General features: G+C 41.6%; 3 protein-coding genes across 10 annotated transcripts in view; 2 read left to right on the top strand and 1 right to left on the bottom strand.

Annotated features, from left to right (window-relative positions):
• Positions 1 to 4,353, top strand: part of LOC110534350 (SLAM family member 5-like) — a 10,842-nt gene extending 6,489 nt beyond the window's left edge. Inside the window, exons 2-5 of one of the 2 annotated variants that reach the window (XM_036933439.1) lie at positions 2,667 to 2,984; positions 3,072 to 3,353; positions 3,474 to 3,590; positions 3,993 to 4,353. In XM_036933439.1, the coding sequence (XP_036789334.1) occupies positions 2,667 to 2,984; positions 3,072 to 3,353; positions 3,474 to 3,590; positions 3,993 to 4,087 (812 nt within the window). In that variant the 3' untranslated portion in view covers positions 4,088 to 4,353. Of the gene's footprint in view, positions 1 to 2,666; positions 2,985 to 3,071; positions 3,354 to 3,473; positions 3,595 to 3,992 lie in introns of both variants that reach the window. The other variant, XM_036933440.1, reaches the window with a different exon arrangement.
• A 14,071-nt stretch (positions 4,354 to 18,424) lies between these two features.
• LOC118936712 (NLR family CARD domain-containing protein 3-like) lies at positions 18,425 to 21,290 on the top strand. Its single transcript, XM_036933428.1, has 2 exons — positions 18,425 to 18,992; positions 19,213 to 21,290. Exon 2 carries the CDS (start codon positions 19,422 to 19,424, stop codon positions 20,664 to 20,666), a length of 1,245 nt encoding a protein of 414 aa, XP_036789323.1. The 5' UTR covers positions 18,425 to 18,992; positions 19,213 to 19,421; the 3' UTR covers positions 20,667 to 21,290.
• A 21,366-nt stretch (positions 21,291 to 42,656) lies between these two features.
• LOC110534352 (SLAM family member 9) lies at positions 42,657 to 126,132 on the bottom strand. Of its 7 annotated transcripts, XM_036933444.1 has the most exons (6): positions 85,579 to 85,719; positions 45,412 to 45,732; positions 45,010 to 45,029; positions 44,751 to 44,862; positions 44,485 to 44,608; positions 42,658 to 43,866 (listed from the first exon to the last, which is right to left on the bottom strand). In XM_036933444.1, exons 1-6 carry the CDS (start codon positions 85,622 to 85,624, stop codon positions 43,812 to 43,814), a joined length of 678 nt encoding a protein of 225 aa, XP_036789339.1. In that variant the 5' UTR covers positions 85,625 to 85,719; the 3' UTR covers positions 42,658 to 43,811. The 7 variants fall into 7 exon arrangements, with proteins under 7 accessions (XP_036789338.1, XP_036789339.1, XP_036789341.1 ...); XM_036933443.1 differs by lacking the exons at positions 44,485 to 44,608; positions 44,751 to 44,862; positions 45,010 to 45,029; positions 45,412 to 45,732; positions 85,579 to 85,719 and adding exons at positions 114,294 to 114,364; positions 114,783 to 114,902; positions 115,045 to 115,323; positions 115,721 to 116,018 and having other exon boundaries at positions 42,657 to 43,866; XM_036933446.1 differs by lacking the exon at positions 85,579 to 85,719 and adding an exon at positions 47,525 to 47,658 and having other exon boundaries at positions 42,660 to 43,866; positions 44,751 to 45,029; positions 45,689 to 45,732.
• Positions 126,133 to 144,179: the final 18,047 nt, after the last annotated feature.

Here is a 144,179-nt window from a genome sequence, read left to right as displayed (position 1 = left end):
TATTAGGCTTATTTCGTATGCATACTTAATATCAAATCAAATGTATTTATATAGCCCTTCTTACATCAGCTGATACATCAAAGTGCTGTACAGAAACCCAGTCTAAAACCCCAAACAGCAAGCAATGCAGGTGTAGAAGCACGGTGACTAGGAAATACTCCCTAGAATGGTCAAAACCTAGTAAGAAACATAGAGAGGAACCAGGCTATGAGGGGTGGCCAGTCCTCTTCTGGCTGTGTCTGGAGTATGTACGCTGGAGGCTAGCTTCCTTGTGCTGAAGAACATACAACATTAGGGAGGCTATCACCACAATGTTCATCGTCTCATCACCAATTTGCATAGTTAATTTGCTTAGAGAATGTGAAAACAATGTTGTACAAAAGTACTGTAGTTACACTCCTAGGCCTTACCCACCCATGTAAAATAGCCTTCCTTTTCCCAGTGCAATTTCACTTTCATTTTTAGAAATCCAAACACCCCTATCAGGTCTACATTGATCTGACAACTGTAAGAATTATAAGTCACGGGTTGACCTTTAGCATTACTGAGAACTATTCTGTTCGCAGCAATGAAAAGTATTCATTGCAGTGGAAACTTATTTCACCACATACAGTAGGCCTGTTAGTGAGATGGGACTCCTGTACACAGGGAAGACTGTGTGGGGCTGCTTCTCAGTGTGGTCAAACCACTAACGTGACAGAAGAAGGCGGACCACACGATGTGACAGACTGATGGGAAAGGAAATTACTCTGTGTTCACAAGCAGAGACACAGTCACATATTCAGATAGACTATGTATACAGTTCGCTATTGGAGGACAAATACATTATGTTCGTAGGGTGTGCATGAGTTCTCTTCTATTCACCTGTAGAACTAATACTGAAAAGCTGCTCTTGTACAAGCCCAATAATATGCCTTTGGGCCTATGAGCCAATAACCAGATTATTAAGCTAATGACCTGGGTAACCTACTGCCTAATTGAGCCCACCTGCTGCCTACATTAAGACTATGTCTCCACAGAGGATGTGACACTGAAACATTTGTTCTACCTTACTCAACACCTAAAACCATAGCTGTGGGAAGTAGGGGTGCTGAGGGTGCTGCAGCACCTCCTGAAAAATCAGAAGTAGTGCACTGGGCATTTAATCGTCCTGTATTAGCGGACCAATATAGCCATCTGTAGTGCGGGCAAAAAAACATCCACCCTCCGTCAATGAAAAAAATAACTGCGCCCCCACCCTCAAACTACTTCCTGCAGCTGGGCCTAAAATCTACAAATCTTTTGCAGTTAGGACATTTTTATTTAGGAAAAAAAAGAAGATACTATTTAGGGGAAAAAAAGGAAATACTTTAAAGTACTACTGAATTTGTTTTTGAGGAGTATCTGTACTTTAACATTTATATTTTTGACAACTTGTACTTTTACTCCACTACATTCCTAAAGAGAATAATGTACATTTTACTCCATGCATTTTCCCTGACACCCAAAAGTACTCATTACATTTTCAATGCTTAGCAGGACAAAAAAAAGTCAAATGCACGCACTTATCATGCCTAGTCATCCCTCCTGCCTATAATCTGGCAGACTCATTAACCACAAATGCTTAGCTTGTAAATTATGTGTGACTGTTGGAGTGTGCCCCTGGCTATCCGTAAATAAAAACTATTTAAATATATATATATATATAGATATGAGCTCTGGGTTGTTTGAAATAAGGAATTTTAAATCATTCATACTTTTACCTTTGATACTTAAGTATATTTTAGCCTTTACATTTACTTTTGATACTTAAGTAGATTTAAAACCAAACACTTACATTTTTACTCAAGTAGTATTTTACTGGGTGACTCATTTTGATTTTTTATTAAGGTGTCTTTACTTTCATTCAAGTATGACAATTTGATACTTTTTCCACGGATGATTATTGATATACATGACATCTGTCTAGATAATTACATCTGAGTAATTTAGCAGACACATTTCTACAGGCTACAGATGCTTATAATCAGAATATTTTTACAGTGTCCATTTGTACAGATAACCTGCCTCTTTCCTACTGCTAGTAGGACAACCATCATGCCCCTGATCTATTTTTCTGTTTTCTCAACACAAAAACTTGATTGAACAAATAACACATAGGCTGACGCCTACAATAGTCCTCTATCAGGTTGAAATGTTCCTCTGACCCTGAAATTCAAAGGATTCGATCTAGGCTATCTGAGAGGCTGTAGTGGAAAGTTATGTTACTTGAAATATCTCTGTAAAGTCATGTGCTTTTTCAGTGATATCCTTGACTTTTATTTGGGGAGAAGAACTTTCCTCACTCAGAGAATGCATTTCCATGTGAACTTAATTTCGGACAAAATATTCAACATCTAGTTCCTAACAATTATTTCCTGACCCCAACCATCACATTAGGCCTGTAAATAACTAAGAATGACTGTGATACTCAAGTCAGTAGTGTCATTCCAGATGACTACAATGCAGACGTGCAGAAAACATGAACTAATGATTGAATTTCATTGTCGTTTTCAGTGCAGTCTGACATCAGATCACTATATCATATGGATGCAGTTACTGACATGTTAAACACTTATCCAGGTATTGTGAGATTTAGTGTGTGACTGCAGTCATTGTGTTAATATTTAGTCTCTCTCTTTCCACAGTTCTCTGTGCTTCCCAGCAAACAGTCCAGTCTGAGACTCAGCAGGTGAAAGGCATCGTGGGACAGTCTTTCTCTTTTCAAGAGAGGGTGATCAATTCTAGCAATTTACTTTATGGAGACCTTGGCAGTATTGCAAATGTGTACCCTGGTAAACGAGGCAAAATCACCCTTGAGAAGAGATTTGAAAACCGCCTCCACTTGAACAATGTTACAAGATACTTCACTCTGTCAGACCTTCAGATAGACGATGCTGGGGTTTATACTGTGGAGAATACAGATGAAGGGAAAAAAAGAAAAACATTTGAGCTCACAGTATACAGTAAGTGTTTTTGTATCTGTGTGTTGTATATTTCGAAAACATTTAATATAGGTTCCAATTTCAATTTACTTGTATTTTTTCTTCTAGATGTTGTTTCCAAACCTCAGGTGACAGAGTGTAACAGCAGCTCCTGTAGTGTGGTGTGTTCTGTGGACAATGAAAAAGAGGTGACCTTGACCTTGTACAGGGGAGAGGAAATACTAAACCAGACCAGTAGTCCTGACCTCACCTCTGATCTTTCTCTCCATTTGGAGGTAGAGGGAAAGAACTACAACTCCACCTACAGCTGTGTGGCTTCCAACCCTGTCAGCAATGAGACAGTTCTTGTCCCAAAATGTTGCAGTGAAGATGGTCATCCTAATGATGCAGGTAAGAGACATTTTGAATGGAAACCATCCAGAAAATAGCAATTACCAAGTCAAACTGAAGTGTATTTGAGCTCATTCAAAACAGATTTTACTAAAATAATTTCCTTGTGTTTTATTTCAGACAGTGGCGAGAGGACTCTGGGTGTGCTTATTATTGATGTAACCTGCGTTTTGGTTGCCTCAGGGCTGGTTGGACTTGCAATCTATCTAAGGAAGAGGGGAAATGAACACTCACAAGGCAGGTATTTATCTTTTACATGTGTGAGTTCACTCCCCAAAGTCAAAACATGCATAGCCTTTAAAATTATTATTTTTTTTACAATCAAGGGTAGTGTTTTGGAAAAGGTAGGAAATGTTTGCTTGAACCCAGGATGCAGGTCAAATAAAATGTCGTATCTTCCACACTTCCTCCGCTTGGTCAGACAGTGTCATTATCCCAGACAACTTCTTGAAATGTTGAAAAAGCAGAAGGCACACACACTCTCTGACAATGATCACTTGAATAGCTTGGCTTATCTGACACCAAAATAGCTCCTGAGTGTTTACAGAACCTGTGCTGTGGGGTGAGCATCTATATGTCTGTCAGTTAGTCACACCTCCCCTTAGGCCTATATTTACTTTCCTTTATTTGTCTTCTTAGATTCAGCCGAAAGAGTGCAGGTTGACATTGAGTATACAGAGATAACTCCTAAAAAACGAACAGATAACCAGGTTAGTAAAAATGTTACAGGCTGATTGACAATACAGCAGCCCTCATGTCTACAACTGTTGGCTTTATCTCTGTGTCAGTGGGTTCATGTGGTCTTGAGTTGCACAGACCACCTGAGTTTGATACCCGGCCTGATGTCTTTGCAACTCATTTGGTTGCACAATGAGAAGCCACACGGCGCATATGGTGTACCGGAGTGCCAAATCTAGGTCCAAAAGACTTCTTAACAGCTTCTACCCGCAAGCCAATAGACTCCTGAACAGCTAATCAAATGGCGACCCAGACTATTTGCATTGCCCCCCACCCCTCTCCCCTATTTTACGCAGCTGCTACTCCCTGTTTATTATCTATGCATAGTCACTTTAACTCTACCTACATATACATACTACCTCAATCCTCGACTAACCAGCACATTGACTCTGTACCGGTACCCCCTGTTTATAGCCCCGCTATTGTTATTTCACTGCTGCTCTTTAATTATTTGTAACTTTTTTACTTAACACTTATTGTTCTTAAAACTGCATTGTTGGTTAAGGGCTTGTACAGTAAGTAAGCATTTCACTGTAAGGTCTACTACACCTGTCGTATTCGGCGCATGTGACAAATAACATTTGATTTGATTAGCAATTCCTTTGATCTTCATATGGTCTTTTACAGTATTTGCAAAGTCTGTAGAATTTTAAAGTTAGGCTTCGTGATTCCTTCCACTAGCTTTAGGAAAGGTTCTAGATGTGTTGTGTTGACTGTTGAGTTCCGTACTGCAGAACAATGAGAGTAGACAAGAGATCGTCAGGCTTGTCCTGTTTCCTTCCTCTGGCACAAAGTTTATAATAAAGAAGCATAAGAACTTTTTTTGTTTTTGTTACTTTCCTAACCTCTTATCTCCCCACTCTCTGCCCCTTCTTTCACTGTCCCTCCCTCCCCCACCTACCCCGAGCGAACAGATATACCAGAATTGGAGTCGCGTAGAGACAACCCTAAGCTGACATCAGTTTATGATACACTCCTGTTACATCGCATGGCTGCCAGCGGGGATGTTGACACAGCATGAAAGAGACAAATGTGAAGTCAATAGGATAACTCACATCATGTAGGGGACAGTATATCATGAAGAGGACATTGAAACAAAACGAAAGTAAAAAATGATTCACCCAGAAAACCTTTTAGAGGCACAGTTGTTATGGGAGAAAAATACCCTGGAACTGTTATGCTGATATTAGAATTTCAGGCTTCCTTTGTAGGCCATTCTCACAAACCTGTCAAATAGAGACCTCGATAACATCCACTGATAAGAACCAATTCAATAGCTATCCATTGAGTTAGTAGCAGGATATCCTTCTTTTCAAGTGCCTTTTTCCCCAAATCTCAATGTATAGGTTAAAACAAATGGAACCTCTTTTAATACAATTCACTAGTGTGTTTGCTATGCTACTGCTGGACCAAAGCTTCTTTTCAGTTCTGTCTGTTCTGTTGTTTAAATGTAGGTTCTTCCCCTATATCTTTTTATAGCTGGTCATTGTTTAGCTTGCCAGTGGATAGCAGCTGTGTACATCATATAAAAAGAGCAGGCGTTTGAGATAAAGCCACCTGCTCCTTAGAAGCAATGGCTGTTAGGCTGTTTTAGAAACAAAACGGTCCAAAGATGTGTTTTCCTTTCACCGTGTATGTTGTATTGAAACATTTCTGAGGGGCAGATCTTGATTTTCCATTTGATATTGAGTGACATGTTCCTCTTCTTATCGCTATTCACAAAATGTAGGTCTGGGCTAAATTGTAGCTCTTAATTAGCTTGTTTAGTTTATTATGATGGACCATTTATTGGTTGTCCTTATCTATGAAGCACATCCTCCCTTAACAATACAATCACTCCCTCCGGCAGACTCTGTAGACTCTGTAGACTCTCCTTCTATCAGAGCATGTTGTGCTCCACCTACATTATTGCAGCCTTTGTATATATCTGTGCCAGCACAGGTTACTGTGACCCGAAAATACCAAATCTGTTGATACCATAGTGAGATGTTGCACTGTAGGCGTTGTTATACTTCTCTATTTCAGAGTAGTTACTGAGACTGAATATGAATATGTAATTCACGTTTCACTATTTTAAAATAATCTCTTCACTTATTCAAACTGATGAAAATAAACATGTTGTACTGAGCTTCAATATGTCAAATCAAAGACTTTCCCATACATTTCATTTATAGTCATAAAATGGGTATATTTCCTGATGTTTAACAGTCATCAATACATCAATGCCCTTGCTTGAAATATATTAATGTTTTAAATACTCTAGCACAACTCAAAATATGATGGTAGATTACTCCTGTTACGGTGCGTGAATGAGGACCCAAAAGCGAATTAACTTAAACAGAGCTTCTTTAATTACCAAACATAGGTAGGCTCAGACGGACCGGCAGATTCCGACAGGACAAGACAAGGTTGCAGCAAACATGACGATAGTCTGGTTCAGGCATGAAACACAACAAACAAGAATCCGACAAAGACAGGAGCAGAAACAGAGAGAGATATAGGGACCTAATCAGAGGGAAAAAGGGAACAGGTGGGAAACGGGGTGAATGGGTAGTTAGGAGGAGACAAGGAACAGCTGGGGGAAAGCGGGGGAGAAAAGGTAACCTAATAACGACCAGCAGAGGGAGACAGGGTGAAGGGAAAGGACAGAGACAAGACACAACATGACAGTACATGACAGTACCCCCCCACTCACCGAGCGCCTCCTGGCGCACTCGAGGAGGAAACCTGGCGGCAACGGAGGAAATCCTCGATCAGCGCACGGTCCAGCACGTCCCGAGAGGGAACCCAACTCCTCTCCTCAGGACCGTACCCCTCCCAATCTACGAGGTACTGGTGACCACGGCCCCGAGGACGCATGTCCAAAATTCTACGGACCCTGTAGATGGGTGCGCCCTCGACAAGGATGGGGGGGGGGGGGGGGAAGACGAGCGGGGGCGCGAAGGACGGGCTTGATGCAGGAGACATGGAAGACCGGGTGGACGCGACGAAGGTATCGCGGAAGAAGAAGTCGAACTGCGACAGGATTAATGACCCGAGAAATACGGAACGGACCAATGAACCGCGGGGTCAACTTGCGAGAAGCCGTCTTAAGGGGAAGGTTCTGAGTGGAGAGCCAAACTCTCTGACCGCGACAATATCTAGGACTCTTAGTTCTACGCTTATTAGCAGCCCTCACAGTCTGCGTCCTATAACGGCAAAGTGCAGACCTGACCCTCTTCCAGGTGCGCTCGCAACGTTGGACAAAAGCCTGAGCGGAGGGGACGCTGGACTCGGCGAACTGAGATGAGAACAGCGGAGGCTGGTACCCGAGGCTACTCTGAAAAGGAGATAGCCCGGTCGCAGACGAAGGAAGCGAGTTGTGGGCGTATTCTGCCCAGGGGAGCTGTTCTGACCAAGACGCAGGGTTGCGAAAAGAAAGACTGCGTAAGATGCGACCAATAGTCTGATTGGCCCGTTCTGCTTGACCGTTAGACTGGGGGTGAAAGCCGGAAGAGAGACTGACGGAAGCCCCAATCAAACGGCAAAACTCCCTCCAAAATTGAGACGTGAATTGCGGACCTCTGTCCGAAACAACGTCTGACGGAAGGCCATGAATTCTGAAAACATTCTCGATGATGATTTGTGCCGTCTCTTTAGCAGAAGGAAGCTTAGCAAGGGGAATGAAATGAGCCGCCTTAGAGAACCTATCGACAACCGTAAGAATAACAGTCTTCCCCGCTGACGAAGGCAGTCCGGTGACAAAATCTAAGGCGATGTGAGACCACGGTCGAGTGGGAATAGGAAGCGGCCTGAGACGGCCGGCAGGAGGAGAGTTACCGGAGTTAGTCTGCGCGCAGACCGAACAAGCAGCCACGAAACGACGCGTGTCATGCTCCCGGGTGGGCCACCAAAAACGCTGGCGAATGGAAGCAAGCGTACCCCGAACGCCAGGGTGGCCGGCTAACTTGGCAGAGTGAGCCCACTGAAGAACGGCCAGACGAGTAGGAACGGGAACGAAAAGAAGGTTCCTAGGACAAGCGCGCGGCGACGGAGTGTGAGTGAGCGCTTGTTTTACCTGCCTCTCAATTCCCCAGACAGTCAACCCGACAACACGCCCCTCAGGGAGAATCCCCTCGGGGTCAGTGGAGGCTACTGAAGAACTGAAGAGACGAGACAAAGCATCAGGCTTGGTGTTCTTAGAGCCCGGACGATAAGAAATCACGAACTCGAAACGAGCGAAAAACAGCGCCCAACGCGCCTGACGCGCATTAAGTCGTTTGGCAGAACGGATGTACTCAAGGTTCCTATGGTCAGTCCAAACGACAAAAGGAACGGTCGCACCCTCCAACCACTGTCGCCATTCGCCTAGGGCTAACCGGATGGCGAGCAGTTCGCGGTTACCCACATCATAGTTACGTTCCGACGGCGACAGGCGATGAGAAAAATACGCGCATGGGTGGACCTTGTCGTCAGAGAGGGAGCGCTGAGAAAGAATGGCTCCCACGCCCACCTCTGACGCGTCAACCTCGACAACGAACTGTCTAGAGACGTCAGGTGTAACAAGGATAGGAGCGGATGTAAAACGATTCTTGAGGAGATCAAAAGCTCCCTGGGCGGAAACGGACCACTTAAAGCACGTCTTGACAGAAGTAAGGGCTGTGAGAGGAGCTGCCACCTGACCGAAATTACGGATGAAACGACGATAGAAGTTCGCGAAGCCGAGAAAGCGCTGCAGCTCGACGCGTGACTTAGGGGCGGGCCAATCAATGACAGCTTGGACCTTAGCGGGATCCATCTTAATGCCTTCAGCGGAAATAACAGAACCGAGAAATGTGACGGAGGAGGCATGAAAAGTGCACTTCTCAGCCTTCACAAAAAGACAATTCTCTAAAAGGCGCTGGAGGACACGTCGAACGTGCTGAACATGAATCTGGAGTGACGGTGAAAAAATCAGGATATCGTCAAGGTAAACGAAAACAAAGATGTTCAGCATGTCTCTCAGGACATCATTGACTAATGCCTGAAAGACAGCTGGAGCGTTAGCGAGGCCGAAAGGAAGAACCCGGTATTCAAAGTGCCCTAACGGAGTGTTAAACGCCGTCTTCCACTCGTCCCCCTCCCTGATGCGCACGAGATGGTAAGCGTTACGAAGGTCCAACTTAGTGAAAAACCTGGCTCCCTGCAGGATCTCGAAGGCTGAAGACATAAGAGGAAGCGGATAACGATTCTTCACTGTTATGTCATTCAGCCCTCGATAATCTATGCAGGGGCGCAGAGACCCGTCCTTCTTCTTGACAAAAAAAAACCCCGCTCCGGCGGGAGAGGAGGAGGGGACTATGGTACCGGCGTCAAGAGCTACAGACAAATAATCTTCGAGAGCCTTACGTTCGGGAGCCGACAGAGAGTATAGTCTACCCCGGGGGGGGGTGGTTCCCGGAAGGAGATCAATACTACAATCATACGACCGGTGTGGAGGAAGAGAGGTGGCCCTGGACCGACTGAACACCGTGCGCAGATCGTGATATTCCTCCGGCACCCCTGTCAAATCACCAGGCTCCTCCTGTGAAGAAGAGACAGAGGAAACAGGAGGGATAGCAGACATTAAACATTTCACATGACAAGAGACGTTCCAGGAGAGGATAGAATTACTAGACCAATTAATGGAAGGATTATGACAAACTAGCCAGGGATGGCCCAAAACAACAGGTGTAAAAGGTGAACGAAAAATTAAAAAAGAAATGGTTTCACTATGATTACCAGAAACAGTGAGGGTTAAAGGTAGCGTCTCACGCTGAATCCTGGGGAGAGGACTACCATCCAGGGCGAACAAGGCCGTGGGCTCCTTTAACTGTCTGAGAGGAATGTCATGTTCCCGAGCCCAGGTCTCGTCCATAAAACAGCCCTCCGCCCCAGAGTCTATTAAGGCACTACAGGAAGCTGACGAACCGGTCCAGCGTAGATGGACCGACAAGGTAGTGCAGGATCTTGAAGGAGAGACAGGAGTAGTAGCGCTCACCAGTAGCCCTCCGCTTACTGACGAGCTCTGGCCTTTTACTGGACATGAAGTGACAAAATGACCAGCGGAACCGCAATAGAGACAGAGGCGGTTGGTGATTCTCCGTTCCCTCTCCTTAGTCGAGATGCGGATACCTCCCAGCTGCATGGGCTCAGCACCCGAGCCGGCAGAGGAAGATGGTAGTGATGCGGAGAGGGGGGCGACGGAGAGCGCGAGCTCCTTTCCACGAGCTCGGTGACGAAGATCAAACCGTCGCTCAATGCGAATAGCGAGTTCAATCAAGGAATCCACGCTGGAAGGAACCTCCCGGGAGAGAATCTCATCCTTTACCTCTGCGCGGAGACCCTCCAGAAGACGAGCGAGCAAGGCCGGCTCGTTCCAGCCACTGGAGACAGCAAGAGTGCGAAACTCAATAGAGTAGTCTGTTATGGATCGATTGCCTTGACATAGGGAAGACAGGGCCCTGGAAGCCTCCTCCCCAAAAACAGATCGATCAAAAACCCGTATCATCTCCTCCTTAAAGTCCTGATACTGGTTAGTACACTCAGCCCTTGCCTCCCAGATTGCCGTGCCCCACTCACGAGCCCGTCCAATAAGGAGAGATATGACGTAGGCGACACGAGCAGTGCTCCTGGAGTAAGTGTTGGGCTGGAGAGAAAACACAATATCACACTGGGTGAGGAACGAGCGGCATTCAGTGGGCTCCCCAGAGTAACACGGCGGGTTATTGATTCTGGGCTCCGGAGATTCGAAAGCCCTGGAAGTGGCCGGTGGATCGAGGCGGAGATGGTGAACCTGTTCTGTGAGGTTGGAGACTTGGGTGGCCAGGGTCTCAACGGCATGTCGAGCAGCAGACACTTCCTGCTCGTGTCTGCCTAGCATCGCTCCCTGGATCCCGACGGCTGAGTGGAGAGGATCCGAAGTCGCTGGGTCCATTCTTGGTCGGATTCTTCTGTTACGGTGCGTGAATGAGGACCCAAAAGCGAATTAACTTAAACAGAGCTTCTTTAATTACCAAACATAGGTAGGCTCAGACGGACCGGCAGATTCCGACAGGACAAGACAAGGTTGCAGCAAACATGACGATAGTCTGGTTCAGGCATGAAACACAACAAACAAGAATCCGACAAAGACAGGAGCAGAAACAGAGAGAGATATAGGGACCTAATCAGAGGGAAAAAGGGAACAGGTGGGAAACGGGGTGAATGGGTAGTTAGGAGGAGACAAGGAACAGCTGGGGGAAAGCGGGGGAGAAAAGGTAACCTAATAACGACCAGCAGAGGGAGACAGGGTGAAGGGAAAGGACAGAGACAAGACACAACATGACAGTACATGACAACTCCGTTCCCCATTTATGTTTTTGTTGTCATTTAAATCTGTGTAAACAAATAATGTATTGCTTCAGAATACCTGGGTAAACTGTCATTCCTTGAAACCATGGCTGCTTCTATTAGTTTAAGAGTGGCAACATTTCACCAGAGACACAACTCCATGTTGTGGTTTTAATGTTGCCCACTTCTAGGGTCAAATAGGAGGGACCACTGTAATTGTTTGGTGGATTCTCTATTTAGTGAGTTTAAGTGTGTGTGATCTTTTTTTCCTGTCGCTTTGCATGCCAGGCAGCTGTACATTTAAAAATATATATTTACAATAATGCAAATAGTGAATTACTAACTTTTTATTTAAAAATCCTATAATATTTACAGCTTTGTTTTGAGAAAAGATTGGCCTTTTCTCCCATCTAGTGGTTGATTGTTATTTTTTTATATTTCAGTATACTGTACATAATGCATAGTGTTTCGCTCTGAGACAGTGTACTCTGAATTGTGTAAGTGTATCTTAAATCATGTTCAACCAAAATGTTCTCTAACAGCCTTTCTGTGCTTTAGACTGTGGTCACGCATTTTTGTGCCAATGTGCCATTATTTATGACATTATTGTGAGTAAAAATGTAAACATTTGTGAAATATGCCATTTTTATTGTTTAAATCCCATTTGTTAGCTAAACATGAGCCTCATTTATCATTCTGTGTATTTGTTATCTATTTTGATTTTAATATTGAAAAATTGCTTGGTTAATGATTATGTATTATAGATACGTTGTGGTAGAGTATAGCGTAATAATATGTTGTGTTATGTACTGTTTTATTTTGTATGTAATTGCGCAATGGTCGCTGGACCCCAGGAAGAGTAGCTAATGTGGGTCTGGAATAAACACAAATGTTATGTAATTTTCCAAGAAAATCAGATTGCGCAATGTTGTAATTTGTTTAACTCCAATGTTTTGTTACAGGAAATGAGTAACCTTTGTATATAAAACACACATTAGCTTTCCGTCTGTAGCAGCATGGACAAAGTGGTGAGTAGCCTACCTTTACACTTTAATTTGATTCCTGATCTACAGCATAACTCCACGAAGTTACGATGAAATGTCACTTCCTTATCTTATAAACTACATTTAACCAAATATGATTATTCATGTTCGTTCACTGGGGTCTTTCTCTAACATATCAACATTATATTTAAAAAGTTGGATTTCGTAACTTCATGCATCTGATAATAAGCACTGAACTCTGTTGACAGAGCGGTAGTGCTTTCTCGCAGTAACTTTTGAGGGTTTTACATGTGTTGGTCCTCTGCAAAGTTGTTTGTGAGAAATCTTCGAAAAAGAATGAGAATTTTTGTATTAATATGAAAAGCGTACAGTATACTAAAATATGAAAATACTGCATGGCATGTCTCAAAATCAATATCTATTTTATGTCCTCCAGATTTGAGAAGAAAAATTATGACGTCAACAGTGAGCCTGTCAATTAGCCTAATTCTCGCACAGCATCCAGCTTAGCTGACACAATGCTATTTTCCAGATTTTTGACCACTTTCGTTCTCTGGCCTCCATTGATTTAGTCACCCTAATTTTGGCTATCCCTAAGAGTAAACACTTTTGAACGGATTATGATAGAGACATGCGGGTTTGGACCATTGGTTTTCTTAGAGGAGTGTCAACACAATTAACATACTATTTTACCCATTGGTCAAAATATGTGTTTTTGATTGGACACCTTAATTTACATGTATTCATGTAATAGTCCACTCCGTTACACTCAAAAGTTACTTCAACTTCAACCAGTGAATGCTAGTGATGGCTAGCTATGCTAGCTATTCTGCCAGTCTCTCTTAAAAAGAGTGTTATCAAGCTAATAGCACATCCTGCATTCACATTTATTTTTCAGGGGTCTGCGGTAGGTTGATAACGATATCGCCAAAGTATATTGTATCAGACATGTCAAACGACAATTCCAGATAATGAGAAAACAGTTATGGTATTTAACTTAAGAGAATGTACAAGGTTTAACAAGGCAATCTTGGAGCTAATTTGACTGTGTGCAATGCAGTAGAGAGCTGTGGCTGCTGTGAAACGTTAGAGGCCCAGACGTTGTTGACCTCACCACGTTTTATTAAATAAAACCCCTTTTCTCATTTGGTAAAAAGTCAGACCTCCGTGACCCGGAAAACCGGTAAGTGGTCAAGGAGAGTCTCAATTCGTTAGTAGGCAAACGGAACACGGTCCTCCCTTCCTTTTGGCGAGAATGCACAAGAGAATCCTACCAATTCTCTGAAGAGTTTGAAATCTGCCTCACCCCATTTGAATCAGCTGTTGTTTTCTCATAGGAGAAAACCATGAAAACATTTAAAAACGATATGCTACTTATCCTTTTATGTGTTAATGCTAGATTCGTTTTTATCACTATACATTTCTTTTGGGATTCCATGTGCCTGATGACGTGCGATTTAAGAAGTCTCATTTCATACAAGCGCATTGAGAGATCGTCTGTCTAGTCTGAACGATTTGAGCTGAAAACTACCCCCCAAGTCCTAGAGTCAGGTTTACAATAAAAAGGGTGCAAACAAGGTCATGGCATGTGAATCAGGGTTGGGCTCAATTAAGATTTTTGGAATTGATTCATACATTTAAATTCACCACACTCCTAAAACCTCTAAAGAATGTAGAAATTTGAGTTGGAGTAAAGGAGAATGTAATTCATTGCAATCGAAGATGGTCTATGATATTGATAATGGCGCCGACAGAGATGGTCGCTTCGCGTTCTTAGGAAACTATGCAGTATTTTGGTTTTTTTATGTATTATTTCTTACACCGTTACCCCAGGAAATATTAAGTCTTATTACATACAGCCAGGAAGAACTATTGGATATAAGAGCAACGTCAACTTACCAACATTACAACCAGGAATACGACATTCCCGAAGCGGATCCTCTGTTTGGACCACCACCCAGGACAATGGAGCCGATCCCAGTACGTGACCCAAAACAACGGCGCCGCAGAAGGGGCAGAATGAGCGGTCTTCTGGTCAGGCTCCGTAGACGGGCACATCGCTCACCGCTCTTGAGAATACTACTCGTCAATGTCCAGTCTCTTGACAACAAGGTAGACGAAATTCGAGCAATGGTTGCCTTCCAGAGAGACATCAGAGATTGTAACAGTCTCTGTTTCATGACTCACTTGGGATACCTTAGAGTCGGTACAGCCACCCGGTTTCTTCATGCATCGTGCCGGCAGAAACAAACATCCCTAAGAAGGGTGAGGGTGTATGCCTTACGATTAACGAGTCGTGGTGTGATCATAACAACATACAGGAACTCAAGTCTTTTTGTTCACCTGACTTCATCACAATCAAATTCCGACCGCATTATCTACCAAGAGAATTCTCTTCAATGACAATCACAGCCAAATATATCCCCCCCAAGCAGACAGGTGCCTCGATGGCCCTGAAAGAACTTCATTGGACTCTGTGTAAACTGGAAACCACATATCCTGAGGCTGCATTTATTGAAGCAGGGGATTTTAACAATACAGTGCCACTGACATGGACTGCTACCAAAACCTGCGGGCTCTCCTTCACCACAGCCAACATGAGTTAAACATTTAAACGTGTTAACCCTCGCAAGGCTGCCGGCCCAGACGACATCTATAGCTGCGTCCTCAGAGCATGTGCAGACCAGCCGGCTGGTGTGTTTCCAGACATATTCAATCCCTATCCCAGTCTCCTGTTCCCACATGCTTCAAGAAGGCCAACATTGTTCCTGTTCCCAAGAAAGCAAAGGAAACTGAGCTAAATGACGATCACCCTGTAGCACTCACTTCAGTCATCATGAAGTGCTTTGAGAGACTAGTCAAGGACCATATCACCTCCACCCTACCTGACACCCTAGACCCACTCCAATTTGCTTACCGCCCCAATAGATCCACAGTCGACGCAATCATACTACACACTGCCCTAACCCATCTGGACAAGAGGAATACCTATGTAAGAATGCTGTTCATCGATTACAGCTCAGCATTTAACACCATAATACCCTCCAAACTCATCATTAAGCTCGAGACCCTGGGTCTCGACCCCGCTCTGTGCAACTGGGTCCTGGACTTTGACGGGGCTGCCCCCAGGTGGTGAGGGTAGGTAACAACATCTCCACCCCGCTGATCCTCAACACTGGGGCCACACAAGGGTGCGTTCTCAGCCCTCCCCTGTACTCCCTGTTCACCCACGACTGCGTGGCCATGCACGCCTCCAACTCAATCATCAAATTTGCAGACAACACTACAGTGGTAGGCTTGATTGCCAACAACGATGAGACGGTCTATAGGGAGGAGTGTGGTATCAGGAAAATAACCTCACACTCAACGCCAAAACAAAGGAGATGATTGTGGACTTCGGGAAACAGCAGAGGGAGTACCCCCCTATCCACATCGATGGGACAGTAGTGGAGAAGGTGGAAAGTTTTAAGTTCCTTGGCGTACACATCACGGACAAACTGAAATGGTCCACCCACACAGACAGCGTGGTGAAGAAGGCGCAACAGCACCTCTTCAACCTCAGGAGGCTGTAGAAATTTGGCTTGTCACCAAAACCACTCTAAAACTTTTACAGATGCACAATCGAGAGCATCCTATTGGACTGTATCACCGCCTGGTACGGCAACTGCTCCGCCCACAACTGTAAGGCTCTCCAGAGGGTAGTGAGGTCTGCACAATGCATCACCGGGGGAAAACTACCTGCCCTCCAGGACACCTACACCACCCGATGTCACAGAAAGGCCAAAAAGATCATCAAGGACAACAACCACCTGAGCCACTGCCTGTCCACCCTGCTATCATCCAGAAGGCAAGGTCAGTACAGGTGCATCAAAGCTGGGACCAAGAGACTGAAAAACAGCTTCTATCTCAAAGCCATCCGACTGTTAAACAGCCATCACTAACATTGAGTAGCTGCTGCCAACATACTGACTCAAATTTCTAACCACTTTAATAATACAAAATTGGATGTAAGAAATGTATCGCTAGTCACTTTAAACAAGGCCACTTTATACAATGTTTACATACCCTACATTACTCATCTCATATGTATATACTGTACTCTATACCATCTACTGCAACTTGCCTATGCCGTTTGGCCATCGCTCATCCATATATTTATATGTACATATTCTTATTCATTCCTTTACACTTGTGTGTATAAGGTAGTTGTCGTGAAATTGTTAGATATTACTGCATGGTCGGAACTAGAAGCACAAGCATTTCGCTACACTCGCATTAACATCTGCTAACCATATGTACAGTGCCTTGCGAAAGTATTCGGCCCCCTTGAACTTTGCGACCTTTTGCCACATTTCAAGCTTCAAACATAAAGATATAAAACTGTATTTTTTTGTGAAGAATCAACAACAAGTGGGACACAATCATGAAGTGGAACAACATTTATTGGATATTTCAAACTTTGTTAACAAATCAAAAACTGAAAAATTGGGCGTGCAAAATTATTCAGCCACCTGAAGTTAATACTTTGTAGCGCCACCTTTTGCTGCGATTACAGCTGTAAGTCGCTTGGGGTATGTCTCTATCAGTTTTGCACATCGAGAGACTGAACATTTTTCCCATTCCTCCTTGCAAAACAGCTCGAGCTCAGTGAGGTTGGATGGAGAGCATTTGTGAACAGCAGTTTTCAGTTCTTTCCACAGATTCTCGATTGGATTCAGGTCTGGACTTTGACTTGGCCATTCTAACACCTGGATATGTTTATTTTTGAACCATTCCATTGTAGATTTTGCTTTATGTTTTGGATCATTGTCTTGTTGGAAGACAAATCTCCGTCCCAGTCTCAGGTCTTTTGCAGACTCTTCCAGAATGGTCCTGTATTTGGCTCCATCCATCTTCCCATCAATTTTAACCATCTTCCCTGTCCCTGCTGAAGAAAAGCAGGCCCAAACCATGATGCTGCCACCACCATGTTTGACAGTGGGGATGGTGTGTTCATCTGTGTTGCTTTTACGCCAAACATAACATTTTGCATTGTTGCCAAAAAGTTCAATTTTGGTTTCATCTGACCAGAGCACCTTCTTCCACATGTTTGGTGTGTCTCCCAGGTGGCTTGTGGCAAACTTTAAACAACACTTTTTATGGATATCTTTAAGAAATGGCTTTCTTCTTGCCACTCTTCCATAAAGGCCAGATTTGTGCAATATACGACTGATTGTTGTCCTATGGACAGAGTCTCCCACCTCAGCTGTAGATCTCTGCAGTTCATCCAGAGTGATCATGGGCCTCTTGGCTGCATCTCTGATCAGTCTTCTCCTTGTATGAGCTGAAAGTTTAGAGGGACGGCCAGGTCTTGGTAGATTTGCAGTGGTCTGATACTCCTTTAATTTCAATATTATCGCTTGCTCCTTGGGATGTTTAAAGCTTGGGAAATATTTTTGTATCCAAATCCGGCTTTAAACTTCTTCACAACAGTATCTCGGACCTGCCTGGTGTGTTCCTTGTTCTTCATGATGCTCTCCGCGCTTTTAACGGACCTCTGAGACTATCACAGTGCAGGTGCATTTATATGGAGACTTGATTACACACAGGTGGATTGTATTTATCATCATTAGTCATTTAGGTCAACATTGGATCATTCAGAGATCCTCACTGAACTTCTGGAGAGAGTTTGCTGCACTGAAAGTAAAGGGGCTGAATAATTTTGCACGCCCAATTTTTCAGTTTTTGATTTGTTAAAAAAGTTTGAAATTTCCAATAAATGTCGTTCCACTTCATGATTGTGTCCCACTTGTTGTTGATTCTTCACAAAAAAATACAGTTTTATATATTTATGTTTGAAGCCTGAAATGTGGCAAAAGGTCGCAAAGTTCAAGGGGGCCGAATATTTTCGCAAGGCACTGTATATAAACTAATGTATTCTGGGAAATGTAATATTTTCCCCATATTGAACGAAATGTAAGTGATTAGTTAAATTATTGGAATATTCACATGCAGGTTTTGTTAACCTTGATCATTAATTTTATTGTTTCAACAATATTTTATGTGCATGTATATAACAACACGTTTGATGTTTTGTGAACAAGTACACAGCTAATATAGAATAGAAGAGACATTTTCATTTCACTGAATTCAATTCTATTTCCTTAAATTCAATTCCATATCCTGTTTACTACTTCAATTGGAATTCAATTCAAAAATTCTGAATTGAGCCCAACCCTGTTTCCTATGGAAGATTGACAGTATAATTTAAAACAACTGAAATTCCCATTAGGGTCAGCATTCTCTGATGTGACCCTCCAAACATCTTTGAGGTACCATTTGAAAGTTCGCATTTCTATTGTGTTGTCATTTTAGTACATTTAACAGACAACATGACTCCCACCCTGTATTCAAGAGCATGCTGAATTGAGCCCAACCCTGCTGTGTATCTCTTCCGGGAGGAAATCACAAGTGTACCCCAGACCAACCCCACAGATTGTGACATCAGACTGCGATGGAGAATTCTGCCCAACAGGGGGTGACCTTGCCACCGAGGGAGAACATACAGCCGTTACTCAGAGGAGCAAGTGTAAGTACTATATCTCTTCATGATTTTCATATGCCTGGAATTATATACTGAATCTACTTCCTATTGACAATCATTCTGTAGGTCATCTCACTGTGCACACAACATTTAGAGCTAAATTCACTAGATACAATTATAGATTTAGTTTCAGTCAGAATGTTTCTCTCTTGTAGGCATGCATACATACATTCCTAAACACTCTCTCTCTCTCTCTCTCTCTCAGCAGTAGGAGTCAGGGAGAAACTCCAATCAGAGCTGAGAGGGAAGTGCGCGTCATTGTGTGATGGAACCCCAGCAGGACAAGAGGTGCGGAGCCAGTGCTTCACACACTCCTATGTGGAACTCCTCATCACGACGGCAACATCCAATGGCACAACGATAGGTATGCTGCCACGCGAACCGTAAGGTCACCATCAGATATGCCCACTGCTAATGAGGAAGCATCCGATATCTCTGGATTGGCCTCAAGTAAAAAACGTCCTGATGAAGGGACCCGCAGGCTCACGGAAGATGGCAATTGTCCAGAAGTTTGTCTTTAACTGGGCCGAGGACAGAGCCAATCAGGAAGTTGACTCCTTGTTTGTCTTTCCCTTCAGTGAACTCAATTGGCTAATGGACCGGAGCTTCAGTCTGTGTGGCCTCATCAGCCACATCAGCCACTTTCACTCGTCCATGACGTCGGAGAACGAGATCCCTGGTCTGGATCTGAGTCGGTCTAAAGTGGACTTCATCTTGGACGGTTTGGACCAATTCAACCTTCCCCTGGACTTTGAAAGCATATCAGTGGAGTCTGACATCAATAAGGAGATGCCTTTGCCCATCCTCCTAGCGAACCTCATCTGGTGTCAGCTGCTTCTTCCCTCCGCCTACGTCTGGGTGATCACCAGGCCTGCGTCCGCCAGTTTCATCCCCATCGACGTACTCCCCCAACAACAGTGCTTGACCGAGATGAGGGGCTTTGACGAAACCCAGAAGAGGGAGTTCTTTAGAAAGAGGTTTGGCGATCAGAGCCTTGTGCACAAAGCTATCTCCCTAGTCATGAAAGCTATTGCCCTAGAGTCATCACGGAACCTCTGCGTCCTGTATCAAACACTGTTGTGCTGTGAGATGTTGGCGGCCATTTTAGAAAACACTGAGGCGGGAGTGTGTGTCGAGCTAGACACTCTGACGCAACTGTACACTCACTTTTTGCTTGTTCATATCGGTTTGAAGAACGATCGAAATGGTGAACACTCAGAATCAATCAGAGAGGTTGTTCGTAAGCTTGGGATGCTGGCTTTTCTACAACTGGAAAGAGGAAGCATCATATTCAGCGAGAGTGATGTGATGGAACATGGAATCGACGTCTCCAAAAGTTCCATATTCCAGAGGTTGTGTAGGCCGCTCATCGCAGGGTGTGAGATGTACCTGGAGGAAATGTACCGCTTTGCGTACACAGGCATTCAAGACTACCTAGCTGCCCTGCACGTGTTTCTCACCTACACAAATAAAAGGAGAAATCTACTACTCCAACCTACTACACTCTTTGATCAATTGAAAGGGACGTTCAGGAGAGCAACCCTTTTAGACCTCCACAGATGCTCCGTGGACTGGGTTTTACGGAACATGCACGGAATTATGAGATCTTCCTCTGCTTCCTCCTTGGCCTCTCAACAACACCCAACCAGACTCTCTTAGATCTAGCATGTCTAGGGAAAGGTTTAAAGGTCACAGGCTCCAAGGTGATCACAGAGATCACGGCGGAATACATTAATTAAGCAGGCGATCAAGTCTGAGCCTTACCTTCAGACCACCGTGGCACTTTTCCGATGTCTGCCGGAGCTAGGGGACGCCTCGCTGGGCAGGGAGGTCCGACGCTACCTGACCTCCGAGTCCCCAGTGGGGGTTCCTGCTGGAGCCCGACCAATGCTGGGAGCTGGCGGACATGCTTTGGGCAGGCAGGGAGATGGAGAGGGAAGTGTTTATGGAGATGGAACGTTTGAGTTGGATGCGCCAAATGAGCATGTGGAGGATGCAGACTGTACTGGGGGACAAACACTGGCAGGTCTACTAGAAAGACATCATTGCTGTATGAATGGTCTATTAGGGAGACATCACCACAGATTGTACTGCCACATCTACCAAAATGCCAGTGCAGAGACTGTTGAGGGATTTCGAGTTTAACTGGGATAGGGGGACGCAAATGTCCCACTCGGCCAATTGCCAGGGAAAATGCAGAGCGCCAGATTCAAATAAAATACTATAAAATTCAAACTTTCATTAAATTACACATGCAAGATAGCAAATTAAAGCTACACTCATTCTGAATAACATTCTATTATCTGATGATAGCACAGCAGTAAACAAAGAAGGTAGCATATTTCAACCCTGCAGGCGCTACACAAAGCACAGAAATAAAATATAAAACATGCCTTACCTTTGACAAGCTTCTTTTGTTGGCACTCCAATATGTCCCATAAACATCACAAATAGTCCTTTTGTTTGATTAATTCCGTCCATATATATCCAAAATGTCAATTTATTTGGCGCGTTTCATCCAGAGAAAAACAGCTTCCAATTTGCGAAAAGTCACTACAAAATATCTCAAAAGTTACCTGTAAACTTTGCCAAAACATTTCGAAATACTTTTGGAATACAACTTTAGGTATTTTTAAACGTTAATAATCGATCAAATTGAAGACTGGTCTATCTGTTTTCAATAGAGGACGAGAGGAAACTAAATGCTACTTTTCAAGTCTTGGCCAACTCTCAACAGCGTTACCCTTTTCCAGGATGGCCGTACTTCTTCATTGCACAAAGGAATAACCTCAACCAAATTCCAAAGACTGGTGACATCCGGTGGAAGCGGTAGGAGCTGCAAACAAGTGCCTAAGAAATATCGCTTCCCCATGAGAAATCGTTGAACAGACAGCGACCTCAAAAATAAATAATTCTGAATGGTTAGTCCTCGGGGTTTTGCCTGCTACATAAGTTCTGTTATACTCACAGACATGATTCAAACAGTTTTAGAAACTTCAGAGTGTTTTCTATCCAAATCTACTAATAATATGCATATCTTATGTTCTTGGCATGAGTAGCAGGAAGTTGAAATTGGGCACGCTATTTATCCAAAAGTGGAAATGCTGCCCCCTATCCCAAAGAGAGATGTATAGGTACATTAGGAGGGTAGGTTTGAGTGTTTTATATGTAGAGAGAGAAAAAGTGATGATTGCAATCCATGTTTATGCCTGAGTAGTGGGTAGTAGTGTCTACTGAAAAATCTTAAAATCAATCAATTAATCAATTCTTCAAACAAACAAACGTTATTTGCTTAGAGCAGGGCTGTCCAACCCTGTTCCTAGAGTGCTACCGTCCTGTAGGTTCTCACTCCAACCCTCATCTAGCGCACCTGATTCTAATAATTAGCTGCTTGAAAAGCTGAATCGGGTTGGTTACATATGGGGTTGGAGTGAAAACCTACAGGAGGGTAGCTCTGTAGGAACAGGGTAGGACAGCCCTGGCTTAGACCTTTGTACAAACTGACTTGCCGTTCACATGGCAGAAGTCATAGCGCAGTTGAGATTGGTCATAGTGCCAATAGACTCCAGGTAGAAGTGCCATTTCAGAGCCCCTCTCCATTTGTTAGGTACCTTCTTTACTGCCACCACCCTGAACAGCTCGTAGGATGGCACCAGCACATTGAGGCCTGAAGAGGAGCAGCAGTGACGTGAGTCTGAGCGGGGCAGCAGGTGGCTGTGGCACATCCGGATGGTCAGATCAAAGCTGGAGTGTACCGCCGCGTGGACGACAGGACAAAGTGCCCCGTGCGCACCTGATGCCCCACCTCCCCTCGTAAGTTGTCCCTGCGCCCACTGTCAGCATACACCAGCAGGCAGCCTTTCCCATTGTGCTCCAACTCTGCCTCCGCCTCCTCCCGACCAATCAGGAGCCGGTCAGCAGGAAGTGGAGGGAGGGACTTGAACAGGAAGCACCAGCGGTAAACATTTGCATCAGGGCCCAGAGATCTGGCTTCCACGTCAAAGATCAAAGGGAAGGTGTGATTGTTTGTGTAGAGGGTCAGCGCTGTGACATGGAGGTCAGTGAGGTTCGCCACAGTCATCTTGCAGTGTTCAGCTTGTGACCAGTTGGTGGAGAAAGAGGGGCTGGCCTGGTGTTCTCTTGTCAGCAGGTTGCCTGTGGTGATGTTCCCCCTCATCTCCTCCCTGCACGCTGGTTAGCTGTCGTCCACCGAGCTCGGTTCTACGTTCAACTGCTCCGCGTCACAGCGGCACTGGCACTACTGAGGACAGCTATACAGTGTTAGAAGTAATCTGGCACTGCTGAGGACAGCTATACAATGTTAGAATTCTTCTGCCACTGCCGAGGACAGCTATAAAATGTTAGAATCATTCTGCCACTGCTGAGGACAGCGATTCAGTGTTAGCATATATACCGTATGTGGCTACCTACATAAAGCTCTGGCTTCCTGTAAATTGTGTCACAAATATCTTAAAATATTATGTACAACTGGGGTCACCCACCTCTGCACTGTTGACTGTAGTGAACATTGTTGCCAAGAGCAACAGGACTCCTGCCAAGTATTTCATAATAATGCAGGTTGACAGCAAAACAACCTGTTGATAGAATGTTGAAAAATAATCACAAATGTCCTAATACTGGTATTTTTACAATTAAGCAACATGACTGATGATTCTTGGTCAGTCAGTCATAACTGCTAGAACCTGAAGTTTTTCATCTAATGTGGAGTTGAAACACAAACGAATGTGTACATAATTCAATTCACTTTCAAATTCATTTTTAAAAACATTGATAAAGATTGTGTTTTCTGATTGTTATCCATTGGGGTGGTGTGTGTCTGTGCCAGCAAGTGTGTGTTCGTACCGGATCTCTGTCCTCTCTTTGTCCAAACCTATTTCCAGATAGTTTTAGCTAACACTTTAGGTCTATCCTGTTAAGTCAGGCTCTGAGACAAACAGCTTCACAGAAATCACCTTACAGTAAATTAATGATCTGAGCTTGTTCTGGGTCGAACTCTAGTGTAGAATACCCACAGATACAAACTCTGTCTTGAAGCTAACCTCCTTCACTGGGTGCATCTCAATAGTCCTCAGTGGCTTCCTCTCCTCTGCTTCAAATACACTGATCTGAACCATGGGACAGGTGAAAGCAATATTGTGGATGTATTTGCTCTCAGCAGTTCTATTTTTTACCCACATTAATTCAGATTAAGGAAAGGAAACTATTGAGATTCAACTACTGTTTGACCCAGCGTGCACTGACCCTCAACTTCCACCCATGAATTGGCCAATATCACCCACACTCACTTTTTCCAAATCCTTGTGAGTTCAAAAGGCCATAACAAATACACTGTACATGCCATAACTTAATTGGTATAACTTTTGAAATCATGGGGGTATTTTATATGGTGACAGACTTACAAATACATATATGCAACCTCCCCAAAAATTGCAGGAGCAAATTAACAATAAATCAATTAAACGAATGGGCCATTCTTGATACACCCTGGAAAATGTTGAGCGTGAAAAACCCAGCAGCGATGTACACATACACAATCCATTGTCTCAATTGTCTCAAGGCTTAAAAATCCTTCTTTAACCTGCCCGCCCCCCCCCCCCCCCCCCCCTTCATCTACACTGATTGAAATGGATTTAACAGGTAACATCAATAAGGGATCATAGCTTTCACCTGGATTTACCTGGTCAGGCTAAGTAATTTTTTGTACACTCAGTGTATGTGTGTAATATTATCACATCTGACATGAACTTAATTACTGTTTAAAGGTTGTGCATTTAACTTGTAGATACTACATTAGCTATAATATTTAAAAAAATGCACTACTAATTGCCATTCTATTAAATCAATGAAATCAGAATTAAATGTACTGATGTTAATTATTGAAACTGTTAAAAACCTCTTGGAACTACCGCTCCCGGATCCGGGAGAATTGTCATCAACTGACACTAACTAGCATAACGCAACGGACAAAAAATATTACTAGAAAATATTCATATTCATGAAATCACAAGTGAAATATATTGAAACACAGCTTAGCCTTTTGTTAATCACCCTGTCATCTAAGATTTTGAAATGATGCTTTACAGCCAAAGCAAGACAAGCATTTGTGTAAGTTTATCGATAGCCTAGCATAGCATTATGCCTAGCTAGCAGCAGGCAGCTTGGTCACGGAAATCAGAAAATCAATCATATTGTTTACCTTTGATGAGCTTCGGATGTTTTCACTCAAAAGACTCCCAGTTAGATAGCAAATGTTCCTTTTTTCCATAAAGATTATTTTTGTAGCCGAAATAGCTCCGTTTGTTCTTCACGTTTGGCTGAGAAATCGACCGGAAATTGCGGTCACGACAACACGAAAAATATTCAAAATTAGATCCATAATATCGACAGAAACATGGCAAACGTTTTTTATAATCAATCCCCAAGGTGTTTTTCAAATATCTATTCGATAATATATCAACCGGGGCAGTTGGCTTCTTAGTAGGAGCGAGAGAAACAATTGCCGCATTTGTCTATTACGCACAAATCACTCTGAGAGCCACCTGGTGACCACTTACGTAATGTTGTCGCTCACGCTCATTTTTCAAAATAAAAGCCCTAAACTATGTCTTGTCACACTAGACACATTAGGGAAACCATAGAAAAAGGAATCTGGTTGATATCCCTTTCACTGCTCAATAGGGACGCATAGGAACGCAGAGGTTTCTAAATAAGAGTAACTTCCTGATTTAATTTTTCTCAGGCTTTCGCCTGCAATATCAGTTCTGTTGTACTCACAGACAATATTTTAACCGTTTTGGAAACTTTAGAGTGTTTTCTATCCTAAGCTGTCAATTATATGCATATTCTATTATCTGGTCCTGAAAAATAGCCTGTTTACTTTGGCAACGTTATTTTTCCAAAAATGAAAATAGTGCCCCCTAGTTTCAACCACAAATCCTTACTACACAGATTAATATCTGGCTGTCCTTGTCTCCAGAACCTACGAACCAACAAGTTTAGAGACATTATATTAAGTCATTATATTAAGTCTTCAGCATTTAGTACAATAACCAAGTGTCTACAGGATCCATTTGTATTTTACAAACTATGTTTAAGTTAGATTTGTTTCATCCACTCATTTCCAGGTGCCTTCCTTCAGTGACTCAGTCAGACAAGTCCAGAACTTCTTATTGTTAGCCAGTTTATTCAGAAACACCTGGGGAAAACATATTTAGTATGTTTAATATCTCTGCCTGTCTGTATATGTCGCTCTCCCTCTCTTTCACCTTCTCTCTCACCTGTTTGTCTCAACTGTTTATGATCACAAGGTCCGCTCCTCTCTTTATACATTCTGCTCTGTTCTGACTCCAAGTTTTCTTCTCTTTAAAGAGGTAATAACGGCTAGACTTGAATATCCTCCAACCGACAGGACAGCATCCTGCAGAAGGACAGCATATTGGTCAATGCAGTCATATAACTTCAATATATCACAATACTTTTTTCACATCAACTCAAATTCTCAGTTATTTGCATACTATACAACCGGGGGTGCCTCAGCTAGCTCGTCGAGCTTCCATGCCATAGCTGGCTCGAGAGGTCATCTTCCCTCTGTGAGCTTGGCCGGCGCCCACCCCACGTCATGCTTCAGCTGGCAATCAGGCTCCCACACCTCAGCTGGTTTGTCAGGCTCCCACGCCTCTGCCGGTTCGTCGGGATTCTACTCCCCTGCCGGCTTGTCCAGCGCCCACGCCTCGGCTGGCCCGTCAGGCTCGCCCAGGTGGTATGCCGGGTGGCGCCCCTAGAGGTGGCGGTACTGTTGCGCCTGCTCCCGCTCTCTCTCTCTGACGCTCGAGGGCGCCAGACTGCCTTCGTTACGCACACCTTTCACCATCATTACACGCAGCTGCGCATCATTGGACTCACCAGGACTCCATTACCTTGTTGATTGCCCCTCCTATATTTATCTGTTCCTTGGTTAGATCCCAGTGTCAGCATTATTGTCGTTATGTGTTCTTGTCCAGACGCTGTCCTGTTCCATGTCTGTTGCCATTAAAGGGTCACTCCCTGTACATGCTTCTTGTCTCCCAGTGTCTGTCCTCAAAGACTGTTGGAAGCATCAGGGAGTCTGTTTAAGTTTTATTTGGTGACGTCGAGTCCGGATGCTATCGCCTAGGAAACCGGGTGTGCCTCGGCTAGCTCGTCGAGCTTCCACACCTTAGCTGGCTCGAGAGGTTGTCTTCCCTCGGTGGGCTCGACCGGTGCCCACCCCACGTCATGCTTCAGCTAGCCATCATGCTCCCACACCTCAGCCGGTTCGTCAGGCTCCCACGCCTCTGCCGGTTCGTCGGGATTCTACTCCTCAGCCGGCTTGTCCAGTGCCCATGCCTCGGCTGGCCCGTCAGGCTCGCCCAGGTGGTATGCCGGGTGGCGCCCCTAGAGGTGGCGGTACTGTTGCACCTGCTCCCGCTCTCCCTCTCTGGCGCTCGAGGGTAGACTTCATTACGCACACCTTTCACCATCATTATTCGCAGCTGCGCATCATTGGACTCACCTGGACTCCATTACCTTGTTGATTGCCCCTTCTATATCTGTCTGCTTCTTTGGTTAGATCCCTGTGTCAGCATTAATGTCGTTGTGTTCCTGTCCAGACGCTGTTCTGTCCTGTCCATTGTCCGTGGTTAATTAAATGTTCACTCCCTGTACCTGCTTCTCATCTCCAGCGTCGTGCTTACTGCTCTGATATTTTCCTTTGTAACTGGTGTTTCTCTTCAGCCAAGGTGTTGTAACGGGTTTGTAGCTGGGCTCTGTTTCTAGTCATTGTGTTAAAACGTGCCTGAAACTGGTCTCTGTCTTTATTCAAGGCGTTGAAAGAAGTCTCCAGTTGGTCTCTCTCCTTAGTCAGGTTTTTGTAACTAGTTCTTCCTTTTCTGAAGTATGGTTGGCCGTTAAAAGAGAGAGTTCTGGACAGTTGATTGTAGTGATCGTCATCTGTGATGGAACAGAGAACAAATGTACAATTTTATGTTTCTTTACACACACACTGATGCTAACACACACGGACATACACACTCACACCCTACCACCTGTGATTTTTGAATAGTCACAGTGTACAGAGAGACTTATGACTGGTCAGCAAGAGAAGACAAGGCAGTCCCAGAGAAACTGAGGCCAGTCTGTAAGGCTGACAGTTCTGATTCCCAAGAGTCAGTCCTGCAGGTGTCGAGAAACAAATATAATATACAACTGATTTGGTCCTACTGTATCTATCTTAGTCTTTCCAGCTGACCAGTTTCTCCCTCATAAACCAATGCTGTTCTGATACCAAAAGGAACTGATGCTGTGGTTCCCTCACACACACACAGAGACAGACAGTAACAGCAATTCTGTCCTCTACTCCCATTTCCATTAAATTATTTGGTTCCAATTCAAAAGGAATTTGTTTTGTGTGAAATGTGTCATTACTACACAGAAAGACAACTTATAATGATTTTGAACATGATTCTGATTGATTTATAAAACTTTGCAGCATTTCATACATACTTAACAGGTCAAAAAAAAGGACAACAAAGTCAAGGTATTAGAGTGGCCATCACAAAGCCCTGACCTCAATCCCATAGAAAATATGTGGGCAGAACTGAAAAAGTGTGTGCGAGCATGGAGGCCTACAAATCTGACTCAGTTTCTCCAGCCCTGTCAGGAGTAATGGGCCAAAATTCACCCAACTTATTGTGTGAAGCTTGTGGAAGGCTACCTGAAATGTTTGACCCAAGTTAAACCATTTAAAGGCAATGCTACCAAATACTATTTGAGTGTATGTAAACTTCTGAACCACTGGGAATGAGATGAAAGAAGTAAAAGCTGAAATAATTCTCTCTACTATTATTCTGACATTTCACATTCTTAAAAAAAAGTGGAGAGCCTAACTGACCAAAGGAAGGGAATTTTTTACTCAGATTAAATGTAAGAATTTGTGAAAAACTGAGTTTAAATATTTTTGCCTAAGGTGTATGTAAACTTCCGCCTTCAACTGTATATATATTTTTTTAATTTTAATTCAGGCTGTAACACAACATAATGTAGAATAGTCAAGGGGTTTTAGTACATTCTGAAGGCACTGTATGCTCTTCAGGAGGTGATGATATTACAACCAAACAATTCAATACATTTTTACAATCCCTTAAATGTTATGCAGTTGTCAATGGTTTTAGCAGAGCTGTGGTCTCCTTGACCCCCAACAGGCAAATCGAACAGTCTGCACTGTATTGTGACGTCTTATTGATAACGGACTATAGAAAAATATAGAAATGAAATAGCATAGAGTGCAACAACTCACTATGGTATCGACAGATTTTGTTTTTTCAGACCATTGTTTTTTCAGACCATAGCAATCTAAACCAAAGTATTGGCACAGTATTGAGCTGTATTTGTATTTTATACTAATACAATTTCTCAGAGAAAGAGATTTTGTTTATCAAGTCAAAAACATTTTTCAAAAATAAAAATGGTCAAAACCCTTCAATACCTCACCTTGCAAGGATAACGACCTTGATCCATTTTCTAAAATGTTTTGTCTGGAGACTGAGATGGCCATTGCACAATATTGATTGTGGTCAGTTTATCATTTCTTTGTGGATTTTGATGTATGCTTGAGGTTATTGTCTTGCTGGAAGATCCACTTGTGGCCAAGTGTCAGCCTTATTGCAGAGGCAAGCAGGTTTTTGGCAAAAATGTATTCGCACAGGGTAAAGTCCATGACGCCGTTGACCTTAGCAATGGCCACGGGTGCAGGGGAAGCAAGTAATATCCCCATTTCAAGGGCCGTAACCAGGGTCTGAGTTTTGTTTTGTCCCCCCCCATTTACTGCATTTCTATACAATAAAATACACTTTAAAATGCTATTTGGAGAACAGCAGACCATAGGTGAAGGCAAGGATGGGCCTTGGTGGGCCAGGTCCACCCAATCAGATTGAGAGAAAAAAAGAAAAACAATTGTCAGTGTTCCAAACGGGACATTATTTATCTTTTTACCTAAACACAATACTTAGGCAGGAGCTCACGGTAACTGAGTACTTACGGTAACCGGCACCTCACATTTTCCTCTACTTGAGTTCCTGCACCTCTTCTCTGTCGGCATTAACAAGGACAACACACAGGTCTTTCCATCATTGTATGATTTTTGTGTTCAAATGAACTCAAGCTTACGGACCATGTCAAATGTGATATAGCCAAGCATCTGAGTGAGTTGGGTGCGCAATTAGGCAGCTACTTTCCCGAAACGGATGACACAAACAACTGGATTCGTGATCCCTTTCATGCCCTGCCTCCAGTCCACTTACCGATAACTGAACAAGAGCCTCATCGAAATTGCAACAAGCGGTTCTGTGAACATTGAATTTAAATCAGAAGCCACTGCCAGATTCTGGATTGGGCTGTGCTCAGAATATTCTACCTTGGCAAATCTCACTGTTAAGACACTGATGCCCTTTGCAACCACATACCTATGTGAGAGTGGATTCTTGGCCCTCACTAGCATGAAAACTAAATACAGGCACAGCCTGTGTGTGGAAAATGATTTAAGACTGAGACTCTCTCCAATACAGCCCAACATTGCAGAATTATGTGCAGCCTTTCAAGCACACCCTTCTCAGTTATTCACAATTTTCGATGAACAAATACAGTTTTATATGTAAGATGGCTAAATAAAGAGCAAAATTATTGATTATTATTGTATGTTCCCTGGTCCTATGAGAGCTCTTTGTCACTTCCCACGAGGCGGGTTGCGACAAAAACTCACACTTTTTAATTTTTTAAAATTAAACTTATGTTTAATAAATGTATCGTATAGTTTGTGTGTGGCAGACTTACAATGATGGCAAAAAACAACATTTGCGAGTGTGCTGACCCTGGTGCTAGAGGGGGTACCCAGCTGGAAGTTGAATGTTTGAAGGGGTACGGGGCTATAAATAGTTTGGTATCCACTACAGTAGGGTATTCTGTATGCTATGCTTTTATGATAATTAAAATATGATTTGAGTGCCAACATTTTGGTCCACCTACATTTGATATAATGTTTTACCTCTGAAAAGGGGGAAATATGAGAAATGATTCACACTGACACGTAGCATCAGCAGCGTAGTACATTGTTAGAACTGTAATGTTTGCATTTTGATAGCGTTTTAATGTAAACCTATAGGGAAGATAAGTCATGTGGAGATGTACAGATCTTCATTTTTTAAGTTCCTAACTTGTACAGATTTTCTCAGGCCCCACGTAGAGCCCCGACCTCAAGTTTGGGAACCAATGTACTAACTTCTGTCTGACTACTTCCTCTCTCTCCCTCTGTGTCCTCTGCTTCCTCCTGCATTCATTGCAGCATGCCTCAGCCTCACCACTGAGCGCTACATCAATATTTGTATTCTACTCTCTGTAAGAGAGAGTATAGTATCTTCATCCATGCCTCTCATCTTTGTGGTGTGGTGTTGTGTGGGTGAAAAACAAATACAATGCATTACATACTTAGTGTACCTCACATAATAGAACACAGAAGCATACAAGGTAATGTAAACTGCAAACAGTTGAAGAAGCAGCAGATATTATTCCTGGTGTCCACAAGTTCAAGTATATAATTGTATAAGTCCACAGTGAAATTTTCTCCAATAGAAGGTGCTCTTGACCAATCTAAGCTCAGGTTCATCATAATACAACAAGGCCACTAAGCCCTCGTCTCAAGAGAGATTTATACAATAGTGTATTGAGCTCAGAGCTGATGACACTACAGGATAATGGATTTATCTTACCTTCCTCATCTCCTGGGCCTCCATCTTCACAGAGTGTAGTGATGTTGACTGTGATTGTTTTTTTACCCTCTACCTCCAGAGGGAGTGAAAGTGCTTACTCACAGAAATATTCGGATTTATGAGAGTGCGCACGCATGTCCCACACCGGTTTCCCTTTATAAATCACAATCAAATTGAAATTTGGCGCACGTGAGCGAGCGTCGTGTCCAACCCGTTTAACGCCCATATTTGTCTAATTGGGCATCATTACACATTGTAATTGCATGCCTTTTAAATACCCACTCATTTGATTGTCAAAGCTACTCAATTGCGTAACACCTTCAGGTGTGGTAATTACCCTGATTGTAACTGACAATGACAGGGCCATTATCACATTGACAGTTCTGGGCAAAGAACATGTGAAAACAATATGAAACTGTGCACTCGTATCTTCCCACCTGAGGCATGGAAAATGGCATCAGTTCGAATGCAATTTGTCCTACTGTTCACCTTTATTATTTATGAGAATACATTTCATAACATGCAAGTATTGTTTAATAATTACAGGTCCAATTAAATTTGATTCCCGATTAAACTGTAGAACACATTTGAGGGGGTCTTTTGTAAAAACAGATATCTCCATTTGTGTTTATTATCCTAAATCATGTTTTTTGTGTGCACTCCAGGGAACCCTTCATATATAGTATGTGAGAGGTAATATTTAGATTTATTTTACACAATGGTATCAATTTCAAAGCCTTTCCCGAGTTTCATCCTTCTGCCATCAAATTCGCAGTTTCTAATTTCTCCAGTTTATGTGCATACGTATGGGTCAAAGTGTACGTGGAGGACCGCACATCCTCCCGTCAAGTAAAAAAAAAATAAAAATCCTAAAGTTTGCTTAGAAAGTGGTGTACATCTTCTTTTGTAGCTACGCAATGTTTATAAATGAGGCCCCAGGTCTGTTAAGATCTCACATGCACCTGTAAGGTCCTAACCGTTAGGACATGCTATAGAGGGCTTAACTTAACTTGGTATGTAGGCCCATGTTGTGTCTTGACTATCATTGATATGTTTGACTGTTATTTGATCAAATAATTACATGCCACGTTCATTACGCAATTCAATTAATAATATAACAATTAATTAAGTAGTAATCTGGTGCCCCACAGGAAAAGTTTTTTAACGAGTTATTATCTCCTAACTAAACTCTAAAGATATAAATATGTCTTATGTCAATATGTCAATTCATTAATACTTATTTACCTTCAGTCTCATTCTGAATGTCGCAAAACTCTTGGAAATCTGCACGAACCCTAGTCTCCATGATGAATCAGCGATATACAAATTGGCTTAATTATTTATTTACTGACTAACTAAATAATCACACAGAATTACATAAAACACACACACAGAATAGATTATACAGTGGGGCAAAAAAAGTATTTAGTCAGCCACCTATTGTGCAAGTTCTCCCACTTAAAAAGATGAGAGAGGCCTGTAATTTTCATAATAGGTACACTTCAACTATGACAGACAAAATTAGAAAAAAAATCCAGAAAATCACATTGTAGGATTTTTAATGAATTTATTTGCAAATTATGGGTGGTGACAGATAAAGAGCGGGAAAGACAGAGTGGGAGAGACAGAGTGGGATAATTGTACATACATGTGGAAAATACGCCCATGGCAAATATGGATATTTAGCACCCTAACATCCGCTCATTCGGATCTAGAAATGCAATGTACATATTTACGCTTGCATGTCTCTGTGGTCTCTGTTGAAATCGCCGGTCCATCTGTGGAGAGTAGTTCGACAGAAGTCTCTGGTTTGTCCACCAGAGATCAAATTATTTCGTAGTTGTAGCTTGTTCAGCGGGCTCTGTTCGTTAGAATAGAGTGGTGAGAGGAAATAGTTATTTGTCTCTTGTCTTCGGTCGAGTTTACTAGACTATCTTATATATACAGCTGCAGACTGTGAATGTGTAGTCTTTATCTTCTTCACTGTTAAAAGTTTCAGAGTTTCTAACCATTTTGTACCTTTCAGCTAACGCTAGCCGTCTACTGGTCTTGTAGAGTCTAACCATTTGTGACATCCGGCTTACCGTCCACCTGCTTGGTCTAATGTACATTTTGTTAGGAGGGGTTTTATGCACCCTGGTAAAAGTTCCACGGTTCCATAATGCCAACATTATGTCTGTGCTCACGTGGGTGTGGTCACTGACTGGGTATAACTTTTATATGAAAAACATTTCTCATTTAGAAGGCTGACATCACATTTCCTCTTCTCGCAAATAGTTTCATATTTAATCCTGTAAGTTCCACAACATTTGGATGTAAACCTGACAACTGGTAAATATACGCATTCAGAGATACAATTATGTTGTCATACCATCCTCAATGAGATCCCAAAACAACAACAGATCTGGCATAATCGTTCTTTAAGTACCCACAAACCATTCTAACTGTTTGGATTACAGAAATATAGTTTGGAGAGTGGAAGAGAGTGGGAGAGAGAGAGTTTCTGCAGAGGGAGAGAGAGAGTTCCGGCAGGTATTTACGACCGTGATAAAATGGCGAAACTTCATCCCTCTCCCCCCTGCAGGAGAGGGCACTGTAAAATAAAAATATAGTTCATTTCGTCAATCATGTAATATTTAAATAATGATCAATTTATGTTGATATAAGAAAGATGATGCAGAGGTTGAGTTGATACAGACTTTAATTTAAATTAATTTAATTGCAACATAGATGTTTCCTACTATTTTAACTACAGGTTGTTGGTTTATTGTATTGAAACAATGTGTTGTATTTGCATCACTGCAAGCCATTACTGTCTTTACTTCTGTTGCAGAGAGAGACAGATAGAGGTAAATAGGCTATTAAATAGAGCTTTTTTATGGGAGAAGGAAGCTCTTACAGGTTGGGGTCTGCACAATATCTCTAACATGGTCTCAGGGGATTTCGCAAGATTACCACATAAATATGTTCCCCACTATTTAGTATGATACGTTACTTTATGTTAGGTTACATTATGATTGGAATTGCGTGTATATTATCACACAAATTAGAGGACGGTATCATAGTTCTTACGAATTGGATGATGTAAATGATCATACATCTCGGAGGATGTACAGCACATTCGAAAAATATTCAGACCCCTTGACTTTTGTTGTGTTACAGCCTTATTCTAAAATGTATTAAATCGTTTTTTCCTCATCAATCTACACACAATGCCCCATAATGACATAGCAAAAACAGGTTTAAAAATTATTATATTTTATAGAAGGCCAGCATCTCGGAGTCGCCTCTTCACTGTTGACGTTGAGACTGGTGTTTTGCGGGTACAATTTAATGAAGCTGCCAGTTGCGGACTTGTGAGGCGTCTGTTTCTCAAACTAGACACTCTAATGTACTTGTCCTCTTGCTCAGTTGTGCACCGGGGTCTCCCACTCCTCTTTCTATTCTGGTTAGAGCCAGTTTGTGCTGTTCTGTGAAGGGAGCCAGTTAGTACGAGATCTTCAGTTCCTTGGCAATTTCTCACATGGAATAGCCTTCATTTCTCAGAACAAGAATATACCATTTTGACCTTGTAATCGAACCCACAAATGCTGATGCTCCAGATACTCAACTAGTCTAAAGAAGGCCAGTTTTATGGCTTCTTTAATCAGAACAAAAGTTTTCAGCTGTGCTAACATAATTGCGAAAGGGTTTTCTAATGACCAATTAGCCTTTTAAAATTATAAACTTGGATAAGCTAGCAACGTGCCATTGGAACACAGGAGTGATGGTTGCTGATAATGGGCCTCCGTACGCCTATGTAGATATTCCATTTTTAAAAATCTGACGTTTCCAGCTACAATAGTCATTTACAACATTAACAATGTCTACACTGTATTTCTGATCAATTTGATGTTACTTTGAAGGACAACAAAATGTTTTTTCTTTCAAAAACAAGGACATTTCTAAGTGACTCCAAACTTTTGAATAGTAGTAATATATATATATATATATATATATATAGAATTTAATGCAGGTGTTTCAGAAAATAGGAGCATTGGCTCAGTGTTCTGTCACTCATGGGGACACTACGCACCACCAAGTCCTTAGTAAGGGTAGACATCAAACATTTAAGCCTTTTGGGTCCTGCCATAGAGTTACATTATAAAGTGCCCTTCCATGAAGGCTTAAGGTCATTGGCCACAGATAAAATGACATCAAATCACGTTATATGTACAGCAGCTTTGATTGGACTGATCATGTCAACATATTCTAACTGAACATTGTCTTTCACAGTGACACTGACTCCGAATGGGAGCCCCCCAGTGCCAAGGTGTCCATCCCCCACTGAAGCTGGTTCATCCAGCTCCTTCCACAAGTGGTGTTCATCTGCCCAAATTTATTTCTGCAGGCATGGATGTGCCTCAGGGCTAAAAGGGCACAGCATGGAGGCGTCGCTGTGTTCTTTGCAAAATGAAGTCCCCCATCACTTGCACCACATGCTTGGAGACCCTCTGCTTTACAGCAGAAAGAGACTGCTATGGCACCTGGCATCAGCAGCACAATATTGTGTAGAGGACTGAGGGACTTCCAAATATTGAAAGTGTTATTTTGTAAATGTATATATTTTTTCATGTTTTTTTCTCCATTTTTTGGGGGGGCGTGTTAGAATACCATTTTGGTATTTTGTATATAGTTATTCCATTCGAAATGTATAACTTCCCCAATTTGGGTACATTTGGGCTACTTGTGTGGAACACCTGGGTGACTTTATAATAAATGTCATGTAGCACACTCATTTTGGAAGTTATCATTCTGAAACTTTGCACAAGTACTGTTACCCTCATGTTTTTCACTGAAATTGTCCCCATCATCCTATCTGAGTGTTTGTTTTGTCTTGTTCATTTTAAAGATGATGCAACAATATAAATTAAAAAACATATGTTTTTTTCATTGTATTATCTAAACCAGATCTATTGTGTTATATTCTCCTACATTCAATTCACATTTACACAAACTTCAGAGTGTTTTCTTTCAAATGGTACCAAGAATATGCATATCCTTGGTTCTGTGCCTGAGCTACAGGCTGTTAGATTTGGGTATGTCTTCAAGCGGGAATTGAAATAAGTAGGGGGTAGCTCTAAGAGGATTTATTAACAAACTATAGTTTTGTCAAGTCGGTTAGGTCATCTACTTAGTGCATGACACAAGTAATTTTTCCAACAATTGTTTACAGACAGATTTCACTGCATCACAATTCCAGTGGGTCAGAGGTTTACATACACTAAGTTGACTGCCTTTAAACAGCTTGGAAAATTCCAGAAAATTATGTCATGGCTTTAGAAGCTTCTGATAGGCTAATTAACAACATGAGTCAATTGGAGGTGTACCTGTGGATGTATTTCAAGGCTGTATTTCAAGGAAATGTGTTTTAATAAATTATTTGAATGTTACAGTCCTGAAACCATAGGTCTGATACCATGTGATTGTATGAAATTAATTTGAATCAATAGATTATTATAATACATGTGTGTAAGTGTTAGACTCATTCGATGATTATATTATAATACTGTGTGTGGTTTTAGTCAGAATCAACGTTTTGGGAACAATGTGTCTAGTGTTTTGAGAACAGACTCTGTCTGAGCCAGATCTGGGGAGACCTTGGCTGGGACACAGAACTTCCCAGTCCAAGGTCTCTCCCTATCTTAGGGGAGGGTAGGAAGACACTATTCTCACATACTCCCCTAGGCTCTATTGGCGGGCTTGGAAGTATGTGTGTCGCTATAAATTGAAGGTCTTGTACTGTACACGGAAGAACGTTCCCGTGAATAAACATTTAACTTTGGTAGACTGGGCCTCGGTCTGTTTCTATCAGTATCTTACAAATCCTGATATAACAGACTAAGGTTAACTTAAATGAACAGGAGTATAGAATTCTCCTGACAAAGGCATACCTTCAAACTCAAGGCCTATTTTCTTGACATCATGGGAAAATCAAAAGAACTCATCCAAGACCTCAGAAAAAATAAATTAACCTTTCTGATCTCCCCATCCCGGATCCGGGATCGTGAATACAGACTCAAGCTCATTATCATAACGCAACGTTAACTATTCATGAAAATCGCAAATGAAATGAGAGCTAGCATATTTATTTCAAGCTTAGCCTTTTGTTAACAACACTGTCATCTCAGATTTTCAAAATATGCTTCTCAACCATTGCAAAACAAGCATTTGTGTAACAGTATTGATGGCTAACGTAGCATTTAGCGTAGCATTTAGCATTAGCATTCAGCTGGCAACATTTACACAAAAAAACAGAAAAGCATTCAAATAAAATAATTTACCTTTGAAGAACTTCAGATGTTTTCAATGAGGAGACTCTCAGTTAGATAGCAGATGCTCAGTTTTTCCAAAAAGATTGTGTATTAGAAATAGCTCCGTTTTGTACATCACATTTGGCTACCAAAAAAACCCGAAAATTCAGTCCTCAAAACACGAACTTTTTTCCAAATTAACTCCATAATATCGACTGAAAACATGGCAAACGTTGTTTAGAATCAATCCTCAAGGTGTTTTTCACATATCTCTTCGATGATATACCGTTCGTGGAAGCATGGTTTCCCCTCTCAATCAAATGGAAAAATACTTGCACATGGCTTTGCGCACCAGTTTCGACGCAGGACACCAGGCGGACACTTGGAAAATGTAGTCTCTTATGGTCAATCTTCCAATGATATGCCTACAAATACGTCAGAATGCTGCAGACATCTTGGGGAAACGGCAGAAGGTCTAAGCTTATTCCTGTCGCATTCACAGCCATATAAGGAGACATTAGAAAACAGAGCTTCAGAAATTCTGCTCATTTCCTGTTTGACGTATCATCTTGGTTTCGCCTGTAGAATGAGTTCTGGGGCACTTACAGACAAAATCTTTGCAGATTCTGAAACTTCAGAGTGTTTTCTTTCCAAAACTGTCAAGAATATGCATAGTCGAGCATATTTTCGTGACAAAATATCGCGCTTAAAACGGGAACGTTTTTTATCCAAAAATGAAATAGCGCCCCTAGAGATGCAACTGGTTAAATCATTTGTAGACCCCCACAAGTCTGGTTCATCCTTGGGAGCAATTTCCAAACGCCTGAAAGTACCACGTTCATCTATACGCAAGTATAAACGACATGGGACCACGCAGCCGTCATACCGCTCAGGAAGGAGACGCATTCTGTCTCCTAGAGATTAACGTACTTTTGTGCGAAAAGTGCAAATCAATCCCAGAACAGCAAAGGACCTTGTGAAAATGCTGAAGAAAACAGGTACAAAAGTAGCTATATCCACAGTAAAACAAGTCCTATATCGACATAACCTGAAAGGTCGCTCAGCAAAGAAGAAGCCACTGCTCCAAAACCGCCATAAAAAAGCCAGACTGGTTTGCAACTGCACACGGGTACAAAGATCATACTTTTTGGAGAAATGTCCTCTGGTCTGATGAAATTAAAATAGAACTGTTTGGCCATAATGACCATCACAATGTTTGGAGAAAAAAAAGGGGGAGGCTTGCAAGCCGAAGAACACCAACTGTGAAGCACGGGGGTGGCAGAATCATGTTGTGGGGGTGCTTTGCTGCAGGAGGGGCTGGTGCACGTCAAAAAAAGAGATGGCATCATGAGGACGGAAAATGTGGATATAATGAAGCAACATCAAGACAGTCAGGAAGTTAAAGCTTGTCTTCCAAATGGACAATGACCCCAAGCATACTTCCAAAGTTGTGGAAAATAGCTTAAGGACAACAAAGTCAAGTTATTGGAGTGGCCATCAAAGCCCTGACCTTAATCCTATAGAAAATGTGGCTGAGCTGAAAAAGCATGTGCAAGCAAGGATGCCTACAAACCTGACTCAGTTACACCAGCTCTGTCAGGAGGAATGGGCCAACATTCACCCAATTTATTGTGGGAAGCTTGTGGAAGGCTAACCCAAACGTTTGACCCAAATTTAAATTTGGGGTCCTTTTTTCAGAATTTCCGCCTGACTGACATGCCCAAAGTAAAACTGCCTTTTACTCAGGCCCAGAAGCCAGGATATGCATACAATTGGTAGCATTGAGTTTCTAAAAATGTTAAAATAATGTATGAGACTAACACAATTGATATGGCAGGCGAAAATCCGAAGAAATAACCAGATTTTTTTTGTGTTGGTTTTAGGCTCTTATAATGGAAAGCTATGGGTCCTATGTAATTCCAGATTACAGTTCCCATGGCTTCTACTAGATGTCAGTCTTTGTTCAAGGTTTCAGGCTTGTTTCTTCAAAAACTAGTAAGAATTTGGAGTTTGTGTAGAGACCACAGTAACAATAGTCTTTTGGCGTGCGAAGAAGAGGCGCGATTACTAATCTTACTATCCTATTGAACATACGGAAAGTAGTATGAAATATTTATTTTTAATATTTATTTAGCTTATTTTCATTTTAGGGTACCTGAGGATTTAATAGAAATGTCATTTGACTTGTTTGGACGAAGTTTAGCGCTAGCTTTTTGGATTCCTGTGTCTGCATTTTGAACGAGTGGATTACTCAAATCAGTGGCGCCAACTAAACTAACTTTTTGGGATATAAAGAAAGATTTTATCTAACAAATTGACCATTCATGTTGTAGCTGGGTCTCTTGGGATTGCAAATAGAGGAAGATTTTCAAAAGTGATTTATTTAAAATCGCCATTTGTGATTTTGTGAAGCCTGTGCTGGTTGAAAAACATGATGTGGGGCACCGTCCTTAGACAACTGCATAGTATACTGTTGCTGTAAAGCCTATTGTAAATCAGACAACGCAGTTAGATTAACAAGAATTTAGGCATTTAAATGATATAAAATACAAGTACGTTCATGCATGTTTAATATAGCAATTTCTTTGATTTGTGCACCCTCTGGATGTTGTCGACTAGTCTTAAGTTTTAAAAAAAAGTGGTGATCCTAACTGACCTAAAACAATACATTTTTACTAGGCTTAAATGTCAGGAAATGTGATAAACTGAGTTTAAATGTATTATGCTACGGTGTATGTAAACTTACAACTTCAACTGCATATATGGGGGGGGGGGAGGGCGGGGGGGGTGATTGACGACCATTTAACATTAGGAAATATCAAAGATTTAAAAAAACTTTCGTTTAAAGTTACACACTGACCTTCAATATATATATATATATATATGTAAGTCTGACCTAATATATTGAAGGTCAGTAAAAAAAATAAAAAAAAGCTCTGTAACAAATGTTTCAGATTGAATAAGTCATAAGCTTATTTTACAATAGTGAAATGTGAATTATATTATCTTAATATTCAGTCTCGGTAACTACTATAAAAATGAAAGCCTCCAGTGCAACAACTCAATATGGTATCAGTAGATTAGTTTTTTTCAGTTATATACTGTATGTTGGCTAACATACAGTGGGGCAAAAAAGTATTTAGTCAGCCACCAATTGTGCAAGTTCTCCCACTTAAAAAGATGAGGCCTGTAATTTTCATCATAGGTACACTTCAACCATGACAGACAAAATGATTTTTTTTCCTCCAGAAAATCCCATTGTAGGATTTTTAATGAATATATTTGCAAATTATGGTGGAAAAATAAGTATTTGGTCAATAACAACAGTTTCTCAATACTTTGTTATATACCCTTTGTTGGCAATGACAGAGGTCAAACGTTTTTTGTAAGTCTTCACAAGGTTTTCACACACTGTTGCTGGTATTTTGGCCCATTCCTCCATAAAGATCTCCTCTAGAGCAGTGATGTTTTGGGGCTGTTGCTGGGCAACACGGACTTTCAACTCCCTCCAAAGATTTTCTATAGGGTTGAGATCTGGAGACTGGCTAGACCACTCCAGGACCTTGAAATGCTTCTTACGAAGCCACTCCTTCGTTGCCCGGGCGGTGTGTTTGGGATCATTGTCATGCTGAAAGACCCAGCCACGTTTTATCTTCAATACCCTTGCTGATGGAAGGAGGTTTTCACTCAAAATCTCATGATACATGGCCCCATTCATTCTTTCCTTTACACAGATCAGTTGACCTGGTCCCTTTGCAGAAAAACAGCCCCAAAGCATTATGTTTCCACCCCCATGCTTCACAGTAGGTATGGTGTTCTTTGGATGCAACTCAGCATTCTTTGTCCTCCAAACACAACGAGTTGAGTTTTTACCAAAAAGTTCCATTTTGGTTTCATCTGACCATATGACATTCTCTGAATCATCCAAATGCTCTCTAGCAAACTTCAGATGGGCCTGGACATGTACTGGCTTAAGCAGGGGGACACCTGTCACTGCAGGATTTGAGTCCCTGGCGGCGTAGTGTGTTGCTGATGGTAGGCTGTGTTACTTTGGTCCCAGCTCTCTGCAGGTCATTCACTAGATCCCCCCGTGTGGTTCTGGGATTTTTGCTCACCGTTCTTGTGATCATTTTGATCCCACGGGATGAGATCTTGCGTGGAGCTCCAGATCGAGGGAGATTATCAGTTGTCTTGTATGTCTTCCATTTCCTAATAATTGCTCCCACAGTTGATTTCTTCTAACCAAGCTGCTTACCTGTTGCAGATTCAGTCTTCCCAGCCTGGTGCATGTCTACAATTTTGTTTCTGGTGTCCTTTGACAGCTCTTTGATCATAGTGGAGTTTGGAGTGTGACTGTTTGAGGTTGTGGACAGGTGTCTTTTATACTGATAACAAGTTCAAACAGGTGCCATTAATACAAGTAACGAGTGGAGGACAGAGGAGCTTCTTAAAGAAGAAGTTACAGGTCTGTGAGAGCCAGAAATCTTGCTTGTAGGTGACCAAATACTTTTTTCCACCATAATTTGCAAATAAATTCATAAAAAAATCCTACAATGTGATTTGTTCCTGTTATAGTTGAAGTGTACCTATGATGAAAATTACAGGCCTCTCATCTTTTTAAGTGGGAGAACTTGTACAATTGGTGGCTGACTAAATACATTTTTTGCCCCACTGTAGGTGGAGCACAAAATGCTCTAGAAGGAGTGTGCAGAGTTGAGTGATTGTAATCCTCCCCTAACACTGGGCCAATTGTGCACCTCCCCATGGGTCGACAGAGACTGGACTCAAACCAGGAGCTCTAGTGGCAAAGCTAGCACTGCGATGCAGTGCCGTAGACCACTCCCCCACTGATTGTATTCTTAAGAGATTAGCTACATACTGTATAGATAAAGACAAGCAATAAATGGTCCATCATAACTAAACAGTTTGATTTTGTACAGTCAAACTGCATGAACACACTTGTTCAGATCTTGCTTGACAACTACACTTAATCAGGCCTGCATTTTGCAAAAAGCAGTATGAGTATGTCACCAAAGATCATTTGAGTCAAAATGCAAATCAAGATCGACCACTCAAAAATGTTTCAATAGAATCTACATGGTGAAAATATAAACTTGTGGATTTTGTTTCCAACGTAGCCTAACAGCCTTTATATACACACCGCTGCTATCCACTGGCAAGCTAAACAATGACCAGCTATAAAAAGATACAGGGGAGGCACCTACATTTAAACAACAGAACAGACAATACTGAAAATAAGCTTTGGCCCAGTAATAGCATAACAAACACACTAGTGAAATGTATTAAAAAAAGAGATTGCATTTGTTTTAACCTATACATTGGGACAATGGGCACTTGAAAAGAGGGATCAACCTACTAATAACCCTAGGCATAGCTATTGAATTTGTCTGTATCAATGAAGTTCCGAGGCCCCAATTCAACAAAAACAAGTGAGAATGACCAACACAGGAATTCTGAAATGATAAAAGCGCAATGGTTAAATGGGAATTTTCTCCAGTAACAACTGTGCCTACATTAATTTTTCTAAACAAATATTTAAAATTACTGTCTCAACATCCACTTTAAGATGTAGCACCTTCTCATGTGTGAATTTGCCATGTCACCCTCTCAGAACCTTCCTGTTTTGCTCCTTCATGCAGTGTTAACATCCTCGCTGGTAGCCATGCAATGTTACTGGAGTGTATCATAAACTGTCAGGTTAGGGTTGTCTCTAAGTGACTCCAGTCCTTGTATACCTGTTCGCTCCTCCTAGACAAGGAGAGGGAGGGAAGAAAGGATTGAGAGGGACAAGGAAAGAGGGGGGTGCAGGAAAGCGACAAAAAAGTAAAACTGATCATCTGTTACGTTATTAGATACTTTGCACCAGAGGAAGGAAACAATACAAGTCTGACGCTCTCTTGTCTATTCTCATTGTTCTGCAGTAAGTAACTCAGTCAACACATCTAGAACCATTCCTAAATCTAGTGGGAGGAACCATGAAGCCAAGCTTAAGTCCACTGACTTGGCAAATACTGTAAAAGATATGGGAAGATCAAAGGCATTGCTATACTGAACAAAAATATAAATGCAACAACTTCAAAGATTTTACTAAATTACAGTTCATTAAAGGACAGTCAATTTAAATTAATTAATTACGCTCTAATCTATGGATTTAACATGACTGGGCAAGGGCGCATCAATTGGTGGACCAGGGAGGGCATAGGTCCACCCACGCGGGAGCCAGGCCCAGACAATCAGAAATCATTTTTCCACAAAAGGGCTTTTTTACAGACAGAACCATTTCCTACATTTATAAAACACTATCAATGGTAATTTAAAAAGGTTGTGCACAAGATGTTTTGACTTTGACAAGGAGAATGACCTCACCCCATTAAAAGATGAATACCTGCATGTGAGTGTTCGTTTCTCCTCTTCTTCAGATATATTGCAAGAACAACAAGTCCTGAGGCAACCAGAACACAGATTACTGCAATAATAAGACAATCACCATCTAAATTAAAAAGAGAGAAAACAATATTTGAATTAAAACATTGCGTTTCATAAAATGAGCTCTACCATACTTATTGTTTCATATAGAAGTTGGTATTGTCTGGATGTCTGTAATGTAACATTAATACTGTACATGTGTTTACCTGTCACCTTGAAGGGATCACTCTCTATACAGGAATGTGGAACAACAGCTGTCTCCTTGCTGACTGGGTTGGCAGCCTCACATCTGTAAGAGTCTCTGTTCTGTTCATCCACCTTCAGAGGTATAGAGAGGGTGATGTTGTGGTCAGGGCTGCTGGTCTGGTTGAGTATCTCCCCTCCTTTGTACCAGGACAGGGTCACCTCTCTCCCGTTCTCCACAGAACACACAACACTACAGGAGATGTTATCATGAACAGTCACCTGAGGTTTGGACAGAACATCTGGAAGGCAAAATGAAATATGAATTAGTGAAATGGAATTTCTTTAAAAAGTGGCAAAGAGCAGTTACATCATTTTTTGGACATATCAATTAATGATATGGAATCATTGAGTCTTGATGAATACAACTAACGCCACATAAGCTTGATGTTTGTAAACAAAGAAATTGCAAACAAAAGCTATGGTCTCATAACATGGTTAAAACTATACTTTCTATACAACGGCTGATCAGGCCTTGCATCCATAGCTCTATGAGTTTGGGAGTGGTTACATTTCTCCAGGCCCTCAGCTTTTTAACCAAACCAATAAAGCGACCACTTTAGTATTGTTTCTACTGCTGATTGCAGCTGTAATGATTTTGTAATTTACAGCACACACACTTTCAGTACACAGTCAGCTGAAATGTATGCGTCATCTTCTCTTCAGCATCTCCATTCTCCACAGTATAAACCCCAGAATCGTCTATTTGTAGGTCTGACAAAGTGAAGACTCCAGTAACATTGTTCCAGTGAAGGCGGTTTTTATATCTCTTCTCAAGGTTTGTATTACTTTGTTTACCAGGGTACACCTGTGCAATATTGCCAAGGTCTCCATAAAGTAAATTGCCAGATGTCAACACCCTTTCTGGAAAATAGAAAAATGTTCCCACGATGCCATTCACCTGCCGAGTCTCTGGCTGTTCTGAATGCTGGGCTGAGTAGAGTACTGTGGAGAGAAAGAGACACCCAACATCAAAGCATTGACTTAAATATCATAGTTCTCTAACATACTGTCACAACTTAGTTTCTCGATTGCTTGAGAATGTCCAAACAGAAGTCACTTTTCCCCAAAAAAATGTTATATGCAGCCCCAAGCTGAAACACGTTTGTAACGTAGACACAGGGAGTCCGGAAGCAAATGCAGTTAGTTTAACAAAGCACATGGAACAATACAAAGAGAAGAGTAAAAATATGGAAACAGGAACAATATTGCCTGGTGAGTGATGACAGAGTGCTATATACAGGGGAAGTAGTCAGGGAGGTGATGAAGTCCCAGGTGTGCCTAATGAGGCTCAGGTGTGCGTAATGAGTTGCCAGGACCGGTGGTTAGTATTCCGGTGATGCCAGCGCAGGAGTAGACATGACAACGCTGGCCAAAACATAATTTGCAATAAAGCATTAAGACCAGCGGCAGTCCTAGCATGTAAATCTTGGTGGGGCAAAATGTTTTATGCATGACAGCAAAGACCCTAATGTGCTCAATACATTAATGGCACTATAAATGGCAACAAGTGGGGCACACAAACTATTAGGACCTACATAAAGCTGTCCCATCAGCAGAGCTCTCTTTTCAGCACCATGGATTGAATCCTTACCATTACTATTGACAATTGAGATGCACAAACTACGACATAAGGGAACGATAATGGATAAGAGGCATTCCATAATTTCAATAGACAAAGAGCGAGCGACGACGGACATAGTCAATATAACTGTTCAGCACTTTTGAAATGTACAGCAACAATTCCTAACAATGGGCTGCACTTACAGTATTTACCCTGTACACCAAGTAAGAACTGTATGATAAATAAAGGGGCATAAAGACAATGAAACATCCTACAATATTAGATTGACATCTCAAAAACAGGTTACAGGCTACATGTGCAGCACCACCAGGTCAGAACAGTAACCTTAAGCAAAATGAAGAGGTGAAAATAGACCAAATTATTAGGGTGAACACCTTACTACACTTAGCCACGTAGCCATCTCCCTTGCATATTACAATTTATGCAGCAGCATACAAGACATTTTTGGACTCCTTGGCTTGTGATGTGCTCACTGAAACATGAATGTGGCAGTGGTTCCATCATCAGTCTGGCATTCTCTGGATTTACGGTGGGAACTCAGGAAGAATTGTTTTTATCAGCCACTCCATTGAATAGCAGGCTAATGTTATCAGTTGCTTTGCACTGCACCACTGATTCCTTCCAAACGACTCATTGTATAAGGGCACAGGGTGAAACCGATGCATACACGTGAGGCAGATGGTTCGAGTCTGATATTTACTATAATCCAATAATCCAAGGGGCAGGCCAGAGAATGGTCACAGACAGGCAAAATATCCTAACGAGGTACAGAGTGGCAGGCAGGCTCAGAGTCAACGGTCAAAAACGGGAGGACTAGCAAAAGAGTGATTGTCACATCCTGACCTTAGTTCCTGTTTTACGTCTCTATTTTGGTTTGGTCAGGGCGTGAGTTGGGGTGGGCATTCTATGTTTTTCATTCTTGTTTTGTTCTGTGTGTTGTATTTCTGTGTATGGCCTGGTATGGTTCCCAATCAGAGGCAGCTGTCAATCGTTGTCTCTGATTGAGAACCATACTTAGGTAGCCTGTTCCCACCTGTGTTTGTGGGTAGTTATATTCTGTTTAGTGTGTGTTGCACCTGACGGAGCTGTTTCGGTTCTTTTGTTGCTTGTTTGATAGTGTTCAGTTTTACCATTAAAATTATGAACTCTTACCACACTGCACCTTGGTCCTCACTTACACCAACAGCCGTTACAGCAATTAGAAAAAAGCAGGAGCAAAGAAAACCACGCTGGTTGACAAGACGAACTGGCAACAGACAAACAGGGAACATCGGAATAAATACCCAGGGACTAATGGGGAAAACGGGTGACACCTTGAGGTGGGTGGAGACAATCACAAAAACAGGTGAACCAGATCAGGGCGTGACACATTGTTGAATTTGGGATTTCCAACTTGTGTAATCTTTGTCCAATAGCCAATGAGCACCGATATGTTTTATCTATAATTTATCTTCATTATTTCTCTTCATATGACAAGAATTAAATAGGATTTGACAGAATGTCTACTTGATTTATGATTATGACTGCTAGCTAAGATTTTGAAAGTAAGATGTTGACATGATCAGTCCAATCCAAGCCACTGTTGATATAACTTGATTTGACGTCCTTTATCTGTGACCAATGACCTTGAGCCTTCTGGAAGGGGACTTGTAATCTAAGTCTATGGCAGGACCCAAATGGCTCACATTCTTGATGTCTACTCTTACTAACGGTGGGTGATGTAGTGTCCCCATGAGTGACAGAACACTGAGCCAATCATGGTGCAATTCTGAGCCAATCATGGTCAAATGCTCCTATTTTCTGCTGGCCTGCCCCACCACCAAAGAAAGCACTGAGCTAGGCTGAAACACATGCATTTTGGAGATTCCTATTTGTACGTAACTTTATTAACTCAAATATATACATTTTTTACAGTTTGCAAACTGATGTGACACGTATTAATACAAAAATATGCAAAAAAGGCAACCCCCCCCAAAAGAAAAATCTGTATATATCTATTTATTTTTTTGCAAAAAATATGCGGGCTCCTGAATGACGGGTCGACACTGATTAAGACTCAAAACATGAACTATTTGAAATAAAATCAACAACCTCAACCTCCAAAACGTATTACTTATCTAATGAAAAGTTCACTCACTCGTCACACAATTTTGCAATAAATGCTAACTATCAACATACCCTTACATGGTTAACCCTCTTTTATATTTCTGTGACATTTGTTGATACTATAATTATACTATAAACCATAAAATACAACTAAACATACAACAGCATGGGCTGTATTCTTTTTTCCTCAAATAATTTGACCAAAAATGACCAATGCAGAAAGAATGTCACTCAAGAACATGAATATCCAGACTCAAATATTTTATGACCTTTTTCCATGTTGTCCTTCAAATTCAATGATGCTGTACAGTATATACAGAGATTCAAAATCAAATACACCAAGCTAACAAATCACTGCAAAAACAAATACATTCAACAACATCAATACAGTATATACCACATTCATCTCCATTCGTTCTTGTCGATCAGGCCACGTTTTCATCAACATCACACTGTTTTCCCTTACAATGCAGAGAAGAAAGAAATATCCTTATACCTCTCCTCTTCCTCGGTCCATTCTTGCAAACAGCAATTCAGAGGTGAGTGACCTCTTTAACGCATGAATAAGGACGGATTGCTGATTGAACAATTGTGCAAAACAGATTTGCATGCGTGTAGACGAGGTTCACATTAATTGGAGTCATTTGTATGAGCAGTGACCAAATGTTTTAATTTTGTTTGACCTGATTTACTCAACTGAATCTTGCCTGTTGTTGATTTGTGTTTACTGTTTTGCAAAAAATTGCTTATTATTTGGTGAGAAAGCCTTTACACTTTTGCAAGGAATAATACTGTTTTGCTCATTAGGTTATGATGTAGATAATTGTCATTAAAAGTGTCTTAGCAATCGAGAAACTGTAAAGGCCTGATGTGATATTGACGGATAGGAAAGAAATGGCAGGACTGGTAGTTCTATTAATATGTTTGCGCACACTCATAGGAGAACCATTTTGGGTTCTAATGTAGAGCCTCCTGGGGTAAGGGTTCCACTTGGAACCCAAAAGGGTTACCTGAAACTGAAAACGGTTCTTCTAGACAGCACCTTTTTTTTAAGTGTACACACTGAAATTAAGTTCACATGGAAATAAAGACTCTCAGCAGATTCTTCTTCTGCTGTTAATGTGCCATTAACAGCAGAAGAAGAATCTGCTGAGATAGTCTGAGAAATGCCATCATTATAAAAAAAAAAATCACAATCCTTTATTACTTTATTTTTTTGTATCTTCATGGGAAATCACATTGAAATCAAAACCTATCCAAAAACCTATTTTGCAAGAGAGTCCTGCATGTACACAGATTATACAAAATGTACAACCTGAAGGCACAAAAGTGCTTTTTCAACCTCAGGAGGCTGAAATAATTTGGCTTGTCACCGAAAACCCTCACTAACTTTTACAGGTTCACAATTGAGAGCATCCTGTTGGGCTGTATCACCGCCTGGTACGGCAATTGCACCGCCCACAACCGCAGGGCTCTCCAGAGAGTGGTGCGGTCTGCACAACGCATCACCGGGGGGCAAACGACCTGCCCTCCAGGACAGCTGATGTCACAGGGAGGCAAAAAAGATCATCAAGGACAATAACCAACCGAGCCACTGCCTGTTCACCCTGCTTCCATCCATAAGGTGAGGTCAGTACAGGTGCATCAAAGCTGGGACAGACAAACTTGATGATTTAGTTGGAGGTGTGCATGGCCACGCAGTCGTGGGTGAACAGGGAGTACAGGAGAGGGCTCAGAATGCACCCTTGTGGAGCCCCAGTGTTGAGGATCAGCGGGGTGGAGATGTTGTCACCTACTCTCACCACCTGGGGGCGGCCCGTCAGGAACTCCAGTACTCAGTTGCACAGGGCGAGGTCGAGACCCAGGGTCTTGAGCTTGATGACGAGTTTGGAGGGTACTATGGTGTTAAATGCTGAGCTGTAGTCGATGAACAGCATTCTCACGTAGGTATTCCTCTTGTCCAGATGGGTTGGGCAGTGTGCAGTGTTGTTGCGATTGCGTCGACTGTGGACCTATTGGGGCGGTAAGCAAATTGGAGTGGGTCTAGGGTTTCAGGTAGGGTGGAGGTGAAATGGGCCTTGACTAGTCTCTCAAAGCACTTCATGATGACGGAAGTGAGTGCTACGGGGCAGTAGTCATTTAGCTCAGTTACCTTAGCTTTCTTGGGAACAGGAACAATGGTGGCCCTCTTAAAGCATGAGGGGAAAGCAGACTGGGATAAGGATTGATTGAATATGTCCATAAACACACCAGCCAGCTGGTCTGTGCATGCTCTGAGGACGCAGCTGGGGATGCCGTCTGGGCCTGCAGCCTTGCGAGGGTTAACACGTTCAAATGTTTTACTCACGTCGGCTGCAGTGAAGGAGAGTCTGCAGGTTTTGGTAGTGTGCCGTGTCAGGGGCACTGTATTGCCACTTTAATGAATGGAACACTAGTTTAATTACTTTAGATATTACCTGTTAGATACTGCTGCACTGTCGAATCTAGAAGCTTAAGCATTTTGCTACACTCGCAATAACATCTGCTGTTGTGTATGTGACCAACACAATTTGATTTGAATTAAAGGTATACAAAGGCACCAGAGCATCATGGTGCAGAGAGCTCTGCAGATCATTCCATACATGGGGCGCAAATTTATTTCATGCAGATTTACCTAATTCTTTAGTGATCAATGGGACATCTATAGGACATTAGGATACGTAACTTATAGATAAGGGCAGGAAAGGGTGCTCTCGAGCGGCTAGATTTTCTTCTGCTTCTTGTGATGTATTGTTGTCTCTACCTTCTTGCCCTTTGTGCTGTTGTCTGTGCCCAATAATGTTTGTACCATGTTTTGTGCTGCTAACATGTTGTGTTGCTACCATGTAGTTGACATTTTGTGTTGCTACTATGCTATGTGGTTGTCTAACATCTCTCTTTATTTAGTGTTGTGATATCTCTTGTCATGATGTGTGTTTTGTCCTATATTTGTATGTTTTAATTTTAATGTATTTATTTATCTCAGCCACAGTCCCGGCAAGATGCCTTTTGCCTTCTAGTACTGTAGGCCGTTATTGTAAATAAGAATTTCTTCTTAACTGACTTGCCTAGTTAAATAAAGGTCAAATAAACATAGCATTGAGGTCCGGTAGCTCGTAGGTCTGTAATTGAACAATGAGGTAAGGTATGACAGAAGTTTGCACAAGAGGGCTTTATAAACAAAGAGAGCAGTGTATTGATCTACAAGACTTAGGTGAGGGCCAGCCTACTTTCTGATATGGAATGTAATGATTTGTAATGAACCCGTCATCCGTAATACAGCGAAGTGCGCTATTCTAAACTGCATCTAATGGTTTCAGTGTAGTGGTAGTTGCATTCATATAAACGGTGTCACCATAGTCTAGTAATTGCAGGAAAGTTGACTGAATTATCTGCTTTCTGCTGTTCAAGGAGAGGCATGATCGATTACAAAAAAAAAGCCCATTAACTAACTCAACCATATTCTTTTTAAAATATAACGTTTTGGCAATACAGATGCCCAGATATTTATAAGCGAGACACGATCAACACGGGCACTATCCAATGTACATACGCATATATCATAAGATACATTTTTAGGTGAATTGGAAAACATCACGAACTTGGTTTTAAATTCAAAAAGTGTTCATTTCAGTTCAACAAAGGCAGATCGCAGCTCTGAAAAAGTCTGGTTAACAGTGGGGGCAATAGCATGCACAAAATTGTCATCTGCATACAGGCGTATGTTAATTTTTTGCAGATAGACAAATATTATTTACATAACCAGTAAAAATGACAGAATCTAAAATCAACCCCTGTGGGACACCTTTTGTAATATCAAGGAAAAATGATTTAACAATATCAGACAACACTGTGTCCTCTGTCAGGTAGATTATAAACCAGAGCTGCAGGAAAATGTGTGGTGAGACAGCATGCCCAAGTAGTTTTCAATCTGGTGTGGCGGCGCCGCCACATCGATTGCGTTTAAACATACAGTTGAAGTCGGAAGTTTACATAAACCTTAGCCAAATACATTTAATCTCAGTGTTTTCACAATTTCTGATATTTAATCCTAGTAAGAATTCCCATGTTTTAGGTCAGTTAGGATCAGCACTTTATTTTAAGAATGTGAAAATGTCAGAATAATAGTTGAGATTATTATTTATTTCAGCTTTATTTATTTCATCACATTCCCAGTGAGTCAGAAGTTTATATACACTCATTTAGTATTTGGTAGCATTGCCTTTGAATTGTTTATCTTGGGTCAAACGTTTCGGGTAGCCGTCCACAAGCTTCCCACAATAGGTTGGGTGAATTTTGGCCCATTACTCCTGAGCTGGTGTAACTGAGTCAGGTTTGTCTGCATCCTTGCTCGCACATGCTTTTTCAGTTCTGCCCACGCATTTTCTATAGGATTGAGATCGGGGAATTGTGATTGCCACTCCAATACCTTGACTTTGTTGTCCTTAAGCCATTTAGCCACAACTTTGGAAGTATGCTTGGGGTCATTGTCCATTTGGAAGACCCATTTGCAACAAAGCTTTAACTTCCTGACTGATGTCTTGAGATGTTGCTTCACTATATCCACATAATTTTCACCCTCATGATGGCATCTATTTTGTGAAGTGCACCAGTCCCTCCTGCAGCAAAGCACCCCCACAACATGATGCTGCCACCCCTGTGCTTCACGGTTGGGATGGTGTTCTTTGGCTTGTAATACTCCCCTTTTTCCTCCAAACATAGTGGTGGTCATTATGGCAAAACAGTTCTATTGTTGTTTCATCAGACCAGAGGACATTTCTCCAAAAGGTACAGTATTTGTCCCCATGTGCAGTTGCAAACCGTAGTCTGGCGTTTTTGGAGCAGTGGCTTCTTCCTTGCTGAGCAGCCTTTCAGGTCATGTCGATATACGACTCATTTTACTGTGGATATAGATACTGTTGTGAAGATGCTGGAGGAAACCGGTACAAGGTTTTCTGGGATTGATTTGCACTTTTCGTACCAAAGTATTTCTAGGAGACAGAATGTGTTTCCTTCCTGAGTGGTATAATGGCTGCGTGGTCCCATATTGTTTGTACAGATAAATGTGGTACCGTCAGGTGTTTGGAAATGGCTCCCAAGGAGGAATCAGACTTGTGGAGGTCTACAATTTGTTTTCTGAGGTTTTGGCTGATTTCATTTGATTTTCCCATAATGTCAAGCAAAGAGGCACAGAGTTTGAAGGTAGGCCTTCAAATACATCCATAGGTACACCTCCAATTGACTCAAAGTATGTCAATTAGCCTATAAGAAGCTTCTAAAGCCATGACATACTTTTCTGGAATTTTCCAAGCTGTTTGAAGGCACAGTCAACTTAGTATATGTAAGCTTTTGACCCACTGGAATTGTGATACAGTCAGTTAAAAGTGAAATAATCTGTCTATAAACAATTGGTGAATGAATGACTTGTGTCATGCACAAAGTAGATGTCCTAACTGACTTGCCAAAACTAAAGTTCGTTAACAAGACATTTGTAGTGGTTGAATAGTGAGTTTTAATGACTCCAACCTAAGTGTATGTAAACTTCTGACTTTATAGAAACATTTTGAAAAAAGCAGTTTTTTCTTAATTGACAAGTCCCCCATTTTCAGCCCACATCACTCTGTTTTGTCAAGTGAATACAACCGTTTGCTTGGGATTCCACACGTTAACCCCAACACTCACTGTGACAAGTGGATTAATTTGTCTGTCACAATGCTCTCCTAGGCAGTGGTGGCCCATCATTCAGGGCAGAGACCCATATTTTAAGCAAAAAGAAATATATATACATATTTATTTATTTTTACTTGGGGATGCTTGCCTGTTTTGCATGTTATTTTGGCATTAATACGTGTCACATCAGTTTGCAAACAATGTAAAAAAATACATATCATTAAGTTAATAAAGTCGCATACAAACAGGCAGCTCCAAAATGCAGGTGTTTAAGCCTAGCTCAATGCTTTCTGTGGTGGTGGGGCAGGCCAGCAGAAAATAGGAGCATTGCACCATGTTTAGCTCAACATTGCACCGTGATTGGCTCAGTGTTCTGTCACTCATGGGGACACTACGTCACCCGCCTTTAGTAAGGGTAGACATCAAGAATGTGAGCCCTTTGGGTCCTGCCATAGATTAGAAGTGCCCTTCCAAGAAGGCTCAAGATCATTGGCACCAGATAAAATTACGTCAAATCAAGTTATCTACTAGAGGTCGACCGATTATGATTTTTAACACCGACACCGATTTATTGGAGGACCAAAAAAGCCGATACCGTTTAAATCGGACAATTTTTATTTATTTATTTGAAATAATGACAATGACAACAATACTGAATGAACACCTTATTTTAACTTAATAGAATACATCAATAAAAATCCATTTAGCCTCAAATAAATAATGAAACATGTTCAATTTGGTTTAAATAATGCAAAAACAAAGTTGGAGAAGAAAGTAAAAGTGCAATATGTGCCATGTAAAAAAGCTAAGTTTAAGTTTAAGTTCCTTGCTCAGAACATGAGAACATATGAAAGCTGGTGGTTCCTTTTAACATGAGACTTGAATATTCCAAGGTAAGAGGTTTTAGGTTGTAGTTAATATAGTATTTATAGGACTATTTCTCTCTATACCATTTGTATTCCAAATACCTTTGACTATTGGATGTTCTTATAGGCACTTTAGTAGTGCCAGTGTAACAGTATAGCTTCCGTCCCTCTCCTCGCTCCTACCTGGGCTCGAACCAGGAACACATCGACAACAGCCACCCTCAAAGCATCGTTACCCATCGCTCCACAAAGCCGCGGCCCTTGCAGAGCAAGGGGAACAACTACTCCAAGTCTCAGAGCGAGTGACGTCACCAATTGAAACGCTATTAGCGCGCACCCCGCTAACTAGCTAGCCATTTCACATCGGTTACACCAGCCTAATCTCGGGAGTTGATAGGCTTGAAGTCATAAACAGCGCAATGCTTGAAGCACAGTGAAGCGCTGCTGGCAAAACGCACGAAAGTGCTGTTTGAATGAATGCTTAAGAGCTTGCTGCTGCCTACCATCGCTCAGTCAGACTTCTCTATCAAATATCAAATCACATACTTAATTATAACATAATAACACACCGAACGACGAGCCTTTGGTCATTAATATGGTCGAATCCGGAAACAATCATTTCAAAAACAAAAAGTGTATTATATCATTGAAATACAGAACCGTTCCGTATTTTATCTAACGGATGGCATCTCTAAGTCTAGATATTGCTGTTACATTGTACAATCTTCAATGTTCTGTCATAATTACGTAAAATTCTGGCAAGCCAGGTGGCTCAAACCGTTGCAAAATAACCTGACTGCGTGCAATGAATGCAAGAGAAGTGACACAATTTCACCTGGTTAATATTGCCTGCTTAACCTGGATTTCATTTAGCTAAATATGCAGGATTAAACATATATACTTCTGTGTATTGATTTTAAGAAAGGCACTGATGTTTATGTTTAGGTACACGTTGGAGCAACGAGTCCTTTTTCCACGAATGCGCACCACATCGATTAAATGCAACGCTAGATAAACTAGTAATATCATCAACCATGTGTAGTTAACTAGTGATTATGATTGATTGATTGTCTTTTATAAGATAAGTTTAATGCTAGCTAACAACTTACCGTGGCTTCTTACTGCATTCGTTTAACAGGCAGGCTCCTCGCGGAGTGCAATGAGAGGCAGGTGGTTAGAGCGTTGGACTATTTAACTGTAAGGTTGCAAGATTGAATCCCCGAGCTGACAAGGTAAAAATGTCGTTCTGCCCCTGAACAAGGCAGTTAACCCATCGTTCCTAGGCCGTCATTGAACATAAGAATGTGTTCTTAACTAACTTGCCTAGTTAAATAAAGGTGTAAAAAAAAGGTTACGATTTTTTTTTTTTATCGGACAAATCAGTGTCCAAAAATACCAATTTCCGATTGTTATGAAAACTTGAACCTCTAATATCAACAGTAGCTTGGATTGGAATGATCATGTCCAACATCGTACTTTCAAAATCTTTGCTAGCAGTCATCATCAAAAAATCAAGTAGACAATTTACTGGCAAATCCTTTTCAATCCTTGTCATATGAAGATAAATTATAGATAAAATGTATTGGTGCTCATCGGACATAAACATTACACAAGTTAGAAATCGCAAATTCAACAAGGAGTGCTTTGGAAGGAATCAGTGGCTAACTGCAAGTGTTGCAATGCAATCACTAGTCTGCTATTCAGTGGAGTGGGTGTCCGGTCCAAGTCTAGGTTTAAGGGTCTCTTTTCCAAGCTTAAATAGATACACATTCAACACCATGGGCCAGAAAATGTTGAAAACATTGGCCATGCTGTTAATCCAGCATGAATTCTGAAGCGTTCAAAACATCTGGAAACTTGGAACTAGGAAATCTCAGACTTCAGTGAGTTCAAGACAACTGGGAACATGTCAAAAAACAAGCTCAGACTTGGAAAATACATTTTGAACTTCTAACTCAGAATTGTAAATCTTTCTCTTTCTTTGATGACAAAATTTGCCAGCGACGGACCGCCAGGCACATCAAGGTGAATCCAAAAATGTCTTATATGCTGCTGCATAAATGATGTAATATGCCAGGGATATATGCATACTGTAGCTAAGAAAGTAATACTAAGTTTAGGAGACCATGTGCCTCATCATTTGTTCTATTTTCACCAAAGTGGTGTCGTAAACACATCGTTTGTGGTCAAGTGTGTGTGCTTGTTTGCCAACGTTTCAGTTGTGGTGGCGCTTGGCTTGCAAGTACAAATTCAGCACACACAACATTCTATAATAGAATTGTGTTATTTGACGTGTCAAATTAAAAGCGTATTTAACGCGTCAAATTGTGTTATGTCACGTGTGTTTTTTGACACACAAAGACTAATACCGTTCAATGTGCCTCACCCTAATACTTAGGTATATTTTCAACTTTTAATTTTGCCTACTGTTTTAACTTGATAGTGTGCATGTTGCCTATAACCTGTATTAGAGAAAAGTTATCATTGAATATTGTAAGAGCTTTCATTGTCTGTTTATATTTCCCATCTATTTATCCTACGGTTCTTACCTGGTGTACACTGTAAGAACGGCCCATGTTCTGAATTCTGTCTCTGTACATTTCAAAAGTGCTGAACAAATAGTTATGTTGACTACGTCCATCGTCACTCGCTCATTAATGTATTAATTGAAATACAGATTGCCACTTATCCGCTTGTCGTCTCATTATGCCATAGTTTGCATCTCAATTGTTAGTAGAAACCACATTTGTTTAAGCAAGTCAGCCATATCAGCTATGTTTTTTTTAAAGGGCAGTAAATGAGGCTGAATGAACTGTTTCGCTGCCAGACAAGAATCCGCTGAAAGCCAGGTGTAGCAGTGGTAAGGTGTTGGGACTCTGCTGTTGGGACAGCTTTATGTAGGCCCTAACAGTTTGTGGGCACCGTTTGTCACCCTTATAGTGCAATTAATGTATTGTTTTTTTTGTCCCCCCAACAAGACTTACATGCTAAAATCGTTGCTGCTCCTAGGTACAGCATACAGAGACAATTTTGTTTTACAATGTAGCCCAATTATAAATTCTGGCTGTGGTAACTATTGACAACCTTCCTGTCAGCCTGGTTACTGCCTCACGAGAGAGCGAACACAATTCTTAATGGAAAACGAGGTAGGCCAATGTGTATATAAAAAGCAATTAATAAAATAAGTTTAGTCTACATCTAGAATGATCCAGTCTATAGCTAACAAAACTACTAACGTTATCTTTAGTAGCCTACATGACGCCTGATCCAGGCCAATTTCGGAAAACCTTTGAATTGGCGAAGTGTGATTGACAGTGTTGAACGCTTTAGATAAGTCAATGAATAGAGCAACAGTGTTTCTTCCTATCCTATCCTTACCAGGGCCTCTCTGATCTACCCATCCCGGATCCGGTATCGTGAATACAGACTCAAGCTCATTACCATTACGCAACGTTAACTATTCATGAAAATCGCAAATGAAATGAAATAAATATGCTAGCTCTCAAGCTTAGCCTTTTGTTAACAACACTGTCATCTCAGATTTTCAAAATATGCTTCTCAACCATAGGAAAACAATCATTTGTGTAACAGTAGCTAGCTAGCGTAGCATTTAGCGTTAGCATTATCGTTAGCATTTAGCAGGCAACACTTTCACAAAAACCAGAAAAGCATTCAAATAAAATAATTTACCTTTGAAGAACTTCAGATGTTTTCAATGAGGAGACTCTGTTAGATAGCAAATGTTCAGTTTTTCCTGAAAGATTATTTGTTTAGGAGAAATCGCTCCGTTTGGTGCGTCACGTTTGGCTACCAAAAAAAAACGAAAATCCAGTCATCAAAACGCCAAACTTTTTTCCAAATTAACTCCATAATATTGACTGAAACATGGCAAACGTTGTTTAGAACCAATCCTCAAGGTGTTTTTCACATATCTCTTCGATGATAAATCATTAGTGGAAGTGTGCTTTCTGTTCTGAATCCCAGGAGAACATGACCGCAACTTAAGATTGCGCACCAATTTAGACAAAGGACACCGGGCGGACCCCTGGAAAATGTAGTCTCTTATGGCCAATCTTCCAATGATATGCCTACAAATACGTCACAATGCTGCAGACATCTTGAAGAAACGACAGAAAGCGCAGGCTCGTTCCTGGAGCATTCACAGCCATATAAGGAGACATTGAAAAACAGAGCTTCAGGAATTCTGCTCATTTCCTGTTTGAGGTTTCATCTTGGTTTCGCCTGTAGAATGAGTTCAGTGGCACTCACAGAAAATATATTTGCAGTTTTGGAAACGTTAGACTGCATATAATTGACAGCTTTGGGAAGAAAACATAGTCGAGCATCTTTTCGTGACAAAATATTGCGCTTAAAACGGGCACGTTTTTTTTATCCAATAATGAAATAGCGCCCCCATAGATTCAACAGGTTAAAATAATGATGGGCTGTCGTTTCTCTTTGCTTATTTGAGCTGTTCATGCCATAATACGGACTTGGTCTTTTACCAAATAGGGCTATCTTCTGTATAGAGTTGTCGCTCAACTAAAAGTTTTGCGATTATGCTGCGAGACTTAGAGGTAATTTGTGGTTTAGTACAGTACCCTGCGTCACTACTTCATATGTCCAGACCAGCGCAAGGGGGAGTTAGAGCACTGATTATGCTTTTGGGTCCTAAGGCATTACTGTCTCTAACTGAGAATTAATTGGTGACATAAACCAAATACAAACGGATAATTGTGCACTTACTTACTAAAACTGTTACACTAAGGTTTTTATTCTAAGATAAATTTAAATGTTAGGATTATTTTGCTCTTACTTTAGTACTGTTGCCTAATCCCGATCGGTCACGTTGTACAGCGCCCTAGTGGCGCAGCGGTCTAAGACACTGCATGGCAGTGCAAACTGCTTGCTACAGATGGTGGTTCAATGGCTGTGACTGGGAGACCCATGAGGTGACGGTAGGCTTTTGGTTTCTCTTCCTCTAAAAACAGAAATAAAACATTCTAAATAACAAACAAATTAGTAACAATGTCTTACCCCATGTTCAAGAATGGCCTTTTTCTTGCTCACTTTAGATTATTTGAAAACTAAATAATCTCCAAAATATCCTTATTTTTTTAAACAAGCCATAGAAAGTTGGTTGCAATTTCAGTTTAATCCACCAGAAAATACAAAACAAACTAAAATATACTAATTGATAAAATGCCCCTTAGATATTAATTTAGAATCCTCCAATCCTCTAAATCTAATTATTGGCTGAGAGTCACCTCATTGAAACAAATGTTTTTATATACTGTAGGCAACATGAGTCTCACTACTGTTGAGTAATATGCTGTTAAAAGTGTGTCTTATTTTTAATGTGTACGCAGCATTTGTGTGTTGGAGTCACTTTTAACTGTTAATTGATCTACCATTTCTATCATAGGCCACTGTAATCGATCGGGGCTCTGTGCGGTACCATTCTGCTCATCTGATGAAGGTGCACATGGATCAGATTCAAACTTTGAAGACTGAGGTCAAGTCATTGAAGGCAGACCAGCAGAAAGAGAAACATTATCTGAGGGCAGAGATATGGACAACAGCTGATGCATTGGTCCAGAGCCAGGCGTCATTGGCAGAGTCAGGCGGATAATTTATTGAAGAGGGAAAGGAATGAGACGGAGTCACAATCCATGCCAGGCACACCTGTGAGCTCTGGAACTCCACCTCAGACAGGCAGAGCCGACATACCTGGCGGGTTCGTCAGGTTGTCGGTTCACACTGACATTTCCAGTCCTCTTCTGACAACAGAACTTGTCCAACTGCTCACCAGGCACCGCAAGGGCCATCTGGACCATTATGCTGTTCTGCTATTCCAAGGATGTGTAACCACGAGTGTACACAGAATACCAACTGGGATGGATCCTGAGGCAAATGTGGCTTACCAGTGAACCTCCGGGTGTTCATGATTAATAGTGTCTCCAAAGTTTCTGTCCATGACTGATGCAACCCGAAAAAGCATTATAGACAGTCCCTCCCTTGTGGCTACTTCCGGCGCCGACAGAGATGGCCTCGCTTCGCGTTCCTAGGAAACTATGCAGTATTTTTTTGAAATTTTTTAACGTGTTATTTCTTACATTGGTACCCCAGGTAATCTTAGGTTTCATTGCATACAATTGGGAAGAACTACAGAATATAAGAGCAACGTCAACTCACCATCATTACGACCAGGAATATGACTTTCGCGAAGCGGATCCTGTTTTCTGCCTTCCACCCAGGACAACGGAACGGATCACAGCCCGCGACCCAAAACAACGACGTCGTAAAAGAGGCAAATGAAGCGGTCTTCTGGTCAGGCTCCGGAGACGGGCACATCGCGCACCACTCCCTAGCATACTACTCGCCAATGTCCAGTCTCTTGACAACAAGGTTGATGAAATCCGAGCATGGGTAGCATTCCAGAGAGACATCAGAGACTGTAACGTTCTTTGCTTCACGGAAACATGGCGCACTCGAGAGACGCTAACGGAGTCGGTGCAGCCAGCTGGTTTCTTCACGCATCGTGCCGACAGAAACAACCATCTTTCTGGCAAGAAGAGGGGCGGGGGGGTATGCCTTATGATTAACGAGAAGTGGTGTGATCATAACAACATACAGGAACTCAAGTCCTTCTGTTCACCTGACTTAGAATTCCTCACAATCAAATGTCGACCGTATTATCTACCAAGGGAATTCTCTTAGATTATAATCACAGCCGTATATATTCCCCCCCCAAGCAGACACATCGATGGCCCTGAACAAACTTTATTTGACTCTTTGCAAACTGGAAACCACATATCCTGAGGCTGCATTCATTGTAGCTGGGGATTTTAAAGGCTAATCTGAAAACAAGACTCCCTAAATTGTATCAGCATATCGATTGCACAACCAGGGATGGTAAAAACCTGGATCATTGCTATTCTAACTTCCGCGACGCATATAAGGCTCTCCCCCGCCCTCCTTTTGGAAAAGCTGACCACGACTCCATTTTGTTGCTCCCAGCCTATAGACAGACACTTAAACACTAAAACGATTAAAACATTCCCAAACCAGAAACCGTGGATTGATGGCAGCATTCAGGTGAAACTGAAAGCGCGAACCACTGCTTTTAACCAGGGAAAGGTGACCGGAAACATGACCGAAATACAAACAGTGTAGCTATTCCCTCCAAGGCAATCAAACAAGCTAAGCGTCAGTATAGAGACAAAGTAGAGTCGCAATTCAACGGCTCAGACATGAGGTATGTGGCAGGGTCTACAGTCAATCATCACATTTCCACAAACTTCAAAGGGTTTCCTTTCAAATGGTATTAAGAATATGCATATCCTTGCTTCAAATCCTGAGCTACAGGCAGATAGTTTTGGGTATGTCATTTTAGGTGTACATTTTTAAAAAGTGGCGCATCCTTTAGATGTTTTAAGAAATTCCCCAAATTAAGGAAAGAAATTCCCCAAATTAACTTTTAACAAGGCACACCTGTTAAATGAAGCTGGTTGAGTGAATGCCAAGAGTTTGCAAAGCTGTCATCAAGGCAAAGGGTGGCTAATTTGAAGATTCTAAAATATAAAAAATATTTAAATGTTTTAAAATATTTTTTTGCTTACTACATGATTGATATGTGTTATTTCATAGTTTTGAAGTCTTCACTATTATTCTACAATGTAGAAAATAGTACAAATAAAGAAAAACCCTTGAATGAGTAGTCCAAACTTTTGACTGGTACTGTACATACACTACCGTTCAAAAGTTTGGGGTCACTTAGAAATGTCCTTGTTTTTTAAATGAAAGCACATTTTTCGTCCATTCAAATAATTAAGTGACCTCAAACTTTTGAACGGTAGTGTATATACAGTACCAGTCAAAAGTTTGGACAACTACTCATTCAAATTGATCAGAAATAAGTGCAGACATTGTTAATGTTGTAAATTACTATTTTTTAGCTGGAAACAGCTGACTTTTAAAGGAATATCTACAATACATAGGCGTACAGACGCCCATTATCAGCAACCATCACTCCTGTGTTCCAATGGCACGTTGTGTTAGCTATTCTAAGTTTATCAGTTTTAAAGGCTTATTGATAATTAGAAAACCCTTTTGAAATTATGTAAGCAAGGCTGAAAATTGTTGTTCTGATTAAAGAAGCATAAAACTGGGCTGCTTTAGACTTGTTGAGTATCTGGAGCATCAGCATTTGTGGGTTGCTACTTTGAAGAACATATGCCACACATGTGGTTACCTTATCTGGCTTAACTGGTAAGGTAACTGAGACAAAACCTCTCTCAACGTCACTCAATGTCTAGGTTTATCTCCACTGTACTCACATCCTACCATACCATGTCTGTACATTACGCCTTGAATCTATTCTTCCACACCCAGATATCTGCTCTTTTACTCTCTGTTCCGAACGCATGAGATGACCAGCTCATCCCCATATTGTTATTTATCTTCTTGCTCTTTTGCACCCCAGTATCTCTACTTGCACATCATCATATGCAAATCTATCACTCCAATGTTAATGCTAAATTGTAATTATTTTGCCTCTATGGCCTATTTATTGCCTTTACCTCCCTACTCTTCTACATTTGCACACACTGTACATAGATTTTTCTATTGTGTTATTGACTGTACGTTTGTTTGTAACTGTTGTTTTTGTCTAACTACTTTGCTTTATCTTGGCCAGGTCGAAGTTGTAAATGAGAACTTGCGGAGCGGCCTTTCAGGTTATGTCGATATATGACTCGTTTTACTGTGGATATAGATACTTTTGTACCCGTTTCCTCCAGCATCTTCACAAAGTCCTTTGCTGTTGTTCTGGGATTTATTTGCACTTTTCGCACCAAAGTACGTTCGTTTCTAGGAGACAGAACGCGTCTCCTTCCTGAGCGGTATGACGGCTGCGTGGTCCCATGGTGTTTATACTTACGTCCTATTGTTTGTACAGATGAACGTGGTACCTTCACCCCTGAAGCATGACATGTGGAGGTCTACAAATTTGGGGGGATTTTCCCATGATGTCAAGCAAAGAGGCACTGAGTTTGAAGGTAGGCCTTCAAATACATCCACAGGTACACCTCCAATTCGTGCAAATGATGTCAATTAGCCTATCAGAAGTTTCCAAAGCCATGACATAAATTTTCTGGAATTTTCCAAGCTGTTTAAAGGCAACTTAGTGTATGTAAAATTCTGACCCACTGGAATTGTGATACGGTGAATTTTTTGTGTCTGTAAACAATTGTTGGAAACATTACTTGTGTCATGCACAAAGTAGATGTCCTAACCGACTTACTAAAACTATAGTTTGTTGACAATACATTTGTGGAGAGGTTGAAAAATGAGTTTTAATAAACTTACGATTTCAATTGTAGTTCTCTAGTTGCCTCTTTGATCACGCCCTGTACATTTTAGATTTTCCAGATATATACTCAGCCATTTGTAGGTGTTTAGTTCTGTATCTTTATTGTATTGCCTGAATTGTAAACTTGGGTATTTGAATTGGTAGCTGGAATTTAACCAGTCACTGATATTGGGTAAATGAGGGATATCTGTTGAAATCAGAAGAAGGGTTGCATACAAAATGCTGTGCAGGCCTGGCTGGATGGCTGCCTAAGCACGGAGTACACCAAGCATTGCGCCTGCGCCATTTCTATCATGTTAAATGTGCAACCAGAGGGAAAAAAAAACTCTGGACCACCTTTACTCCACACACAGAGACACATACAGAGCTCTCCGTCGCCCTCCATTTGGCAAATCCGACCATAATTCTATCCTCCTGAGTCCTGCTTACAAGCAAAAATTAAAGCAGGTAGCACCAGTAACTAGATCAATAAACAAGTGGTCAGATGAAGCAGATGCTAAGCTGCAGGACTCTTTTGCTAGCACAGACTGGAATATGTTACAGGATTCCTCCGAGGGCATTGAAGTCATTGGCTTCATCAAAAAGTGCATCGATGACGTCGTCCCCACAGTATCCGTATGTACATTCCCCAACCAGAAACCATGGATACAGACATCTGTACTGAGCTAAAGGCTAGAGCTGCCACTTTCAAGGAGCGCGACTCTAACCCGGAAGCTTATAAGATATCCCGCTATGCCCTCTGACAAACCAAAACACAGGCAAAGGGTCAATACAGGACTAAGATCAAATCGTACTACACCGGCTCTGACGCTCGTCGGATGTGGCACGGCTTGCAAACCAATACAGGCTACAAAAGGGAAGCACAGCCGAGAGTTGCCCAGTGGCACGAGCCTAACAGACTAAATTACTTATATGCTCACTTCCAGGCAAATAACACTGAAATATACATGAGAGCACCAGCTGTTCCGGAAGACTGTCTGGACAAAAGGAACACCTATGTGAGAATGCTATTCATTGACTACAGCTCAGTGTTCAACGCCATAGTGCCCTCAAAGCTCATTAATAAGCTAAGGACCTTGGGACTAAACACCTCCCTCTGCAACTGGATCCTGGCCTCCCCGCAGGTGATAAGGGTAAGTAACAACACATCGCATGCTCAGTCCCCTCCTGTACTCCCTGTTCACTCATGACTGCACGACCAGGCACGACTCCAACACCATCATTAAGTTTGCAGATGACACAACTGTGATCACCGACAACAACGAGACAGCCTATAGGGAGGAGGTCAGAGACCTGGCCGTGTGGTGCCAGGATATACACCTCTCGCTCAACGTGATCAAGACAAAGGAGATGATTGTGGACTACAGGAAAAAGAGGACTGAGCACGCCCCATTCTAATTGATGGGCTGCAGTGGAGCAGGTTGAGAGCTTCAAGTTCCTTGGTGTCCACATCACCAACAAACGAACATGGTTCAAGCACACCAAGACAGTTGTGAAGAGGGCATGACAAAAACCTATTCCCCCTCAGGAGACTGAAAAGCTTTGGCATGGGTCCTCAGATCCTCAAAAGGTTCTACAGCTGCACCAGCGAGAGCATCCTAAATGGTTGCATCACTGCCTCCGACCGCAAGGCTGTATATAACCTCGCTATTGTTATTTTAATATATATATTTTTTTAATGTATTTTGTAAGTATTTTTCTCAAAACTGCATTGTTGGTTAGGGGCTTATAAGTAAGCATTTCACTAAGGTTAGCATTTGTATTCAGCGCATGTGACAAATACAATTTGATTTGATGTTGTAGAACTATCCCAAAGATGATCAATAGAAACAGGATGCACTTGAGCTTGATTCTCGTAGCAAAGGGCCTGAATACTTATGCAAATCATTGTAAATCAAAGGTAAGATACATTTACTGTAACACAGTTCACTTATCCTGTACGTGTCCCTCAAAAATAACTGTTTCTGTCTAACTTATTCTGTGTGCATTCATCCTCTCACTTCATATTCTCCAGAGAATCTTTGAATGTTGATGGAGCAGAGATCAATGTTAATGAGAGAAAGTAGTTTGGTTGAAATTGAAACCAAATGGGCTAGTAACCCAACGCTCTTTGGAAGCCTTTGGAATCTCCCTGATATAAAGCTTGTCTGCGGGTGACTGAACTCAGGAATACGTTTGGGAGGAGCAGCCAGATCGTGGGAGGGTTTGGGGCCTGTATGGGGTAACCAGAGATCCGTGTGCGTATGTTGTGTCAGCTAACTCAGCCATGTGAAACCTTGAAGATTATACTTGTTAGGGGTGGGTGGGATAAACAAGCTGTGTGGGTGGATGAAATGTTCCTTGGCAAAGATCATCAACTGATTTAACGTTTAAATTCATAATTTACCATGTCCACAATCAGACATACAGTGCTGGGGGCCCCAGGACCGAGTTTGGGAAACCCTCCTCTAGATGACAGATTGATATTGCAGCTTATCTATTGATCATATTTTCAAACAGCCTATGAAATATGATGCAATAGATAGTTTTCCATTCTGTCTGAAAGCCTGCGTATCAGGCCAGGGTATTATGTAGATTACAATGAAGGTTACTGAATGTTAATGTCCGTTAGAGAGAATGGTAAATGATAGTGTGTCCGCTTTAGCCGCTTGTTTTTAACTGATAGGAGTGGAACCTAGTGTGGTCATCTGCTGCAAGTTCCGAGATGCCATTCTGCACACCACTGTTGTCCTGCGCTGTTACTTGCCTGTTTGTGGCCCGCCTGTTAGCTTGCACAAGTCTTGTTATTCTCATTTGACCTCTCATCAACGAGCTGTTTTCGCACACAGGACTGCCGCTGATTGATGTTTTTTGTTTGTCGCACCATTTTTGGTAAAGCCTAGACACTGCCATGCATGAAAAGCCAAGGAGCCAGGCCGTTTCAGAGATACTGGGAGCAGCGATCTGGCACCGATGATCATACCACACTCAGTCGCTTATGTCACTTGTGTTACCCATTTCTAATTGTCGATCAAACACTAACGGAGTCTCTCGATGTCTGTCTGCCTGCTTTATATAGCAAGCCATGTGACTGTAGGAGCAAACCATTTTCATGAAGAGGATGGTGTACCAAATAAACTGGCCACTGAGTGTACATGTTTCTAAATGAACACATGTCAACATACATGGATTCCATCAACCTCCACAACGCCCCCATATTATTGTGCGCATGTGTGTCTGTGTGCTTCTCTATCGCCATCTATGACAGCGTGTGGTTATCGCTTCTCTTCTTCCCTGTGAACAGTTCAAAAGCAAATCAAGTTCAGTATATGTATTCACTTTTATTTTTACTTGCTTATAGGGGAGATGTGGTACCAACCTCCACATCTCTGTATAGTTATTTTCCCGCAAGATAGTTCACCCAACAAACCATGCTCTCCATTACCTGCACCCATATGTCATCTACATTTGACATTTTAATCATTTAACCAGAGCAATGTAAGACAACCAACCACGCAGTATCACAATCATTTTAAAATAACCAAGTTCTGTGTTAGTAAATCACAGTAAAATTAAAGACTTGTACGCCTAACCTTAGTTTAACCTGTAGAGAAAGGGAAATGAACAGAACAAAAACAATGGCCAATGTTCTGCGGTTAGAGGCAATAGGACGGCCACCTGCAGCACACAGCCAGCATTCGCTAACACTGAACCCAAACCGGCTGCGCAGTGTGCCATCGTGCATACATTTATTTTGTCCCCCTACACCAAAAGCGATCATGACACGCAGGTTAAAATATCAAAACAAACTCTGAACCAAATGACAATTTGGGGACAGGTCGAAAAGCATTAAATATGTATGGCAATTTAGCTAGTTAGATTGCACTTGCTAGCAAATTTGTCCTATTTAGCTAGCTTGCTGTTGCTAGCTAATTTGTACTGAGATAAACATTGAGTTGTTATTTTACCTGAAAAGTACAATGTCCTCTACTCCACCTATTAATCCACACATAAAACGGCCAACCGAATCGTTTCTAGTCATCTCTCCTCCTTCCAGGCTTTTTCATCTTTGAACTTATATGGTGATCGCATCTAAACTTTCATAGTATTACCACGACCACCTGCAAAACAGTTAGTCTTTCAATCACCCACGTCGGTATAACCAATGAGGAGATGGCACGTGGGTACCTGCTTCTATAAACCAATGAGGAGATGGGAGAGGCAGGACTTTCCGCGCGATCTGCGTCAGAAATAGAAAGGAGTTCTATTTTAGCCCTTGGCATCGCAGACGCTCGTTGCCGCGCGCGCGCGCGAGCGAGCGAGCAGTGTGGGTGCAATAATTGAATAACATGGATTTCTACATTTACTTTGTGACGCTCGCACACGCAACGTGTCCGGTCTGGTCAGCATGTTAGATGTTTCATGTCCTTTATGACTTCCAACTGTTACCTGTTTACGCAGGCAGCCCAATTCTGATATGTTGCCCAATTATTGATCAGAATCAGAATCTGTGAAAAACGCAGCTTTAGTATTAGACTGAAGCCTTCACACATGTCAATCATCCACTTGCTGTGAACTACACAACAACAAGCTCAACAATAGCATCATAATGAAAATACATACTGCAAGAGCATTTGCTCATAAGCCCATTTTTTAGATAAAGGGTATGATGAACAAGGTTTATTTCAGCTCATGGAGATGAGGGTCTGTGTGTATTTTTCAGTGTTGTACCTTACTTTGCTAGAAGTGGGCTGATAAAAATGCAACTTAATTGTTGTCGTTTCCATCCTAACATGTGTCAACTACAGCGTTGACCTGATCCTGGTGCTCCAGCTCAGCAAATTACATTTCCACCCAAAAAAACAGCTTTTGTACAGATCAGACATGTATTAATTTAATTATGACTGTTATATGATTGAGTAGAGTTCATTGCACATACATACTGTATAGCACTGATATTTATTTGTCCGTTGCATGCTGTGTGTATGTCTTTACTGTGATTTTCGATGTGTATTTTTTCATTGTGCTTGATGAAAATGCGATATTATTGTTATTAACATTTGTTTGAAAACCGTGATTAGTAGTATGTAAACAAGTAAATGAGTTAAATCATGGCACCACATCCACTCCCTGAAATGTGGACTGCCAAACCTGATGATCTCATGGGCATGTTTAAACGTGTGGATGAATGCTTTTATGTAGGTTTGTCCTACTTGTATCTCCGCTCTAGAGAGTCTCTTATGTTCTCCACTATTTACCAAACTGCATTAAAGCCTGATAGGAAGGTTTCTGTAGTGTTCTTAACCATATTGGACATAGGTGTCATAGTCATTAACTTATTCACTTTATATTAACTTAGTATGTATTTGACACTATTGTATTTCAACCAGATACAGCATACAACTACCAGCATTCTGTAATTGATGCAGGGTTAAGATGTGGGTTTGGCAGAGAGGAATGTTCAACTCCATGAATTACAGAGAAAACTCTTTGGGAATGATCAGATAGGAGTAGTGATAAGACAATGGAAAAGCACACATAACAGGTAAGGTCAGACAGGGAAGGCATAGTTAGTAGTGTTGACCCTCCCTCCCTGTCTGCCATACTCTTTCTCTTTGCTCTTGTTTTCCTTATTAGGATGCAGGTGGGCTTAGCCGGGAGGGTTGTCAGCAATATGGGACACACCTGCAGTGTTGCCAACTTAGCGACTCAGTCGCTTACTCACCTTGTCCACTGTGTGCCTCTCAGTGACATAAGCTAAACATCTAGCTGGCTAGCTCATCATGTCTCAGTCTAAACTGCAGACTCAAAAATACAGGAAGGAGTGGGAATCAAACCCTGAATTCAAAGGCTGGTTGAAGCCGTTTATTGGAGATGATACATGGGCATACTGCCTGTATTGTAAGGCTGATTTCTACGCCAAACTTAGTGATGTAAAAAAAACACATGACAACTGAAAAACATACTCAAAAGGCAAAGCCTTATAACCGTTCCACCCAAAACAAGCTGCCATTTATGGTTTAAAAAAATTACTCTGCAAAAAAGGCTGAGGCCACCATGGCATTAGCTATCGCTGAACACTGTTCCGTGCTGGCATGTGATCACATTGGAGAAGCATGTAGAGCTGCTTTCTCAGACTCCACTGCTGCTACCCACTTAAAAGTGCACAGAAATTATTAACTTGCTCAGGATTGGTGGATCCCCTGTGGGATCCAGTTGAGCTAACGTCGGCTAATGCGATTAGCATGAGGTTGTAAGTAACACAAAGTTTTCCCAGGACATAGACATATGATATTGTCAGAAAGCTTAACTTCTTGTTAATCTAACTGCACTGTCCAATTTACAGTAGCTATTACAGTGAAATAATACCATGCTATTGGTGGAGGAGAGTGCACAATTTTGAATAAAGTTATTAATAAACAAATTAGGCACATTTGGGCAGTCTTGATACACAATTTTGAACAGAAATGCATTGGACCTTGGATCAGTCTAAAACGTTGCACATATAATGCTGCCATCTAGTGGTCAATATCTAAATTGCACCTGGGCTGGAATAATACATTTGGGCCTTTCTCCTTTCTCTTGCAAGAGGATGGTACAAAAAAAAACAATAATAATAATAATAATATTTGTTTACCAGATCTAATGTGTTATATTATCCTACATTTGTTTTACATTTCCATAAACTTCAGTGTTTCCTTTCAAATGGTACAAAGAAAATACATACCCTTGCTTCAGGGCCTGAGCTACAGGCAGTTAGATTTGGAGATGTCATTGAGGGGGAAAAAATATTTTAAAAGGATCCAATCCTTAGTACAATGCAATACGCAATACAGATTATATGAAAGATTCAAACATGATTAAATGTTTCTTTAGACACAAATACCCCAGTTTAGTTCATAACATACAGCTCATGAGAAAGTGCAGCCATACAGCTTTTTCAATCAGCTGCACTGTTTGAAGGCAGGGAAAGACACTGATCTTACTTCAGGTCTGTTTGGTGTTCTCTCACTAATGGGGAAGGTTTATTATTATTTTTTATATCATCAGATCAGAGTGATTTAGTGTTGTTAGATACAATGGTTTTGGCAGTGTCTGAGGTTGAACTGCCACATTGGTAAGCAGCTGCTCTTGTGATCTTGTTATGAAGCCGCACCTGTCCAACTCGTAAGAAGTTCAGAACGAGAAAGTGTAGGCTATATATTAAAATAATGCCACTCAAAATGAAAATTATGAAATTAAATAATGAGATTTCTATCAGCCTTATGGAGATGTAGATTACATCTCACATTCTAGTTTTTGAAATTGTAAACAAGGCTGCAAAGGATTTCTCTTAAAGGATCAATGCAGCCGTTTTATCTCAATGTCAAATCATTGGTTACAATTTAAAATGGTTTAAAAAATTACAAAAATAGATAATTTGCAGAGAGCAATTTCTCAAGCAAGAATTTTGCTAGGACTATGTGGTAGTGGTCTTAGTGGGGAGGGGATAACTGAAAATGAGTTATTGGCAGAGGTTTGGGACTCTCTTTCTTATTGGTCAGTTAACTAATTTACCAGACAGGCCAAAACTTCATCCCACCAAAATATGCTGAAATGTCAGTCTTTTCAAACAGCTCTTGTACTAAAAGAGCATTAACATCAGTTGTGACCTGATTCAGGAAACTAGGCGTATATCTCAAGTCACGTCTTCACAGGATTTTTTTTTATTTTTATCAAAATGCGTTTTTGGGGGCAGAAATGCCTTCTGTAACATGTGAACTTTAATGTGCCTTAATAACAAGCTTGTATGCCATCTGTAAACACGAACACAATGGTTAAATAATGAGCCTTGTTGGTTAAACCACAGAAAAAGTTATCAACCTTCCCACTAGCCATGATTGGCTGAGATAATGAGTGGGCTGGACATGCAGAGAGATGAGTTTGGATTGGTCTGCCATATAGCATGCTTCTGTTTATTTGAGCTGGTCAGTATGTGTAGTAATCCTATCTAATGCGACTTTTTAAAAATCTATCACATAGTAAAACTGCATAAGTGTTGCTCTCCAGTTTCTGGAGAAGCCGAGTTTTGAAATCAATGGAATGATAGCTAAAGAGATGGAGAAAACAACTGTCTCCAGATTACATCTTGAAACTAAGGGAAACCATGGCATCCGTGACCGGGAGAGGCGTCCATCCTTGATGTACATGGGTAAGATAGTATAGCTAGCTACATTTTCAGATATTACACGTTTACATTTTTAACAGAAAGTTGTTTTCATTTCAAGTTAAAGTGTACTACTAGCATGCTAGCTAACATTAGCTGGCTGACTCGCTAGCTAACGGTACAGTCATGATCTTATTATTCGTGTCTCAGAGCCATTTGCTTTGCTAGTTATGTTAGCTAGCTAACATTAAACCTGGTTGGTTAGCTACCTGCAGATTCATGCAGGATAGTAACGTTATGAGTTGGGATTATGATTAATGTTCTACCTAGCTAGCTAGCTACATGTCTTAACAAAATACTCCACTGTGCAAGTAACCATTTCAATAGAATGTCACTGCGACAACTGTTGATAGACGTAGCTGGTAAAGTCGATCTGGCTATCTACTCTTATTTCAGAGCACTCTCATCTGAGTGCGCTAGAACGCAGAATAGCTGACAAATTTACGAACGCTTAACACCTGTTGAATATTGCCGCTGTCAGTAAACGCTGGCAAAAAAAGCTTACATTTTTGCCAACAGCACAGTTGCAATCACCAATGCTCTGGATAACATAAAAACAGCCTAACCAGCTCTGCTAAGGCAAGTAAAATGGTCAGTGAGCTGTTCTGTCATTTGTGTCTAGAAGTAGCTAGCAAGCTAGCCAACATTAGCCAGTTAGCTTGGGTGCTTGACTGTTGTTGTTAGGACAGAATGCTCAGATCAACCCTTAAAGAGATGGATGGGGCAAAAGCATAAGAGGGTGTGAATGATGCTGAATGGGTGTAGACAATGAAGAGCTCTCCAGTAGGTACCAAAACATTCAAAGGCCATTTTCTCAAAAGTGAGGTTAGAAGTTTATCAACTTTCAAAGAATAATTACTTTCCCATTGTTCCTCAAATGCAGTGCATGATATACAATTTTGTAGCTCTGTGTCTCTGCTTTTATCCGACGTTAAAAACACAATTTCAAATTTTGCTACATAAGACCGAATCAAGGCGGTCGGTCACATATGTCATTTACATAATTATTGCACGTTCCGTTTCAGTGGCAATTGGTGGGGCAAATTCAACTTATTTTTTAGATGTATGCCAGCAAAGCCACTACAGAACACCACACCAAACAATACATTAATTGCACTATAACAGTGACAAACAGAGGCTAAGACGGACGTAGTCAATATAACTATTTGTTCAGCACTTTTGAAATGTACAGCGACAGAATTCAGAACATGGGTCATCCTTACAGTATTCTCCCTGTACACCAAGTCAGAACTGTAGGATAAATAAAAGAGACATAAGCAGACAATAAGCAGAATGCTCTTACAATATTTGATTGATGGGGGGTGTCATTTTGGGGGGTATGTGCTCAAACTAAAAAAAAATGCACCCCCACAGACTCTTGGGCAATTATTACAAGAAGAGGGGAACGCAGCATAATCTGATGAGTAAATAATTTAGCAACACTGTTTTGAACTGGAATAGGCACACAATTCCAGTCAAAATAGAAGACTGTCAGAAATACCATTACTATATCCACCCCAACTCCATTTGTTGCCACTATCATATATATCACAGTGGTTTTCAAACTTTTTGATCCACTACCACCAAAAAGTAGTGTTGCAAAACTTGGGTCCATGTCCATGTATGTGTGAACACTAAATCATGCGCTCAAAATCGCTGCGCAAATGTAGCTTGTCATTACAGCATAAAGGTTGATGTATTTTCAAAACGCCAGATACAGAAATAAACTGTTTTACACCTGCATTTGGAGCAGAAATTAATTCATTTTAGGATCCAATTTCAACTAGGAGTGCTCCTTGCCAGCCGGGTAGCCCTGTTCTTCCTCACAAATATCATAATAAATTCACCAGAATATGTTGCATCTTCATCCCATAATATTACACATACAATATAGCCAGTAGCCACCCAAACTCACAGCACACACGTTACCTAACCACGACCAACCCCGATGTAATGGATTAGTAATTAGTGGTAGATTACATTGCCACAACATTAGGGAAGGTCATGACATTACCAATAATTACCAATCCATTTGTTGGGATTGGTTGCGGTTATGTAATATGTTTGCTGGACTAGGCCCATCTGAAATATGAAACTGATAAATCAGATCGCCAGGTAGCCTATTAGTGTTCTGGCAAAAATATCTCCATCATAGTTTTTTAAACTGTATTTTATATGTATAAACTATTCTTTTGTCAGACGAAAATGGAGGAAATTGCCACATCCCGACGAGCATCATCTCCTGTTGTCTGATTTTCCCAAGAGGTCAAAGGTTCACCAATACATTCTTACATGCCAAACCCACATCCTCACACAATGACCTCAGAGTGCTGTGTGTTAGTATCAAGCAGGTCACCCATGATACAAATCAGTATTTGAAGTCCATCCATCACTCGGTCTAATTTCCAAGTATAATGACATCCTGTCCAGTCCATTATGTGGTACAAAATAGAAACAATGCTGTATTAGCAAAGCTTTCTCTCAAGCTTTTAGTAGCCACTATCAGAGTCAGTAAGATTTTCAGAGGACTGGGGAAACAAATCAACAAGTCCAAACATGTTCATAAGATGAACAGGTTCAGGCAGTCAGTTGATGGCTGCTGTCTTTTGAAAGTACATGTATTACCTTTGTGTGTACATACTGTAAATTGCAAGGCACATGCAAAACATTTTCAAATATTGGTACAATCAAATGCAGTATGTGCATAATGGGCGGTAGGTATTTTGACTTGAGATCTACAATGCCTTCAGAAAGTATTGAAACCTCTTGACCTTTTCCACATTTTGGTGTTTTACAGCCTGGATTTACAATGGATTTAATTGAGATGTGTGTCACTCACCTACACACAATACCCCATAATGTCAAAGTGGCATTATGTTTTTAGAAATATCCCTTGGAGCATGGTGAAGTTATTAATTACACGTTGGATGGTGTATCAATACACACAGTCACAAAGATACAGGCGACCTTCCTTACTCAGTTACCGGAGACGAAGGATTTCACAATGATTTCACCATGAGGCCAATGGTGACTTTAAAACAGTGACAGTTTAATGTGATAGGAGAAAATTGAGGATAGGTCAACAACATTGTAGTTACTCTACAATGCTAACCTAAACGATACAGTGAAAAGAAGGTAGCTTGTACAGAATAAAAAATATTCCAAAACATGCATCCTGTTAAATAAATTAAATTAATGTCCTGAATGCAAAGTGTTACGATTGGGGCAAATCCAACACATCACTGAGTACCCCTCTTCATATTTTCAAGCATGGTGGTGGCTTCAATGTTTTATGGGTATGTTTATCATCGGCAAGGACTAGATCGATTTTTGGGGGATAAAAATAAATGGAATAGAGCTAAGCACAGGCAAAATCTTAGAGGAAAACCTGGTTGACTCAGGGGTGTGAATACTAATGTAAATTAGATATTTCTGCATTTAATTGTCAGTACTTTTTTTTTTTTTTCTAAAAATATGTTTTTACTTTGTCATTATGGGGTTTTGTGTGTAGCTGGATGAGAGGAAAATAAATGTAATCATTTTTAATTCAGGCTGTAATACAACAAAATGTGGAATAAATCAACGGGTCAAGGGGCGGCAGGTAGCCTAGTGTTTCGAGGATTGGGCCAGTAACCGAAAGGTTGCTGGTTCGAATCCCTGAGCTGACAAGGTAAAAATGTTGTTCTGCACCTGAACAAGGCAGTTAACCCACTGTTCCCCGGTAGGCCGTCATTGTAAATAAGAATTTGTTCTTAACTGACTTGCCTAGTTAAATAAAAAAAAAGTAGGAACTTCAATTCCCATAAAAATCTCCCTTTTACATCAATTAATGGTTTACACAAAAGTAAGAGTTGCATCTGCAGATCTCAAGTCAGAACACAGCCATGTCTATACTCCAGCAAGTATGGTCAAGTTTTTAATGGTAAACTATCTAAGTAAATACCAGACATAAGACAGATTGTAATTCATGTCTAATTAATAAAAAGTGTCAGGTGTGTGCAGAACATTTTAAGCCTAGCATGACTCCTCTCATCCACAAAAAGGTATAACATTGGGAAATGGCTCATTCTCGGGTTGGCCAAAACATTGTTAATAGGTTGAATGAGCCTGATTACACGATAACGTGCAATTCTCTACACGATCATTTTGTGGGTGTAGTCTGATATCACAGATGAAGGTGATGACATGCCAGCAAACCTAGTCCAGAGAGTCAAACCTAGTCCAGAGAGCAGCAGCCGGCAGGCTTTGTTCCAGTGAAGCACTAACAAACTGATTCAAACAATTCACTTATTATGGTCTTCATTCAAAAGAACCATTCATTCAGTTGAGCTGGAACAAAAGCATGCATGAACTTCAGCCCTAGCAGACCATGGATTGGCCACCTTTGGTGATGTACTCACCATGGGTTCTATAATCAACTCTATATTCTAAGATGTCAAACACATTTGTGTTCTTTCATTTGCAAGAGTGCATATGTGTAAACTGCAGTACGAGTTACACAACTATTGTAGAACAACCAATGAAGTTGTGAAATCTAGTTCAGTTGGGAAGAACGTCAACCCAGTATGCCTGCTTTGCCAACCCACACCACTTGTAAGCTAATACCAGACATTATATTTCATAATGTGAAGAAGCAGGCCTACACTAGCCTCATATAACCATCATGATCTTACAATGTGTTTCGCTACAAAGATAGCGAAACACTTTGTAAAGCTTGCGAGATCCGGATGGTTATACCAGGCTAGGCCTATACCCCAAGCACATGGCCGAGTTGTTCTGAAAAGCCGGAAATGTTGTTTACAAAAATGTAAATGTTAAAAAGAAATGGAAGCTCACATAATACGGATTGCAGCTTCAGTTACAGTAATGCAGCAATGTGATTAGCAACTGACAGAAGTCAGGACCGTAAGGGACAGATCTGAGTAATGAAATGCCATAGACCTAATAAGGCAATATTATGAACAATGACTATGGTCATCTTCAGTGGGTTGTCTAATGCGAATACCTGAGTAAACAGTTTCTTCAACCCTCTGAGGCATCTGCACTATCATGTCCTCCGTGCAAAAAAATAACAAAGTAGTTCTTTACTTTAACACTTAAAGCACAGAGACAGAGAAAAAACATTACGTATAATACTAACTGACATTACACATTTCTGTGAGTGTTCCGTTTTTCCTTGTGTCAGCTGTGGTCTTTTCTGGACATTGTGATTCCTAATTTTACCAAGCGTGTGTGTGTGTGTGTGTATATATAGAGTTCGAGAGAAGATAAAAAGGAAGGACAAACTGAACTCCTACAAGCATGCCTTCTATTTACTTAGTGTAGGCTACATACACTAAACATAAATACATACAGTTGAAGTCTGTTATGTTGGAGTCATTAAAACTTGTTTTTCAACCACTCCACAAATTTCTTGTTAACAAACTGTATTATTGGCAAGTCGGTTAGGACATCTACTTTGTGCATGAGACAAGTCATTTTTCCAACAATTGTTTACAGACAGATTATTTCACTAAATCACAATTCCAGTGGGTCAGAAGTTTACATGCACCAAGTTGGCTGCCTAACTCTTTGAGGGCATGGCAGATTTACGCCCCCTTTGGAGAAATTGGGTACCCCTAGTAAACTGAAAAAAAAATTGTCAAAAATTGCTAATATATGCATATAATAATTATTATTGGATAGAAAACACTCTAAAGCTTCTAAAACCATTGGAATTATGTCTGTAAGTATAGCAGAACTCACAGGGCATGCATTCTTCCAAACTAGTTTTTGTGGTCATGAAAGTTGGAGCAACTTTGACGTCATGGCCCCCACCCTTCCCGACCACTTATGGATCTGGGGACACTTTCCATCTCTTCCACTAGATGTCCTCTTTCTTTAGAGCGTTCAATCGTTCAAATCGCGCGAGAATTGGCCCTATGGGAGTGATTTGAGTAAGTGTCGCGAGAAAAAAACCTGTGCGTTAGGGCGCGAATTGGTCACAGCCATTCCTTTGTTCCAGCACTCCTGGGAAGAGCAAACGATGCCCGGTTGAATTGAAATTTGTTTTGTGTGTTAAAAACATCATAAAGCTTGCTTCTGCACTTAGTTTGACCTGTTTAGTCGACATATAATATGTAATTTTGAAGTTTTGATGCGCAACGTTTCCGGACCAGAGGACGTTTTGGGTGCATTTCAGCTGATGTTATTAGCAGTAGCTAATACAAAGACGCAAGACTTGAAACCAAACGATGTATTGGGTAAGTATGAACCCTTCCAGAACATTCTGAACGAAGACCATCGAAGGTAAGGGAATATTTATGCTTAAATCTGTGTTTCTGTTGACTCCAACATTACGTGGAAATGTAGCTTGGAACTGAGCGCTGTCTCAGCATATGGAATAGTGTGCGATTTCTGTAACGTTAAAAATAAATCTAACACAGCGGTTGCATAAAGAAGCAGTGTATCTTTCTAACTATATGTAGAACATGTATATTTAGCCAAAGTTTATGATGTCTATTTACGTTATCTTGCCGAGCTACCTAGATTTCCTGCGGGCATTTTTGAGTAATTTCTGAACATGAGCACATTGTAAATGGACATTTATGGATATATATGGCATATTATTGAAAAAAAAAAAATGTACTGTGTAACATGTCCTATCACTGTCATCTGATGAAGATTTTCAAAAGGTTAGTGAGCGATTTATTTTTTAATCCTGCTTTTATAATTTTATATTTTCTGGGACAAAATGGCTGCCGCTTGTCTTGGTTTCGGTGGTGGTCTAATATAAATGTGTGGTGTGTTTTCGCCGTAAAACATTTAAAAAATCTGACATGCTGGGTAGATGAACAAGGTGTTTATCTTTCATTTGAGCTATTGGACTTGTTAATGTGTGGAGGTTAAATATTTCTAAGAATATTTTTGCGTTCCATGCGCCACGGTTTGAGCTGAACGGGGGGGGGGGGGGGGTGTTCCTCTAGAGGAACTCCTGGCATCAACTAGTTTTAAACAGCTTGGAATTCCAGAAAATTATGTCATCGCTTTAGAAGCTCCTGATAGGCTAATTGACATCATTTGAGTCAATTGGAGGTGTACCTGTGGATGTATTTCAAGGCCTACCTTCAAACTCTGTGCCTCCTTGCTTGACATCATGGGAAAATCAAAAGACATCAGCCAACACCTCAGAAATAAAATTGTAGACCTCCACAAATCTGGTTCATCCTTGAGAGCAATTTCCAAACGCCTGAAGGTACCACGTTAATCTGTACAAACAATAGTACGCAAGTATAAACCCCATGGGACTATGAAGCCGTCATACCGCTCAGGAAGGAGACGCGTTCTGTCTCCTAGAGATGAACATACTCTGGTGCAAAAAGTACAAATCAATACAAGAACAACAGCAAAGGACCTTGTGAAGATGCTGGAGGAAACAGGTACAAAAGCTTCTATATCCACAGTAATGGATAAGGTCGCTCGGCAAGGAAGAAGTCACTGCTCCAAAACCACCATAAAAAAGCCAGACTATGGTTTGCAACTGCACATGGGGATAAAGATCGTACTTTTTGGAGAATTGTCCTCTGGTCTGATGAAACAAAAATAGAACGGTTTGGCCATAACGATTATCATTATATTTGGAGGAAAAAGGGGGATGCTTGCAAGCTGAAGAACGCCATCCCAACCGTGAAGCACGGGGGTGGCAGCATCATGTTGTGGGGGTGCTTTGCTGAAGGAGGGACTGGTTCACTTCACAAAATAGATGGCATCATGAGGAGGAAAATGATGTGTATATATATTGAAGCAACATCTCAAGACATCAGTCAGGAAGTTAAAGCATGGTCCCAAAATGATCTTCCAAATGGACAATGACCCCAAGCATACTTCCAAAGTTGTGGCAAAATGGCTTAAGGACAACAAAGTCCAGGTATTGGAGTGGCCATCACAAAGCCCTGCCCTCAATCCTATAGAAAATGTGTGGGCAGAACTGAAAAAGCGTGTGCGAGCAAGGAGGCCTACAAACCTGACTCAGTTACACCAGCCCTGACAGAAGGAATGGGCCAAAATTCACCCAACTTATTGTGGGAAGCTTGTGGAAGGCTACCCAAGATGTTTGACCCAAGTTAAACAATTTAAAGGCAAAGCTACCAAATACAAATTGAATGTATGTAAACTTATGACCCACTGGGAATGTGATGAACGAAATAAAAGCTGAAATTAATCATTTTCTCTGCTATTATTCTACATTTCACATTCTTACGGGCTTGTAAGTAAGCATTTCACCATAAGGTCTACACATGTAGACACAAATTCTTCTTCACATGTATTCGGCGCATGTGACAAATAAAGTTTGATTTGAAATAATTAGGTTAATTTCTGAAATAAATAAATTGACTATGCTAGTAAAAAAAATAATCCTACTCTTCCCGCGTAGAGTAGGCTAGGCCAAAACAGTTTGTAAAACGAGCATGCTTCTTTATGGTCGCTATGAAACATTTTCACCAAAAATGTGTTTTAAATAAATTGGATATAGCCTAATAAATTACAATTAATCAATGCCAAAGGGAAGGAGTCCATGGTGAAGAGAAACAGTTTGGAGTCTGCAATCATTGCCCAAATCGGGATTCGCCTGCAGTTTTCCTTGGTCCACCAACAGCAGCCAGGGACCGTCAACATGGTGACAAATCAAATGTTTTCAATTTCAATAGCTCTTTAACCATTACTTCTAAAACTGGTTCTAGCTAACCCGATGGCAGAGACACATTGTACACACTTTTTGTTGATTTACATCTCACACTATTTTAAATTATTTATTTAAACATTTTAAATTCAATAGCTCATTATGAACCTGTACACACAGTGGGCCTACACATTGCACACACTTTTGTCTGTCCATTTGCATCTCATGAGATTTTACGATAATTTTCAAAAGCTCCTTAGTCTCATGACCTACTACCCTCAAGCTACTTTCAGAATATCTACCGACTAGCCTTATATATTGCACACCCTTATGTTTGTCCATTTTCATCTTGCATGATTTCACATGAATTTTCAATGTTTTTCAAGCTTTCTAATTTCAATAGCTGCTTGGTCATGTGACCAACTGGACTCAACCAAGGTTCAGAATGTCCACGGACTGGCGGAGACGGGCGCCGCGAGGCGTCCAGTGCGGTAACGCGACTGTTCCCGGAGGAACGGGCGGGAGCCCCGGGGAGAGTTCTCTTTTCTTTGTGATGGCTGGGAGCCCTGGAATGGATTTGCCAGAGAGGGGCCCAAGCCTTGGAAAGCGTTGCGGTTCCGACGGTGTCTGGTGAGCTCTCATTGGCCCTTGAAAATCCGGGGGAGATGGTGTAAATCTTGCGCCGGGCTGTAGCCATATCCGTAGCAGGTCTCCAAGGTGAACAGCCTCTGGCATGTTAGAACAATGTAGGTAAGGGAAGTTGGAAAGTCACATCCTAAACTTCGGGATAATGATTGGATCTAAGGGCTGGGTCGGTTGGGCTGGGGTGTGAAGCGGGAATTGAGTCACAGCTGGGGAGCAGTCGCTCCTTCGCCATCCTCTCACCACTGGCTAGGAGACAAATTGTCTCTAGCATGTTAGGACAGTGGGGGTAAGGGAGATAACATGGTAACCTTCTAGCAGGGCTCTTCTAATCCCTCCCTGTATGTCACCTGTTTTCAGGTGTCGCTAACGATGCAAACCAAACGGCAGTTACCTCGGTACTAGTACGCAAAGAGTCCTGCAGATGGTGACGACTGTTGATCGTTAACGGAAGGCAAAGGTCGGTCCTGGAATATGGGGCTTTCAGTCAAGCATGAAAATGTGGAGGGCGGTTCCACCAGACTCAATGATTTGCTGCGGGGCTCTTGTAAGTGAATCCTGACCTTGACAGAAACCAATCAGAGAATGATGGCTTGAACACATGCCTGGCTTTGGCTAGGAGGGGGGAGTTAAGTCCTGGGAGAAGGCTGATGAAAGTGTACTACTGGCATCAGTCTGATCACAGAGCGTATGTGGTGAAACGTTTAAACACACGTCCCCCGTATACTTATCTAACTCTAAATCGTGAAAGTTTAAAACAAAAGCTGGCCTCGGCTGGACCCGTTAACAGTGGAGCACTAAATGGAGATGGTATGTGCTTAGTGGTTATAGACACTGCCAGCTCTCAGGTCTGCCTGCGGGACTCTATACATTCTATGTGGGAGCTCTCCTCTATGCTCCTTGGAGCATGTAGTGGAGATGGCATGTGCCTTAACATTTGCTGACACTACCAGGCCTTAGGCTTACCTGAGTGTGGGACACCACACATTGTAGGTGGCGAGGTCTCCTCTACGCTCACTAGACTCGAGGCGGAGACTAAACCCATTGGTGATATGGAATTGCATGGATCTGACTCATGCCCTACGAAGTGGGGAGAGGTATCTACAGCTTTTCTGGGGAGGGAGGCGTACATTTATGTGGGTAGTACCATCCATGCCAATTGATTTGCTGTGGACCCATAAAACAGACGGAAGAAGCCTAGGTTCACACCGGGCACAGATCACTGAATGTCAACTTTGATGAAATTCAAAGGAGCGTATCCACCTGTTGCGCTTGCACTCAAATCACCCAAGCACATTTGGTGTATGTGCTTGGCTGAGGAGCCAATAGTGCGAAGTTACCATCTGTGGAACTATGACTGAATGCCTATAAGTCATTATCCCCCATAAATGTAACGATACGTAGCGCCATGGATCTTCGGTTGGCCTGGGATAGCCTGCCTCTTTTGGCAGGTGAGATAAACCATTCGTGATGATGTTGGGGTGCGGCCGGATGAGTTGCCGCCCCTCTCCTAATGCGCATAGCATGTTTGTGGGGAACCTGGTTCTAAACCACTCGTAGATGACCTGATTCTGGGTCAGGGTTTCGTATGTAGAAGAGCAGCTCACTCGCTGCGATCTATTGAAAGTCAGCCCTCGATCCAAACTTTTGTTGTGACGAAAGGCGTCTTCCTCCACCATCCTCATTCTTTACATAGGGGTTACCAGGTGCACGCAGAAGAGCCAGACACAGAGTGTGAGAGAGCCCCGGCAGGCGGGTAGATGGATATGGATTGGTTAGGGTGCTAGGTGATGGTCGCCCATCCAACCAGGCCCGTCCTCTGGTATGACTGTGAGTCAGGTTGGGACTCGCTGTGGAAGTCACCAGGTGCACAAGTAGGCCACCATACAAGGCGAGGGGCACTCAGAGTCCGAGCAGGGGTAGCCGGACTCGGGGGCTAGGGGCAGCACTCAAGCCATAGAGGTTGGAGTGGGGACTTAGTCTCTGAGCTGGAAAAAAAAGTGGGCGGGTCACCAGGTGCACAGAGCCTGTTTCGGGTTACCAAGTGCACGTGGTTCCTGACAGCCGGAATATAGACATCTTAGTGTCCGGGGAGGGGTGCCTGGTGGGCAAGGTTATGGAGCTGGCTGAGCCCCTCCCGGGACACGGTGATAGATGATGCCCAGTGAGAGGGGTGTTGACCGGGTAGGGAGAATAGGTGTGGAGGCCTAGAGATCTGTAGTTCCAGGGAGTAAGCTATACACTCTCAGGCCTAGGGAGAGGGCAGGCAGGCAGGCAGGCGGGCAGGGAGTGTAGGCTTAGAGGCCTGGAGGTCAGGAAGGCTCCAGGGGGAAGGCCCAAGTGAATAGGTGTGTGAGTGGCACTGTCCTTCAGGGGGGCAGAGCAGGCAAATTCATGTCAAATTGTGTGAGATGAAAATGTGCAAATTAAAGGGTGTGCAATATAGGATAGTCAGTGGACATTCTGAACCTTGGTCGAGGTCAGTAGGTCACATGACCAAGGAGCTATTGAAATTCTAAAGTTTACAAAATTAATGTAAAAACGTGTGAGATGAAAATGGACAAACTAAAGGGTGTGCAATGTGTAAGCCCACTGAATGTACATTCTGAACTGTGTTTGAGGTCAGTAGGTCACTTGAACAAGGAGCTATTGAAATTAGAATGTAAAAAAAGTTTGTACTTTGTTTGCGCTCCCTAACTAATTAAACTCTGAATAAGGAATGTTGCTCACATTTCTAAGTGTTTATTAGCTTTGGAAAGTGAATTAATGTCAAAATCGTGAAAATAAGACCTGTGCAATGTTGTGCACAATTTGTCCAACATCATGACACTTATTTGGAGTCTGTGGCTTAAGTAGTTTGAAAGCTATTGAGGTTTGAAAGCCCAAATATCTGGCGAATATCCAACCTGAAACTCTTTACCTTGGTCCTAAGTTAGTAGGCTAAATAGTGCACACGAAAGAAACGAAAGAAAAACGAAAGAAAAGAGATGGCTATAGACTACATGGGGGCAAAAGCGCACTCTGATAAATTATAATGAGGTAATCAGTCAGCACAAGTTATGTCGCGTCTTCATGTGACTGACTGCTTCTATATACATTTTTTAAAGTATTTCAATAAGGCATCACACAAATTGACACATTTTGATCTTATGATAAGTCATAGGCTATATGAGTAATTTAGTCTACATTCAAATTTGACACCAATTATTTTTTGGAATGCTTTTTACAATTTGCTGATAGCCCATGTTTGGTTAGCATGTTCAGGTATGCCATTCCACTCCTTGTACTCCGTGTCATCTGGTATCATAACTGGCGATTTCCCCCTGGCAGTGAGAGCTGTTCAGTGGTGTGTTCTGTGGACATCGGGAGAGATGTGACTGTCGTGGTACGGTAGAGATGAGAGACTGAACCAGACTAACAGCAATGTTCTCAATCACAACCACTTTCCGGAGAAATGGCAGGTTTTGATACCAGAGCTGTATACTTTTTGTGCGAGTTTATTCGTGGGGAATGGTGTTCAAAAAGGACAAGGACTATAGGCTAAACAATAGATTGACAACAAATTAAATGTATAAATGAATAACAGTAGGTCTAAAAGGCTAGCCTGTACATTGAGAAGACATGCCTGTATATTACAACAGTAACAAACACCAACACAAAGTACTTCTACATGAATAGCCTACTTACCGATGATGAAACGTACTGATATTCCCAAATATTGAAACGTTGTCATTTTCGAGTTCTCTATTGCTGGGACTTCAGATTGTCTCTTCACAGCCGCTTTATTTGCACCACTGTGTTTCGTCCTTGTTTTGATTACTTGTGGCAGTATGCCAACCTGGGCGATACTCGGTTTGGTCTAGCGGTATTTGGGCGCTGAGGGCTTGTCTTAGTTGTCTGGTGATGTAGATGCAAAGTAAACTGTAGTAGTGGGTCAATTGCCACATCCTGGTCCCGGTGTCCCAAAAGCCCACAACATTTCATTTATATGGCCTTCATAGGAACATCTTTAAATCTCCGAGCTGTTTCCCAAAGCAATCTTTATTAATATTGCACTTGAAAAAGCTCGTAATCTAACGCTGATAAATAGTCTGAGTCCAAAGTGGACTAGAAATAAAGTTGCCACTGTCTTTGCAAACCAGCGATGTATAAAAAGATGCTTCAAATTAAAACCGAGATGACTGCATTTAAATATAAATACAGTGGGAGAATAATATTCAAATTTATGTCATGTTCAATCAATTGAGTTATATTTTGATACTTGTAGGTTGTAATATATTGAGACAAATTACAGACATGATGTGTAGCCTAACGTGCAATGATTTGCAGCCATAAGTGAAAATATATTTCTCGGAGCAATTTGTCCTAATTTGTCCTGGGATATAAACATAGAGTTGTTTCAGGTAAAATACCAACTCAACAAGCCCAAGAAATGTTGATACAATTGTCTGCTTGGTGTCACTAAAGTACCTTATCACAACCCCCAGGTACTTAGAAACACTTACATCCGTGGACTCAGAGGAGGAGGCTGAAACGCTGGTTACCCACATCTGCCATCAACCTCGGTGCTAGAACACCATTAATAATTTCTGTGCACTTTGAAGAGGGTAGCAGCAGTGGAGTCTGAGAAAGCAACTCTACATGCTTCTCCAATGTGATCACATGCCAGCATGGAACAGTGTTCAGCGATAGCTAATTCCATGGTGGCCTCAGCCTTTTTTGAAGAGTAATGTAATTGTTTCAGAGCCTGTTTTCATATTTTAACCTGCATGTCGTGATCGCGTTTGGTGTGGGGGAACAAAATAAATGTATGCATGATGGTGCATGCGCGCAGCCAGTTTGGGTTCCTAGCTTGGAGCAGCAAGCAAGCTAGCCTCCATCAGGGTGTTCTGCTGTCCCCCCACTAGGTGTCGCTTGTGCCATCATTTGGGTTGTGTCCTTGTTTTTATTAATTGTGACAGTGTACCAACCTGTGTGCTACTGTAACGGATGTGAAACGGCTAGCTTAGTTAGCGTGGGCGCTAAATAGCGTTTCAATCAGTGACGTCACTTGCTCTGAGACCTTGAAGTAGTAGTTCCCCTTGCTCTGCAAGAGCCGCGGCTTTTGTGGAGCGATGGGTAACGATGCTTCGAGGGTGACTGTTGATGTGTGCAGAAGGTCCCTAGTTCACGCCCGGGTATGGGCGAGGGGACGGTCTAAAATTATACTGTTACATTGATGCTGTTGACCCGGATTACTGGTTGCTGCGGAAAAAGGAGGAAGGTCAAAAGGGGGGTGAGTGTAACGGATGTGAAACGGCTAGCTTAGTTAGCGTGGGCGCTAAATAGCGTTTCAATCAGTGACGTCACTTGCTCTGAGACCTTGAAGTAGTAGTTCCCCTTGCTCTGCAAGGGCCGCGGCTTTTGTGGAGCGATGGGTAACGATGCTTCGAGGGTGACTGTTGATGTGTGCAGAAGGTCCCTGGTTCGCGCCCGGGTATGGGCGAGGGGACGGAATAAAAATATACTGTTACACTACCAGTATTGCGGCGCTGAGGATTTGTTGTCCTTGTGACTTGCTTTGGGGTTCGGAGACCGTGCCTACACCGCAAGATCAGGAGACTGTATGCTTTGCTCCAGCTGGCTTGCAGTTCTCCCCTGAGACCGAGGTGTAGCAAGGCGCACCTTGTTTTACGATACTCCTAAGGTTTGAACAAATAACTTAAGATGCCTTTGGGAATCCGGGCCCTGGCTGCTGTGGAAATTGACCCACTACTACAGTTTACTTTGTGTGTGTACTTCATCTGGCTGAGTCTACCTTTAAACCTAACCTATGACCTGACCCATCACCTTATGCATTACTGCCTCAGAAAGGCAAGAAGTGACATCAACAAAAACTATACAACACATAAATGCATGTCTTTCTGTCCCCAACACTAAAACTTAAAATAAATATATGGGGAGCTGTGAATGCGGAGGTAAATACATTTACACAGACAGAGAGGCAGTCTGTCACTCTACACACTGGACTAACTGGACTACAGGCTGATAAGATATTTTGGTTCTTTGGTCCAGTCATTCCAAACACCTCAATAGTTGAGAGTCAGGTCATCAGAGGAGAGAACTTCACAGAATTCAAAGGAAGATTCCCAGACAGACTACAGCTGGACAGAGAAACTGGATCTCACCCTCTACAACTCTGGAGTTTATCAGCTAAACATTTACACACAAAACATCTCAGAAATTCAACCTTACTGTCTATGGTGAGTGTTGGTTTAATATATTTATATATATTTTTCAGTGTTTCATGTGGGGCCCAATGCAGTCATTGATGGCCAAACAGTTATGTTTGATGTGACACAACACAGTGCCTGTAATATTCACCACCCTTTGACTTTTTCACATTTTGTTGTGTTACAAAGTGGGATTGAAATGGATTTAGACTAATATGATTTTGTTTGTGATTGATCTACACAAAATACTCCATAATGTCAAAGTGAAAAGAAAACTATATAATATATATATATATATATATATATATATATAATAAATATAAAATGTTCAAACCCTTTGTTAGGACAAGCCTAAAATAGTTCAGTTGTAATATTGGCCTAACAAATCACATACTCTCTGTGAAATATATGATTTTTGAATGACTTACTCTGTACCTGATTGGCTGAAGGTCCCTCAGTCGAGTAGTGAATTTCAAGCACAGATTCATCCACAATGACTAGGGAGATTTTCCAGTGCCTCGTTAAATCCATCCCATTTTGTAGCACATTAAAATACTTATAGGCAATATAATATAATTAGTATTATTATTATTTAATAGGCTATGTTGTAATGCTAGACAAGTTGTAGTTTTCTTTCAATCACTTTGGCACATTCTTCACATGTTAAGTGTATTTTCAAAACTCTTGGTACAACACCGCAGTCATCCCCCTCTTCAAAGGGGGTGACACCCTGGACCCAAACTGTTACAGACCTATATCCATCCTGCCCTGCCTATCTAAGGTCTTCGAAAGTCAAGTCAACAAACAGGTCACTGACCATCTCGAATCCCACCGTACCTTCTCCGCTGTGCAATCCGGTTTCCGAGCCAGTCACGGGTGCACCTCAGCCACGCTCAAGGTACTAAACGACATCATAACCGCCATCGATAAAAAACAGTACTGTGCAGCCGTCTTCATCGACCTTGCCAAGGCTTTCGACTCTGTCAATCACCATATTCTTATCGGCAGACTCAGTAGCCTCGGTTTTTCTGATGACTGCCTTGCCTGGTTCACCAACTACTTTGCAGACAGAGTTCAGTGTGTCAAATTGGAGGGCATGCTGTCCGGTCCTCTGGCAGTCTCTATGGGGGTGCCACAGGGTTCAATTCTCGGGCCGACTCTTTTCTCTGTATATATCAATGATGTTGCTCTTGCTGCGGGCGATTCCCTGATCCACCTCTACGCAGATGACACCATTCTGTATACTTCCGGCCCTTTCTTGGACACTGTGCTATCTAACCTCCAAACGAGCTTCAATGCCATACAACACTCCTTCCGTGGCCTCCAACTACTCTTAAACGCTAGTAAAACCAAATGCATGCTTTTCAACCGTTCGCTGCCTGCACCCGCACGCCCGACTAGCATCACCACCCTGGATGGTTCTGACCTAGAATATGTGGACATCTATAAGTACCTAGGTGTCTGGCTAGACTGCAAACTCTCCTTCCAGACTCATATCAAACACTCCAATCTAAAATCAAATCTAGAGTCGGCTTTCTATTCCGCAACAAAGCCTCCTTCACTCACTCCGCCAATCTTACCCTAGTAAAACTGACTATCCTACCGATCCACGACTTTGGCGATGTCATCTACAAAATAGCTTCCAAAACTCTACTCAGCAAACTGGATGCAGTTTTTCACAGTGCCATCCGTTTTGTTACTAAAGCACCTTATACCACCCACCACTGCGACCTGTATGCTCTAGTCGGCTGGCCCTCGCTACATATTCGTCGCCAGACCCACTGGCTCCAGGTCATCTACAAGTCCATGCTAGGTAAAGCTCCGCCTTATCGCAGTTCACTGGTCACGATGGCAACACCAACCCGTAGCACGCGCTCCAGCAGGTGTATCTCACTGATCATCCCTAAAGCCAACACCTAATTTGGCCGCCTTTCTTTCCAGTTCTCTGCTGCCTGTGACTGGAACGAATTGAAAAATCGCTGAAGTTGGAGACTTTTATCTCCCTCACCAACTTCAAACATCTGCTATCTGAGCAGCTAACCGATCGCTGCAGCTGTACATAGTCTATCGGTAAATAGCCCACCCAATTGTACCTACCTCATCCCCATACTGTTTATATTTATTTACTTTTCTGCTCTTTTGCACACCAATATCTCTCCAATTGACTCTAATTTGAGTCAATTGGAGGTGTACCTGTGGATATATTTCAAGGCCTACCTTCAAAATCAGCCAAAACCTCAGGAAAAAAATGATAGGCCACAAGTCTGGTTCATCCTTGGGAGCAATTTCCAGACGCCTGAAGGTACCACGTTCATCTGTACAAACAATAGTACACAAGTATAAACACCATGGGACCACGCAGCCGTCATATCGCTCAGGAAGGTGACGCGTTCTGTGTCCTAGAAATGAACGTGCAAAATCAATCCCAGAACAACAGCAAAGGAACTTGTGAAGATGCTGGAAGAAACAGGTACAAAGTATCTATATCCACATAACCTGAAAGGCCGCTCAGCAAGGAAGAAGCCACTGTTCCAAAACCGCCATAAAAAAGCCAGACTACGGTTTGCAACTGCACATGTCGACAAAGATTGTACTTTTTGGAGAAATGTCCTCTGGTCTGATGAAACAAAAACATAACAATGGCCATTATGGCCAAACAGTTATGTTTGGAGGAAAAAGGGGGAGACTTGCAAGCCGAAGAACACCATCCCAACCGTGAAGCACGGGGGTGGAAGCATCACGGTGGTGCTTTGCTGCAGGAGGGACTGGTGCACTTCACAAAATAGATGGCATCATGAGGTAGGAAATTTATGTGGATATTTTGAAGCAACATCTCAAGACATCAGTCAGGAGGTTAAAGCTTGTTTGCAAAATGGGTCTTCCAAATGGACAATGACCCAAGCATACTTTCAAAGTTGTGGCAAAATGGCTTAAGGACAACAGAGTCAAGGTATTGGAGTGGCCATCTCAAAGCCCTGACCTCAATCCTATCAAAAATCTGTGGGCAGAACTGAAAAAGCGTGTGCGAGCAAGGAGGCCTTACAATCCTGACACAGTTACACCAGATCTGTCAGGAGGAATGGGCCAAAATTCACCCAACATATTGTGGGAAGCTTGTGGAAGGCTACCCAACACGTTTGACCGAAGTTAAAAAAATTTAAAGGCAATGCTAAGAAATACTATTTGAGTGTATGTAAACTTCTGACCCACTGGGAATATGATGAAAGAAATTAAAGCTGAAATAAATCATTCTCTCTACTGTTATTTGACATTTCACATTCTTAAAATAAAGTGGTGATCCTAACTGACTTAATACAGGGAAATTTTACTTGGATTAAATGTCAGGAATTGTGAAAAAACTGAGTTTAATATATTTGGCTAAGGTGTATGTTCATTTTCTGACTTCAACTGTACATATGTTTACGTATGCAAACATTAATGTGACCAGTGTTCAAAGACACTGTACACAGGGAAGCAGTCTAAGGTGCAGGGTAGAGTAATGGGTCGTAGCTGGCTAGTAACAGCGACTCAGTTCAGGGTGGAGGCCGGCTAGAGGTGACTATTTAACAGTCTGATGGCCTGGGGATAATAGTTGTTTTTCATTTTCTCGGTCACAGCTTTGATGCACCTGTATTGTCTTCACCTTCTAGGTGGTAGCAGGGTGAACATGCCGTGGCTCGGGTGACTGAGGGCCTTGATATAATCTTCTTGGTCTTCCTATGATACCGGTTGCTGTAGATGTCCTTGGGGATAGGCAGTAAACTGGGATCTGGTGTTTGGAGGGTGTTTAGTTGTAAACCCAATGTAAGTGATTTAATACACAAATTAAGTGCTAAACCCACATATTGGTGTTTTTACTAAGTGTGTTGTAAAAAAACTTTTGTTGTGTTTCATTGTATGTAAAAGGAAGCATCAAACCGCTAACGTCCCACCTCGACAACATCTGGTGAAATTGCAGAGCGCCAAATTCAAATGACAAAAATAGTAATAAACAATCATGAAAATACATGTGTTATACATCGGTTAACAAGTCACATAATAACTTGCATGGACTCACTATGTGTTGCAATAATAGTGTAGTGTTTAACATGATTATCATGATTTTCTGTAATGTTCCTCAGTCTAGCAGTGAATTTCAAATACAAATTCAGCCACAAAGACCATGGAGGTTTTACAATGCCTCAAAGACGACCACCTATTGGTAGATGGCAAAATAAATAATATGATATTGAATATCCCTTTGAGCATTTTGAAGTTATTAATTACACTTTGGATGGTGTATCAATACACCAGTCACTACAAAGAAACAGACGTCTTTTCTAACTCAGTTGCCAGAGAGGAAGGAAACCGCTCACGGTTTTCACGGTTAGGCAAAGGGTGACTTTTAAACAGTTAGTTTAATGGCTGAAAGGAGAAAATTCAGGATGGATTAGCAACATCGTAGTTACCCAATAGACAGTGAAAAGGAAGCCTGTACATAATGAAAACATTCCAAAACATGCATCCTCAAAACAACACTAAATTGTTACTGCAACAAACAAAAAAATTGTGGTAAAGCAATTCACTTTTTGTCCTGAATACAAAGTGTTATTGGATTTGCCCTAAAAACTGTATAAGACACATTACTGAGAACCATATTTTCAAGCATGTTGTTGGCTGCATCAGGTTTTGGGTATGCTCGTAACCGTTAAGTACTGGGGAGTTTTTCAGGATGAATGGAAATGGAATGGAGCTAAGCACAGGCACAATCCTAGAGTAAAACCTGGTTCAGTCTGCTTTCTACCAGACACTACAAGATTAATTCACATTTCAGCAGGACAATAACATAAAACACAAGGCCAAATCTACACTGGAGTTCCTTACCAAGAAGACAGTGAATGTTCCTGAGTTTTTTGAGTTACAGTTTCAACTTAAAATTTGTAAAACCTGAAAATGGGTGTTTAGCAAGATTTTTGATAAGAGTAATGAGCAATTACTGCACAACGCAGGTGTGGAAAGTTCTTAGAGACTTACCCAGAAAGACTCACAGCTGTAATCTCTGACAAAGGTGCTTCAACAAAGTATTGACTCAGGGGTATGAATGCTTATAGTACCAGTCTAAAGTTCAGACACACCTACTCATTCCATGATTTTCCTTTATTTTGACTATTTCCTGCACTGTAGAATAATAGTGAATACAAAAACTATGAAAACACATATCAAATCATGTAGCAACCAAAAAAAGTGTTCAAAAAATCTAAATCTATTTTATATTTGAGATTCTTCAAAGTAGCCACCCTTTGCCTTGATGACAAACTCTTGGCATTCTCTCAATCAGCTTTATGAGAGTCACCTGGAATGCATTTCAATTAACAGGTGTGCCTTGTTAAACATTAATTTGTGGAATTAATTTTCTTCTTAATGCATTTGAGCCAATCAGTTGTGTTGTCACAAGGTAGGGGTGGTATGCAGAAGATAGCCCTATTTGGTAAAAGACCATAAAGTCCATATTATGGCAGGAACAGCTCAAATATGCAAAGAGAAATTACAGTCCATCATTACTTTTAGACATGAGGGTCAATCAATCTGGGAAATTTCAAAATCGTTGATAGTTTCTTCAAGTGCAGTCACAAAAACCATCAAGTGCCATGATGGAACTGGATCTCATGAGGACCTCCACAGGAAAGGACGACCCAGAGTTACCTCTGCTGCAGAGGATACGTTCATTAGAGTTACCAGCCTCAGCTTCTCAGTGTTCAAGTAACAGACATCTCAACATCAACTGTTCAGAGGAGAATGCTTGAATCATGCATGCTTGAATCAGGCCTTAATGGCCGAATTGCTGCAAAGAAACCACTAGTAAAGGACACCTATGAGAAGAAGACTTGCTTGGGCCAAGAAACACGAGCAATGGACATTAGACCAGTGAAAAGCTGTCCTTTGGTCTGATGAGTTGAAATGACATTTTTGATTCCAACCGCCTTGTCTTTGTGAGACGCAGAGTAGATGAACAAATTATCTCTGCATGTGTGGTTCCCACCCTGAAGCATGGAGGAGGAGGTGTGGTGGTGCTTTGCTGGTGATTTATTTAGAATTCAAGGTTAACTTAACTAGCATGGCTACGACAGCATTCTGCAGCGATATGCCATCCTATCTGGTTTGCGCTTAGTGGGACTATCATTTGTTTTTCAACAGGACAATGATCCAACATACCTCTAGGCTGTGTAAGGACTATTTGACCAAGAAGGACAGTGATGGAGTGCTGCATTAGATGACCTGGCCTCCACAATCACCCGACCTCAAGCCAATTGAGATGGTTTGGGATGAGTTGGACTGCAGAGTGAAAGAAATGCAGCCAGCAAGTGCTCAGCACATGTGGGAAATCCTTCAAGACTGTAGTAAAAGCACTCCAGGTGAAGCTGGTTGAGAGAATGCCAAGAGTGTGCAAACCTGTCATCAAGGCAAAGGGTGGCTACTTTAAAGAATATTTTTGGTTACTACATGATTCCATGTGTTATTTCATAGTTTCTACAATGTAGAAACTAGTAAAAATAATGAAAACCCTTGAATGAGTAGGTGTGTGCAAACTTGACTGGTACTATGTGTACATTATATAGGACCAGGGGAAGCAATTAATATCCCCATTACCATGGCCGTAACCAGGGTCTGAGTTTTGGTGATGACAGGAATAAGGGAAATGTCCCCCCCTGCCCCCGCAGGAATTTTTTTGGGAAAGTTAAAGCTCATTTACTGCATTTCTATACAATCAAAAAAAATATTTAAAATGTATTTGGAGAACAGCAAAAACAAGAAATTATCCTAGCCATTATCACCTTGGCTGCGGTAAGTTTATTCACCTGAGTTGATCAACAGACCATAGGTGAAGGCAAGGATGGGCAAAAAGAGAAAAAAATAAAAACAATTGTCAGTGTTCCAAACGGGACATTATTTATCTTTTTACCAAAACACAATACTTAGGCAGGAGCTCACCGGAACTGAGTACCAGCACCTCATATTTTCCTCTGCTAAGAGTTCCTGCACCTCTTCTCTGACTGCATTAACAAGGACAACACACAGGTCTTTCCATCATTGTATGATTTCTTGTGTGCAAATGATCACAAGCTTACGGACAATGTCAAATGTGATATAGCGAAGCATTTGAGTGAGTTGGGTGCGCAACTACGCAGCTACTTTCCCGAAACGAATCCAGTTGTTTGTGTCATCCGTTATCTCTTTCATGCCCTGCCTCCAGCCCACTTACCGATATCTGAACAAGAGAGCCTCATCGAAATTGCAACAAGCAGTTCTGTAAACATTGAATTTAAATCAGAAGCCACTGCCAGATTTCTGGATTGGGCTGCACTCAGAGTATTCTGCCTAGGCAAATCGCGCTGTTAAGACACTGATGCCCTTGCAACCACATACCTATGTGAGAGTGGATTCTCGGCCCTCAGTAGCATGAAAACTAAATACAGGCACAGACTGTGTGGAAAATGATTTACGACAGACTCTCCAATACAACCCAACATTCCAGAATTGTGTGCATTCTTTCAAGCACACCCTTCTCAGTTATTCACAATTTTCAATGAACAAAACGTTTTATATGTAAGATGGCTAAATAAAGAGAAAAAGTATTGATTATTATTATTATTATTATTATTATAAGTTCCCTGGTCCTATAAGAGCTCTTTGTCACTTCCCACGAGCCGGCTTGTGACAAAAACTCACTCATTCTTATGTTTAATAAATGTATAGTGTAGTGTGTGTGTGGCAGACTTACAATGATGGCAAAAAAAACATTTGTGAGTGTGCTGACCCTGGTACGTCGCTGGAGGTTGAATGTTTAAAGGGGTACGGGACTATAAAAGGTTTGTTATTGTGTATGCTATGCTTTTATGATAATTTAAATATGATTTGAGTGCCAACATTTTGGCCCACCTACATTTTATATAAGGTTTTACCTCTGAAAAGGGGGAAATATGAGAAATGATTCACACTGACACGTAGCATCAGCAGCGTATTACATTGTTAGAACTGTAATGTTTGCATTTTGATAGCGTTTTAATGTAAACCTATAGGGAAGATAGGCCATGTGGAAATGTACAGATTGAAACATATCTTAATTTTTTAAAGTTCCTAACTTAGTTCCCACAGAGCCCCGACCCCAAGTTTGGGAACCAATTTACTAACTTCTCTCTGCTTACTTCCTCCCTCCACTTTGTGTCCTCTGCTTCCTCCTGCATGCATTGCAGCCTGCCTCAGTCTCACCACTGAGAGCTACTTCAATGTTTGTCTCAGTATTCTACTCTCTGTAAAGCAAAGTTATTAGAACTTAGTAGGGTATTTCTTTGCTCCTGCTGAGGTAGGCTCTGTTTAATGTTAGCTTCTTACTTCATCCTTCTAGCTGGCTAAGTAATACTAGCCAGAGCCCTTCAAATTACTGCAATACAAGTATCTGGAAGCAGCTAGCCACCTGACTGACTGACTGAAATACAGTGCCTTGCGAAAGTATTCGGCCCCCTTGAACTTTGCGACCTTTTGCCACATTTCAGGCTTCAAACATAAAGATATAAAACTGTATTTTTTTGTGAAGAATCAACAACAAGTGGGACACAATCATGAAGTGGAACGACATTTATTGGATATTTCAAACTTTTTTAACAAATCAAAAACTGAAAAATTGGGCGTGCAAAATTATTCAGCCCCCTTAAGTTAATACTTTGTAGCGCCACCTTTTGCTGTGATTACAGCTGTAAGTCGCTTGGGGTATGTCTCTATCAGTTTTGCACATCGAGAGACTGACATTTTTTCCCATTCCTCCTTGCAAAACAGCTCGAGCTCAGTGAGTTTGGATGGAGAGCATTTGTGAACAGCAGTTTTCAGTTCTTTCCACAGATTCTCGATTGGATTCAGGTCTGGACTTTGACTTGGCCATTCTAACACCTAGATATGTTTATTTTTGAACCATTCCATTGTAGATTTTGCTTTATGTTTTGGATCATTGTCTTGTTGGAAGACAAATCTCCGTCCCAGTCTCAGGTCTTTTGCAGACTCCATCAGGTTTTCTTCCAGAATGGTCCTGTATTTGGCTCCATCCATCTTCCCATCAATTTTAACCATCTTCCCTGTCCCTGCTGAAGAAAAGCAGGCCCAAACCATGATGCTGCCACCACCATGTTTGACAGTGGGGATGGTGTGTTCAGGGTGATGAGCTGTGTTGCTTTTACGCCAAACATAACGTTTTGCATTGTTGCCAAAAAGTTCAATTTTGGTTTCATCTGACCAGAGCATCTTCTTCCACATGTTTGGTGTGTCTCCCACGTGGCTTGTGGCAAACTTTAAACAACACTTTTTATGGATATCTTTAAGAAATGGCTTTCTTCTTGCCACTCTTCCATAAAGGCCAGATTTGTGCAATATACGACTGATTGTTGTCCTATGGACAGAGTCTCCCACCTCAGCTGTAGATCTCTGCAGTTCATCCAGAGTGATCATGGGCCTCTTGGCTGCATCTCTGATCAGTCTTCTCCTTGTATGAGCTGAAAGTTTAGAGGGACGGCCAGGTCTTGGTAGATTTGCAGTGGTCTGATACTCCTTCCATTTCAATATTATCGCTTGCACAGTGCTCCTTGGGATGTTTAAAGCTTGGGAAATCTTTTTGTATCCAAATCCGGCTTTAAACTTCTTCACAACAGTATCTCGGACCTGCCTGGTGTGTTCCTTGTTCTTCATGATGCTCTCTGCACTTTTAACGGACCTCTGAGACTATCACAGTGCAGGTGCATTTATACGGAGACTTGATTACACACAGGTGGATTGTATTTATCATCATTAGTCATTTAGGTCAACATTGGATCATTCAGAGATCCTCACTGAACTTCTGGAGAGAGTTTGCTGCACTGAAAGTAAAGGGGCTGAATAATTTTACACGCCCAATTTTTCAGTTTTTGATTTGTTAAAAAAGTTGAAATATCCAATAAATGTCGTTCCACTTCATGACTGTGTCCCACTTGTTGTTGATTCTTCACAAAAAAATACAGTTTTATATCTTTATGTTTGAAGCCTGAAATGTGGCAAAAGGTCGCAAAGTTCAAGGGGGCCAAATACTTTCGCAAGGCACTGTATCTATGAGTGACTATTAACCAGTTGTACACTCCAGAGGAGGTTTTAGGAAGAGCTATAGGAGGACGGGCTCATTGTAATGGCTGGGATGGAATTAGTGGAACTGAGACAAACACTTTGTTTCCATGTGCTTGGTGTGTTTGGTACCATTCCATTTCATGGCTCCCTCCTCCTATAGCTCCTTCCACTAGCCTCCTCTGGTGCATTCATTCCCCGAGAGTCGGTTTTTGATTATTTTGGGGATGTCTGTGGACACAGCAAGAGTTGCGGGACAGTTTTAAAAATACATTTTAAGAACATGTGCAAAGATTCCTGGGTACATCACAAAGGCTGCTGGGATAAGAGTATAGTATCTTCTTCCATGCCTCTCATCTTTGTTGTGTTGTGTGGGTGAAAAACAAATACAATACATTACATACTTAGTGTACCTCACATAATACAACACAGAAGCATACAAGGTAATGTAAACTGCAAACAGTTGAAGAAACAGCAGATATTCTTCCTGGTGTCCACAAGTTCAAGTATATAATTGTATAAGTTCACAGTGAAATTCTAAACTTTCTCCAATAGAAGGTGCTCTTGACCAATCTAAGCTCAGATTCATCACAATACAAGTATACTAAGCCATTGTCCCAAGAGAGATTTATACAATAGTGTATTGAGTTCAGAGCTGATGGCAATAAAGGATAATGATTTATCTTAGTGATGATAACGGTGATGGTCTGTTTAGTGACAGGGATGGCAGCCTACCAGCTGTAAATGGAGTTGTAATGTTCTCTCTCTACCTCCAGGGGGAGTGAGAGGTTGGTGGTGAGATCTGGGGCCTCATTTATAAAACTGTGCGGACGATTCACGTCAAAAGGTGGCGCACAGACGAAACAGAAAGTGCTTACTCGCAAAAATATTCTGATTTATAAGAGTGCGCACACACACACGTCCCACACCGGTTTCACTTTATAAATCACAATCAAATTGACATTTGGCGCACGTGAGCGAGGGTCTTGTCCCACCCTTTTAACGCCAATATTTGTCTAATTCTTCCATTTGCCAAATCGTACAACAGTGCCGAAGCAGCCATTGTGCGTCATTACGCATTGTAATTGCATGCCTTTTTTTATCCACCCATTAGCGAAGCATCTGAGTGAGTTGAGTGCGGAATTACGCAGCTCCTTTCCCGAAACGGATGACACAAACAACTGGATTCGTTATCTCTTTCATGCCCTGCCTCCAGCCCACTTACCGATATCTGAACAAGAGAGCCTCATCGACCTGAGCGCCCATATTTGTCTAATTCTTCCATTTGCCAAATCTTCCAACAGTGCCGAAGCAGCCATTGTGCATCATTACACATTGTAATTGCATGCCTTTTTAAATCCACCTATTTGATTGTCAAAGCTACTCAATTGCGTAACACCTTCAGATGTGGTAATTACCCTGATTGAAACTGACAATGACAGGGCTATTATCACATTGACAGTTCTGCACAACCTCCATGTGTTAACAATTTATAAAACTCTGCACTCGTATCTTCCAGCCGGAAGCATCGAAAACCGCATCAGTTTAAACGCAATTTGTCCTACTGTTCACCTCATTATTTATGATAATACATTTAATAACATGCAGGTATTGTTTAATAATTACAGATCCAATAAAATTTGATTCCCGATTAAACTGTACAACATATTTGAGGGGTTCTTTTGCAAAAACAGGTATCTCCATTGATATTTATTATCCTAAATCATGTTTTTGTGCACTCCAGGGAACCCTTCATATATAATATGTGAGAGCGATTTATTTTACACAATGGTATCAATTTCAAAGCGTTTCTCGAGTTTCATCCTTCTGCCATCAAAGTCGCAGTTTCTAATTTCTCCAGTTTATGTGCGTATGTATGGGTCAAAGTGTCCGTGGAGGACCGCACATTCTCCGTCAAGTTTGTTTTCTATAAATCCCAAAGTTTGCTTAGAAAGTGGTGTACATCTTCTTTTGTACTTTCGCAACATTTATAAATGAGGCCCCAGGTCTGTTGAGATCTCACCTGTAAGGTCCTAACCATTAGGACATGCTATAGAGGGCATACCTTAACTTGGTATGTAGGCCCATGTTGTGTCTTGACTATTATTAATATCTTAGACTGTTATTTGATCAAATAATTACATGCCACGTTCAATTATTATGCGATTAAATTAATAGTATAACAATTAATTAAGTAGTTTTTTAACGAGTTACCCGACGAAACTCTAAAGATATAAATATCACTTACATCAGTCACAGTCAATTCATTAATTCTTATTTACCTTCAGTCTCATTATGAATGTCGCAAAACTCTTTGAAATCTGCACGAACCCTAGTCTCCATGATGAATCAGCGATTCACAAATTGGCTTAATTATTTATTTTCTGATTAACTAAATAATCACACAGAATGACATAAACACACACACAGGATAGATTATACATTGGTTACTAACATAATGCAATGATAGGTCCATAGTGGACTAACCCGATATGACGGCGTGGTAGACAATGGAAAGGGGTGGGGACAGTTAAAGAGCGGGAGAGACAGAGAGTGGGCTTATTGTACATACATGTGGACCATCGTAAATGTGGATATTTAGCACCCTAACAACCGCTCATTCGGATTTAGAAATGCAATGTACATATTTACAGCATGTCTCTGTGGTCTCTGTTGAAATCGCCGGTCCATCTGTGGAGAGTAGTTCGACGGAAGTCTCTGGTTTGTCCACCAGAGATCAAATTATTTCGTAGTTGTAGCTTATTCAGCGGGCTCTGTTCATTAGAATAGTGGTGAGAGGATATTGTTATTTGTCTCTTGTCTTTGGTCGAGTTTACTAGACTATTTTATATATACAGTTGCAGACTGTGAATGTGTAGTATTTATCTTCTTCACTGTTAAAAGTTTGAGAGTTTCTAACCATTTTGTACCTTTCAGCTAACGCTAGCCGTGTACTGGTCTTGTAGAGTCTAACCATTTGTGACGTCCGGCTTTACCGTCCACCTGCTTGGTCTAATGTACATTTTGTTAGGAGGGGTTTTATGCACCCTGGTAAAAGTTCCATGGTTCCATAATGCCGACATAATGTCTGTGCTCACGTGAGTGTGGTTACTGACTGGGTATAACTTTTTTATGATAAACAATTCTCATTTAGAAGGCTAACGTCACATTTCGTCTTTTCACAAATAGTTTCATATTTAATCCTGTGAGTTCCACAACAGGGATGTTTAACTTCCCTTCCTCCAGAATGGGAGAGAGAGAGTTCCTGCAGGTATTTACGACCATCATAAAATGGCCAACTTCACCCCTCTCTCCCTCTGTGGGAGAGGGCGCTGTAAAATAAATAAATAGTTCATTTCGTCAATCAAGTAATATTTAAATAATGATCTAGTTATGCTGATATAAGAAAGATGGTGCAGAGGTTGAGTAGATACAGACTTTAATTTAAATTAATTTAATTGCAACATAGATGTTTCCTACTATTTTAACTACAGGTTGTTGGTTTATTGTATTGAAACAATGTGTTGTATTTGCATCACTGCAAGCCATTCCGCTCTTATGTTGGAGAGAGAAAGATAGAGGTAAATAGGGTATTAAATAGAGCTCTTTCATGGGAGAAGGAAGGGTTTGTCTGCACAATATCTCTAACATGGTCTCAGGGGAATTTGTTAGACTACTATATAAATATGTTACCAACCATTTAGTATGATACATTACTTTATGTTACATTACATTATGTTTGGAATAGCTTGTGTACATTATCAGGAGGACGGTATCATAGTTCTTACGAATTGGATGATGTAAATTATCATACAGTTTGGAGGATATACGGCACATTCGGGAAGTATTCAGACCCCTTGACTTTTTCCACATTTTGTCATGTTACAGCCTTATTCTAAAACTGATTAAATCGTTTTTTTCCCTCATCAATCTGCACACAATACCCCATAATTACAGGTTCAGGAATTTTTGCTATTGCAAAAAAAAAACAGGTTTAGGAATTTTTGCAAATGGAAAACAGGATTAGAAATTTTTGCAAATGCAAAACAAATTATAGAAGGCCAGCAACCCGGAGTCGCCTCTTCACCGTTGACGTTGAGACTGGTGTTTTGAGGGTACTATTTAATGAAGCTGCCAGTTGAGGACTTGTGAGGTGTCTGTTTCTCAAACTATACACTCTAATGTACTTGTCCTCTTGCTCAGTTGTGCACCGGAGCCTCCCACTCCTCTTTCTATTCTGGTTAGCGCCAGTTTATGCTGCTCTGTGAAGGGAGTAGTGCACAGCGTTGTACGGGATCTTCATTTTCTTGGCAATTTCTCGCATGGAATAGCCTTCATTTCTCAGAACAAGAATAGACTGACAAGTTTCAGAAGAAAGTTATTTGTTTCTAGCCATTTTGAGCCTGTAATCGAACCCACAAATTCTGATGCTCCAGATACTCAACTAGTCTAAAGAAGGCCAGTTTTAATGCTTCTTTAATCAGGAACAACAGTTTTCAGGTGTGCTAACATAAATGCAAAAGGGTTTTCTAATGATCAATTAGCCTTTTAAAATTATAAACTTGGATTAGCTAACAACGTGCCATTGGAACACAGGAGTGATGGTTGCTGATAATGGGCCTCTGTACGCCAATGTAGATATTCCAGCTACAATAGACATTTAAAACATTAACAATGTCTACACTGTATTTCTGATCAATTTGATGCTATTTTAAAGGACAAAAAAAATTATTTTCTTTCAAAAACAAGGACATTTCTAAGTGACTCCAAACTTTTGAACGGTAGTGTATATATATCATTAATATATATATAATATATCATTTAGTTAATGAAGCCGCATACAAACATGGTCTCTTTTTTGTTTTCTTGAGTAAGGTTGCTCCAAAATGCAGGTGTTTCAGCCTAGCTCAGTGCTTTCTGTGGTGGTGGGGAAAGCCAGCAAAAAATAGGAGCATTAGCTCAGTGTTCTGTCACTCATGGGGACACTACGCCACCACCAGGTCTAAGTGTCATGTATTGTCATGTTGTGTCTTTCTGTCCTTTCCTTTCACCCTGTCTCCCTCTGCTGGTTGTACTAGGTTACCGTTTCTGTCCCTCTTTTCCCCAGCTGTTCCTTGTCTTCTCTGACTACCTCATTCACCCCTTTTCCCACCTGTTCCCTTTTTCCCTCTGATTAGGTCCCTATATCTCTCTCTGTTTCTGCTCCTGTCTTTGTCGGATTCTTGTTTGTGTGTCTCATGCCTGAACCAGACTATCATCGTGTTTGCTGCAACCTTGTCCTGTCCTGTCGGAATCTACCTGTCCATCTGAGCCCACGTGTGTTCATCATTAAAGAAACTCTGTTTGTTAATTCGCTTTTGGGTCCTCATTCACGCACCTGACAGAAGAATCCGACCAAGAATGGACCCAGCGACTTCGGATCCTCTCCACTCAGCCGTCGAGATCCAGGGAGCGATGCTAGGCAGACACGAGCAGGAATTGTCTGCTGCTCGACATGCCGTTGAGACCCTGGCCACCCAAGTCTCCAACCTCACAGAACAGGTTCACCATCTCCGCCTCGATCCACCGGCCACTTCCAGGGCTTTCGAATCTCCGGAGCCCAGAATCAATAACCCGCCGTGTTACTCTGGGGAGCCCACTGAATGCCGCTCGTTCCTCACCCAGTGTGATATTGTGTTTTCTCTCCAGCCCAACACTTACGCCAGGAGCACTGCTCGTGTCGCCTACGTCATATCTCTCCTTACTGGACGGGCTCGTGAGTGGGGCACGGCAATCTGGGAGGCAAGGGCTGAGTGTACTAACCAGTATCAGGACTTTAAGGAGGAGATGATACGGGTTTTTGATCGATCTGTTTTTGGGGAGGAGGCTTCCAGGGCCCTGTCTTCCCTATGTCAAGGCAATCGATCCATAACAGACTACTCTATTGAGTTTCGCACTCTTGCTGCCTCCAGTGGCTGGAACGAGCCGGCCTTGCTCGCTCGTCTTCTGGAGGGTCTCCGCGCAGAGGTAAAGGATGAGATTCTCTCCCGGGAGGTTCCTTCCAGCGTGGATTCCTTGATTGAACTCGCTATTCGCACTGAGCGACGGGTTGATCTTCGTCACCGAGCTCGTGGAAAGGAGCTCGCGCTCTCCGTTGCCCCCCTCTCCGCATCACTACCATCTTCCTCTGCCGGCTCGGGAGCTGAGCCTATGCAGCTGGGAGGTATCCGCATCTCGACTAAGGAGAGGGAACGGAGAATCACCAACCGCCTCTGTCTCTATTGCGGTTCTGCTGGTCATTTTGTCACTTCATGTCCAGTAAAAGCCAGAGCTCATCAGTAAGCGGAGGGCTACTGGTGAGCGCTACTACTCCTGTCTCTCCTTCAAGATCCTGCACTACCTTGTCGGTCCATCTACGCTGGACCGGTTCGTCAGCTTCCTGCAGTGCCTTAATAGACTCTGGGGCGGAGGGCTGTTTTATGGACGAGACCTGGGCTCGGGACATGACATTCCTCTCAGACAGTTAAGGGAGTCCACGGCCTTGTTCGCCCTGGATGGTAGTCCTCTCCCCAGGATTCAGCGTGAGACGCTACCTTTAACCCTCACTGTTTCTGGTAATCATAGCGAAACCATTTCTTTTTTAATTTTTCGTTCACCTTTTACACCTGTTGTTTTGGGCCATCCCTGGCTAGTTTGTCATAATCCTTCCATTAATTGGTCTAGCACGGTGTTCAGTCGGTCCAGGGCCACCTCTCTTCCTCCACACCGGTCGTATGATTGTAGTATTGATCTCCTTCCGGGAACCACTCCCCCCCGGGGTAGACTATACTCTCTGTCGGCTCCCGAACGTAAGGCTCTCGAGGATTATTTGTCTGTAGCTCTTGACGCCGGTACCATAGTCCCCTCCTCCTCTCCCGCCGGAGCGGGGTTTTTTTTTTGTCAAGAAGAAGGACGGGTCTCTGCGCCCCTGCATAGATTATCGAGGGCTGAATGACATAACAGTGAAGAATCGTTATCCGCTTCCTCTTATGTCTTCAGCCTTCGAGATCCTGCAGGGAGCCAGGTTTTTCACTAAGTTGGACCTTCGTAACGTTTACCATCTCGTGCGCATCAGGGAGGGGGACGAGTGGAAGACGGCGTTTAACACTCCGTTAGGGCACTTTGAATACCGGGTTCTTCCTTTCGGCCTCGCTAACGCTCCAGCTGTCTTTCAGGCATTAGTCAATGATGTCCTGAGAGACATGCTGAACATCTTTGTTTTCGTTTACCTTGACGATATCCTGATTTTTTCACCGTCACTCCAGATTCATGTTCAGCACGTTCGACGTGTCCTCCAGCGCCTTTTAGAGAATTGTCTTTTTGTGAAGGCTGAGAAGTGCACTTTTCATGCCTCCTCCGTCACATTTCTCGGTTCTGTTATTTCCGCTGAAGGCATTAAGATGGATCCCGCTAAGGTCCAAGCTGTCATTGATTGGCCCGCCCCTAAGTCACGCGTCGAGCTGCAGCGCTTTCTCGGCTTCGCGAACTTCTATCGTCGTTTCATCCGTAATTTCGGTCAGGTGGCAGCTCCTCTCACAGCCCTTACTTCTGTCAAGACGTGCTTTAAGTGGTCCGTTTCCGCCCAGGGAGCTTTTGATCTCCTCAAGAATCGTTTTACATCCGCTCCTATCCTTGTTACACCTGACGTCTCTAGACAGTTCGTTGTCGAGGTTGACGCGTCAGAGGTGGGCGTGGGAGCCATTCTTTCTCAGCGCTCCCTCTCTGACGACAAGGTCCACCCATGCGCGTATTTTTCTCATCGCCTGTCGCAGTCGGAACGTAACTATGATGTGGGAAACCGCGAACTGCTCGCCATCCGGTTAGCCCTAGGCGAATGGCGACAGTGGTTGGAGGGGGCGACCGTTCCTTTTGTCGTTTGGACTGACCATAGGAACCTTGAGTACATCCGTTCTGCCAAACGACTTAATGCGCGTCAGGCGCGTTGGGCGCTGTTTTTCGCTCGTTTCGAGTTCGTGATTTCTTATCGTCCGGGCTCTAAGAACACCAAGCCTGATGCTTTATCTCGTCTCTTCAGTTCTTCAGTAGCCTCCACTGACCCCGAGGGGATTCTCCCTGAGGGGCGTGTTGTCGGGTTGACTGTCTGGGGAATTGAGAGGCAGGTAAAGCAAGCGCTCACTCACACTCCGTCGCCGCGCGCTTGTCCTAGGAACCTTCTTTTCGTTCCCGTTCCTACTCGTCTGGCCGTTCTTCAGTGGGCTCACTCTGCCAAGTTAGCCGGCCACCCTGGCGTTCGGGGTACGCTTGCTTCCATTCGCCAGCGTTTTTGGTGGCCCACCCGGGAGCATGACACGCGTCGTTTCGTGGCTGCTTGTTCGGTCTGCGCGCAGACTAAGTCCGGTAACTCCCCTCCTGCCGGCCGTCTCAGGCCGCTTCCCATTCCCTCTCGACCGTGGTCTCACATCGCCTTAGATTTTGTCACCGGACTGCCTTCGTCAGCGGGGAAGACTGTTATTCTTACGGTTGTCGATAGGTTCTCTAAGGCGGCTCATTTCATTCCCCTTGCTAAGCTTCCTTCTGCTAAAGAGACGGCACAAATCATCATCGAGAATGTTTTCAGAATTCATGGCCTTCCGTCAGACGTCGTTTCGGACAGAGGTCCGCAATTCACGTCTCAATTTTGGAGGGAGTTTTGCCGTTTGATTGGGGCTTCCGTCAGTCTCTCTTCCGGCTTTCACCCCCAGTCTAACGGTCAAGCAGAACGGGCCAATCAGACTATTGGTCGCATCTTACGCAGTCTTTCTTTTCGCAACCCTGCGTCTTGGTCAGAACAGCTCCCCTGGGCAGAATACGCCCACAACTCGCTTCCTTCGTCTGCGACCGGGCTATCTCCTTTTCAGAGTAGCCTCGGGTACCAGCCTCCGCTGTTCTCATCTCAGTTCGCCGAGTCCAGCGTCCCCTCCGCTCAGGCTTTTGTCCAACGTTGCGAGCGCACCTGGAAGAGGGTCAGGTCTGCACTTTGCCGTTATAGGACGCAGACTGTGAGGGCTGCTAATAAGCGTAGAACTAAGAGCCCTAGATATTGTCGCGGTCAGAGAGTTTGGCTCTCCACTCAGAACCTTCCCCTTAAGACGGCTTCTCGCAAGTTGACCCCGCGGTTCATTGGTCCGTTCCGTATTTCTCGGGTCATTAATCCTGTCGCAGTTCGACTTCTTCTTCCGCGATACCTTCGTCGCGTCCACCCGGTCTTCCATGTCTCCTGTATCAAGCCCGTTCTTCGCGCCCCCGCTCGTCTTCCCCCCCCCCCCCCCATCCTTGTCGAGGGCGCACCCATCTACAGGGTCCGTAGGATTTTGGACATGCGTCCTCGGGGCCGTGGTCACCAGTACCTCATAGATTGGGAGGGGTACGGTCCTGAGGAGAGGAGTTGGGTTCCCTCTCGGGACGTGCTGGACCGTGCGCTGATCGAGGATTTCCTCCGTTGCCGCCAGGTTTCCTCCTCGAGTGCGCCAGGAGGCGCTCGGTGAGTGGGGGGGTACTGTCATTTATTGTCATGTTGTGTCTTTCTGTCCTTTCCTTTCACCCTGTCTCCCTCTGCTGGTCGTACTAGGTTACCGTTTCTGTCCCTCTTTTCCCCAGCTGTTCCTTGTCTTCTCTGACTACCTCATTCACCCCTTTTCCCACCTGTTCCCTTTTTCCCTCTGATTAGGTCCCTATATCTCTCTCTGTTTCTGCTCCTGTCTTTGTCGGATTCTTGTTTGTGTGTCTCATGCCTGAACCAGACTATCATCGTGTTTGCTGCAACCTTGTCCTGTCCTGTCGGAATCTACCTGTCCATCTGAGCCCACGTGTGTTCATCATTAAAGAAACTCTGTTTGTTAATTCGCTTTTGGGTCCTCATTCACGCACCTGACACTAAGTCCTTAGTAAGGGTAGACATCAAACATTTAAGCCCTTTGGGTCCTGCCATAGAGTTACATCATAAGTGCCCTTCCAAGAAGGCTTAAGGTCATTGGCCACAGATAAAATGACATCAAATCACGTTATATGTACAGCAGCTTTGATTGGACTGATCATGTCAACATCTTACTTTCAAAATCTTAGCTAGCGGTCATCATCATGAATCAAGTTGACAATCTACTGGCAAATTCGTTTTAATCCTTATGAAGAGAAAGTAATGACTTAATAGAAATGACGTATTGCCTCTTATCCGCTTGTCGTCCCGTTATGCCATAGTTTGTACATCTCAATTGTTAATAGAAACCACATTTGTTTCAGCAAGTCAGCCTTATCAGCTATGTTTTTTTAAAGGCAGTAAATGAGGCTGAATGAACTGTTTCGCTGCCAGACAAGGCTCCACTGATAGCCAGGTGTAGCAGTCGTAAGGTGTTGGGACTGGAGTCACAACATTGCAAAATCTGAACTTTGTGGAAAAATACATCACATTGATACACAGAATGATAAATTAAGCACTCATGTTTTCTGACCAAATGTGTTTAAACATATCATTGGCATGGCATAATTTACAAGACATGTTTTTATATAAAATATGAATTGGCACAATAATGCATGAGCACAGTCCAAATGTAAAAGCATAGAAAGGTTTGAGAACATTTTGCTGACACATGATTTAAGTTACACTTACAATATACAGTACACTGGCTCAGAGTACAAAATAATGTAGTATGTACAGTACAGTCTGCAGTATGCTGAATGATAAAAACATTTAACCACTAGATGAGGAAAATAAATTAGAAGAAAAACATTGTTTCCTTGAAAGCAATGCTTGAAATGTAATAGGATTAGTCATCAAGTCGAAGAACATCATCCCAACCGTGAAGCACGGGGGTGGCAGCATCATGTTGTGGAGGTGCTTTGCTGCAGGAGGGACTGGTGCACTTCACAAAATAGATGGCATCATGAGGACGGAAAATGATGTGTATATAGTGAAGCAACATCTCAAGACATCAGTCAGGAAGTTAAAGCTTGGTCGCAAATGGGTCTTCCAAATGGACAACAGCCCCAAGCATAATTCCAAAGTTGTGGAAAATGGCTTAAGGACAACAAAGTCAAGGTATTGCATCACATAGCCCTTACCTCATCCTATAGAAAATCTGTGGGCAGAACTAAAAAAAGCATGTGTGAGCAAGGAGGCCTACAAACCTGATTCAGTTACACCAGCCCTGTCAGGAGGAATGGGCCAAAATTCACCCAATTTATTGTGGGAAGCTTGTGGGAGGCTACCAGAAACGTTTGACCCAAGTTAAACAATTTACAGGCAATGCTACCAAATATTAGTTGAGTGTATGTAAACTTCTGACCCACTGGAAATGTGATGAAAGATATAAAAGCTGAAATAATTCATTCTCTACTATTATTCTGACATTTCACATTGTTAGGGCTAGGGTCCTTTTTTTCAGAATTTCCGCCTGACTGACGTGCTGAAAGTAAACTGCCTGTTATTCTCTCCAGAAGCCAGGATATGCATATTATTGGTAGCATTGGATAGAAAACATTTAGAAGTTTCTAAAATTGTTAAAATAATGTCTGAGAGTATAACACAATTGATATGGCAGGCGAAAATCAGAAGAAAAAACAACCAGATTTTTTTTTTTTTTTTTAGTCCCAGGCTCTTATGGAAAGCTAGATTGCAATTCCAATTGCTTCTAATAGATGTCGACAGTCATTGTTCAATGTTTCAGGCTTGTTTCTTCAAAAACTACTAAGAACTTAGAATTTTTGCATAGAGACCACCGGAACCATATCAGACTTTCGATGCGCTAGGAAGAAATTGCACGCTTACTAATTTTACTTTCCTATTGAACATACTACTTTCCGTATTAAATATGATAGTTTATTTACATTTTAGGGTACCTGAGGATTAAATAGAAACATTGCTTGACTTGTTTGGATGAAGTTTAGCGATAGCTTTTTGGATTCCTTTGTCTGCACATTGAACGCGTGGATTACTGAAATCGAGGGTGCCAACTTAAACAGAATTTTTGGGATATAAAGAAGGATTTATCTAACAAAACGACTATTCATGTTGTAGCTGGGACCCTTGGGACTGCAAACGGAGGAAGATTTTCAAAAGTAAGTGATTTATTTAATCGCTATTTGTGAAGCCCGTGCTGGTTGAAAAATATGTTGATGTGGGGCGCCGTCCTCAGACAATCGCATCGTAGGCTTTTGCTGTAAAGCCTATTGTAAATCAGACAACGCAGTTAGATTAACAAGAATTGAGGCTTTTAAATTACATAAAATACTTGTATGTTCATGAATGTTTAATATTACGATAATTTATTTGAATTGCGCGCCCTCCAATTTCACCGGATGTTGTCGACTAGCCTTAAGAAGTTTTAAAATGAAGTGGTGATCCTAACTGACCTAAAACAGGGATTACTAGGATTAAATGTCAGGAATGGTGAAAAACTGAGTTTAAATGTATTTGGCTAAGGTGTATGTAAACTTACGACTTCAACTGTAACTGGGCGGCAGGTAGCCTAGTGGTTAGAGCATTGGACTAGTACCCGGAAGGTTACTTTGCAAGATAAAAAAAGATGTCGTTCTGCCACCGAACAAGGCAGTTTACCCACTGTTCCTAGGCCGTCATTGAAAATAAGAATTTGTTCTTTACTGACTTGCCTAGTTAAATAAAGGTAAAATAAAAATAACTTTGGGGGATTGACGACCATTTAACATTAGGAAATATCAAAGATTGTATAACTTTAAATTAAATGTATAGGTACAGTGGGGCAAAAAAGTATTTAGTCAGCCACCAATTGTGCAAGTTCTCCCTCTTAAAAAGATGAGAGAGGCCTGTAATTTTCATCATAGGTACACTTCAACTATGACTGACAAAATGAAAAACAAAATCCAGAAAATCACATTGTAGGATTTTTAATGAATTTATTTGCAAATTATGGTGGAAAATAAGTATTTGGTCAATAACAAAAGTTTATCTCAATACTTTGTTATATACCCTTTGTTGGCAATGACAAAGGTCAAACGTTTTCTGTAAGTCTTCACAAGGTTTTCACACACTATTGCTGGTATTTTGGCCCATTCCTCCATGCAGATCTCTTCTAGAGCAGTGATGTTTTGGGGCTGTTGCTGGGCAACACGGACTTCCCTACAAATATTTTCTATGGGGTTGAGATCTGGAGACTGGCTAGGCCACTCCAGAACCTTGAAATGCTTCTTACGAAGCCACTCCTTCGTTGCCCGGGCGGTGTGTTTGGGATCATTGTCATGCTGAAAGTCCCAGCCACGTTTTATCTTCAATGCCCTTGCTGATGGAAGGAGGTTTTCACTCAAAATCTCACGATACATGGACCCATTCATTCTTTCCTTTACACGGATCAGTCGTCCTGGTCCCTTTGCAGAAAAACAGCCCCAAAGCATGATGTTTCCACCCCCATGCTTCACAGTAGGTATGCTGTTCTTTGGATGCAACTCAGCATTTGTCCTCCAAACACGACGAGTTGAGTTTTTACCAAAAAGTTATATTTTGGTTTCATCTGACCGTATGACATTCTCCCAATCCTCTTCTGGATCATCCAAATGCTCTCTAGCAAACTTCAGACGGGCCTGGACATGTACTGGCTTAAGCAGGGGGACACGTCTGGCACTGCAGGATTTGAGTCCCTGGCGGCGTAGTGTGTTACTGATGGTAGGCTTTGTTACTTTGGTCCCAGCTCTCTGCAGGTTATTCACTAGGTCCCCCCGTGTGGTTCTGGGATTTTTGCTCACCGTTCTTGTGATCATTTTGACCCCACGGGGTGAGATCTTGCATGGAGCCCCAGATCGAGGGAGATAATCAGTGGTCTTGTATGTCTTCCATTTCCTAATAATTGCTCCCACAGTTGATTTCTTCAAACCAAGCTGCTTACCTATTGCAGATTCAGTCTTCCCAGCCTGATGCAGGTCTACAATTTTGTTTCTGGTGTCCTTTGACAGCTCTTTGGTCTTGGCCATAGTGGAGTTTGGAGTGTGACTGTTTGAGGTTGTGGAGGTTGAGGTTGTCTTTTATACTGATAACAAGTTCAAACAGGTGCCATTAATACAGGTAACGAGTGGAGGACAGAGGAGCCTCTTAAAGAAGAAGTTACAGGTCTGTGAGAGCCAGAAATCTTGCTTGTTTGTAGGTGACCAAATACTTATTTTCCACCATAATTTGCAAATAAATTCATTAAAAATCCTACAATGTGATTTTCTGGATTTTATTTTCTCATTTTGTCTGTCATAGTTGAAGTGTACCTATGATGAAAATTACAGGCCTCTCTCATCTTTTTAAGTGGGAGAACTTGCACATTTGGTGGCTGACTAAATACTTTTTTGCCCCACTGTAAGTCTGCCTTAATATATTGAATGTCAGTAAACAAATCTTTATCCGTTTGAATAAGTCATAAGCTAATTTTATAATTGTGAAATGTGAAGTATATTATCTTAATATTCAGTCTTGTTAACTACTCGGTAACTACTATGAAAATGAAAGCCTCCAGTGCAACAATTCACTATGGTATCAATAGATTTGGTATTTTTTCACAGTTATATTCTGTATCTTGGCTAACGTAGGTGGAACACAAAATGCTCTAATAGAAGGAGTGTCTGCAGGAGGGAGTGATTGTAACCCTCCCCTACATGTTAAACAACAGAACAGACAATACTGAAAAGAAGCTTTGGCCCAGTAATAGCATATCAAACACACCAGTGAATTGTATTAATAGGTTCCATTCGTTTTAACCTATACATTGGGACAATGGGCACAAAGAGGGATCACCCTACTAATGACCCTAGGCATAGCTATTGAATTTGTCTGTATCAGTTAATCTCATCGAGGCCCCAATTCAACAAAAGAATGTGAGAATGACCAACACAGGAAGTCTGAACTGATAAAAGCGCAATGGTTCAATTGGAATTTTCTCCAATAACAACTGTGACTCCATTAGGTTTCCTAAACTAATATTTACTATAATTCTGTCTCAACGTCCACTTGATGTTGTAACACCTTCTCTTGGATGTGAATTACCATGTCAATCTCTCAGAACTTTCCTGTTTTGCACCTTCATGCAGTGTCAACATCCTCGCTGGCAGCCATGCGATGTAACTGGAGTGTATCATAAACTGTCAGGTTAGGGTTGTCTCTAAGTGACTCCAGTCCTTTTATACCTGTTCGCTCCTCCTAAACAGGGAGAGGGAGGGAGGTAGGGAGCAAAGGATTGAGAGGGACAAGGAAAGAAGGGGGTGTAGGAAAACAACAACAAAAAAGGAAAACTGATCATATGTTACATTATTAGATACTTTGTACCAGAGGAAGGAAACAAGACAAGTCTGACGCTCTCTTGTCTATTCTCATTGTTCTGCAGTAGGTAACTCAACAGTCAACACATCTAGAACCATTCCTAAATCTAGTGGGAGGAAACACGAAGCCAAGCTTAAGTCTACTGACTTGGCAAATAATGTAAAAGACATGGGAAGATCAAAGGCATCGCTATACTGAACAAAAATATAAATGCAACAACTTCAAAGATTTTACTAAATTACAGTTCATTAAAGGACAGTCAATTTAAATTAATTAATTACGTTCTAATCTATGGATTTAACATGACTGGGCAAGGGTGCATCAATTGGTGGGCCAGGGAGGGCATAGGTCCACCCACACGGGAGCCAGGCCCAGACAATCAGAATGAATTTTTCCCCACAAAAGGGCTTTTTTACAGACAGAAAAAGCACCCCCCCCCCCCCCCCCCAGACGACCCACAGGTGAAGAAGCCGGATATGGAGGTCCTGGTTGGTATGGTTACATGTGGTCTGCAGTTGTGAGGCCGGTTGAATGGGTAGGTGTGTCCAAACGTTTGACTGGTACTGTATGTACAATATGCAGTGTGGCGTCTCATTGTGTAACCCAAACATTTCAAATGGGCAAAAATGATTGCAGTGACATCAGGCCGGTTATCAAACTCAGGTGGTCTGTGCAACTCAATACCACATTAACCCACTGACACAGAGCTAAAGCCAACAGTTGTAGACAAGAAGGCTGATAAAGCAGCTGTATTACATCTCCTATGTTTATCAGCCTGTAGAATTATTACTAACCTGGTTTTCTGCTGGTTTAATGTGAGTTATCTCTGCATACTGAACGTCATCTTGCTCTCTTTCAGGTGAATCTATAAAGGCAAATAAAGTAAATTAAATATACAGTGTGGGTGGGAGTAACTGACAGATATGCACAAATGCTCATCCCCAAGACAGGTTCTGAAAACACTAAAGAATCATGTTACTATGGGTGCCTGTACTAGCAGTGGTTTTGGCACCAGAGAACCTATCAAATAATTGTCAGACTGTGCTTGTGTGTGTGTGTCTTCTGCTTTATCAACATTTAGAGAAGTGGTCTGAGACAATGCAACTGTCTGACCAAGCAGAGGAAGTGTGGAAGATACGCCACTTCATTTGACTTGCATCCGTTGTTCAGGCAAACATTTCCTACATTTTCAAAACACTATCCATGATAATTAAAAAAAGTTGTGCACAAGATGTTTTGACTTTGACAAGGAGAATGACCTCACCCCATTAAAAGATGAATACCTGCATGTGAGTGTCCGTTTCTCCTCTTCTTAAGATAGATTGCAAGTCCAACAAGTCCTGAAGCCACCAAAACGCAGATTACAGCAATAATAAGATGACCTTGAGTCCTCTCATCACCATCTAATATAAAAAGAGAGAAAACAATATTTTAATTAAAACATTGCGTTTCATAAAATGAGCTCTACCATACTTATTGTTTCATATAGAAGTTGGTATTGTCTGTATGTCTGTAATGTAACATTAATACTGTACATGTGTTTACCTGTCACCTTGAAGGGATCACTCTCTATACAGGAATGTGGAACAACAGCTGTCACCTTGCTGACTGGGTTGGCAGCCTCACATCTGTAGGAGTCTCTGTTCTGTTCATCCACCTTGAGAGGTAGAGAGAGGGTGATGTTGTGGTCAGGGCTGCTGGTCTGGTTGAGTATCTCCCCTCCTTTGTACCAGGACAGGGTCACCTCTCTCCCGTTCTCCACAGAACACACCACGCTACAGGAGATGTTATCATGGACCGTCACCTGAGGTTTGGACAGAACATCTGGAAGACAAATGATGAAAAAATGTGAATTAGTGAGATGGATCTTATCTTTAAAGTGGCAAAGAGCAGTTGGTACATTCATTTTTGGACTCATTGATTCTTGAAGTATATTTAAAACCCATAAAACTCAGAGAACCCATAAGCTTGTTTTACTCTGGTGTTTGTAAACAAAGACGTTGTAAAACAAACACTATATAACTATAAACTACAATCTTTATATAATGGCTGATCATTCCTTGTATCCATAGCTCTGTCTATGAATTTGAGAGTGGTTACATTTCTCCAGAAACATCCCTCAGCTTTTTACCGAACCAATAAAGCGACAGCTTCAGTATTATTTCTACTGCTCATTGCCACTTTTATGATTGTGTCATTTACAGCACACACACACACTTACAGTACACAGTCAGCTGAAATGTATGTGTTGTCTTCCCTTCATCTGTATTCTCCACAGTATAAACCCCAGAATCGTCTATTTGTAGGTCTGACAAAGTGAAGAATCCAGTAACATTGTTCCAGTGAAGGCGGTTTTTAAATCTCTTCTCAAGGTTGGTAGAAGTTTGTTTACTAAGGTACACGTTTGCAATATTGCCATGGTCTCCATAAAGTAAATTGCCAGACTTCAACACCATCACTGGAAAACAGTGAATCGTTCCCACAAGGCCTTTCACCTGTGAAGCCTCAGGCTGAGCTGAATGCTGGGCTGCACAGAGTACTGTGGAGAGAAAGAGAGACTCAATATCAAAGCACTGATTTAAATATCATAGTTATTCTCTAATAACATAGCAATGTAGCAAATTTCAGTTTCTCGATTGCTTGTTATCTTCTAAAAAATTAACAGTCAGCCCCAAATTGAAGCACGTTGGCCAAAATTACACATTTATTTTGCAAAATTCATTAAGACTCTCTAAACATTAAATACATGACTCAAAATCAACTACCTCCATCAAAACATACAGCTTGATATCTAATGAAAAGTCATTTCAATAAATCATTACAATAAATGGTAACTACAACTATCAATATACCCTAACATGGTTAACCCTCTTTCATATTTCTGTGACATTTGTTGATACTATAATTATAGTATGCACCATAAAAGACAACTAAACATATAACAGCATGGGCTGTATTCTTTTTTTCCTCAAATTATTTTACCAAAGATCACCAATGCAGAAAAACCCTTTTAGGTTCCAGGTTGAACCCTTTTGTGTTCCATGTAGAGCTCCCTGGGATAAAGGTTCTACCTGAAACCAAAAAACCAAAGGATGGGGACAGCTGAAGAACTGTTTTAGGTTCTACACACCGATATTAAGTAAACATGGAAATAAAGACTGTCTCAGCAAATTCTTCTTCTGCTGTTAATGGCACAATTTCTGAAATGCCATCATTGTAAGAAAAAAATCTATCCATTATTACTCAATAAATAACTTCCTACATCTATACTCAAAAAAGAAAAAAACATAGTTAGACTGTTGCATCACTATTTAAATCAATGCTGCTATTGTTTTAATTTCGTAAAGCAGTTTGTGTTTCTTAACCAGGCAAAGAAAGTCAACTGCACGAGTCATCTGCGCGATACGTAGCCGATAATCCGAGTGGAGTCTGTCTGCCTTTCTGCCCACACTCAAAGCTTCCTCACCTGCACCTCACAAGCTGGTAAAACATATTTCCTTCTGCTGAATAGAACCGCCCCTGGACAAACACAATCTCTCCAAAAAATATTGTCCAGTCTATTTAGCAGTCAGATTTTAGTAGCAGAGATAATTTAGTCAAGTTTCATTTTAGTAAACTGAAATTAAAAATATTTTAACGTATATTCTGTTCTTGGTCTCTTTAGCCAGTGTTTGGTGAATATTTTAGTAATTATTTTTGTTGACGAAATTAACACTGATCCAAACAATTTACCACTTGATAAAATACTTCAAAGTACTATTAAAAGTCATGTTTTGGGAGTATCTGTAATATAAGGAATTTGAAATGACTTATACTTTTTCTTTTGATACTAAAATATATTTTAGAAATTACATTTACTTTTGATACTTAAGTATATTTCAAACCAAATACTTTGACTTTTCCTCAATAGTATTTTACTGGGTGACTTTCACTTTTACTTGAGTCATTTTCTATTTAGGTATCTTTACTTTGACTGAAGTACGACAATTCCACCTCTGCTTAATTTAAAACCAGTGATGCTTACTGAGATGGTGCAATGCCTTGGTCTGAAGCCTGACTGATGCACATTTAGAATAGATTTTGTAGTAGCAAAGATCTAAGCTGACAGTTGATTAGGGATTCAACAATGTTATCAAACTGGTTCTGACTAAAAAACACTTTCAATGAAAATGTTCATTCTTAATTTGTGTCCGGAAACCAGCCCTATGTGTCTACATTGACGTGAGGCTCTGTGTTTCTCTATGTCTATTTGTTTCCTGCTCATCCAACACAACACACACTGACATACAAAAACAAAGAATGGACTATATCTTTATACACTGTTTAATAGTCTTAAAACACAAGTATTTTGTAAAAAACAACAACTATTGCATCTAGCTGTCACAATTTTGCGAGTGTTGGAAACACCTCAAACTGTTAAAAAAAATGTATTTATTTATTTCACCTTTATTTAACCAGGTAGGCTAGTTGAGAACAAGTTATCATTTGCAACTGCGACCTGGCCAAGATAAAGCATAGCAGTGTGAACAGACAATACAGAGTTACACATGGAGTACACAATTAACAAGTCAATAACACAGTAGAAAAAAAAGAGAGTCTATATACATTGTGTGCAAAAGGCATGAGGAGGTAGGCGAATAATTACAATTTTGCAGATTAACACTGGAGTGATAAATGATCAGATGGTCATGTACAGGTAGAGATATTGGTGTGCAAAAGAGCAGAAAAGTAAATAAATATAAACAGTATGGGGATGAGGTACGTAAAATTGGGTGGGCTATTTACCGATAGACTATGTACAGCTGCAGCGATCGGTTAGCTGCTCAGATAGCAATGTTTGAAGTTGGTGAGGGAGATAAAAGTCTCCAACCTCAGCGATTTTTGCAATTCGTTCCAGTCACAGGCAGCAGAGAACTGGAACGAAAGGCGGCCAAATGAGGTGTTGGCTTTAGGGATGATCAGTGAGATACACCTGCTGGAGCGCGTGCTACGGGTGGGTGTTGCCATCCGTTATGTTAGGCTTTAGGACTATGTTAATAACAAACATAATCATTAAATCATTAAAATATATTATAACGGACAGAACGTGCAGTAGGCCTATAACAAAATATGGACTTATTGACTCTCCTCTTCAGCTCATGCCACAGGTTTTCTATTGGGTTTAGGTCAGGGGACTGGGAGGTCCATGGCAAACCTTGACTACCTTGTAGTGAACCATTTATGTGTTGATTTTGGAGGTGTGCTTTGGATCATTGTCCAGCTGGAAGATCCAACCAAGGCCCACCCAGTTTAAGCTTCCTAGCAGAGGCAGACAGGCTTTTATTTCATATCTGCTGGTACTTGATGGAGTCAACACCTTATATCCTAACAAGTTGTCCAGTGCATTTGGAAGAAAAACAGCCCTACAACATCTAAGATCCACTACTTCACAGTGGGGATGAGGTACTTTTCTGCATGTCTATGCCAAACCCACCTCTGTTTTTCGTATCCAAAAAGCTCTATTTTGGTCTCACCTGACCATAGTACCCAGTCCCATTGAATGTTCGGAAAACTGTAGGCACCAGAGTTTGTTGTTTAATGACAGCAAAGGCTTTTTTATGGCAACCCTCCCAAACAACTTATGGTTATGTAGGTCGCGTCTGATCGTAGTTTGAGACGTTATTATTATATTTGTAATTTTTTTCATTGTATTTTTTTACCCCTTCTTCCCAATTTCATGGTAACCAATTGGAAGTTACAGTCTTGTCCCATCGCTGCAACTCTCGTACGGACTTGGATGAGGTGAAGGTCAAGAGCCGTGTGTCCTCCGAAACACGACACCGCCAAGATGCACTGCTTCTTGACACAATGCCCACTTGACACAGAAGCTACATTAAATGTGTTTTTGCCGGTGTCATTTTGCATTCAGATTGTGACTCAAGTGGTCATTATCTTTGTCTTTATAATTTAATTTAGTGAAATTATTTTGGTTACTGTCAATATTTATGGGTACAGCACAAAACAAGAAAATGATGTCCTTGACACTAGATGGGATTTATATGTTATATTCTGACGTACTAAGCTTTGCTACGTTTCTTGAATACACTTTAAAAACTGCATGATTCTCTCATCATGTGTTAGTGTTGACTGATTGATTTGGTACCCCATACAGAATAAATCAGATGATACTGTATAATAGAAAATATATTGCATTAAAACACTGGGGCGGCAGGTAGCCTAGTGGTTAGAGCGTTGGCCTAGTAACCATAAAGGTTGTAAGATCAAATCCCAGAGTTGACAAGGTAAAAATCTGTCATTCTGCCCCTGAACAAGGCAGTTAAACCTGCTGTTCCTAGGCTGTCATTGTAAATAAGAATTTGTTCTTAACTGACTTGCCTAGTTAAAAAAATATATATAAATCAGACCGAAGGCACCCGCTGACCCACTTGACCCATGCATCTCCAATTCATACTGTGATTACGTAGTGCAATGTTTACAGTAGGCAAAAATCATTTTCCAGGTTATTACAGTTGGTTATTACTAGATGGTTTTAATTCTGACAAACAACTGGCATTGGAGTTCAATTAGTTGTATCTCAGTTTTGAGGTACACGATTTTAGTAATAAAACCTTTGCGTTGCTAGACATTCACGTTACACACCCACCCATCCACCCTCCTTATCACACTATCTTATAACCCAGAGGTTGTAAATACACCCTTTTTAAGCTAATTTAACTTGAATCATTATCATATGGGTACTAAAAGCTACAGCCAAATGGCTTCAAACTGAGCATTTCTCACTGGAAATGGCTGCTGACACCAAACATAATTTATGGTTACTCATAAGACACCATTTCTTTGTAAATCAGTAATTGATACAAATCAGATTCCAAGAAACAACTCTCACACACAGCCAAGATGTAGGGACACAGTGTGGGGCTTACATGCTGACCAGACACGTCATGTGCGCGAGCGTTTGCAAAATATATTTAGAAATCCATGTTATTCAATTATTGCACACACTGCTCGCGCGCCAACGAGCGTCTGCGTTGCCAAGGGCTAAAATAGAACTCCTTTCTATTTCTGACGCAGATCGCTCTGATAGTCCTGCCTCTCCCATCTCCTCATTGGTTTATAGAAGTAGGTACCCACGTGCCATCTCCTCATTGGTTATACCCACGTGTGTGATTGAAAGACGAAATGTTTTGCCGGTTGTCATGGTAAAACTGTAGATGCCAATCACCATATACGTTCAAAGATGAAAGAGCCTGGAAGGAGGAGAGATGACTAGAAACGATTCGGTTGGCTACTTTATGCGTGGATTAATTGTTGTAGTAGAGGACCTTGTGCATTTCAGGTAAAATAACAACTCAATGTTTATATCCCAGGACAAATTAGCTAGCAACAGCAAGCTAGCTAAATAGGACAAATTAGCTAGCAAGTGCAAGCTAACTAGCTAAATTTCCACACATGTTTAATGCTTTTCGACCTGTCCCCAAATTAATGTAATTGGTTCAGAGTTTGTTTTGATATTTTAACCTGCGTGTCATGATCGCGTTTGGTGTGGGGGGACAAAATATATTTATGCACGATAGCGCACGCGCGCAGCCGGATTGGGTTCCGTGTTACAGACACACAGAGCCTGCAATAATTAGTACATTTATTTAACCTTTATTTCACTAGGCAAGTCAATTAAGAACAAATTCTTATTTACAATGAAGGCCTACCCCGGCTAAATCCAGAGCCAATTGTGCACCACCCTATGGGACTCCCAATCACAGACGGATGTGATGCAGCCTGGATTCAAACCAGGTACTGCAGTGTCTTAGACCACTGCATCACTCAGGAGCCCTAATAGTTACCGGCATTCGCCCCATCAAAGAACCTTCAGACCTAGAGCTCTGAAATTGTGTAAACTTGTTCTAGAGCTTAGGTCAGTAGAGCACTGTGAGTTATGTGGAATTTTTTTATGGTTATGTGATAGTTGGCTTCTAAATGAGTTGGACAAAGTGAGTTAGGTGTCTGTATTGGACATTTCAACAGTATATTAGAGCAGGTCCAATTCATGAAGGTAAATGCCCATTGTAATATATTGCAAATGGACACTGGATTTGTACATTTCCAATGTATTTAACGAAGGATTTATCGTCACCAAATGGACAGACTGAAATCACCACCAATGAGCGAGGGAGAGGAACAATTATCACTGCTAGGCCATCCCGGGTTCAACAAGCCAGACATTTGGGCATTTCAGCAGTATATTAGAGCATGTCCAGTGTTCAGGGGCAGAACGGCAGATTTTACCTTGTCAGCTCGGGGATTCGATCTTGCAACCTTTACGCTCTAACCACAAGGCTACCTGCCACCCCAAGTGAAAGGCTTGGTGTGTTAAGTTAAAACCAGGACTCGGATTGAGGACATGTGTGTGAGGGTATTGTGGTCTATCTAACCCCTTGTTAGATTAAGATTTTGAAAAAAAAAAAGATGGACCTGATTATATAAAGCAATCTATACCAATGTTTTATTCCGCAATGCTGTATGCTAGAAGCAAGTTGAAAAATGCCAGGTAAAGACATGACTCTGAGCATATGGGATATCTTTGGTTTGTCTCTCTAACCACGTTTCTATCTGCAGTTTTAGGGGAATTAAGTCATATTGATTTTTTTTAAATCACAGTTTTATAAATGCCGACGATCATTTGTTCGTTCGACATGGTGGGATCTTTTTGTGTCTGTAAAATAAATAATGGACGAAAAAATGGTGGAAACATCTTTATACGCAAATATTGATATAAAAACCATAATGTCGAAGTAAACTTGGAGTCACACAATGGTATAGTGTGTGGTCCTCCCATTACGACTCAGGAAACCATGCAGTTTATTAGGCTACAGATTAAATCATTTATGATGAACTTCACAGGGTGTTGAAATTGTACAGTGATCTTGATGCTCCTTTCCAATAAATATCGAGGATCTGATTCTGGTGACATTATGATAAATACTTGACTGCCGTTTTACAAATAAAAAATTCCATAATAATCTCATCATGTAGACCAGCGGTAAGGAACCTTGTTCCTGGAGTTCTGCAGGATTTTGTTCCAACTAGGCACCATACCTGACCAACTGAGATAATTCAGCAGTTCAGTGATTGCCTAAATTCAACACACCTGGTCTTCCAGGTAGGTTAAATCAAAAACACGAAGAGCCTGCGACACTCCAGGACCAGGGTTGCCTACCCCTAATGTAGACTTGACCCGCACAGCCTAAACACTATGTCTGTGATCTGTTGACTAGAGCATACATGTCAAGACCATAGTTCACATTTGCTCATGACAATACTATTGGTATAGTTTAAAATGTGATGGAAACTTATTGAACTTTCTAACTTTCTAAGTCAATTTGGTGGAAACACACCACAGGTGGGAAAATGCGCATGCGGATTCTAGGGTATTCATATGAAAATCTGTCCCAATTACATGAAAACCTAGCTAATGACATAGAAGTTTGCGCTACAACCTCCTTTAGCCGAGGAGACAAATGTTATTTGCTTAGGAAGTAATGTGTGATTCTGTCACTATCAATTGAAGTTCAACATTTAAACAGGCAATTAAACAACATACTATCTCTAAATCAGTCAGGAGTAAGCCAGGTAGCCTAGGAAGGAATGGAAATTAATTATATTAATATTATTAATATATTAATATTATTTCAAGGCTATAGCCTGCTATTTAAGAAATTAATTGTGAAGCATTTGTGACACTACAGGCAGGAAGGAGCACTCAGCATTTCAACAAGACATCAACAACAGCACTTTAAAACCTCTACGTCATCGGTGTGCCTAAAACGGGACTGTTGTTGATTAATATGCGATAATGTGACAAGAATGACGTTGTAAACAGCAACCAACTTTCCAGGACATAGACATGTCTTAAATGGGCAGAAAACTAACATTCTTCTTAATCTAACTGCAGTGTGCTATTTAAAGTAGTTATTACAGAAAAAAACGACCATGCTATTGTTTGAGGATAAAACACTTATCACGGTAACTGGTAATGTACTTACATTCAGTAATCTTGCTCTAATTTGTCATCCTGAGGGTCACAGAGATAAAATGTAGCATAGTTCTGTTTAATAAAATCTACTTTTATATTTAAATATAGAAACTGGGTTCTACAGTTTGACCCCACAGCTCTCTGGCAACACCCAGAGTGTGTAAACGTAAAATTTGTATTGCCAGAGCATTTTTTTATGTTCTCTGTAGTTGTGTACTTAAAATGTATACATTGACCAATTCGGCACATTTTGGCAAACTCATGGCAGACTTGATACAACATTTTGTGTAGTGAATTAATTATTCACTGGATCAGTCTGAAACCTTTCACACACTGCTGCCATCCTGTGAACAACATCTAAATTACACCTAGAGTTCTACAGTATCTCAATCGACAATGTATGGCGTTTCTCTTGCATTTCAAAGATTAAATTTTTTAAATATATATATATATATATATATATATATATATATATATATTTATTTTTTTTACCAGATCTAAAGTGTTAATTCCACAAACTTCAAAGTGTTTATTTTCAAATGGTATTAATAATATGCTTATCCTTGCTTCAGGTCCTGAGCTATAGCCAGTTTGGGTATGTCATTTTAGGTGAAAACCGATCCTTAACAACATGCCTATACATTTAGGCTGTTTAAATAGACATTTCCAAAAACAATTACTTAGAATTAAACAATAATGAAACAAAATATGCCTTATTAAGCTATACAGTTATTCTAGAGTGCCTTTGAATTCACTTTAGAAACACGAGTTTGGCCAGTCTTTGGTTTGAGGATCATGTGGTGAGCTATGCATACAGTTTGTTAATTTAGCATAGCAGATGTACAACACTAATGTATTTTGTAACGACAATATCATGGAAAGAAATATGATAAATTAGTAGATAGTTTCCTGAATGTAAAAAAAGTTACAAGTGCATATACTAATGATTTGCGGCTCTGTGTTAAAAAAAAAAAAAAAAAAGGCTTTTTCTCAAATTCAACAATTAGATACTTCAGATGTCATTGGTTCATTTTTACACTGTTAGCACTGGTCCAAACTTAGACTATCCTATTTTTTAACAGTAGCCTGTATAGAAATTAAAACCTCTCTGGTGCTGCAGCAATGCGCTCATTCGTTGTCATGTTCTGTTGTGGTATTAAAAGATTCCGCTTGTCTTCAGTAATTTAAAATTATGTAGAATTGCATGAAATGCATCTACAAAAGGCATTTTTTTTCTCAGAATTCAAATAATATGATAGATTCATTCAGTGCTTTTATTATAATGGAGATATTTTTATTTACACTTGTTCGTGGTGAAATGTGTATCCACAATCTTCTGACAACTTTTCTGAAACTGCGTATCTAAAGGCTCTGGTCTGTCCTAGGATTGAGGGTAAGCGGTAGGCAGGTTCTCTGCTATCCACATTGTTTTAATTATTATTTTGGGTATAGGGGGATGACTTGTTTTGTTTTCAAGCGTTCAGGGAGGGTAAAAATATATGCATACTTTTTAGTCCAGGGCTTAATCTGTGTCCAGGAAACAGGCCCTGAATGATTGATCTACGGGGGTTCTTCATTTAGTTGATGGACCTACAGTATGCTCATTGTCCTTCAATGATACAACACCATGGAGGAGATTCCCAACTCTAGTTCCTATCATGACAATAATCTTATAAAAAAATAATGCAGTTTCAGAAAAGGGAAGTTGTTCGAGATCAGCGCTTTAAGCAAGTTGGACAATAAAATCTCATTACCAAGAGAAAATGCTCTCTCTTCTCCATCCTGAACACAGAGGGGAATGACTTGTGTGAGCTCACATTCAAGCCCAACATTCAAATAAGAGGCTAATTGGTTGCAGTCAGATCATTAGTCCCAGAGAAATAGATAAAGTCACCTGCCTGTTAAAATAAGTTACTCAAGTTGATAAAACAGACAAAACAGTTTGTCTGCACACATTTTTTCACACAAACTGTTAGGTGTAGCCATCAATGCTTGTGAACATAGCCAAGGGAAATAGGGGTGCTGTAGCACCCCCTGAAAAATTAAAAAAAAGGAAAAAAACGAACAAAAACAGCGCCCAGACCCCACCATCAAACTGCTTTTTACGGCTATGCTTGTGTAAATGCTTTTGCACATAAAAACTCCCTAAAACATTAGCAAATGGGTCGATGCCTCCTTTTATATCAGTTGTGTAACTTGAGGGTGTAGGCTCCGCCTGGAACAAAAGTGGAAGTCCCATAACATTGTATAAAGCATCAGGTAGCCAAGCCTGCAGATATAGTAATTACATTTGGGAACATAACTAATAAGACTAATAAGCCTACATGTATAGCTTACACATATATATATATATATATATATATATATATGACGTTTCTGTATCACATGGAAACATGTCTAAAGGTGTCACACATGAGTTTAACACAGCTGTCTCTAGTCTCAAGTCTCCACAACCACAGTCACAATAATCAAGAGGCACATACCGAAGAGATGCAGCAGCGTCACCTTCAGTTTTTTTCTCTGAGAAAACAGCATTGTAGCCTACAGTCCATACAATCATCCAACTGGTTCCACTAAATCATCTTCAAATAACATAGCATAGTCTGAGATACTCAACAAGAGCGCCCAGACATTGAGTTTGTTAGTTTAAGCTGTCCCAGGGGCTGGGTGGGTGGAGTTTGTGAGGGGTAAAAAAAATTATTGCATTAATTTTGAAACAACTACAACTCCATCTTCAACTGTATTTGCTTTTCACATGCAACATAAAAAAGAGGAGGGGCATGGAGGGAGATATTATCCTGTTATCCCAGCAGCATCCTTGGTGGTGTACCCAGGAATCTTTGCAATGTTTTTCAATATGATGAAACCGCATCAAAGGTAACACCTGTTAATTTGTCTCTCAAAAGACTGTTATAGAGGAACTTATCCTGTGTGCAATCTTTCCTCTCCAGAGAATTTTTGAATGTTGAGTGATGATGGATGAGCATTCCATTTCGAGGCAGAGAACAGAGAGAGAGAGAGAGAGAGAGAGAGAAGTGGGAGAGCGAGAGAGGGGGGAGAGTGAGAGAGAGAGGGGTGGAGAGAGAGAAAACAGCCAGAAACACTCTCTAATCACTCTTGATTAAACATTATTTCTTAACCTTTTTTTTACATCAAATTAACTAAATGTTTATTGGTCACACGCACATATTTAGCAGATGTTATTGCGGGTGTAGCGACGTGCATTTGTTTAATGGATATTGTATGTTTGTGAAGGATTCACCATCCTGCTTTGTTAACAATTTGACCAGGTGACACAATAATGATCCATTTGAACAGGGCATAATGTGTTTAGTGTCTGTGTGTGCAGACAGTCAGCTTTAATTTGAGGGTTTTCATCCACATTGGGAGAACCGTTTAGGAATTACAGTACTTCTTGCACATAGTTCCCCTATTTTACGGGACCAAAAGTATTGTCACATTTCTACAATTGTTATTTCAGTTTGAAAATAAATCCCAATTTAATCCCTTTTAATATTTTAATTTAAGGCGGCAAAATGTGAAAACTGCGCAAGAGTATGTTGGGCGGCAGGTAGCCTAGTGGCTAGAGTTGTTTGGCCAGTCACTGAAAGGTTGCTATATTGAATCCCCGAGCTGACAAGGTAAAAATCTGTAGTTCTGCCCCTGAACAATGAAGTAACCCACTGTTCCTAGGCCGTCATTTTAAATAAGAATTTGTTCTTAACTGAGTTGCATAGTTAAATAAATTCAGAAAGCAATGGGGATCCTATTCAGACTTGAGATAAGTTGATTTAAAATGGACTTAAGTACATTTTGGGGGGCTTAAGTTAATTTTGTGTCAATGTATCTCTGTCTGAATCAGAGCCTGTAAGATCTAAACTACCTAACCCAACACCTAAAGCTAATAATAGCAATTTAAAATCAGTTACTGGTCACTGTACACTCAATAGTAACAATATCCCTACTTTTTAGCACTTTGAGATTGTTTTTAATTGAATGCAGGTTAAGAAACTAAATGTATTATTATTGATTACTGTTACTCTTAAAATAATATCAAGCAAATATGTCTACCTAGATAAGCTTTGTCACAGACACGTTCATTTATTCTTCAGTTCCTCACAGCTCATTAAATACATTCTTATAAGGCCTGAACTGACACACTTGTGAAAGATAGCAGGACAGACAGGTTTCACCTGCATTCTAAATGGTTTTCTCAACTTTTGTGACATTATTTTAAGGATATTGTATAGTATTTTTTTTCCTATTCATTTTTGGAGAAGAGTCTGTAGTTTGTGATTTATGAGAGGTTGTGGAGTAGATTCCTTGGAATCAGGACAAGACCCGAGGTAAGACAACAATGGACACATTTCTGTAATAGGGTGAACTATAACTTTTATAAGATACACCGGACACAAATGACATGGCGACAGACAGTGGTGGCTGCTGAGCTGGATGTAGATGGGTCTTTAATGGTCATGGGACAGACGGCACAAGCTGTGGTCAAAGACAGACTCCAGAAGAAGATTGTTGCAGCTTAATGTCCCACATGGGAATAAGAGGACTGAGTAAGTAAGTATAACTTTTAACACTAAGAAATATTGTAAATCTTGAACCTTTAAAATCTTGAATCTTGAAATTAATACCACAATCATTTTGACAACCAAGGCAGTCATTCACATACAGGATAGTTGGTAAATACTAGGCTTCTTTGAATGGAACATAGATATGTTGCCAGTAAACAGTTTTGATATTGGCTCATTACGACATCTCTAAAAAACACATTTATGAAAAAATTATTACCAATTAGAGATAAGTATTGTATTTATTTATCCTTTAACCAGGCCGTTGTTGTTAGAAACCTATTTTGAGAGGGTTATGTTACCATTTAGCAGTTGTCAGTTAATTCAGATGTGCTAATGGCACTAAAGATGTCTCTTTTCTTGTTCTACGGGAGTGTTTTTAACCAGAACAAGAACAGTTCACCACGTTCAGACACTCAACTATGACACTATGACAACTGCGATACCCTCATAACCCACAGCTTTTTTCTTCTCACGCTATAACAGTATCATTATTGAGACATTCACAGCGTTCTCAACCATCTTCCCCATCTCATTTACTGTTCTGACCACATTGACGTTTTACGTGAAGCCCACTGCCTGTTTCCTCAACCACTTGTCTATCGCTCTGCTATCTAGCTTCTCTATGTGACAGACATTTCCTTTTTGAAGAACAGTCTGATACCATTAAATGCATCTTAAATACTTGCCATACTTTGAATTTGATCTATACTAGGGATCTTCATTTTGTTGGTGGACCCGACAACATTGGAAGACTTGATAGAGCTGATGGTCACTTTAAATGGAACACTAGTCACTTTAATAATGTTTACATACTGTTTGACTCATTTAATAATGTACATACTGTATTTTCAGAAAATGCCACTAAGGCATGGCTTGTCATAATATTTAGATATTTCTTAATTCCATTCTTTTACTTTTAGATGTGTGTATTGTTCTGAATTGTTAGATACTACTACACTGTTGGAGGTAGGGACACAAGCATTTCGCTACACCTGCAATAACATCTGCTAAATATGCATGTGTCCAATACATTTGATTTGATGTACAGTACATTTCTATGAGGATGACACTGTTCTCTATTCAAGTGGCAACAGTTTGACTTTGACTTTTGAAAAAGCTCAAACAGCTTTTAACATCCGTCAACAGAATCAGTTTGATTTGAAACTTCTTCTGAATTCCTCTAAAACAAAAACATATTGTCTTTTCCAGTACTAAACACTCTGAAAACCGTGTCATTACTTCCTTGGAAGGAAATTCCATAGAGCGAGTGAAGCTGAGTTCCCATAATCATGTTGAGAACCTGGTAAAGAAGATCAAGTTGAGAATAGGTCTTTATTACCAGCAGAAGTGTTGTTTTTCATTGGAGGCCAGGAAATAGCTGCTACCGAGAAGCTTCCTGTCTGTCCTGGACTACAGTGATGTAATGTATAAACAGACCTCAAGCACAACCCTGATTTCATGTATCATGCAGCTCTTAGGTTTATTAGCAACCAAAAGCATCTGACACATCACTGTGATCTCTATAGTGCTGTTGGCTGGTCGTCGTTGACTCTACTACACTTACACATTGTTCTTTTTTTCTTAATTTTTTTTATTTTCTTTATTTAACCTTTATTTAACTAGGCAAGTCCGTTAAGAACAAATTATTATTTACAATGACGGCCTACCAAAAGCCCTCATTTAAAATAAAATAAAAATACTATATAAATATAGGGCAAAACGCACATCACAACAAGAGAGACAACACAACATAAAGAGAGACCTAAGACAACAACAACATGGTAGCAGCACAAAACATGGTATAAACATTATTTGGCACAGTCAACAACACAAAAGGTCAAGAAGGTAGAGCCAACAATGCATCACAAAAATCAGCCACAACTGTCAGTAAGAGTGTCCATGATTGAGTCTTTGAATGAAGATATTGACATAAAACAGTCCAGTTCGAGTGTTTGTTGCAGCTAGTTCCAGTCGCTAGCTGCAGCGAACTGAAAAGAGGAGCGACCCAGGGATGTGTGTGCTTTGGGGACCTTTAAAAGAATGTGACTGGCAGAATGGGTGTTGTATGTGGAGGATGAGGGCTGCAGTAGATATCTCAGATAGGGGGGAGGGAGGCCTAAGAGGGTTTTATAAATAAGCATCAACCAGTGGGTCTTGCGGCGGGGATACAGAGATGACCATTTTACAGAGGAGTATAGAGTGCAGTGATGTGTCCTATAAGGAGCATTGGTGGTAAATCTGATGGCCGAATGGTAAATAACATCTAGCCGCTTGAGAGCACCCTTACCTGCCGATCTATAAATTATGTCTCCGTAATCTAGCATGGGTAGGATGGTCATCTGAATCAGGGTTAGTTTGGCAGCAGGGGTGAAAGAGGAGCGATAATGATAGAGGAAACCAAGTCTAGATATATTATGATTTATGAGGCCATTTTGGGAAAACTGCCACTTTATCGCTGTTCTTCTTTGATAAGGTCAGGAAATAAATAACAGTTAGGGTCTCACTACTTACTTTTAACGGTTCCTAAAATCAGAATGGTTTTAGAAACTAAGCTCTGTGGTTTTGTAATTCTCTCCAGACCAGCTTGAAACTCCAGGATCTGGTTTCCTTGGAGGATTGTAAACGTGTGGTTGACTCACATTTTACTGAGGAATGTGATTGTCATTCGGACTTGATGCTGTGGTACATATGGTAAAAAAAGATATTCTAAGACAATTGTATGTTTCTGTAATTGAAATGCATGTCTGCTATGTAAATGTTATTTTTTGATGGTGTGTCTATGTCTGTAAGTTGCTACAGTATGTCTGAAATCTGTATCAAACATTGCTCCCCCGTTTCTGTCTTGGTTGGACCAGGTCTCTCTTGAAAAATGTATTTTATCTCAATGAGATTAACCTGGATTAACAAAGGTTAAATAAAACATAATAATAATTCTCCTTCTATAATACATATTGGGGGCATTTACCAACTCACTGTTCATGTTACAGTGTCAGAAAAAGTTCAAGAGGAAGTGCGAGCTTTGTCAGTTGAGCAATCTTCAAAAGAGAGGCAAAATTGAGCTCCCAAGTAGTGCAACGGTCTAAGACACTGCATCTCAGTGCAAGAAGTGTCACTACAGTACCTGGTTTGAATCCAGGCTGTATCACATCTGGCCGTGATTGGGAGTCCCATAGGGCGCCGCACAATTGGCCCAGTATCGTCCGGGTTTGAACGAGGTAGGCCGTTATTGTAAATAAGAATTTGTTCTTAACTGACTTACCCAGTTAAATAAAGGTTAAATAAAAAAAATAGTAGGTCAAGGGATGTCCCCCTCTCCTCTGCTTGTTAGTAATCTGATGTGCACTATTGTAGCAGTTGTGACAAATATTAGTTTAAGTTTTTTTTCCCTGGGTTTGGTGATAGTTTTTGAACGGTTGGGGATATTAGCTATTATGATGCCTGAAAGCTATGACTCTCAGGAACACGCACGTGTCTTCTATCTCCCTCCACTATGCTTACAAGCCACACAGTGTAACAGCTTTCTTCTGTGAACGAAGGAGAGGACCAAAGTCCAGCGTGGTTAGTGTTTAATGTGTTTAATAAAGACGATAAACGTGAACACTACAAAACAACAAACGTGAAAAAACAAACCAGTTCTGTCTGGTGCAGACACACGAAGACAGAAGACAACCACCCACAAAACCCAACACAAAACAGGCTACCTAAATATGGTTCCCAATCAGAGACAATGACTAACACCTGCCTCTGATTGAGAACCATATCAGGCCAAACAGAAACGGGAAAACTAGACACACAACATAGAATGCCCACTCAGCTCACGTCCTGACCAACACTAAAACAAAGAGAACACAAAAGAACTATGGTCAGAACGTGACACCAGGAACCGTTAGATGAGACTATGACAAAACCGCAATTGAAAAAGATGGCAATGCAGCACAAACACAATTATTTTCCTGATTACCTTTCCCGAATTTCCAATACCTTTCTTATGCATTTCAATCACTTGTTGATGCAAATACAAATTGTTACATCTTTCCCAGATTCAAGTCATTTGATATATTTTGTAATTAGCCTTATTAAAATAGAAACTAGGTTGCAGTCTGTGCCAGAATTGTTCAAACGTACAAATATCAGTATTGGTTGATAATGCAATGAAAAAAAGAGCAGGTTTAGAGGGTACCAAACTAGGAGGCCTACGGCAGTCCAAGCACACACAGGCTCCACCGGCTCCAAAAAGAGATTACAGATAAGACTGCACAATTAATTGAATTCAGATATCCATATCACAAGAGATCCATATGCCATGCAATATTTTGAAACGCCACCCGGCCGTGTATCGCGTCCTTTTTTTCTTACTCCATTTTTTTCCCTTCTTGCGGCTGCTTTTCACACACAACAAGCCCGGCCCCGCCACTCAAACAGCACAATTCCTCCTCTTCGCTGTAATATTTACTATAAGTTTGCATGCTGTTCTTTTATGTCAAATGCAGTCAGCAGATTGATCCAAAGAAGAATGATGCTGCTTTCCACTTTGCTTCTAAATATACATAATCCTACTTTGATTATTCCAACAGTTCACCCAAGTGTTTTGATATCTATTGCAAGTCAAATTTCAATTGTAACATTTGGTTAAAAAAAAGAATAATTTTTTTGGCCTATATCGTGTAGCCCTAGTTACAGAAGCCACCTTTTTCACTAATACTTACCCAAGAAGCCTGAACTGTCAGAGCCACATGTAGGGAACCAGAACCTGCTGCAACTTGGCAAGGCACACTGACACGCTGTCACTGCAGCCCAATTCCATAGACTCCATGCTTTCAAAAACAATACACAGCTTGCGAGTCTAAAATGTTAGAACCTTAAAACATTAGAACACCTGTCGTGACTTGGTAAAACGCACACGTGCGCTGCATAGCATCGACTAGATTCGATGAACCATGGCAGCCCGAGGCTCAAACACACAGGGAATCAGCAATAACCTGAAAACTGTATACTTGCAAGCTTCCACGGCAGCCAAAGGCTCAAATCCACAGGAAATCAAATCAAATTTATTTATTCTTCCCTTCGTACATCAGCTGATATCTCAAAGTGCTGTACAGAAACCCAGCCTAAAACCCCAAACAGCAAGCAATGCAGGTGTAGAAGCACGGTGGCTAGGAAAAACTCCCTAGAAAGGCCAAAACCTAGGAAGAAACCTAGAGAGGAACCAAGCTATGTGGGGTAGCCAGTCCTCTTCTGGCTATGCCGGGTGGAGATTATAACAGAACATGGCCAAGATGTTCAAATGTTCATAAATGACCAGCATGGTCCAATAATAATAAGGCAGAACAGTTGAAACTGGAGCAGCAGCACAGCCAGGTGGACTGGGGACAGCAAGAAGTCATCATGTCAGGTAGTCCTGAGGCATGGTCCTAGGGCTCAGGTCCTCCGAGAGAGAGAAAGAGAGAATTAGAGAGAGCACAACCCAGACAGGATGATCACATCAGTGACTCAACCCACTCACGTGACGCACCCCTCCCAGGGACGGTATGAGAGAGCCCCAGTAAGCCAGTGACTCAGCCCCTGTAATAGGGTTAGAGGCAGAGAATCCCAGTGGAAAGAGGGGAACCGGCCAGGCAGAGACAGCAAGGGCGGTTCGTTGCTCCAGAGCCTTTCCATTTACCTTCCCACTCCTGGGCCAGACTACACTCAATCATATGACCCACTGAAGAGATGAGTCTTCAGTAAAGACTTAAAGGTTGAGACCGATTTTGCGTCTCTGACATGGGTAGGCAGACCGTTCCATAAAAAATGGAGCTCTATAGGAGAAAGCCCTGCCTCTAGCTGTTTGCTTAGAAATTCTAGGGACAATTAGGAGGCCTGCATCTTGTGACCGTAGCGTACGTGTAGGTATGTACGGCAGGACCAAATCAGAGAGATAGGTAGGAGCAAGCCCATGTAATGCTTTGTAGGTTAGCAGTAAAACCTTGAAATCAGCCCTTGCTTTGACAGGAAGCCAGTGTAGGGAGGCTATCACTGGAGTAATATGATCAATTTTTTGGGTTCTAGTCAGGATTCTAGCAGCCGTATTTAGCACTAACTGAAGTGTATTTAGTGCTTTATCCATGTAGCCAGAAAGAAGAGCATTGCAGTAGTCTAACCTAGAAGTGACAAAAGCATGGATTAATTTTTCTGCATCATTTTTGGACAGAAAGTTTCTGATTTTTGCAATGTTACGTAGATGGAAAAAATCTGTCCTTGAAATGGTCTTGATATGTTCTTCAAAAGAGAGATCAGGGTCCAGAGTAACGCCGAGGTCCTTCACAGTTTTATTTGAGACGACTGTACAACCATTAAGATTAATTGTCAGATTCAACAGAAGATCTCTTTGTTTCTTGGGACCTAGAACAAGCATCTCTGTTTTGTCCGAGTTTAAAAGTAGAAAGTTTGCAGCCATCCACTTCCTTAGATCTGAAACACATGCTTCTAGCGAGGGCAATTTTGGGGCTTCACCATGTTTCATTGAAATGTACAGCTATGTGTCATCCGCATAGCAGTGAAAGTTAACATTATGTTTTCGAATGACATCCCCAAGAGGTAAAATATATAGTGAAAACAATAGTGGTCCTAAAATGGAACCTTGAGGAACCCCGAAATTTACAGTTGATTTGTCAGAGGACAAACCATTCACAGAGACAAACTGATTTCTTTCCGACAGATAAGATCTAAACCAGGCCAGAACTTGTCCGTGTAGACCAATTTGGGTTTCCAATCTCTCCAAAAGAATGTGGTGATCGATGGTATCAAAAGCAGCACTAAGGTCTAGGAGCACGAGGACAGATGCAGAGCCTCGGTCTGATGTCATTAAAACGTAATTTACGACCTTCACAAGTGCAGTCTCAATGCTATGATGGAGACTGAGGTAACCCTGATAATGTGCACTTTAAGTGCTGCCACACCCCAAGGCAGCACAAGGCTCAAACTCACAGGGAACTGTGGTAACTCGGATAGATGCATAACATGTACGCTGCCTAACACCCACTCCCGGACCCAGCCATAAGAACACTGAGCGACACTGGGAGCAGTTAAATCCAAGCGATAAAACCTCACAAAGGTATGTGTAGAACCTCAATTCACTGCATCACATATCACTGATCGTCATGCCCCTGAACAATGGCCAAGAAGCTGCCACACCCATAAGGAAGAGATATGAAAGGGAATAGTTTGAAAGCTGGGACCTGTAAGACATAGGCAAAACAATGGGAGCAAAAGGTGCATTAGGATGTAATATCACTTTGGAGTCGCCAGGTGCAAACTACAAACAGGAAGGTTGTACTGATAGCATGTGGAGATCCCGAACACGTTTGGCTGACACCAAGGCCATGAGCAGGGCAGTCTTGTAGGAAAGGATCTGTAAGTGTAAGGAGTCCAATAAGTGCCATAGGCTTAGACACTGGTCTGAGCTGATGCACACCTTTCAGGAACTGCACACAAGAGGATAAAACCCCGGGGTAGAGCCATCAACCCCTACATGACACACTAAGATGGCTGCCATATAAAGCTTCAATGTGGAAAAAGAAATGTAAATGGCGTGAGGTGGTAAGGCCATAAATAGGCTATGGTAGCAAGTAATTACAATTTTGCAAAATTAACACTGGAGTGATAGATGTGCAGATGATGATGTGCAAGTAGAAATACTGGTGTGCAACAGAGCAGAAAAGTAAATTAAAACAATATGGGGATGAGGTAGGTAGATTGGATGGGCTATTTACAGATGGGCTATGTACAGCTGCAGCAATCAGTTAGCTGCTCAGATAGCTGATGTTTAAAGTTAGTGGGGGAAATAAGTGTACAGCTTCAGCAATTTGCAATTCGTTCCAGTCATTGGAAGCAGAGAACTAGAAGGAAAGGCGGTCAAAGAAGGTGTTGGCTTTGGGGGTGACCAGTGAGATATGCCTGCTGGAGCACGTGCTACTGGTGGGTGTTGTTATCATGACCAGTGAGCTGAGACAAGGCGGAGCTTTACCTAGTAAAGACTTATAGATGACCTGGAGCCAGTGGGTCTGGCAACGAATATGTAGCGAGGGCCAGCAGATTAGAACATACAGGTCGCTGTGGTGGGTGGTATATGGGGTTTTGGTGACAAAACGGATGGCACTGTGATAGACTGCATCCAGTTTGCTGAGTAGAGTGTTGGAAGCTATTTTGTAAATGACATCGACAAAGTCGAGGATCGGTAGGATAGTCAGTTTTACTACGGTATGCTTGGCAGCGTGAGTGAAGGAGGCTTTGTTGCAGAATAGAAAGCCGATTCTAGATTTAATTTTGGATTGGAGATGTTTAATATGAGTCTGGAAGGAGAGTTTACAGTCTAGCCAGACACCTAGGTATTTGTAGTTGTCCACATATTCTAAGTCAGAACCGACCAGAGTAGTGATGCAGTTCGGGCGGGCAGGTGCAGGCAACGAACGGTTGAAAAGCATGTTTTTATTTTTACTAGCGTTTAAGAGCAGTTGGAGGCCACGGAAGGAGTGTTGTATGGCATTGAAGCTCGTTTGGAGGTTAGTTAACACAGTGTCCAGAGAAGGGCCAGATGTATACAGAATGGCGTCGCCTGCGTAGAGGTGGATCAGGGAATCACCCGCAGCAAGAGCAACATCGTTGATATATACAGAGAAAAGAGTCGCCCGAGAATTGAACCCTGTGGTACACCCATAGAGACTGCCAGATGTCCGGACAACAGGCCCTCCGATTTGACACACTGAACTCTGTCTGAGAAGTAGTTGGTGAACCAGGCGAGGCAGTCATTTGAGAAACCAAGGCTGTGAAGTCTGCCGACAAGAATACAGTGATTGACAGAGTCGAAAGCCTTGGCCAGGTCAATGAAGACGGCTGCACAGTACAATCTTTTATCGATGGCGGTTATGATATCGTTCAGTACCTTGAGTGTGGCTGAGCTGACCAGCTTGGAAACCGGATTGCACAGTGGAGAAGGTACAGTGGGATTAAAAATGGTCAGTGATCTGTTTATTAACTTGGCTTTCGAAGACTTTAGAAAGGCAGGGCAGGATGGATATAGGTCTGTAACAATTTGGGTCTAGAGTGTCACCCCCGTTGAAGAGGGGCACGACCGTGGCTACTATCCAATCTTTAGGGATCTCGGATGATATGAAAGAGGCTGAACAGACCGGTAATAGGGGTTGCAAAAATGGCGGCGGATCATTTTAGAAAGAGAGGGACCAGATTGTCTAGCCCAGCTGATTTGTACGGGTCCAGGTCTTGTAGCTCTTTCTAAACATCTGCTATCTGGATTTGGGTGGAGGAGAAGCTGGGGAGGCTTGGGCAAGTAGCTGCGGGGGGTGCGGAGCTGTTGGCCGGGGTAGCCAGGAGGAAGGCATGGCCGGCCATAGAGAAATGCTTATTGAAATTCTCGATTATCGTGGATTTATCGGTAGTGACAGTGTTACCTAGCCTCAGTGCAGTGGGCAGCTGGGAGGAGGTGCTCTTGATCTCAATGGACTTTACAGTGTCCCAAAACATTTTGGAGTTAGAGCTACAGGATGCAAATTTCTGTTTGAAAAAGCTAGCCTTTGCTTTCCTGACTGACTGCGTGTATTGGTTCCTGACTTCCCTGAACAGTTGCATATTGTGTGGACTATTTGATGCTATTGCAGTCCGCCACAGGATGTTTTTGTGCTGGTCGAGGGCAGTCAGGTCTGGAGTGAACCAAAGGCTATATTAGTTTTTTAAAATGGGTATGCTTATTTAAGATGGTCGTTCTTTAAAAGTAATTTCCTCACCAGGCATCCTCGACTGACGGGATGAGGTCAATATCCTTCCAGGATACCAGGGCCAGGTCGATTAGAAAGGCCCGCTCGCAGAAGTGTTTTAGGGAGCGTTTGACAGTGATGAGGGGTGGTCGTTTTACCGCGGACCCATAGTGGATGCAGGCAATGAGGCAGCGATCGCTGAGATCCTGATTGAAAACAGCAACACTTTGTCCAGCTGATCCTCTGAGAACCGGCACTGTTTATTTGGAAACACTGCGCTAGGATTAGCCCCCTTGATAGCCTCTGGAGCTAAGTAACTTGCCAGCTTTCCATTCATCAGTGGTGTGCAAATGAGACCAGCCTCCTCTATACCCCCTACACGACTCCTGAGTGGCACAAAGTTGTAAGGCACTGCATCTCAGTCCCTGTATTGAATCCAGGCTGTATCACATCCAGACGTGATTGGGAGTCCCATAGGGCGGCACACAATTTCACCAGCCTGGCTAAAAGAGGGGTATCCCAGGTCGCCGAAATATTTAAACATACAGTGGGGCAAAAAAGTATTTAGTCAGCCACCAATTGTGCAAGTTCTCCCACTTAAAAAGATGAGAGGCCTGTAATTTTCATCATAGGTACACTTCAACTATGACAGACAAAATTAGAAAAAAAATCCAGAATATCCCATTGTAGGATTTTTAATGAATTTATTTGCAAATTATGGTGGAAAATAAGTATTTGGTCAATAACAAAAGTTTCTCAATACTTTGTTATATACCCTTTGTTGACAATGACAGAGGTCAAACGTTTTCTGTAAGTCTTCACAAGGTTTTCACAAACTATTGCTGGTATTTTGGCCCATTCCTCCATGCAGATCTCCTCTAGAGGAGTGATGTTTTGGGGCTGTTGCTGGGCAACACGGACTTTCAACTCCCTCCAAAGATATTCTATGGGGTTGAGATCTGGAGACTGGCTAGGCCACTCCAGGACCTTGAAATGCTTCTTACGAAGCCACTCCTTCGTTGCCCGGGCGGTGTGTTTGGGATCATTGTCATGCTGAAAGACCCAGCCACGTTTCATCTTCAATGCCTTTGCTGATGGAGGGAGGTTCACTCAAAATCTCACGATACATGGCCCCATTCATTCTTTCCTTTACATGGATCAGTCGTCCTGGTCCCTTTGCAGAAAAACATCAAAGCATGATGTTTCCACCCCCATAGTTCACAGTAGGTATGGTGTTATTTGGATGCAACTCAGCATTCTTTGTCCTCCAAACACGACGAGTTGAGTTTTAACCAAAAATATCTATTTTGGTTTCATCTGACCATATGACATTCTCCCAATCCTCTTCTGGATCATCCAAATGCTCTCTAGCAAACTTCAGACGGGCCTGGACATGTACTGGCTTAAGCAGGGGGACACGTCTGGCATTGCAGGATTTGAGTCCCTGGCGGCGTAGTGTTACTGATGGTAGGCTTTGTTACTTTGGTCCCAGCTCTCTGCAGGTCATTCACTAGGTCCCCCGTGTGGTTCTGGGATTTTTGCTCATCGTTCTTGTGATCATTTTGACCCCGCGGGGTGAGATCTTGCGTGGAGCCACAGATCGAGGGAGATTGTCAGTGGTCTTGTATGTCTTCCATTTCCTAATAATTGCTCCCACAGTTGATTTCTTCAAACCAAGCTGCTTACCTATTGCAAATTCAGTCTTCGCAGCCTGGTGCATGTCTACAATTTTGTTTCTGGTGTTCTTTGACAGTTCTTTGGTCTTGGCCATAGTGGAGTTTGGAGTGTGACTGTTTGAGGTTGTGGACAGGTGTCTTTTATACTGATAAGTTCAAACAGTGCCATTAATACAGGTAATGAGTGGAGGACAGAGGAGCCACTTAAAGAAGAAGTTACAGGTCTGTGAGAGCCAGAAATCTTGCTGGTTTGTAGGTGACCAAATACATATTTTCCACCATAATTTGCAAATAAATTCATGAAAAATCCTACAATTAGATTTTCTGGATTTTTTTTTCTCTCATGTCTGTCATAGTTGAAGTGTACCTATGATGAAAATTACAGGCCTCTCATCTTTTTAAGTGGGAGAACTTGCACAATTGGTGGCTGACTAAATACTTTTTTGCCCCACTGTAGGTTAGCAACGCTTCACCACTGTAGGGACAGGAGGTAAATACCTTCCCCCAAAGCTGGTGGAACTCTGCTGTGGCGGAGAAGACCAATAGTTAACTCTCCCCCACTGAATCCAAAGCCGGGGCTTTAGGCTGCCCTGGACTGAGTTAATCCTATTCACACTCTGAAAATTCTCCAGAGCCAACCAGGGATAGTATATCATCCCAGAATCCGTACTCTAAAGACTGCCAGAGAAATCGGCTTTGCTCTCAGACAACCCCATTCCTGAGGTTGCTTCACCGGAAAACCCTTTCCCAGCAGCCCCATCTCTTTCACAAAGTCAGCCAAATGCTCAATGAAAGCTGATCGCAGCCGGAGGCAATGGTCACACAAACTGGCACGAGCAAAAGCCTCCTGTGTTGGTTTCTACTCCAGGCAAACAGGACAGCACTCCTGAGTATATTTCGTTTTCATTGTGAAACCACATGCCTTAGGGTATGGCCAGAGGTACAAACTCAGCTGGTTAGCTTTGTGAACTTACACTTACCACCATCTTACTCAAGCAAGGAAGCACTGGCTACACAAGCAGAGCTGAAAGAAGTGGGTTTTTAGCAAACACAAATCCTTCCCAAGCAAGGAAGCATTAGCAGAGCAGAAAATAGTTAGACACAAGACACAAAACTCACAACATCTAGGGGCACGAGTACTCTCAAACCACTAACATAGACCTAAGTCAGAGTCGAATTTTGTTGGTCTTTGTGTGAATGAACATTTTGTAAATTCCTTGACACATTCTTCCTTCGGGCGATCTGAAGAGCAAAGAATTGAAGAAATAAATGCGTGCCCCGGTATTAGAGCCAGGAAGGCAGGGCTTCCAAGTGCGGGCTCGGCATCCATTGACCCGTTGGGCATGATTTCCGTTTTCAGATAAATATGATTGGTCGTTAACTCCCCATAGTATGTTATACCAAGTGTTATACCAAGTGACCGACTGAAAGAGAACAGATAGAAAATATGTAGAAATGATAATGGACCTATATATTTTAAAATAACTGCCTTTTTTATGGACCGCAAACAAATTTTAACATAGAAATCTGTCAGAAAAAGTATTATCAGCTAGCGGTTTCATTCTGCTTCATTCACCTAAAAGAGCCGGCTCTGAACTGCCCTTCGTTCAGCAACTATGATTGTGTTTAAATAGACATGGGTGGGTACCTCAGACATGGCCTCCAAAACACCAAGTCCGCCCTGCCATCACACACACCACTAGCCTTGCACTCACACAACACCCATGCTCTCTCTCACCCGCCGTCTCTACCTCCTCTGTAAATACTAGTGTAATAAAATGCCATAGACAGGCCTATGCTCAGATAGAGACATCCTCTTGTTTATCCTATAACAGCAGTGGAAAGATAAAGTAATCTGCTGGTAGGCAAGCAACTGGTAGCCTAGCCCATGATGGCTAGTCTACTCCTTTACCGTCCACAAATTTTATATTTTATGTCCACAGGTGAATGGGCTCTGGCAGCCAAAACAGTCTGCGAGTATTTTCACTTACAACACTTTTCTGGCTTCCCTCTTCTGTTACACACAGGTGTTCTGAAATGCTGGATAGCTAATTTTGGTTGACTTTCTGTTACATAAAAAATAAAAAAAATCACACAGAGTTGGTGTCACGATTGTCTTTGGGTGAAAGAGAGGAGGACCAAGATGCAGCGTGATGATAATCCATATGTAATGGGAATACTTAAACACCGACCAAAAACAACAAACCGACAAAAGGAACGAAGACAAAACAGTCCCATAACGTGAACAGTGGAACAATTACCCACAAAATACCCAAAGAATATGGCTGCCTAAATATAGTTCCTAATCAGAGACAACGATAGACAGCTGCCTCTAATTGAGAACCAATCTAGGCAATCATAGACTTACAAAAACGCCTAGAATTAGGAAACACCCCCATAAACATACAAAACACCTAGACAAGACAGAAAAACACATGCTCCACCCATGTCACACGCTGACCTAACCAAAATAACAAAGAAAATAAAGAATACTAAGGTCAGAGGGTGACAGTTGGTGTAACATGGAAATATGGCCGTGGGTTCCTTTTTGCTTTTGAAAATGATTTCTCGATGATTTGAAAGTAAAGTTTCAAAGGTTTCCAAAACCGTATTGCAACCGAGGATTATTAAAGTTTACACAGAGCGTCGTCGGGACTGCTGTATAATTGTAACACCTGGTTCTTATTAGGCCTATCTGAAAACACATAAATCTTGAATTCTTGCATTGATCTTGAAATATTGATGGCTATTCAGAGAGTAGGCTAAGCCATCTTTGGATAAGCCATCCCTTCACTACAAATATATTGCAGTTCAGTAGGAATGTATATATTGCAGTTACTACAAACTTACTGCAAAACAACATCCATTGTGACGTATTTAATTATGCCGTACATCATCTTCATGCAATTTAGTTCCGGTACTGGACAAAGAGCTCAGGGAGGAGGAGCACGTGATGCCGCGGAGCTGAGCAGACATTGACAAACCGAGCTCTTCAAAGTTCTTAAATTATTAGCTAAATAACAATGTTGAAACAATATTCTAGCATCGGCTGATAAATTGTCATGTACTTACCTTCCCAAAGAGCCATGGACCTCTGACCGAGAGGCAAGAAGGACGACCAAAACTTTGTTGATTCCCAAGATAACGATAACGCTACAGCTAGCAAGATTAGCATTAGCCCTCACAACTCAGACGACAGTTCCAGACTGTTGCTCTTGCGAGCCTGCCGACATGCTGGCTACACTCCTCCGGGAAATTCAGGGTGGTAACAAAGGTCTTTCTATGAAAATTGACGACCTGAAATCCTCCATGGATGATCTCCTTTTGAGAACGACTGAGGCTGAGTTGCACATTAGCACAGTTGAAGATACCATCGCTCGACATGACCAGGTCTTGATACAACTGCAAAAGGACAATGCCTACCTCAAAAACAAGGTAGATCAGATGGAGAACCCGAGTAGAAGTAGTAATATCCGTGTGGTGGGATTGAAAGAGGACAGCGAGGGCCGTGACCCGGTCCGTTTCTTCACTCAATGGATCCCGGATGTCCTAGGCATAATGAACTTCACCAAACCACTGGAAATCGAACGCGCCCACAGAATATCAGCGACGAAACCCCGGCCAGATGAGCCCCCACGGGCCGTCCTGATCAGGTTCCTCCGTTTCCAAGACAGAGAGAAGATACTGCAACTCGCAAGAGCCAAAGGGGACATCACCATCGATGGAAAGAGGGTCAGCCTTTTCCCGGATATTAGCGTGGATCTCGCCAGACGCAAGCAGTTCAGTCAGACCTGCCGCCAAAGCACTGAAGGAGAAGAACATCACCGACTACCTCATCCACCCTGCGCGGATGAAAGTCCAGTACAAAGGCCGAAGCCATCTCTTCAACACACCGGGAGAAGTGTACACTTTTCTCAAAGAACCGAACAGCGTCTGAGCCAGGATGGATAAGATGCAGTTTGTTTGTTTTCTCTTATCTGTACTGAATTGCTGATATCTTCCGGTCGCTATAATTGATTTGTACATTTTCAACTAACCGTATTTTTCCGGGGTGAATTCTATTACATTTACAGGAGAGTATATTTTGGTTTAGTCCATATCCACGGGGCGAAGCAAATAAGTGGGCTTAGGCCCACTACTTCCTCCCCCCATTTATGTTAATCTTTCGAAAAGAGACTCAAGCAGCCCTTACCGTGGGCCGTATATATTCAGCCATAATGTCTATTCACAACGTTTGTTTTCAACTTAGAGAGCTCGTAGGTTTTAATTAGTTTACGCCAAGGTTTAGCTAGTAAGAGCAAGATGGAAAGCGAGCAGCAACGTATCTCTACAAGTGTATTCATGTTTGATTGTTGGGATTGTTGTTTTAGTCTGACAATCGGGGTGGGTGGGATTTTTTTCCCTCCTTTTTCTATGTTTATCGTTTCCTTCCTAAAGAGACACAGGTCACTTCTGTGTTCAAACCAAAGTTGAAACATTTCCTAACTATTTACAGATTTTCCATTCAGTTACATATTTGAAACCCAACCTATGAAACCCAACCTATGCTTAATCCACTAAAATATGTCATAAAATATGTCACATTCAACGTAAAAGGTCTTAACAGCCCGATTAAAAGGAAAAGAGTCTAAACATACCTTCA

This window comes from Oncorhynchus mykiss, chromosome 10, assembly GCF_013265735.2.
Source record: "Oncorhynchus mykiss isolate Arlee chromosome 10, USDA_OmykA_1.1, whole genome shotgun sequence".
In the NCBI taxonomy this organism is placed as follows: domain Eukaryota; kingdom Metazoa; phylum Chordata; class Actinopteri; order Salmoniformes; family Salmonidae; genus Oncorhynchus; species Oncorhynchus mykiss.
This window is presented reverse-complemented; position numbering and strand designations above follow the sequence as displayed.

Coding starts and splice junctions, on each gene's coding strand:
- LOC118936712 (XM_036933428.1), top strand. CDS start 19,422: ATGAGGAAGCATCCGATATCTCTGGATTGGCCTCAAGTAAAAAACGTC.
- LOC110534352 (XM_036933441.1), bottom strand. CDS start 85,624: ATGACAACGTTTCAATATTTGGGAATATCAGTACGTTTCATCATCG. Junction 45,733..85,578: donor ATCAGTACGTTTCATCATCG/GTAAGTAGGCTA, acceptor TTCTCTCCACAG/TACTCTACTCAGCCCAGCAT. Junction 45,030..45,411: donor ATTTCAGCTGACTGTGTACT/GAAAGTGTGTGT, acceptor TTTGCCTTCCAG/ATGTTCTGTCCAAACCTCAG.